The 109,139-nt window shown below is 37.0% G+C and overlaps 6 protein-coding genes across 9 annotated transcripts; 3 read left to right on the plus strand and 3 right to left on the minus strand.

The window, feature by feature from the left end:
- Positions 1 to 967: 967 nt before the first annotated feature.
- Positions 968 to 38,605, plus strand: m1ap (meiosis 1 associated protein). Its single transcript, XM_051115830.1, has 10 exons — positions 968 to 1,021; positions 1,546 to 1,804; positions 1,957 to 2,139; positions 4,102 to 4,285; positions 33,386 to 33,574; positions 33,752 to 33,911; positions 36,138 to 36,279; positions 36,401 to 36,598; positions 36,880 to 37,065; positions 38,441 to 38,605. The coding sequence occupies exons 2-10, from the start codon at positions 1,553 to 1,555 to the stop codon at positions 38,603 to 38,605; spliced, it is 1,659 nt and encodes a 552-aa protein (XP_050971787.1). The 5' UTR covers positions 968 to 1,021; positions 1,546 to 1,552.
- Positions 38,606 to 42,232: 3,627 nt separating this feature from the next.
- Positions 42,233 to 60,028, minus strand: dok1b (docking protein 1b). The gene is made up of 5 exons (XM_051114976.1): positions 59,678 to 60,028; positions 50,580 to 50,873; positions 50,060 to 50,150; positions 46,912 to 47,084; positions 42,233 to 44,587 (listed from the first exon to the last, which is right to left on the minus strand). Exons 1-5 carry the CDS (start codon positions 59,732 to 59,734, stop codon positions 43,475 to 43,477), a joined length of 1,728 nt encoding a protein of 575 aa, XP_050970933.1. The 5' UTR covers positions 59,735 to 60,028; the 3' UTR covers positions 42,233 to 43,474.
- A 1,518-nt stretch (positions 60,029 to 61,546) lies between these two features.
- On the plus strand, positions 61,547 to 66,764 carry nagk (N-acetylglucosamine kinase). The gene is made up of 10 exons (XM_051115138.1): positions 61,547 to 61,656; positions 61,832 to 61,916; positions 62,022 to 62,120; positions 62,207 to 62,348; positions 62,435 to 62,545; positions 65,048 to 65,160; positions 65,253 to 65,340; positions 65,417 to 65,514; positions 65,604 to 65,682; positions 66,404 to 66,764. The coding sequence occupies exons 1-10, from the start codon at positions 61,628 to 61,630 to the stop codon at positions 66,592 to 66,594; spliced, it is 1,035 nt and encodes a 344-aa protein (XP_050971095.1). The 5' UTR covers positions 61,547 to 61,627; the 3' UTR covers positions 66,595 to 66,764.
- An 839-nt stretch (positions 66,765 to 67,603) lies between these two features.
- LOC127168332 (polyadenylate-binding protein-interacting protein 2B-like) lies at positions 67,604 to 77,656 on the minus strand. Of its 4 annotated transcripts, none has more exons than XM_051115141.1 (4): positions 77,498 to 77,656; positions 71,997 to 72,157; positions 71,524 to 71,694; positions 67,604 to 70,231 (listed from the first exon to the last, which is right to left on the minus strand). In XM_051115141.1, the coding sequence occupies exons 2-4, from the start codon at positions 72,144 to 72,146 to the stop codon at positions 70,175 to 70,177; spliced, it is 378 nt and encodes a 125-aa protein (XP_050971098.1). In that variant the 5' UTR covers positions 72,147 to 72,157; positions 77,498 to 77,656; the 3' UTR covers positions 67,604 to 70,174. The 4 variants fall into 4 exon arrangements, with proteins under 4 accessions (XP_050971098.1, XP_050971097.1, XP_050971099.1 ...); XM_051115140.1 differs by lacking the exon at positions 77,498 to 77,656 and adding an exon at positions 76,130 to 76,295; XM_051115142.1 differs by lacking the exon at positions 77,498 to 77,656 and adding an exon at positions 75,942 to 76,002.
- A 3,691-nt stretch (positions 77,657 to 81,347) lies between these two features.
- Positions 81,348 to 99,532, plus strand: hspa12b (heat shock protein 12B). The gene is made up of 13 exons (XM_051114866.1): positions 81,348 to 81,705; positions 83,955 to 84,026; positions 85,141 to 85,235; positions 86,258 to 86,382; positions 86,482 to 86,668; positions 86,864 to 86,967; positions 88,041 to 88,158; positions 90,018 to 90,195; positions 92,172 to 92,258; positions 93,291 to 93,395; positions 96,693 to 96,951; positions 97,041 to 97,144; positions 97,232 to 99,532. The coding sequence occupies exons 2-13, from the start codon at positions 83,981 to 83,983 to the stop codon at positions 97,897 to 97,899; spliced, it is 2,076 nt and encodes a 691-aa protein (XP_050970823.1). The 5' UTR covers positions 81,348 to 81,705; positions 83,955 to 83,980; the 3' UTR covers positions 97,900 to 99,532.
- cct7 (chaperonin containing TCP1, subunit 7 (eta)) lies at positions 99,098 to 105,758 on the minus strand. The gene is made up of 11 exons (XM_051114868.1): positions 105,670 to 105,758; positions 104,563 to 104,716; positions 104,331 to 104,437; positions 103,776 to 103,954; positions 103,506 to 103,677; positions 102,033 to 102,197; positions 101,649 to 101,837; positions 101,317 to 101,414; positions 101,089 to 101,221; positions 99,840 to 100,046; positions 99,098 to 99,743 (listed from the first exon to the last, which is right to left on the minus strand). The coding sequence occupies exons 1-11, from the start codon at positions 105,673 to 105,675 to the stop codon at positions 99,513 to 99,515; spliced, it is 1,641 nt and encodes a 546-aa protein (XP_050970825.1). The 5' UTR covers positions 105,676 to 105,758; the 3' UTR covers positions 99,098 to 99,512.
- Positions 105,759 to 109,139: the final 3,381 nt, after the last annotated feature.

Raw genomic sequence — 109,139 nt, forward strand, 5'->3', positions numbered from 1 at the left:
AAAGTAACCTCAGTAAACTTTAAGCGAAGGGGAATCATTTTTTTAAATTTAATTTTAGTTTATTTTAGTAAAATAATGTAAAGTAACCTCAGTAAATTTAAAGAAAAGGGGAATAAAATATTATGATTATAATTTTATTATTATTATTGTTGTTGTTGTTGTTGTCAGCATTTACACATGCCTGATTCTGGGAAAATCGACTTTAAATGAAGTGGTTTAAAATATACGATTAACGAGAGAAACACTAGGACTGATTCAATTTAACTGATTCATTGACAAGATTCGATTCAAAAGAACGATTTGTTCACGAATGAAATTCATTGTGAGTGGGCGCGTGGAGGGGATTCAACGATGGTAATGGAGTATGCTCTTTAGAGAGTTATTCTGCGGTCTTTAACAAGTTAAAGGTAAATATAAAGCCTCTGTAGATAACTTAACCACTCCAAGTGTCAGAAATAATAAATATTTGTAACAACTCGGTCTTTACTGTGGAGCATTCAATAACAGGAAGTTAAAGGCGCGAGATTTAGGTCAAATTCAGGTGAAAACAGGCACATATTTCTATAATACACCCCTCAAATATGAAATAAATAAACATATATTTAAATTTAAAATGATGTATCTTACTTTACCTCCACACTGTAAATAAACGAAGCTGCGACCCGCTATGAGAATGCACCGACTGAAAGAGCCCGTTATTACCGAAATTTACGCGTAACGTTACTTCTAGTAAACTGTACATGAATACTGAAGAAACACCTGCTCTCCTCTTTCGTCATCCTTCCTCAGTTTTCTCATCAGTACTATCTTCTGCTCATCTCGGGGCAGCGAGTCTGCGGAGCTGTTTTTAGAGCAGACAAAGTGTCTTTTGTCGCCTGTGTCGTGCTTAAGCGGCGGGAAAGGCCTGAGGCGCAGCATTAGCGCGCTCAAAGAGCTCTCTTGTCAAGTGGGATAGCATTGATGAGTCCTTAGATTGTAGAGAGCTGCTGCCTTATTTAACCAATTTGCCCCATCTGCCCTGGTATGGCCAACAATATCACTCTTTGTGCTTTACAGCTTTGGAAAAAGATCTTATAGGGAGTTACTTTTTTTCCCACAGTCTTTCTTCTTTTCTCAGAAGAACATTTTTATCATCAGTCATGTTGAAGCTTAATGTGGCTTCTTATTTTATTGCGGTAACATTACAAGACATTGTGTTCTGGTGAAATATTCACTTTGTGTTCCAGTGTAATATGACACTTTGGATTACAGGTATTAGTCATTGATTTTTCCAAATTCTTCCTGTATCAGATTTTGATCTCAGTTTTTAGAGATGGAAGGGGCTATATTGGCTTTGACAGAGTTAGTAACTTCTCCAAGTTAGGTTTTTACCTATGCGTGTGGTGACTGATAGAGCACCCACGCTCATCACTGACAATTGATCTGGAAAAACAGTAAATTAGTCAATCACTGACTGAATATTAAATGCCTTTTGTACCTTTACTGTGATATTCCTAGATTAGCTACTATGATTAAATCCATTTTCATGTTCCTCTCTGTCTGTAGGTGAAAGATGAGTGCCAGAAACAGATCCTGCTCATCCTCCATTCTTCAAGCATGCAGTTCATCATCCTTTACCAGACAGCCTTCTCGTGTGTTGATAGTAGATGCTTCGCCACCCTGGTGGTCAGAGACATGTACTGTTCTATGTCAGGCCCTGGAGAATTTCTTTTATCTGGCCAGCAGTCTGGCAGGACCTGCTCGTCTTCCACTGCTAAGCATCTTTGCCATCAGTGTACAGCTGGAGTGCCTCCTACCCTTTGTGGTGAGGATAAGTACTGTATGTGTGTATTTACATCGATGTTTGACTAGTTGCTATACAGTAGGTTGGTTCTTAATAGACAAATAAAGCCACGTATCTCTCCTCTGATGTCATCCTTTAATCTTTTTATTTCTTTATCTCATTCTCTTCACCAGCAAGTTAAGGGCAATTTGGCACGTCTGCTGTCCTGTATAGAGGAGTTGCGTTCTCTGCCTCCAGAGGGTTGCATTCGGCAAAGAGGTGCACTCCTTAAACAGGCAGTGCTGGACAGCCTGCAGCAGTTTAAACAATACATGTGTCATACAGCTCATGGGGAATTCAACAGCAACAGTGTAGAGGTGAGAACTTTCACAGCTAAAACTAAAAGTGCTTACAGTTCTCTGTCTGTAAAGAAAATTATTTTGGCATGTTCACCAAAGACTTTTTAAAATTAAATACAGGTGAATCTCATGACAAAGTCATATTTGGTCATATTTTAAACCAAAAGTCAAGAATGAAAGCAATTGTATTTTACAGAAAGAAATCTACTAGTAGGACCCGTACATTTTTTGTATTGTGAGAGTGATATTGATGTTTTCTGTATAGTTAAGCTAATTTTACAGTTTTCAGCACTGTATTTTGAAAAAAAAGAATAAATACAAATACATATATGTTATAGTATTTATACATTGTGCTAACAGTTTTTGTACTGCTTTTAAAAAGTAATTTTTAAAATCATTGCAAAATTATTTAATATAGTTACATAATACAGTAAAAATAACTGTATTTAGGGCCTTATGATTTTGTGGATAACAAGGACCGATTTTTGGAATCTAGTCATAAAAATGGAATTTGTTGTTTAACTGTAATAGAATTTGCCAAAATCAAAATAAAGGCTATGCGTATGTGTGAAAAATACCCCTTTAAAGACTGCTATTTAAATGTAAAATCTGCATGTTTTGCATCTGTGGCACTCAACGACAAGCCACATGAACTTCTACTCCAGACCTCCAGACAAACAAACAAACAAATAAATAAAATGGAATCTGGGGGGAAAAACTGATTTTATGTATTACAATAATGAGAATCATTAAAAAAACAATACTTATTGCATTACACTAATGAGAATTGGGGAGTAAAATGTAGTCAACTGTCCTGAAAGTAATGTCACAATGCTTGGTGTTTTTGATATTTACTCATAAATGTCTTAATTTTCTACACAGTCTTAATGAAGACCTACCCTGATAACTCATCCTTTAGATCAGCATTCACAGCCTTTCAATCTATGCATCTGCCCCCTGGCTTCATTGTAGAATGATTAAACCCACTGCTATGTTTAAACCTCACATCACAAGTAAAGAAATTGTCTCGTCTGTATTGGGCCTTTTCAAAGCACAGGCATTCACATTCAGATTTCCTACCAGTGAATCCAAAGCTCATTTACCCTCTACTATCAGCCTTGAATGAAGATGTTGGCGCACTAACATAGACCACATGGCCCTCAGCAGCCACTCTCCTCTCAGCAGGCTCCATTAAACCCCAGCACTAATGTCCCCCCACAGGAAGCACAGCAGAGGACAAGTGCATTTAATCAGATTATACAGAATATTTTTTTGTGTCCTAAATGGGATTATATGGTGTATATGGGTTTGGTCCCACTTTGCAGTGACACAGATACAACAGTGCTATTGTAATTATGCCACAGATGTCTATCATGAGATGAGAGGAACACAGAAGCTTTGATGTATGTGATTCTCTCTTTGTGACTGTGTGTTCAAATATGAAACAGATCATGTAGCAATGATTTGTACGCAAGTTATTTCTGTGGCACAGGGCACAGCTTTGATGACTGATTTATTTGTATCCTTGAATATGTTCTACAGTCTCATTCTTCTCACAATTAAACCACAGAGAAAGATGTTTTTGTGCTGTGTAGTTTGTGAGAGATATCTCTCTCACATTCTGAGTTGGAATATATATCAACAAGAGAGACAGCTAATGACCATAATCAGCTTTCATCCATGCACTCATAAAAACAGGGACATTATAGTGCCTTGGCTTTGAGGCATTATGGGTACAATGTGTGAGTATTGTTTGGAAATGTCAGCAGAATTCTGGAATGACTAGTGATTTACAGAGAAACAAATGTAGCATATTTTTCTCAAAATCGCTTTCTGTTGGCTGTTGAAATCTTGAATCCATTTACCAAAAACAGGGTTGATAAACTATAAAGTTAATTACTGCAAACAGACATAAATGCTATGCAGATTTTTGACTTATATCATGCATTCTAATGCTGATGAATTTACATTTTTTTTAAGGTGACGGTATTAACCTGTCAGTCAGGACAGACAGTCCTCCGACAGCTGGAGCAGGGCCTAAAAAACTCCGATCTGATTAGTCTGCGCAGGCTTCTGGTGGTTCACATCACATTACAGCAGAGTCTCTCAGACAGATCTCCAGCCTGTAGCCTTGAGACACCATCTTTAGAAGATGACCAGGAAGGTAGGACAATGTATTTAGTCATAACTTGAAAGATATTCTATGAGAAGTCACTGAGAAGGTACAGTAGGTGTAGCGGCTAATCTTTGTTCATGTTAGCCTCTTGAGGTTAGCAGGGGAGTCTTCACATTCACATGACTATTAAGCACGCACGGATATGCGGTTATGTAAACAAAACTACAGGGTTTATTAATCACAATCTTCGGTTTACTTTCCAAACTACAACAAAATATAACTTCCATGGTGGAAAAGAAAAATCGGTACAATGTGATTGAAGAAACTGTTGCTCTCCCCACCCTCTAACCTTTGGTAAACAAACAATGAAAGTGAATTATGATCTGCACTTTCGTGCCGTAGCGACACGTAAAGGAGGAGGAGCAACTAATTCACATGCCCAGTTAGCCCAATGATCAAACATAAAATTTCCTTAAATATTCAAATCATGTCTGAAATAAAAAATAAATAAATTAAACTTAATCAATGATTAAATATGGCTCCTACAGTAGGTGAGCAATTGCCTTTATATGGTTGTTATATGGTCATTATGCTCTTCAACATCTGATATTTCTAATTTGTTAAGTGAATAAAAGAAATCAACTACATACCACAACAAATTTTAAAAAAGAGTTTTGCATGATGCTTTGTACTGTGAGCATGTTTCTGCCAAAACTCTGAGCCCTTGCTTGTTTTCTGCATAATTGCTTTAATTAAGGTTTTGTGGTTGTAGGTCTCAGGATTTCATACCACAGACTGAGTGAAATGAAATTCCCAGGGTGAAAGAGCAAACCAGGCATCAATTCAAAAAACAGAGCCAAACATTCAAATGTCTATGTGATCTGATAGGTATTTAGAAATAAAGGGATGTGGAGGAAGATGGGGCAAGTTTATGTCTGCACATTTATAAACAACATGAAATTCTATCTTTGCATAAATGTTAGGAATTTACACTGTTTTTTTTTTTTTTTTTTCCAGATAGTACTTTATAAATTATTGGTTTCATTTAATGACTTCTAAAGTCTGGGTGGCATATACTTAACACTGCTATAATTCATAGACTGTCAACAGTGAGGATTGAAAAAAATGGTTAATTTAAATTCTAGTTGGTGTGAGGCAGCATTGGAAGACCAGTTCGGTTTAAATATCTCAGTGCTTTCCATTTTTTTCAATCTGAATATTTACCAAAGTGCCTTGAGTGTGTTGAATGGGTGGAGTGCTCTTATTATTTCCTTAAGAGTAAATCTAGAGCAAAGCTTCTGGCTGTTCCACTGTCACATACTTAAAGAGGTTACAACTCTGGAAAGTGGAAGGGAATGTCTACCCTTGTAAAAATGAAGTCTGCTTAAAGGAACAGTTCACCCAAAAATGAAAGTTACCCCATGATTTACTTACCTTCAAGCCATCCTAGGTGTATTTGACTTTCTTCTTTCAGACGAACACAGTCTGAGTTGTTTTAAAATTTATCCTGGCTCTTCCAAGCTTGTAATGGTGGTGGATAGTGGCTGTTATTTTGAAGTTCCAAAAAGCACATACATCCATCGTAAAACTAACCCATACGGGGGGGTTAACACATATCTTCTGAAGCGGATCTATGGGTTTTTGTAACAAAAATATGTCTATTTTTAAAATTATAACTCAAATCACTGACTTCCGGCAATGGCCGTATGCGTGTTCACGAGAGAGTCAAGTTCCGGCTTCTTTACTGACCTCTGACTCGACGTATGACGTGAGCCGCATTTGTAGCGTAAGCTCAGGTGAGAATAAATGAAAGAGGATAGAGCAATACTAAACAGTGTCCACAGAGTATGTGAGCGGAGTGGAGTGGCAACAATTTCCCCTCTGCGTTCTGAGCATTTAATAATCACTCCGCTCCGGGTTCACCATTTCTCGCTCCCGCACCACTCCTCGCTCACTGATATCAGAAACACCGCTCCGCCTTCGCTCAACGTCTAAAGTATTTCAGTATGTTTGAAATATCACAGTTCTGTGATATTTAATATACATAATGTATATTAAAGAAGTGTGACAATACCGGTGTCACCGGGGAGTGGTTTTCTTTGCTTGTAAATAGTTTGTAAATGCCCTTGCGCATTTTACGTTGAATTAACGTCAATTTGGCGTCAAATGATTGAATGGACAACAACAAAAAATACACCATTGTATGGGCCTAATGTAAACACCTAAACTCCTGATACACACTAAACGGTGTACTTCCTGGTCGGAAAAAACTCAAGCTCTTCTTCTCTTATAGTGAAATCCTCTGACATTTTTTTTTAACTTCTCGTTTTCGACTTTTAATTCGTTACTGGCATTTAATATTGCTCTATCCTCTCACCTGAGCTTACGCTACGAATGCGGCTTACGTCATACGTTGAGTCAGAGGTCATAATACGTTTTAAAGGTGACACATCATGAAAATCTTACTGAAAATACGAGTGCTGTAATCGGTTCCCCGGTGCATCTGCCAACTCAGAAAACGTGAAAAAGAACAACTCAGTACATTTTTTGGAAAGCCTTTTTCTGCAAGTTTGTGAAAAAAAAACGTGCCGCTTAGATTTCGCTCCCCCTGTGACGTAGAAAGGGGATCTTATTATAATATTACCACTCCTTAATCTGCACGTTGTAGCTGCCATGACGTTTTTGCAAGCGACAGCAGTGTACCAGTTCTAATGACATGGCAAAAGTTCCAGCAAAGTATGCTAAACTTCTGTGTTTGGCTGCACTGATGAGCCCAGAACACTGTTTGGAGTCCCAGCCTCAGAGGAGACAAGAGCAATGGATCTATTGATTTATTTACTGTATATTACGCTGCTGCCGCACAGATCTAATGTAAACATGCAATTTCTTTCCCAGCTGTTTGTCTTCACAGACATAACTGACTGTTTTTGTAACTCGTGTGTTTTTAAAATTTGTTTTCTTTTTTAAAATTTGAGAGTTTAAGCGCAATAAGACATGAAAGAGAATTTAGTTTAAAACCCACATGCCACGTTTGACAGCCGCTTTCTGTGTGTGTGCTTCGGATGTGTGCACATAACCCTTTATCAGAAGTTTTATGATTTAAATGAATCCCACCTATTGCTAAATTTCTAGTGATTTTCATAGCATACTTCACAAATAGCTTATTTCAAATAATTTTCCTTCTCCCGGTTGGGATTTTTAAATTTTCTGGCTAACCTTGAAGGTCCCCCTGAAGGGAGGGACTCTTTCCTGACTACACTATAGTCACAGACCGTTCACTAATCTGACTGGACTGTTGTAGTCTGACAGATATGTCTAGTAAAGGGAAGTTTGAGGTCATGTAGTCCATTGTGTTTAGCTGGATCAAGTCCATCCCAGCTTCATTATTGATTGCTTTCATGAAAGCAGCTAATGGGATAAGAACCACATGTCAGTTTGCCCACCCACATACACACACGTTGAAACATACTGGCCCAATTTTGACATATAGCTGCCCCACAAATTTAGGTGTGAGCAGCTAGAATGACATTGAGGTCTAGCATTCCTCTCTATGTGACATCCTGTTTTTAACTTCCAACAGACAAACTCAAGTGTAAGGAGAACCTTACAATCAACATTTGACACTGTGTGCCTGCGGAAGGAAATAAGACCATGTGTGAGAGAGTTCAGCATGAGAGCTATTGTGTGTGTGTGTGTGTGTATGTGTGTGTGTGTGAAAGAGAGAGAGATACAGTTGGCTGAGATTGCTTGGTTCTGTTTGTATGTGGGTCATGTCCTGTATACAGTACATTTAATTCAGGCTACTTCATTACTTTCATACTTTATGCTATATAATAAAAACTGATTAATTTGTTTAAAATTAAATTAATTGCTACTATCAATGCACATTCCATAAAGATTTTTTTTGGTCCTCACTTATACTGTTAATAGTTTCTTGCACAAAAACTAATATTTTCAACCCTCTGTATGAAATTATCTGTTTTTAAGGGGGCGGCTCCTTTAATGTTTGTCAGTAAATAGCCATTGAATGTCATAGTTTAGCTGCTACTTCATCTTTCAACAAAAGTTTATTTTTTTGGCATGTAAACTGGCCGTTGCTGTGCCTCGTTTACAATATAATCTACTGTCAAATGCTCTGAACAAACATATAGTCCTCTGTCATATACAGAAAGATGTCAGTTATTCAGCTTGTAAACAATGTCACATAACGTTACATTTATCTCAGGAAAGCTATTCAGCATTTTGCTGCTATGTATTACATATTCAATATTTTTACTAAACCTGTTGTCTTCAGTATTTAATGTATGTTTAAATAAATTAGTCATAAAAACATTTTTATTACAGCCACTATTTAAATGTTTATATGTATATGTAACGAATTGGAGTAGGTGGTAAAATTCTGTTAATAAAACGTTTACATAAAACTGCCTCATGTGCATTTTAAATGATTGTACAATTCAGTTTAAGTTGATCATAAATTTAATGAATTAAATAATTAAAATCAGTTGTTATAGTGGTTCCTGTTTGCTTTTATTGTAATCGATGCTTGCGTTAGTTGTAGACAGATGTCAGCCGTTAAGGACTGAACGCCAATGGGCAGGCCCTATGTGATGATAACAAAGTATGTAAATATGTCTTTAGGGGCAGTCATTTGCAAATGTACTTTGCCAGTGTGATGTCACAAATACCACAGCATTACCAGAGCCATTTTGGTTTACATAAATGAGCTTGGTTACATGAATGCTTTTTTTTTGTAATGAGGAAGACATTTAAGCTATGAAACTTGCAGGATGTTTTATTGGTGCAAAGACCTCTTATAAGTCAAAAGATTAAGGCAAATCTGATTGTTACAGATTTGCTGGATGGGAGGAATTATTGCCCAGATGGTGTACGTCATCAAGGGGGAGGTTGTTTTTGAGTAAAGATGACAAGGGCACATGAAATAAAACACCAGAGAAAAATAGGGATTGAGGCTGATCAAGCTGATCGGTATCGGCTCTCCTAAGCCCGATCCTTATTTTACGTCAGCTGTCATATAGTAGGAGGTTGTATGCACCTTAAATCCAAAATAAGAAAAATGTGTGTGCGTGATGTGCGAAGCAGTGAGGTTTGTTTTAGCACATTACACACGTTTAAGCTTCTATGTTCAGTGTATTTTATTCACAGTTTTGTAACGATCTCTCATTCATCATTTACTTTTATATGCCATCAGATTAGCTGAGACGTCGTTGTCATAATGTGTTGCTATTGGTTGCTCTTGCTTTGGATTTGTCTGATAGACTGCCATTCTGACACTGCAAGCTTCATGCTTTCTAACCATATGTTGCAATTATTCTACTTATTGCACATTTAAAATACAAGAAGTTCATATCAGCAGTCCCGTATTCATAATTGTGACCACACAGTTTGTTTACAATGGTTAACATTGTAACATGTTTACATCTACTAAAGCAGGGATCGGCAAGTAGGTTTGGCATTGGGCCAAAAAAAAAATTCAGACCAGGATATAGTCAAAGGACAATTTAGAAAAAATTAATTGACAGACTGTTACAGTGTCTTTTGTAACTTGTAGTGAGCTGTTAATCCAGGGTATATGCAGGAATCATGGAGTTGAATTTAATACCTTTTTAAGACCTTTTCCATAAATTTTTTTAAGACCTCATCGCCACTTCAAGCTTTAACTGGTTATATAGGCAACACTTTGACTTACATTTACTGTATATTGGTTGTAAGATGGCACAACTAAACAGTCTTAGTTCGCAACAAGCAATTTAGCTGTCCACACCAGATGTGAGTCACGTGATGCCACAGCCATTCAGAAGCGCAGAATTGCACTGCACACTCAATGAAATAGACAAGTTTATAATCTAATTCATAAATATATAAAACCTTTTTAACATTGTTAAACCAAATATTGAGTAACTGATACCATCTTTGTCATGAAAAAAACACTTGTTGGTTCGCAGTTTTAACATAGGTTTGCTTAAATTTATTTTCAAGATCTGAGGTAAACTATCTGTCTATTGCTTTCAGCATGGCTGTAAATGTCACGCAAAATTATATTCAGACTCACATTAGACACTTTTAACATTGAATAAAGCACATAATCAGTACCTGACTGTCATAGTTTGTGTTGTTGTTGCAGCCGTGACATCGCAGAAATAGAAACTGTTTCTAAAATAGAAATTTTGTGTGTTGCCATCACAGTTAGTTAGGACAAAAACTCGTTTTATTGCGTATTGTCACGTAGTAGGACACGGTGTTTTATCGTAAGATGTGCTCCCTTTAGACAGAGTGCGCGTGATTGCAAATTTGAAAGTGAAAGTGCTTAACAGCAAGAACAGTAAGCGATTATTCTAATGTGATATAAATAAATTGTCCGTAACTGTTGCTGTCATGACAGATCTATTTCAGAACCATCCGCTATCAAAATAATCTGACTGCGGACGCAGGCCAGACATTATTGCCGGCAGGCCTGTTTTGGCCCTGTTTTTGGCCGCCTGTTGCCGACCACTGTACTAAAGTCTTTATGTAGTGTGTGCATAGAGACAGTCTTATAATCTTATAATTATAAAATAATATAATATAATATAATATAATATAATATATATTACATACATTGGCCTATATTTCTTTTACTCTCTGCACAACTTTGTATACATTGGATTGATTTTAATAACTTTAAACTACTTGAATTGCACACCAAACACTAGGAATATATAAGTATCGGATCAGGACTCAAATTAATATTCAATGACTCGGATTGGATCAAGGGCACAAAAAACCTGATCGGGACATCCCTATAAAATAATATTAAAAATAATAACTAAGACACAAATGAGTTCTGATTTCATGGTGACTTAAAGAATACAAAAACTGAAATGATTGTGTTTTTTTAAAGTATTCAGCTCCTTCATTGGTCAGATGATATATGGCTTTAGAGCCATTTTTAAAACCTCTCACTGGTTCATGCATTTGCTATTCACTGCATAGTGAAACCGCATAGCTCATTATATAGGGAACCAGTGAATGAAAACAAGTGCACAAATTCAGACACTGAATGTGTTCAAAATTATATAAAAGTTACAAGCTTAAAATTCTCTGCAACCATTTCCATACTGAATTATGGCTGAAGGAATAGATCAAAATAAGAGCAGCTCCTTTAACAATTCACTTTCATTGCATTGGTGGGAGTATCATGAACATTCTGCCCAGCGTGTCTTTAAGGGTTTGGAACAACATGAGGGTGAATAAATGATGACAGAAGTTTTCATTTTTGGGTGAACTATAACTTTAAATGAGTTCCAATATGTAGATAGGAACATTTGCGGGATGAAAAACCATCTGTGCAGCATTCCATCAACTGAATCTCAGTGGTAGAGTGGCCAAATGAAGGCCACTTCTGTGTAAAATTCATATGAAAACCCTGCCTTAGTTTCCCAGCCAGCATGTAAAAGGGGTCTTATAGCAAGAGATTTACTGTAACCCTTTCCTTTGATTGGCAAAACCAGCTCCCACCCGATTAACATGTAGAACATCATAATAACAAAGGTACAGTAAAGCATAGTCCTGGCGGCAATATCACATTTGTAACGGTGTAAAATAATGCTACAAAACCACCATTAAATATATTCATTATTAATTTGTTTAGGGAAAATATACCTATGCATATGTTACATGTACTTTAGACTGCACATACTTCCTGATGAGCATAGTTTTCAGTGATGTCATTACTTAGATGTTGGGGTGGGGCATTCCAAAGTACTCATCAACATCCACAAGAGAAAGTCTTGTTAATTTAAATTGTGTATCTACTAAAAAGGCTTGGAAAAGAAGATTACTCTGGAAGTTTGGGTAACTACAGTTTTTTTTTCTAATGACAAATGTGCTGGAGAACAGTACCTGTGTAACCAGTAACAGCCTGTGCTGTTATGAAGAATGTTCTGATAACCAGGCTCTGCAGTCTTTTTGCAGTATGTGGTTAAACTGTTGAGCTGAAGAGATTTCAATTGCTCACTCAAGTGACTACATTACCATAACATTAAAGTGTATGTATATTCAATGAACACACTCTGAGACTGTTGGAGCCAGTGGATACTTGACCTCTGATTGCTGGTACAGCAGATTAAGTGAATAATGTGCAAAAAGAGGAATGCACATTTAATGCATAATAAATATGCCTCTCACAGTGTGGCTAGAGCGTTGCTATCTTTTTCCAGTTTTACAAAGAAACAATGTAGATCAGGAAATCTTAGAAATGTACATTCTATTACATCACCACTACGCATTTCTCTCAAAGCTGTCGTGCACATGCTCAGGATGTGAATGAACTTTTAGCTCTTGGAGTCCCATGTTCAAGTCATCATGTTTTGTATCCTCAGTGCTTTTCTCTCAAATGGCATTTACAGTTGAAATGGGAACATTAGGGTAGTTCTTGTGCAGTGATGGAACAGCTGCCATATTGATCTTTAATAGGTACTGTAGTCATCTTTTTTTCCTCACTTCAACTTAGAGGATCTATATGCAGTTGCCTCTTCACACTTTGTTAAAACAGGTACAGTACTGCAGGATTCTGTCCAAAGTAGGGTTTGATTGATCCTTCTGAAAATCCTTTACCTACTTTGGTGTTTCTGGACAAAAATGACTGGCCTTATATTATCTTATATTATCACCAAATCTAGGATTTAGTCTTTTTGTTGTTTTTATTTGTTTGTTTGTTTGTTTTAATGGGCACAGTTTTTGTATTTCTTTTTGATTAATTGTTGGCCTCATTCATCTGAGCTCTTTTGAAGTTTTTGAGTGAAAAAAATTATTTGTGAATAATTTTGGCAGTGTTCAAAAAAAGTTAAAAAGATTGCATCCTATATTTGGTAGTAATATAAAGTGCCTTGCAAAAGTATTCATACCCCTTAATTTTTTTCAGTTTTGTTATGTTATGTTGCAGGCTTATGTTAAACTGCTTTAAATTACTGTTTACCACATCTACACTCCATGCACCATAACAACAACGCACAAAACAGGTTTGTAAAAACTTTGCAAATTTATTAGAGATAAAAAAAAAACTGAAATGATTCCATTGCATAAGTATTCATCATTTCTGGGACACTTGAAATTTAGCTCAGGAGCACTCATATCACTTGTAGATGTTACTACACTTTGAGTTAAACTGTGGCAAATTAATTTAAATGAGTATGATTTGGAAAATCATACACCTCTCAGAAAAGGTCTAATAGCTGAAAATGCATATTAGAGCAAAAACCAAGCCCTGAGGTCAAAATAACTGCCTGTATCTCAGAAACAGGCTTGTGTCAAGGCACAGATCTGGGGAAGAGTTCAGAAGAAAATCTGCTGCATTGAAGGTTCACAGAAGCATGTAGCTTCCATTTTCAGTAGTAAAAGATGTTTAAAACAACTAGGACTTTTCCTAAAGCTGGCCTCCTGGCCAAACAGAGCAACTGATGGAGAAGTGCACTGCAGCACTCCACCAATCCAGTCTTTATTGCAGTGTGGCCAAACTCAATCTTCTCCTCAGTGAAAACAAATGAAAACCCACTTGGAATTTGCAAAAAAGCACCTACAGAACCCTCAGACTGTGAGAAACAAGAGTCATTGACTTGATGAACCTCAGTTCCGAGTATCAGAGCAAATTCCAAGTATCCAGAGAATTCAGAACCTCAGACTGGGCAGAAGGTTCACCTTCCAACAGGACAATGATTCTAAGCACACAGCAAGAGTGGCTTATAGACAGCTCTGTAAATGTCCCTGAGTGGCCCAGCCAGGGCCTTGGCTTGAACACAGTCAAATATTTCTGTAGAAATCTGAAAATGTCTGCCAGACCACATCCAAGCTGACAGAGCTTGAGAGGTTAAGAGATGAGGTGAAGAATGGCAGATAATTGCCAAATGCAGATGTGCAAAGCTGGTTGAATCATACCCAAAAAAGACTCAAGGCTGTTAAGGTGCTTCAACTAAGTACTGAGTTAAGGGTATGAATACTTATGCAATGTAATTATTTTAGTGTTTTATTTTTAATGAATTTGCAAAGTTGTCACAAATCTGTTTATTTCCTTAGTCATTACGGTGCATAGAGTGTAAATTGATGTGTGGAGAAAAGTAATTTAAAGCAGTTTAACATAAGGCTGCAGCATAAAACGAAGCAAGGCACTGTAGCATAAAAGTATGATAATATAGCATTTTTTCCCCTTTTTGCAGAAGTTTTTTCTTCCTTTACTGAATAAAAAATATATAGATGACATAAGCATTAATAATTGGTAAAAAAAAAAAAAAAAAAAATCTTTTTTTTTTTCTTTAGAACAGCATGTGTAGTTTGTGTGTTTTTTTGTCTGTAAACCAAGTATTGCCATATTGTCAGTGAGTTGAAGGCAAGAGATATTGTTTGTGTTTTCTGCCATTTCTGTCACATACTTAGCTCACTGCATGTCATACTGCCCAAACCAGTCTTCAGTTACCAGAACTTGTGCAATTCTTGTATTTATTTTTTCAGTATTGTTTACTACATGACCCTAACCCAAAATACCAGGTGTATCATTAAACATTGAAATGTACACCTCTTTTCACATATAAAAATAATGACATCTTTTACTTGAAGCCATGACATCTTTTTCTTGAAGCCATGGTTTCACCACTGGGTAACTAGAAGACACCATAGCATGTCTAGACTGCCTCTCTCTCTGTCTCTCCATCTCCCCTTAAACTTCTCCATCTGAGTTACTCTTTTTCTCATATGTTCCATGCCTTTTTCTCCCCCTCTCTGTCTGCAACCCTGTTTTTATCCATTTCAGAAGTGACAGATTTAGCGATGTGGTTTGGGAGAGTCATGGGAGCAAAAGGGTCCTGTCGTACCACCCATGCCCATCTCTCTCTCCAACTCGCCCCTCCTCTGGGTCTGTAGTGTTGCCATGGTAATTTCATGGCGTGATTAGGATAACATGCTGATGTGAAAAGCAGGACCTATGTTAATGTCACTCAGGCTGTTGTTTGGTAAGATAAAGTGTGAGTGGGTGTGAGTGTGTGGAATTTTTGGGATATATTGCCAGTCGTTAGGAAGCTTACAGCAAAATAGGTCCATAGATTAGCCCCATGTGGTTGGACTGGCCTCGACAACCAACAGAATGAACCATTTTTTAAATTTGTTAATTGTGCTGAAAGGCTTTGCTCTCTCCGTGTGTGCACAAACCATCTGTTGCCATTGCAAGTTTTCTCATTGTCAGTTTCATCTTGTACATTTTCAATTATGCTAATTCATTCACCACACCACACCGCTGTCAAAAATTCATAGCCTAGCAATTCATAATCTCTTTTCTTACATTTACATTTATTCATTTACCAGATGCTTTTATCCAAAGTGACTTCAAATGAGCAAGACAACAAAGTGATTCATCCTAAGGAGGCAGTAACGTGAGGTGCTGTGATATAAAGTTACACAATTGTTTGTTGAAATACAGACTAACATAGAGATGAAAGATAGAAAGAGAGCTAGTGCTTTAGTGCATTGATTGTCATACAGAGAGTTCAATAAGTTGCTCTTAGAGAATATGAGTTTGTAGATGTTTCTTGAAATTGCAAGTGACTCACTCCACAAGCACAGTGAAAGTGATTTTTCACTAAACTGATTTTGTGCCCTGTGCTCTGTGATCGTTCCCCTAGGTTAGAGAGACACAGACACAGAGACTCCTGAATTATAATTTGTATACACTTATCTGTACATCAGATACATCTCTGTAACCTGCTTGTTGGGATTTATAATCATGAAAAGGAGGAAAAGATATCTACTGGGCCAGAGCTTACCAAATACATATAAAGTTCTATTAATATTAATATTTGGAGTCTGGGGTTTGAGGTCTTACACTAAAACACAGAATCCATTAAAAAAATTGTGTTTATGAAATGTGTCTGCTCTTGTATGCAATTCAGATCTCAGTTTAGTCACTAACTGCTTGAATAAGGCACATTCACAGTATGGGGTTAGGTTAGGTTAGGTTTAATGTATAGTGTTTGTATTCACTGCCTCTTCTCTTTTTCTTTTCACTTCAACTGCATTGCAATATGCTTGCAAACCTTTTCACATATTCAAAAAGGATATTTTAAGTTGATTACAATGCAGCCCTTGAACAATAAAGATTTCAGTCAACAATTACAATTAAAGAAGAAGAATAAATAATGAAGTAAATAATTAAGCAAATACGGAAGTCTCAAATTAAATAGGAATTTGTTTGGCTCAGTTTGGTCAATAAGAGAGTTCAAATGCCTACAGAGCCATCACCAAAACAAACTATGGAACTTTTCCTTCTTTACAAACGAGCCCTCTGATTGCGCAGTTGATCCATATTGAAATCCAGTGCGTCTCTTCCCTCATGGCGTGAATCCAAAAGGACCACCATGCAAAGATACAGTCCGATCTCATCAAGCACCCACTGTATCCTTTAATCACTAACGCAATGAAACAGTTCAGTCATATATTTAAAGGAAAAAATCACAAGGATGGATAAAATTAAGCAACAGCCAAAATGCAGTTTGCATCTCTTTGCATGCAAGTGACGTCAGCAACCATTGATGCACTTCTCTAGTAGTCAGTTGTTTCACAACAAAATTAAATACTATATGTACATATATAATTTATTTTACATGCTATGCTATAAGTAAGGAATGAAAATAATAAAATTACATATATGAATGTGAATAAAGAAGTAGTTACTCTCAAGTATCATAAATATTGACAGAAATATTTAATCAATCAACTCGATTATTATCTTGAGTATGGTTATGCTGATTACTGTGGTGCATACTAATACATATTTGTCTATATACACTACCATTCAAATTAAATTAACACTTTATGGAATAAGGGTACATTAAATTGATCAAAAGTGACAGTAAAGACATTTATGTTACATAAGATACAAAAAAAAAAAAACTGTTTAAAAAGCTGTTCTGTCATGACAACTCTCTGAGGTTTGATCTTGGCGAAATAGATCTGCTACACTGCTGCTGTGGCAGAGCAAGTACCAAGACTTGCTACTAGTGTTGTTTTTGGCAGCCTGTTTTAATTTTAGTTTTAGTCTAGTCTTTGTGTGAAGCTGTCATTTTAGTTTTTATTAGTTTTAGTCACGTTCATACTCTTTTTAGTCTAGTCAAGTTTTAGTCAACTAAAAGTCTGAGCATTTTAGTCTTATTTTAGTCATAATTATCCATGACTATTTTCGTCTAGTTTTAGTCGACGAAAACGGATGACATTTAGTCTAGTTTTAGTCAATGAAAATTGTATTTTAGTCTCTTTTTAGTAATGCAATTCTATTTGACCCAGTCAGTATAGTATAAGCACCTAGTAGTATAGTCAAGATACAAATATGTGCACGTGAATGGTGTGTGTGAACACAAAACTTTCCCTGGAGTCTGCCATTGGACCGGCAAAGCAATTTCCCTGAAGCGTTGGCTCTGATCTGTCATATACCCTATTAGGGCTTAAACGGATCGCAGTGTGATATGTACGGACCAGGTCAAAACCCCACCATTCGGCATGTGATTTTGCAGGTTAATTTGCCAATTTACACGTTCAAGCTATTTAAAACCACAAGAAGAAGAAACGAAACAGAACTCGATTCGTTACTTGCGCGCTGTTCTTGCAAACACCCGAAGCGCGCACAAACATAAAGACGTGTTTCAGACAGCGCGGCATACCGAGTTGATTCCTCTTTCACGTCTCCCTGCGTTTAAGATGCATAAGCATGGGGTTTGCGGTTACGTCGCTATATTGGAAGTATTTCTGTTTTAAACCATGAAGGCGAGCCAATGGATATCAAACTTTGTGCAATAGTTATGCTGGTGAATGTCTTAACTTCAGTTTTAACTTTACAATTCACTATATAGAAAGTGAAAGTAAAAATTAACTGACAAGAGTTTTCTAACGCTGCAATATAGCGCATATTCTCTCAGACACAAATCTACTTCAACATGTGCTGATAACGGTATATAACTGTCTAATAGTCTTAATAATTGTAATTTCACATAGGCCTATAATCCCCCCCGCTCCACCAATGGGGCTTGAGAAAGTGACGTCGCCTGCGTCTGCGCAGTGCGACTTGATGCAGCCCACTTCAGAAATACTGATAATAACGCGACTAAACAAAACGAAATAACGTTATAACATTTCGTTTCGTCTCTTTTCGTCAACGAAAATGAAGAGACATTTTAGCATAGTTTTTATTTTGTAAACCACATTTAGTCTCGTTTTTATTCGTCAACAATATTGCATTATACATTTAATTATAGTCATCGTCACACCACCAGCATTTACCTTACGTCTCGTCTAGTTTTCGTCACGTGATAAAGGTTCGTTGACGACGATATTTAGTCATAATTTTCATTGACGAAAGCAACACTACTTGCTACTGCCAGTACATCTACACCATGCTGCTGTGAGCATGTAAGAAATACTGCAGATCTATACAGGTGGAGCTGGGGAAGGTGGAGGGTTTCTGAAGTGGGCTGCAACTGCTACAGCAAGCACTAGCCAAGTATTTGAATGTTAAGCAGCAAGCTCATTGGCTGCTGATACAAAAAGACCAATCAGCTGCACCATGTGATAATTATATCATTGTGTCAGATTGATTTTGACCTATTGGACTGCGCCATCTAGAGTTTAATGACAGAGCTTTGGATTTCCTTTGAATTTTCATCAAGAATTCCTAAAAAAATCTTCCACAAAAATATGTTTTTGTTTTGGCACAGAATGATTTGCAAAGGACTGTGCAACACTGAACACTGAAGTAAATATAAAAGCTACATGAGTGAATTTTGCAATACATACGAAGTCTTTGTACACAATATAGTTTTTACTGTGTTTTTGAACAAATAAATGCAGCCTTAGGGAGTCCTCACACTAGGTGTTCTGAACCTTGCCGAGCATACCCCTAGAGTCTGATTCATTTGACTAGTGTGAACGCTCTGTTTAGGGATGGGCGATATCTTATCGTTTGCGATATAGCAATACATTTTTCCCCACAATAAGAATTAGTCTTCCCGTGATAATAACGATAAAGTCTAGTTGTTGACATATTTCTGTGTGCGACAGTACGGAGTAACATGCTGAATAATGTTAAATGTACTAGTAGCACGTGTGTGATGCAGTTTTGCATGTGTATGAGCCTGTTTACAAGCATGTTGTCCAACAAAGATATCATTTATTGACATGCTTTTTCTCCAAATTAACTTAATAACATAGTCGAGTGTTTGAAATAACCTTTTGTGATCAGCCGTGGTTTCATATCACATAATGAGGCTGAAATCATACTGTTTTATAGTATTATAAAGTCTATGTCGATTAGCATTGCATTATAAATCAGGGGTGCTCCGACTGATCGGCTACCGATCATTATTGGCCAATAATCCTTTAGGGATGTTTGATCGGCGGTCTCTAAAAATCTCATCTCATAAACTGATCTAAAGCTGATGCCACGCCTGCCGTGAGAGGTTTGGTTCGACATGCAGCAGCATCGCCTCAGTCTCTTTTTGGCGCGGGTAAAACAATTATAATGCTGAAGGTGAGGTACAATTCATATTTCTTCATTCAGTAACTTATAAAGCAATTTGAAAATCTTAAATACATAAGACCACTTTCACATAACTCAGATTGCAGTGCGTATTTTTTCCGCGCTCATGCTAATGGTTAAGCGTTCAAGCTGTACACGGTTTGCGGTCTAGTAGTGCGTTCCAGGAGTGGTGTATCTGCAGCAGTGTAGAGATGGATTCCGCACGGAGTTTGTGCTGCACGTGCAGAATTAAAGTGACAGTGCATTGTTTGCGGTAAATATGCTGAAGAAGTGTTTTCGATAACAATGTTTGGATTTGAAAAATAATGGATAAATGTGTTTGTGGAAATCAGATTTGTGCTGTGTAAGCTATTGTGCGATAATTGCACAATTCTAAAAACAAAACTGCACTGCACGATCAAACATTTATGTGAGATAAATATATATATATTTAAAAAAAATGCTCCCCTCCACCCCTCAAATTAAAAAAACTCCCCTCTCTCTCTCTCTCTCTCTCTCTCTCAAAAAACAAAAAACAAAAAAAAACTTCAGGCCCTCAATAAGTGTATATAAATTCTGATTTGAGTATCTCTATAAATAATTCTACATGATTAATAGGAGGCTTTAAAAATATCGGTATCGGTGATCGGCGATCGGCCTCAAAAATCCTGATCGGAGCACCCCTATTATAAATATACTTTATCCTTATAAAAATACCCAAAATTGACAAACCATATATTGTAACATGGTATGTTTATTGTTTTCAAGTTTCCTCAGTTAATATTTCTCTTTCTGCGTTTTAGACAGCTACAGCGATAACTGGATTAGAGATTCTTGGAGTGTTGTCAGTACTGTTACTTCGCTATAAAGCATATGTGGAGTTTCTGCGCAGGGGCGCCCTCTGGCTTCTGTATCAGAATCAGAAAGAGCATTATTGCCAAGTGTGTTTACACACAAGGAATTCGTCTTGATATTAGGAGCTTCCAGTACAAAAAGTACAAAAAATGTAATTCACATTCCAAAATTAAACAGTCATTACATTACGTGTGTACTCAGTAATGCTCACAACACCCTGTTTTGGGTAAAAATAGGAAAGAAATTATCGTGATAACTTTTTAAGCCCATATCACCCATCCCTAGCTCCGTTCCATGCCGATTAGGCTTGGGCATGGTATGCATGTGTGATTGCCTAACCACTCCGGATCATCGAACAGCTACTGCTTTTATGTGTGCTGCTGTCATCATTATGACAACAAACAATTTACATCAATCTACATACAACAAATATCTGTTATTACTTGGATAGTACACTTTTCAATTAATTTGAGAATATTTAGGTTTATAACGGATATGGTTTTCACCTTATTGATGAGCAGTAATTGTACTGTGATAGTAAAGATTCAGATTCCTCTATCAATGTCATCTGTCTCCATAATAATACTCTGATACTTGCAGCACAATTAAAATTAAAATTGTTGCACAATATAAGTGATAAATCTGTTAGACAGTCTATAAGTGAAAACGCTTGTCTTACTGTTTTCTTCAAATCAAAACCTTTCGGCCCGGAACAGTAAGTGCAGTGGCCATCGTGCTTGGACTCTGTACAAGGCAAATGTGCCTAATGTGAGCATAAGGGACTTCTTTCGAAAACCTTACATAGTCGCTCTCATACACATTCTCTTTAATACACACATAAACATAGACTTCTGATGCAACTTGCTGTCTGTGCCAAGTAATGAAGACAGCCTTGTAATCTTTTATAGGCCATGTAAACACTTTATCCAAGTTCTGGAAACATTCCATGTTTCACCAATCAGGTCTTATTGCATCAATCCACAGGGATTGAATGTTGTTTTTATTGCTCTGTCAGGACTAGTCTTAGATAAACTTGTTAGCGATATCCTCCTCTGGCCTCATTAGTGGTTAGTTTCATGTACACTGTAGTTCTCAGTAATGTCTGATTTGCTTGTTTGAATCAGCAGTGTTTTGCTTCATCCACTGGTCCAGGTTAACATTGTAACCATTTATAGTTTCTCAGTCTAAGCCTTTCCTTATAAGCCCTGGCTTTAAAGTTCTAGTTAATTAATACCTTATTTAGTCTGCAAACTAATTAACAAAATGTGTTCCCTTGTTCCTCAAGCTCAACTCCAAGGTCAAGTGTTTCAGAATACAAATACAGAACTTTGTGAATGCACTGTAAGCCGCTATGAACAAATGTGCAATTGATAATTGTGGATTAATAGGTGGGACAAATCAGATTATTAGGGGTCAAAATGCATAGAGCAGTAATATGTATAAGGTGAGAAAGAAACAATGGAGAAAGTGTAGACAAAGGAGATTAGGTGAAACTGGAAGAAGAGGAACTGGAGGTAGAAAGGGGATAGAAAGATATAAGGGTGAAAAAACAATAAGGTGCACAATAAGAGAATTACAAGAAAGAAAGGATGATGTCTGACACAGAAAAATGAGAGGCAAAGTGTGAGCGTGAAGGACGGTGACTTAAGCCTGCAATAAAAGGAAACAGAATGTGGTAAGGAAGGTGATGTCAAAAACATATTTTGCTTGAAGCTAATGTGCAGAACAAAGAGTAACCATAAACTCCCATTCATCCATGACAGATTAACTGTGACTCATCAGTAGGAGTCTTTTTTTTTGGGGAGGATGTACACATTAAGCTGGCTCTTCTCTTAGATCATGTAGAATTTGTGTCCTCTGCCCACATGCCAAAACATCAAGAAGACATTTCACTACAAGCATGCCTGTAAATAATTGGTAGTCGAAGGATGGAGTTATTTGTCTGCATTGCCCTGAGAGACAGATTGAAAAGACACATACCCTTGAAACTAATTGGGGTTTTCTCTTGCATGTTGTTCTAATGTGCCAGTAACATTTGAAGGATCTAAAATCTCATGTTGCCCTTACGTGATTCAAAGACTCTCATTCTTGTATTTTTGCAAGGAAAAGAAGCATCTCGGATATTTAGATTTCTCTCACTATGTCAGTTTTTGTCCCTTTCCAAAATGGAGAAAATGTAGCTCTTTGAAATGAGATGATGGATGTGTGTAGGAGTGTGTGGGTGTGTGTGTGTGTGTGTGTGTGTGTGTGTATGGAAGCGTCTGGCTGGCATGGTGGTCTGTCCTCACACTCAGTTTCATCACTTAGTGTGTGTTTCCCATGAGAATGCAACTATGGTGATGATTCTGTTTGTAGAGGATTTAAAAGTAAAATGTTCTCTCTCTCTCTTTGCTTTTGATCTCAGTCTATCATTGACTCTCTCTTCTTAAAAACAGGAGAGCTATTTTCAGCGTGCAGTCTTTCATTTTGCGCCTTACCTGTTTAATGCAGCGCATAAAAGACGAGGGGGTTTATGCCTGGCTCTGCTTGTTGACTCTTTCAGTTTGATGTGTCTGTACCTGTAATGTAAATGACAATTGATGAAATTGTTACACAACAAAGAGACATCTTTGTTAAATTTGGTACAGGTAATACCATGTTTTCTCTGTGTCACACCCCAGGACTCTTGTTGTGTTTTCATCCCTCATGTCTTTATTGACCCAAGTCGTTTCTCAATACCAAGTACACAAAGTTCGGACTTCGCAAGTTTGACTACGGGACGATGCAAGTCTGGTAATTCTGCAAATGGAACAGCGGTATACTTGGTAACGTTAGACAGCTCTCCTTTTTAAACATATTAATAGCCACAAAAATGTGGTTCATGCAATGCGTACAAGCATTACAATAACCTTCCCAATTAGTTATTTACCACTTAGTTGTTTATCTATTGTGGCAATTTGCTGGTTGTGTCAAAAAGTTGTTGGTCTAGATAAATAGCTGTATTCTGTATGTTTGTCTCTATAATTTTCTTCTAAATACGATAATTTTGAGCTTCTGGTACGATACTTGGACATTTAGTTTGCATTTGTCTGGTCTGTTTAGTTCCTACCTGTGTCTCCTGCCTGCCTGTTCTGTTATGTACCTTTGTGTGGATTTTTTAAAGACAGTGTGCTTTGATCTTCATTTTCTTTGTGCGTTCTTTTGCTGTAGCGTGACAGAAGACCGGACTTAGAAGTTAAAGTCCATCGCTGAACTCTGAGGACAATGTGGATTTATATGCGGATATGCCTTGTCTTCTCCCACCATCAACTTCTGTCTGTCCCATCATGACCACGGAGGTTGTATCTGAACTGTCTATCTGTCTTGAACTGTCTACCTGGACATATCTGTCTGCCTGGAACTATATGCCAGCACTGTAACAACCACAGAGGTTGTTCCCTTGTCGCTGGCACTCACGGGCTAGAAGTGGCCTTGTGGTGTGTGTGGGCAGCGCACACCATTCCTAAGCCCTCTGAGCAACCTAAACTCCCGCCCAGCCTCTCTCTTCCACCACCTCTCCACCAGTCTTCACCATCGCCACCACTGTCTCCTGGCAGAGGGTCTGCCAGTCTCCACTGGCATCGTGGCTGGAGGAACCCTGGTCTCCGCCTCCAGCTTCTGAGTCCTCCGGCTCCTGTCCCACCTGCTCCGCTACATCGGTCGTCTCTCTGGAATCGTCAGGCCTTCCTCCATCATGACTCCTCCCTCTGTCGGCTCCACCGTGGGTCGCCTTCATGGCTGCGGCCTAGGTCCCTCCTGTCTTCTCCCTGGCTCCTTCTTCTGTCTGATCCGCCCTGGCTCCTCCTGTTTTCTCCTTGGCTCCTCCCTCCGTCTGATCTGCTTTGGCTCCTCCTGCCTTCTCCCTGTCTTCTCTCTTTGTCTGATCCGCCTTGGCTCATCCTGTCCGCGTCCTGGCTCCTCCATCCGTTGTCTACACTCTGGACTCAGTTCGTCATCCTGTTCCCGGGTGTCCGTCCTCCACCTGAACGTCCTGCCAGCCCTTTGCCATCCCCTGTCACCATCTTGCCTCCTCCCTCCGTTGTCTCCACTCTGGACTCTGTTCATCGTCCTCTTCCTGGGTGTCCATCCTCCGCCTGAACCTCCTGCCGGCCCTTTGCCATCCTCTGTCACCATCCCACATCCACTCCTTTGCCCTGCTCCTAAGTCCCCTCTATCCCTCTTTTTGTCTCTGCAGTGCAAGGTTGCGCATTCCGGGAGTGGGGGCAAACTATTACACCCCAGGACTGTTTCGTTGTGTTTTCATCCCTCATGTGTCCATCACCTGTGTCTAAACCATCCTCACTTGTCTGTCCCTCGTTAACATCCCAACTTTAGTTAGAGTCTGTTTAGTTTGGATTTTTTCTGGTCTAATTAATCCCTACATGTGTCTCCTGCCTGCTTGCTCTGTTATTTACACATGTGTGCATTTATTAAAGACGATGTGCTTTGATCTTCATCTTCTTTGTGCGTTCATTCACCATAGCGTGACATACAGAGCAGGTAGTTTATGTGATTATTTAACTAATTTGTTTAATCCAAATGGTTTTCTGATTTCTAAAAGTCAGTAAAATTGTAATATTGTGAATATGCTGCTTTGCTGCTTTATTAACTTTTCTTACTATTGACAATATTGAAAATTTGTGAAAACCATGATACATTTTTTCAGGATTCTTTGATGAATAATAATAATTTGTTTAAAAATGTTTAATTTTTTTTTAGCTAGAACTAATCATTAATAGTAGCTTCAACTAAAAGTTTCCATGTTGTTGTTTCTTGTTGTGTGCTAAGCTGGAGGAGTATCCATCCTGTACAAATGCTGAATTCAGCAGTCTGTATTTCAGGAAACTACCCTCACTGCTGACAGTGGAAAAGGTCACAGAAAGTCGTACCTGGTATAGTAATGATTCCATCAAAATGTTAACAGGTGTGTGTACAGATGATGGCTAGTCATCACCCTTTAATATTCATTGTGTACATGCTGGCGCTGCATTTTCCATTTGTCATCATTTATTGTGATAAGTTTTTTTTTTTTTGTTTGTCCCCATCACCCAAAAAAAAAATCTCCTTTCTTTCACCTAATACTTTTTGTTAGGGCACATCAGAGAATAAGAGAATAAGATGATTTGTTCAGTTATCACAAAGACTAAATGATTCTGTACTTAGTTTGGCTTATTGAATGTTATAACAAAACTTGTCTGATCTAATTTTGATTTCAAATGATAAATTACACTGCGTTAGTTTTACACGGGGGGGAATGTACCAATGAAAGACTGAGTTGTCAAGTCCAGGATGATGGCCTGACCGATCTTCAGTGAACGCTATTAGAGAAGTCCAGTCATCAAGCTACATGTATATGAATGTTTCATAGTTTGTGCTACTGGACTGGAAATGATCTAGCTGTTACACACATAGGAAAACATTGCCTTAACTGATTGAAAAATCAGTTCCCTAAATAGGGAAAAAGTGGTTTGCATTAAATTTCTCCTTTACCAAAATACACTTTGTAAAAGTTTTAAGCATTTTTTTTTCAACTTTGGACCCTAACACTTCTGTCAGCATAATTAAGCAAACTAAGCCACTAAAATATTATGAAGCTATAGGTTAATTTCTGTAAAACTAAAACTGTACACCATTTTTTGAATGCAATTTTTTGAATCCTCTTATTTGATAAACCAGGTGTTTAAAAGGCCATTGACGTGGTCTAGGCTATCAGTACATTAGCGCCCCCTAGAACCATTTAAAGGCATACCTCATAGACACAGCAGCACTGCTCAAAAACAATAATTTAAGCAGAGCCCTTACAACCAAATGAATGTTTATAAACTTGAGCTGAATGAAAGTATCTGAAAAGGAAGAAGGCAAAAGTAGCATTTAAACAGTAATGCAACAAGCACATTTTAAAGGGACTGTAATAAAATTGAAAAGGCCAATATTGCATTAATACCTCACCTGATGGATCATAGTTGGATATTAAAAAGGAATGAAGATAACGACAGAAGTGGCATCACTAGATGCAAGATATGTGTCAAAAGGAAGTGATACGGGGGATGTGTGTTATTTGCCATTTACTCTTAGCCATTTACACTCTCCATTCACACTTGCATTTTTCTCACTTTCTCCATCTGGGCCACATCTATTGGATATGAGCAACAGAGCGCTGAGATGCACATATCAGCTGTATTTATTCAGAACTTAAATTTAAGGACTGCTGACCTAAACTGTTCTGCACCTCATTAGTGCACATTTGACTCAATGATACCGTAGAAATTGATTCCAATATAGGCTGACAGTCTGTTCGGAGGCATAGGGATAAGCTATTACTTTTAATAAATTGTATCTAATTGATTTAAATGCAGCTATTTGACCCTGAGCCTTTAAGTTTAACCTTTTGTGCAGTATGTATGTTCACCAAAAACATGCAGATGTTTGCTAGGTTGATTTGAACTGAATATGGTATACAAAAGATCACGTTCTCCCCTAATTTAAACCCCCCCAAAAGCAATTATTGAGAAATGTATCATTGTGTGTTGCTGGTCTGAAAATGTGCCAGATTTTCTTTCCATCTTAAATTCCCTTGACAGTGATTGTCATGGTTGGGATTGTTCTCTTTCTCTTCCTCCAGCTATCAGGGTTTTCTCCGAGTTATTGAGTTTGTTTGGGAATGAAAGATTAAAGATGTACTGTGAAACCCCATTACCCTCTTAAGACCGTATAGTGCTCTAGAGAGCACATGAATAATTTAGAGGGACTGAGAGTCCAGAGAGAGTGGCCATGATTGTTAACATACATTTCAGTTTCCACTTTAACTCTTACAAGACATTACATTTAGTCAGCATGAAATGAATGTTTACCGTATTTATTTTCTAAATGCATATTTTAGATCTTATTGTGAACAGTTCATCCTTCCATGTTTCATCTATACCAGGGCCAGTGGTTCAAATTTTCACTTGCCCTGCCAATATTTTAATTGGCCCTGTTACAAAAAAAAAAATAAAATTTGCTGTATCATTGTTTTTTTTTAACCATGTTATCTTTTAATTAATAAATAAGCTTTTACACCAAAATTACACCAAATTTTTAGATACCAATAAAATTTTACAATTCTCGATTTCAATTTTAATAACACAGCAAAAACTATTAGCCTAACCAATCTAAAGTTAAATTAATAAAGACAAGTGAACGGTCAGTAAATAAGAACAATTTAACAAATAACAAACAATAGCACAATTAAATATATCAGGGGTGGCAAACTCCGGTCCTGGAGAGCCACAGCCCTGCAGAGTTCATCTCTAACTCTAATTAAAACTCACCTGCCTGTAGCTTTCTAGTAGCCCATCAGAACTTGATTAGCTGGTTCAGGTGTTTGATTAGGGTTAAAGCGAAACTCTGCAGGGCTGCGGCTCTCCAGAACCGACGTTCACCACAAATGAAATGATCTATTAGGAACAACAGCAGATGGGGTAAATGAGAATGCATTTTCACTCTCTGACAGCAGGTGGCACTTACGGAACAGCAATTATACAGTGTTCCCTTGGTTACCTTTATAAACAAAGCAGGTTTTTATAGGTTAGTCAGTTCCTCACAAAGATACATTCATATAAACCCCCAATTCAGTATTTAGGATTTGCTTCCAATATTTCGCACATGTGAACAGTGATCTTGCTCTGCCTGCTACAGCTTTTTCTCCTCTTTGCCATCATCTTCAGCATCTCTGGTCTCTATTACCGGTCTGTTTACAAACTTCATTATATTTCCACACAAATTTGGAAAATTATTGTAGTGCAGTTTGTGTGTGTTTGTTTCAACAGAAGTCGGCTAAAATAATGCAAAAATATTGACCAGTTGACCTCTAGGTGCATCTGTACTCCACTGTATAAATTAATTATAGATTAATCATTGTTGAAGCTACAAAGTTACTCACCAAGACAGGTGTTTTGACATAATTTTGTATGTATTTGTCTGTTCAAGCGCAAGAATGCACACTGCTCACACAGAACGCAGCGTACAAGTACTAAATGGAGTTGTCTTTCGTGTTTTGCTTGAATACTTTGAAATTGCTTTGAATTTTTAAATTAGCGAGGCTTAAAAACACGAAAAAGATAAACTTTTGTGACAAAGCAGCAGTGGCCCGATCGGGCCATTGACAAAAAAATTGTCAACTGTCCCAAGCGTCTTTCATGCTGGCCTCAGGCCATTGGGCAGTCCTTATTGTCGAGACCTGTTTGCAGTTTTTTTTATCTCATAATATTTAATCAAAATCTCATAACTGGACCTTCTATGTGAAAATGACAGGTGACGAATTCCAGTTATTTCAAAATCCGATCAGTACTGATATATAGAGTCCCCGCCCTAAATGTTTTCTTTTCCAGTAATCTGTCAGATACATGTCACACTATGGAAGAAAAGATCTGTACTTCTGCAGGGCTCTACGCTTACTTCTGTTTTACTTTAAAAATTTCAGGAACACCTTCAAATCAATAATCAAAATATCTGGTCAAAAATTGGTCTTTCTAATTCAAAAGTGATATTTGACTCCTTGAAGTGATTTACAGGAGAATTTTGTTTTTTCCTTTGTAGTGGCATTTTTTATAACTTTATTAAAGGTTATCTTTTATGGCAAATAAAAAAAAAAAAATGTTTTTAAGCTTTTTAAAATGTCTAATTAAAGCAAAAGAATAAAAACAAGTAGAATAAGAAGAATAAGTTACTAATCAAATGAAATCAGCATTTAATTTGTACTACAGCATTTATATTTGTACTATACAAATATAAACATTTGAATATAGAAATAATAAATGATTTAAATAACTGAAAAGATACTTTTAAAATGAAACTAATACTGCCAGTAGGTGGCGGCAAGTCACTAATTTTATTACTGAATCATTAATTCATTTGATTCATTTGAACGGTTGTGAATGTCTTTATAAATAGGTTATAAATAAATAAATATTGATTCGTTTACTCATAGATTTGTTTAAAAATACATGTTCATTCATAAACGAAACACTGCTGTATTTGAATGGAGATGCACAGCGGCTCAGCTGTGACTTTTTCTGCATTCAAGTCCACCTGGGACGTTCGTAATTACGAGTTGACAAGTCGTTTAAAGTCACTTTGGTCGGAACCAGAGGTTGCGCTAGACTTCAACATTGTCTGTCATTTTGATGGACAGGGCTGTAAAAATTCTGTCATAATCTATTATTATAATTCCAATCTGTCATAATTTTCATATTTTAATTAGAATAAAACATTTTATTGCTTTTATTTTTTTTCACATTTTCATTTTTAATCATGAACCTACAGGATGGCGGCACAGTGTTTAAAAACAACAAAATACGCTAGGGCTGGGTAAACAAACAAAAAAAAATGTTTTCTCGATTTTAATAGATTCTCATTTTAATGATTCTTAAATTACAATCGATCTTTTGGTCTATGCTGTTTTCAGTTGATGAATAAACAGTACATAGTGCGTCTTCCTTCCAAAAAATAGCAACAGGCTAGGCTTTGTGTTTCTGTTGATATTAAACAAAGTCTCAGATTTCAAATTCTGTCCATTTCGTTAGGAAATTCAAGCAATAAATACCGCTTTGGCGCTCTTTAATGTGGCGTGATAGATCATTGTAGCTTCTGTGTACTCGTCTGTTAAGGTGACCACCTGGCAATAGATCTGTTGCGGGACATAGATATGATTTTGCGGGACAATGACACGTTTGAGACAGATACATTTTCTACTGTTATGCTATGTAAATAGTGATTACATCCGTTGTCATATGCGCTGATTTGTTTCTGTGCGCACACATGCAAGCGAGAGAAAGCGCATCTTTTTAATGAGAGTAAAGAGAATCCACCTGCGAGAGAAGAGATTTGTGCTTGCACATTTTAATGCATCCCCGCATTACAATAATGCGCTCTAGACATTTGTCAATAAAATAACGCCATACAAACCGCCTCAAACAGACTATTAAATAAGGAGAAAGTGTGTCTGAAAGCTGTATCGTTATTTTAATTGATTAAAATAAATGGAGAATATTGTGTTTTTCCATGTGCACTCGACTATTTCCGTCAGTTGTGCTAGATCACTTGATGAAGTCCACAAATCAGCACAAGAACGTATGGACATTTTCTCAATATGCGACTTTAAATTTTCTCATCACTGATAAAAAAAATTCTGTCAATGACGGACAATTTTCGGTTAACACAACCTCTAGTCGGAACAAGATGGATATTTCTCTTTTCTACATAAAATTAAATGATTGTTTTAACTCTACATCTACAAAATGATGAATAAAGTATGCGCATCATTGTGTTTTTGATTTTGTCTGTTTTTATTCAATTTATGAAAGTGATGTAAACTGAATGATAATATTTTCTATGGTAATTATACAATAATATAATATTTTGTATATGTAACTTATATGGTTTTATTGCACATTACAAAAAATAATCATTTTATTAATTTCAACAAATTTACTATCAATACAGACAGACGCTAGATATCTATTGTCTTTGGCTGTGTCCATTTGCATCCAACATGTTTTTTCACTGAAACACGCCCCCAACTTGGGGCTTAAAGAAAATTTTGAATTTCCCACTTGTAATAACGACTATGTGGTGGCATTCATGTGCGTTCAACTCGTAAATACGATCTATCCGACATGACTTGAACGCACCATTTGTTTCAAACCATTTTCATCAACGAAATAGAGCAAAATCAGGCAATACTGGTTTAGTCAGACAATGTCAAGTCACTTAATATTAACTTCTCGCTTATTAAACTCTTGTATTAAATCGCATGCAGTAGTTTTCAAATGCGACTGAAATGGTTGCACTGTAGAGCCCTGTTCTGTTTCATCATGACTTTAAGAACTCTTTGTCTAAAGGATTTAATAAAAGGAATATAAGTTTACATTTTAGTCTGTTCATGATATACACTGATTAGCCGCAACATTAAAACCACTGACAGCTGAAGTGAATAACATTGATTATAGTATTACATTGGCACCTGTCAAGGCTTGGGATATATTAGGCAGCAAATGATCAGTATGTTCTTGAATTTCATGTGTTGGAAGCAGGAAGCAGGAAAAATGTGCAAGCGAGTGTCTTTGACATGGGGTAAATGGTGATGGCTAGGTGACTGAGTCAGACCATCTCCAAAACAGCAAGTCTTGTGGAGTGTTCCCAGTATGCAGTGGCTAGAACCTACCAAAAGTGGTGCAAGGAATAGTCATGGGTGGCCAAGGTTTATGGATGCTCATGGAAAACGAAGTCTAGCCCATCACTCAGGAGAGGTACTGTAGCTGAAAATTGCTGAAAAACTAAGTGTACAGGGCTGCATAGCCACTGACCGGACAGAGTGCCCTTGATGCCCTTGATGGTGAGTGTCAGAACTGGACAGTGGAAGAAGGTTGTCTGGTGTGATCAGTTACATTTTCTTTTAGATCAAGTGGATGGTTGGATGTGTGTGGATCGTTTACCTAGGGAAGAGATAGCTGCAGGATGCTGGGAAATCTTGGGTCCTGGCATTCAAGTTACTCAAGTGACATGTACCACCTGCCTAAATGTTGGTATGGACCATGTTCATGCTAACAGTGGCGTCTTCCTGTAGTATAAGCCACCCTGCCACACTGCAAAAATTGTTTAGGAATGGTTTGAGTAACATGACAAAAAGTGTTGCCTTGACCTCCAGATTCCCCAGATCTCAGTCTGATTTAGAATCTATGGGATGTGCTGGACCAACAAATCTGATCCACAAAGGCCCTACCTCGTAACCTGCAGGATTTTCAGAGGTCTTGTGGATTCAGTGCCTTGACGCATCAGAGATGTTTGGCAGCACGGGCAGGACCCAATATTAGGCAGGTAATTTTAATGTTGTGGCTAATCTGTGTAAAGCTGTCATGTGGCTTCAGAGAACTTAGAATATAGTGCCCAAGTTGTTTGGAACACTTTTATGATGCACTTTAATTTTATTGTGCTTTGCTTTTTTTAGATGCTTAAAAGTTTGGTTCCAGTTCTTTGTCAATGGATGAAAAATAGCAACCAGCACAATCTTCAAAATTTCTTCTTTCATGTTTCACTGAAGAAAGTTGACGAGTAAAAGTGTAATGCCACAATTTAAGGCAATAAAACTGACATTTATGTTAAAGTCAGAAATATGAATATTTGTAATATTAGACTGCCCTGCAGAATTTAGTTCCAACACAATCCATGTAGTTTTCAAATAAGCCTGAAGGACTTGATTAGCTGGATCAGGTATGTTTAATTAGGGTTGAATCTAAACTCTGCATCGCTGTGGCCCTCTAGGAACTAAGTTTGACACCTGTTATGTAAATATTCGCAAAAATACGTATTACATACCACAAGCACATTTCGAGATTTCAAGATTTCTTTGAAATGGTTATCCTTGATGATATACATAATTGGTTTGATAGCATCCTCTACTGGTTGTTTTGAGTACTGCAACCTTTGTCTCACAGGACAGGACAGGAGGTTTTCATAAATTGTGGTTTGCCAGAGGTTTTTATCTATATAATGAAGCTGAGTTCAGAGGTTAAACATTACAACAGGGCCATAATAATAAGGAAAAAGTAGGAAGGTCAAGGTTTAACACAGCCTGGATTTGAACAGCCTTTTTATTATGAAGCGATAAACAGTTAAGCTGCCAGTTTGAGTTGAGGGAAACAGCAGTGTGATATTTATCCACATACATTTTCTTTCTTTTCCTCCTGTAGAGAACCTGATGCTGGGTACAGAGGTGGATGTGCAGCTTGTGGAGGGCACAGTTGTGGCCTTGGAGAACTTTCTGAAAATGTGGCTACATGACCAGGGTGGAGACCGAGAGCACCTGCACTTGTTGTTACCCCCTTCTCTCACATCACAGGGTTCTACACCACACCCTGCCAACAACAGGCCAAGCCCGGGTAGAAACACATACATAGATACTGCATGAGCATCCACTGAAATATTCATTAAGAAATCAATTTCTTGCTGTACACAGTTCAAAATGAATATTTTACTTAATCTTATTGTGTGTTTTGTGAGTCTGCTCATAATGTTTGGGTGTGCAATGTTGCTTATGCTCATGTCCCACTCTGCAGTCTGTTTGAAGTGTGACATGCAGGAGAGGCTTCTCAGCCCAGCCCTACTTCCCAGCACTCCTGACCTTGGAATGAAGACTGAGAGGATGCAAGATTTCCAGCCCCCAAACAAGAGTCTGGCCAATCAAAACCCCTCGCCGCAGCGTCTGCAAGCTGTCAAGTACAGTCACGTCTGTAGTTAAATTTTGTCTTACCAGCAAAGCTGCAAGTCTTAAGCATGGCTTTGACATTTTTTTGCAAATAGGGGTTTATCACAGAGTTTCCAGACTGCTGTGATGCCGTATAATTTAATATATCACAGATCTAGGAAAGTCCACAATAGTGGTTTTGATGACTAATAATGTTCATATATATTCAACAGGAATGTAAAAACTCAGTTTAAATGTAGCCTCTTAAATATAGTTAATGTACAAGTATGCTCTGTGAGGGTGAAGGGGAAAAGAAAAAAATGGACTATGCAGAAGTCAATATGACGCAGTCAGGTTTTTGTCAAACAGACAGCTCTGTGTTTGACTTTTCTGTCTCCCACACACAGTCATACACTGTATTCCCCTTGAGTGTTTTGCATATGATTTTCATGCACATGAGGTCATTCTTCCGGGCACTGTGATACAATCATACTGCTTGTCCCCACCTAGTCATTATGAGCCAAAATGACATATACTTACATAATTCCCTTTCACACGTGTATCTTTTTGTCAGTTTTATTCACACATTGTTTTCCCAGGCATCTCACGCCTACCTCTTTTAAAAAAATTAATGCTTTTATTCAACAAGGGTGCATTCTATTCATCAAAAGTGGAAGTAGTTAAAATGATTCTTTTCTAAACTTTAAATTCATTAAATAATCCTGAAATCAATGTATCATAGCTTCCATAAAAATATTAAAGGGGTCCTATTATGCTCTTTTACAAAGTCCTGATTTTGTTTTGGGGGTGTACTAGAACATGTTTTCATGCTTGGTGGTTCGAAAAACGCATTCTTTTTCACATAATTTACATTATTACAATACTTTTCTCCCAGTCTGGCACAAATGGCTCGATTAGTTCCGGGTTCAATGAAGGCCCGCCTTTTGAAAAACTAAATGTGTTGTGATTGGTTAGCTGTCCTACTGTGTTGCGATTGGCGAACAGCTTAGTTTTAGCACTGCCATGCCCCTTGCCAAAGCAGCAAGTTCCGTGTACAACTGTTAGCGCAAGCTAGATTAAAGTGATTCTTACGTTTTAAATATGGATATTTTTCTTACAAAAACGAATCGATTCGCTAGACAAGGCCTTTATTGACCCCCTGGAGCCGTGTGAGGCACTTTTTTATTATGGATGGATGTACTTTATTGGACTTGTTTTGGACTGATGAAGAGAAAGCTTGCCGTTCTAAAGCTTGGGAGTGCCAGGATAATTTTTAATATAACCCCTAATGCATTCGTCTGAAAGAAGGAAGTCCTATACACCTAGGATGCATGGAGGTTGAGTACCTAATACGCTACAGTAGTGTTGGGTCCTATCGTCAGCCTGCGAGATCGCCGATACATGATATTATCGTGCTAATTTATTTAATTATCTACATACTTTGTTTCATTGCCCAAAACCAGCTCCAGCATAAGGCTAAAAGCAACTTAACATTAACATTATCAAAGAACATCATCACTGATTAGCCTAGCCTAGTCTAGTGCAAGTTTATGCATTTTAGAAACACTTACGTTATAAGTGAAGCTATCTACAGTGTATGTTTATACCAGCAGCGTCTCTGACGCAGCCACCGGAGTAGATCACGGCCACTCTAGTCAATGCTTGTGTTTAAACCCACCGTGCTATGGCTCGTTGAAGCATCTCAGAAGCTGCTCTTTGTGTTGCATCGCTAATGTTAGACATCATAGCATCAGGAAAACACGCTGTGGTCCATAGGAGCCGTTCATTGTAGTTCTTGAAAAGGGATTTTTTTAACTAAATTTAAACTAAATATCTCCCTTTGGAGTGGACTTTGAGATTTGTAACTTTGTAGATCTTTTTTATGCCCAAACATACACACCACACACTGACTAAAATTCAAAAAGTGAAAAAGCATAATAGGACGCCTTTAAGCAGCACAGTTGTTTTCAACATTGATGATAATAATAAGAAATGTTACTTTCTCATACCAAATCAGCATATTAGAATAATCTCACATGAAGGATAATGTGACATTGAAGACTGAAGTAATGACTCTTGAAAATTCAGCTGTGCCATCACAGGAAAAAAATACATTTTTAAATATTGTAAAACAGAAAGCAATTATTTTAAATTGTAATAATAGTATTAATTGTAACAGTATTAAAAAAATAATTGAATAATTAAGCGTCAGTCTAATAAATGAACATTCAGATATAGCTGTTGTGTGTGTGACATAGGGTTCTTCATGCCAGTGGAGTGTGTCAGTCTGTGCTGTATGGACTACCGTTCATCATCAGACCAACCTCATGCTGGCAGCTGGACTGGGATGAAATGGAAACAAACCAACAGACATTTCATGCTCTCTGCCACATACTTAAAGTCAGTATCTGACTGTATGTGTGTGTTTGTATGTGTGTACATAGAGCACAGCTGTGTGATACTCTGTTATGTGAGAGATCTGAAAATGTGGCTAAAAACTTTAATATTTTTGTTTACTTAGACCCGTGACTGGTTCCTATTGGTGCGCTCAGAATCGGGGTCAGGTTCTCGTTCTGGTGTGTTCTCCCACTATATACTTCAGTCTTCTGGTTCACTGTCTCTGCTTTTGAAACCTGTGCTGACACGAGAACTTATGCTACCCTGCTGCCTGCCCGTCTCAATGGAGGACCCACCACTTCCTGCACTCGCCTCTGTGGAGGTACTACTACATTATAGCCATTATAGATTAGTAATGTGTGGTCCTGACAAAAACAAACACTGAATGCACTGAAAAGTACTGAATTCTAGTTTTTAGCATCAACAACTGGATTTCTGTAATGAGTATAATTAGTATTATCAAAGAGTTAGATTAAAAAGACAAAACCTTTATGACTTGTTTTACTTGAAAAGAAGGTTTGGAACAACTTGAAGGTAAATGAAGTAAATACGTTCACTTTACAAACTGATCATAACTGGTGATCATGTGATCACTGTGTCCAGAGCTCCCTGGATCAGCTTGAGAAAGACCCCGTCTTTAACCCTCTCTGTCTGGACTCTAACCTTTACCTGCACCTGAGCATTAGAGGTTTGCACACCCGCTCATCACAACCATTTGGAGCACAAGGCCAGGGCCACAGCCAACGCAGGGGCGCCAGTCGACCACCAGAGGGCTCCACGCAGCGTCAGGTTAGAGGAGTAAAATAAAACGAAATGTTTTAATGTTTAAATGTTTACAAAATGTAAAAAGATATCTCCATCACACTGTAATAAGTACAGTATTAGTATTATAAATAAGACTAGTATTTGATCTGCAGTTTGCTATAATTGGAGTTTCAAACAGTAAGTTGATAGCAGTAAAATGAATTGTATTATTGTGACTTTTGTTTAACTTCTTGATGCTGTAGGGGAAATTGAAGAAATACTGCACAGTTTTGTCATTCCTTCATTATAAAAAGACTGAGATATGAAAATCCTCTCTGATACTGTGCCAGTAGTGTTGACTTAAATTGACCTAAATAGATTAGATGTAATCAGGTTAAAGCAAAGAGGTGTTTGACAAGCTTCAGGAACTTTAAAACACTACTCTTTTCTCTGTGTCATTTTGGTTGAGCTCTAATTCTGAATCTGAATTTGCAAATAAATACAGAGGAAAATCTTTATATTAAGCATCTATCTACAAAGAGTGTGTGTTTGCGTGTGTGTCTGTGTGTGGATGTTGTAAGGGGAAAATTATTGCCCCAGAGAGCTAAAACGAAACCAAGCATTGGCCTAATATTGAAACACCCACGCAAGGGGAAGACAAAAAGAGCGAAAGGGAGAATGAAAACGATTAAGAGCAATAAAAATAAGCAGATCACTATTTTAAACTCTACACAATCAGACTAAACATGACCGATTTTCCAGCCACAAGCGCTTTGGTGATGTCACACCATCATGAATATATTTATGATACAGTAGATAGAAAGATTCAAAACACAAAAATGTGGTAGTTATGCTAGTGCACTCAGGAACAAATGTGACAGAAGTTCATATTTTATATAAAGCATGCAAGTTCTACAAGTTGATAGGGAGTTTGTCAGACCTGATCATCTTGTCCATCATCATCATCATGTTCTTCAGCATGGTTTGAGATGATCCAAAGAGGATCTTGAGCTACAGTGGAAATGGAACATTTCATCAGTTCCAACTATTACATGTAAATTTACTCATTTGATTAGTGACCTAGAAATACTGCTCCGCTGTTACATCATAATGTTCTTTGTTTTAAATTAGATTTTAACCATTTTCTGTGCAGTACAGAAAATTGTGCCTAAATGGGCTAAAGCTGCAGCTAACACAGAAAAGTGTTAGAAGGCCACAATGACACTTAGAGTGAGGCTTGGAGGAGGAGCAAAACAGACATTCAGGTCATTCAAGACTTTGGTTGTTTTGTTTCAAAATGTGCAGTCAAAGCACACCAGACAAATCCTGTAATGTAATGTAATGTCCAGTTCTACATGTTCTGGAACTGTTTTGCTGTTGCTTACTCTCATTTTTCTGTTTTGTTGTTTTTGCTCGGCAGGGTCGGCAGTCTCAGAGTCGTGTGCGAGCCACGGTGGCCCCGCTGCCTTCCATTCCTTTAAACAAGATGCCTCGCACTTTAACCTTCAGCCACTCCCGACCCTGTGCCCCTGCCCTCTTTTTCCAGAACAGCTATGAGGAGGAAGACACTTTGATAATCCAGTAAACAGAAAGAGAGAAAGTATAAAACTTTCACTATGAGAGGAAATTGCACATTCACACTCAAACTGACTGACACCAACTGCTGTGCACAACCAGAAATTGAGAGCAGTTGTTTCTAAACTCCCACAGACAGGATGTTACATACTTGCACATGACCAGATATACGCTATTATATGAACAGCGAATGTGAAATATATATTTGCTATACAAAATTGGTTTACTATTCAGAGAACACTGTACTGTGCAAGAGCGAAACAGTACTGAATTTAGGTTCTCTCATCTCAACGCAAAGTAAGTTTCAAACACTCAATATACACCTTAAGTTAGCAATATAGACCAACAAAAAAAATGAAAAAGAAAACACTAGCGTTGGATGACAACTGATTGTTTTTTTAAAAAAACAAAAAAACATGACAATTATTCCTTATTTCTAACAAGACAAGGGCTGGCTAGGTTAAGTTAATTCTTTGGTTTTCAGAATACAGTTTAATAGTGCAACATCACAGTTCCAGTTATCTCCTCACATCTGAAAAACATTACATCATAGATTAAACAACCTCATTAATTCTCCAAATAAAAACTTCAGCAACTTTGAGATTGACATTGCAAAATCAGCCCTTATATTTCAGACACCCAGTTGCAAAAAGCAAGCTGTTTTTGTTACCCAAATGTTTGCAATTAAACCAGTCCTCATAGTAACTAGCGTGATTTCACTCTTTTAGGAGTAATTAAACTAACTGTCGTTCCATAAGATTTAACAAAGCCTGCACCGCAACTGGGGAAAAAAAATATAATTGTCAGCTGCTGAGGCTGCTAAAAGAAATCAAATACAAAACCACAAGATTGTAAAAGGACAAGAAGAAAGGCTGTTTAAAAAGAGAAAACTGCCTTCTCAGTGTAAATGCTGTGGCTAGAAGGCTCTATAGAGAGTTGAGAAGGAAGAAGGCCAAAGTAGTGGAAAAGTAGAGCCATTGTCTTCCTTTATGGAAGCCTCCAGTACAGCCCCGAGGGAGACACACTGTACTCAGCTGAGCAGGAATTCGAGGTCTTCAATGAGTTACAGAAAGCAAAGAGAGGGAAAAAGAAAGAAAGAGGTCACTCTGTGTAGCCCCGTGACCTCCTGGAACAAGGTTCAGCTTTGGAGGCGCTGGTTTAGAGTTGTGAGAGCTGAGGGACGTGATTCTGAATGCAGACTGAGGTCAGATCTTTAATGTTACTCAATGGATCTCTCTTACTAGACCCCATCAGTATTGCCTCATTAAGTTTTCCCCATTCCACCCACCTGACACTGCCTACGCCTTGTCTTTATGACATCATGTTGAGGTTTGGCATTGTGCAAACAGCACAAAAAGCAGACATAGAGAGAGGATCTTACGTCAGTTTACGTATTTTTATATTTGACGTTCACAATTTCCTAACTATTTCAGTTGTTATGAAAGTGATTAAGTAGGGGTTGTTCCAAATGTCTCTCTACTTCCGGTTAACTAATGTTTTAAGCATGTGTTGTCTTAGGGACCAGTGTCCAAATCACTTAAGTTAAGAATGTTTATTGTAGTAATTGTTTAGTCTTAGTTAATCTTTGTAAACCTTTTTATTTATATATATATATATATATATATATATATTACTTATGTATTTTTAACAACACTTTATGTATATATATATATATATATATATATATATATTTATTTTTTTTTTTTAATTATTCATTGCTGTTGATTAATATTTTGCTGTTGAATTTAAAGAAAAAAAAAACATTAAAAACTAAACTTTTACATGAGAATAAAATCTAATAAGCAAACCTAAAACATTTTTGGTTAAAAAAAAAAAAGCCTTGAGAGATTAATGGGTAATAATCCATTAAAAAGAACCTAAAATTTTACTATATCAAATGATTTTCTAAAGGAACATTGTTAGCAATCTCAGAAATGTTCACAAATTGATGTATTATTGTATAACACATTAACAGTAAAATTTATATTTAATATACATTAATGCTGTCTAATCATATATTGATTATATTATTAATTACACCAATAATTGTTAATAAGGGTTTTCAAGAAAATGTTTAATTCAATGTTCAATATTTGCCAGTGTGTATACTATTCAACCTTTTTGTCAGAAGTTTATTTTAGGTATTAAATAATACAAATATTAGGTGATTAAAGGAGAAGTTTAGTTCCAGAACAAACAGATACAGATAATTTACTCACCCCCTTGTCATCCAAGATGTTCATGTCTTTCTTTCTTCAGTCTTAAAGAAATTATGTTTTTTGAGGAAAACATTTCAGGATTCCTCTCCCTATAATGGACTTCAATGGTGCTCATGAGTTTGAACTTCCAAAATGGGCTCTAAATGATCCCACCGAGGAAGAAGGGTTTTATCTAGTGAAACGATGAGTCAATTTCTAAACAAATTGACAATTTATATACCTTTTAAACTCAAATGCTCATCTTGTCTAGCTCTGCGTGAACTCTGTATATTCTGTTTCAATACAGTTAGGGTAGGTCGAAAAACTCCTATCTCAACTTCAAAAGCATCGCTGTTTTACCTGGTTTTTTTTTTTATGAAGAAAATTTTTTTTTTTGATCATCTTTGCATGTTCACTTTGTAAACACTGGGTTGGTACTTCTGCAGCGATGCAGGACGATTTTGAAGTTGAAGGAGAAAATGAGATGGGAGTTTTTTAACCTACCCTAACTGTCTTGAACCAGAAAACACAGAGTTCACACAGAGCTAGGCAAGATGCGCATTTGAGGTTAAAAAGTATAGAAATTGTACACTTGTTTAGAAAATTACCAATCATTTCGCTAGATAAGACCCTTCTTCCTCGGCTGGGATCGTTTAGAGCCCTTTGAAGCTGCATTTAAACTGCATTTTCGAAGTTCAAACTCATGGGCACCATAGAGGTCCACTATATGGAGAGAAATCCTTAAATGTTTTCCTTAAAAAACATAATTTCTTATCAACTGAGGAAAGACAGACATGAATATCTTGGATGAGGAGGGGTTAACTAAATTATATGTAATTTTTTGTTCTGGAAGTGAAAAAATGATAATCACTGATGTTTACTTGAAGTACAGTACAATTTTTATTTTAACCTGGGAAATTCTTTTAGTTGAATTTTGGCTGAAAGATATAGCATTTTCAAGTGACAAATGCACTTCCCCATCATTTGCTTCACACTTCAGAGAACAACAGCTCAGTTCTGTTTTCCGTTTGGTTATCCAAGCATCAAGTGGCCAGCGGAACGAAAACGTAAACGGAACATAAAAAAAAAACAGGAACTTGTACGACATGAGAAGTACATCCAAACTGAACCAATGTGTACCTTTTTTATCCACATGATACACCATACACCAAAACTGAAACTGATAACTTGACCTCTTTGAAACACATACACTATTTAAAGCTTTAGTGGTAACATAGGTCTCTAAATAGAAAGCATCTGTGCTTAGCACAATGAGCCAGTTTACACCAAATTTTGCTTGTCTCAAATATTTCGGTAGTATGTTTGTATTATATTCACCAACAAGTAACTAAATAGACAACCAACTTTAAAACTAAATAAAAAATGATAGAGACTGCAAATGATGATGATAAGAAAAGAGGGGAAAATATGTGTTGTTAGTCAACTTCCTTTTTAATACCTATGAGTAATCCGCTGTTAAAATTTAGCACTGCAACCCAGAATGATGGCAAATTATGCTTTTTTTTTTAAACAAGTCAGACCTTGGACCAAATGAATGCATTCTTTTTGGATGAAGGACTCTGCTCTGTCAACACATTCACTGCTTTTCTGCTTAAGAGCACTAAACGTTGAAAAAATACAGCAGAATGTGATGAATAGATCAGATTTTGGCGGTCCGCTCAAAAGAAAAAAAAACTTTAGCAGTGAAAGAAAAGACTTGGGGAGACTGGAGAGAGGACAAAAGGAAATGAGTGAGAGGGCGAACGAGAAAGAAAACAGGACAGGGAACAGTCTGTACCTTCACACACTGCCAGGCAGACACATATGAACTCAGCCAACATTTAACTCCCATTTGAAGTAAGGCCCCTATTTTACACAGATGGTTAATATTCACTTTGCATCAAGATTATCCCTCAGATGTCAGGTACTGTTTAGGGCAACAGAGGGACTAGATGAATAAGGGACTGAGAGTGAAGGATCGGGCATTCAGGGTGATTTCATGCCCTCTCAACAAACCAAGTCCAGATTTTTCCTTCGATATACATGTACTTGTACATTTTTGGAAATGGAAAAGTACAAATAACTAGAGAATTCTCTTGTAATATTATTTTTTATTATCATCATCATCATCATTATGTTAAACAACAGCACAGCTGCTGACTCGTTCACATGTCACACATATAAAACACACACATACATGCGCACACACACTCACAAGTGGTGGATTAGTATCCTTTTGCTACAATCTCAAACAATTTAAGGTTTTTATGTGCAATAACTGACCTTTTTGTCTTTGCGCTTTAACCATTAAATTGGATCTGGCAGATAACATTCACACAACAACACTCAAAATTCTCCAAGGAGCCGAGTGTTATGACAAGTGCTTCATAATCTCTTCCGATACAAAAGTCACAGACTCAGATTTAAAAAACAGGACTACTTTGCCCAAGAAGTGCAAAACTCTGGCACGTGCCAGTACAAGCCCTTTCAGAGGGCATTATCCACACAAAAGTTTTGTACAGTCTCAGCTCTCAATCATTTTGACAGTCGGTGACTACATGACTGTGGTTTCAATCCGAGCACTGACGCGGAGTGTTAACCGTGAACGCATTTCCTTTAATTAAACATCTAAGGTTTAAGGAACAGGAGACCGGACTGCCTAAACGTTGACAAAGATTAGGTCAAATGTCACCTAAGTTGTCATAGATGATGTCTGGAGACTGCATGGCAGGATGCCATGCATTTGGAGGCGGCTGATGTCTAGATACTTTACTGTAAAGCTCCACATTGTTTCCTGCACCAGCACCCCTTCTACCACCTTCAGTGCTGTTATGGCTGTTGCTACTGTTATTGTTGTTCAGGTTAGCACTGCCTTTGATTTGAGGCAATGGAGGAGGGTCTTTCTTGGCCAGAGCTACTTTGCCTGGTTTGGGCGCTGTGACAGGTTTGGGGCCTTTTGGTCTGGGCATTGGCAGTGGTTGTTGAGCCACCTCGTTACCTTGAGGCTCCTCCATTCCCTTGGTTCTCCAGGTGTGCATTTCCAATCGTGCTTCGTCATAAAGCGTGATAATAGGCTGTGCAGATACGGCACGTCCCTCTGGCTCGTCGTAGATGTGCTCTGTAGGACCTCCATCTGCAGGGTGCCTGTTTCGCCCATCGAGTCCCAGGGCCATTGTTCGCTGCGTCAAGTCTAGACTGATCTGATCATAGATGTCTGAATAGAATGGATCAGGCTTGATGCCTGGGTGGCGGCCACCCCCCTCGTCGCCAGTCGGCCTGAGGCGTGGGTTAGGAGCGGACATGACTTTGATGCTGTCCACTGGGTCAGAGTACAAACAGTCTCCTGGACTGGGTGGCGCACGGACTGAGTCGGCAGGCTCCGAGTATAGACTCCCTTGGTCCTCTAGCAGATTTTTGGACCCACGTGGCATGGGAGATCGTGGCGGGGTCCCACTGACGGGAGGCGGCGGCTCTGGAAGGCTTCGGCCCTTTAAATTTTTCCCATCGTTCTCCTTTCTACCAAAGACACCATCCGCGGAGCCAGGCTTGCTACCACCGGAATCTCCATCTGGTTCACGATTGTTTGCTTCTGAGATGGCAGCACGGATCTGCTGGAGAGCTGGGCAGTCAGAGTCTAATGATGGACAGCTTTGGTGACGTTCTTCAGCTTGGGCTTTCTGCTCCCGAATGGCTTCCTCAACAATGTGGAATATCTCATTTCCCTGCTTTGTCTCGAAGGTGAAGTTCCCTGGCCCAGATTCACACCGTCGCCCAGCTTCAAAAGAGAACATCACCTGCAGAGAATGTCAGAAATGTGACAATCACTTATATATATCACTAGTTTTTATTCTCTAATGCACAACATGGACTTTAAACTTGCTATTTGAATCAACCTTCTATAAATAAAAGTCTAATCAATATTATTTCAGTATAATTTATATATTATATAGATTTAATTGTATTGATTTATATTTTTAGTTTTTATTTTAGTAGTTGTTTTGTGTTTTTGTTGTTTTATTTTTTATTTTTTCCCCCCAAAACTTTTTTATTTCAGTTTTCGAAACATATTTTGACAGTTTTGGTTAATGATGACTTTCTGTCACACTTTAGTTTTGGGACCAGTTCTCACTATTAACTATTAACTATGACTTTTGCCTCAATAAACTCCTAATTTCCTACTTGTTAATAGTTAGCATGGAAGTTAACTGTAGGTATGGGGTAGTATTAATCAATCTAAAATATGGTCATGTAGTATATGGCATTCATATGGGCTTTCAAAGTAATAATAAACAGCCAATATGCTAGTAATATGCATGCTAATAAGCAAATAGTTACTAGCGAGTGGTCCCTAAACTAAAGTGCTAGAGTCTTTTCAAACCTTCATGACCTGCATTCAATAGTCATTCACCACATTAGCTCTGCCTTCCACCCACTCATAAAGGAGAGAGGAAGGCCAGCTTCCTGTACTAAGTCAGTTTCTATAGTAATGACAGGAAGCAGAGCTGGAAACAACAGTGGCTTAAGTTCCTGCTTTATATGTCATCTGTAGTATGAGGCCAGCTGTCTGCAACTATGTTGGGTTAATGCAAACAGCCGTTAGATTAAATTAGATACACTTTGATTAGTCTACATTTTAAGGTGTGAGTGTCTGAGAGCTACACATGTACACTGCCTTGCGAAACTATTCATACCCTTCATTTTTTCAAGTTTTTTGTTGCCGCCTAACTGCTTTAAATTAACTTTTTCCACATCAATTGACACTCCATACACCATAATGACAAAGCAAAAACAGAACTGTCACAACTTCATAAACGTATGAAAAAAACCCCTCATACCCTTAACTCAGTACTTAGCTGAAGCACCTATACAGCCTCAAGTATTTTGGGGTGTGATACGACAAGCTTTGCTCATTAGCATTCTGCAATTATATGCCATTCTTCTCCTCACATTTTCACCTCTCAGGCTCTGTCAACTTGAATGATGCACATTTTTAGGTTTCTCTAGAAATATTTGATTGGGTTCAGGCTCTGGCTGGGCCACTCAAGGACATTCACAGAGTTGTCTATAATCCAATCCTGCTGTGTGCTTTGGTTCATTGTCCTGTTAGAAGGTGAACCTTCTGCACAGTCTAAGGTTCTGAATGCTCTGGACTGGGTTTTCATTAAGGCTATCTCAATATTTTAGTGCATTAAGCTTTCCTTCTACTCTGACGAGTCCCTCAGTCCCTACTGCTGAAAACAGCCCCACAGCATGAGGCTGCTACCACCACACTTTACTGTTGAGATGGTACTGATGAGCAGTGACTGGTTTCCTTCAAACATGATGCTTGGAATTAAGGTTCATCAGACCAGAGAATCTTGTTTCTCACAGTCTGAGGGACCTTTAGGTGCTTTTTTGCTAATTCCGGTTTTCATGTGCCTTCACTTAGTAGAGGATTGAGTCTTGCCACACCGCCATAAAGCCCAGATCAGTGGAGTATTGCAGTGATGTTTGTTCTGCTGTAGGTCTCTCCTGTATCCACATATGAGTATGGAGCTCAACTAGAGTGACCTCAGGGCTTGGTTTTTGCTTGATATGCATTTTCAGCTGTTAGACCTTTTATTAAGATGTGCGTGCCTTTCCAAATCATGGCCATTCAAATGAATTTGCCACCGGTTAAATTCACTCGAAATGTAGTAACATCTACAAGCAATATGAATCCTCCTCAGCTAAATTTCAAGTGTCCCAGATAACGGTATTGAATACTTATGCAATGGAATCCTTTAAGTTTTTTAATTTTTAATAAATTTGCAAAGATGTTAAAAACCTGTTTTTTGCTTTGCCATTATGGTGTATGGAGTGTTTATTGATGTGGGGAAAAAAATATTTAAAGCAGTTTAGCCTAAGGCAGCAACATAACGTGAAAAAAATGAAGGGGTATGAATACTTTCTCAAGGCACTGTACAAAGTCAAGGTTGAAGCTGAACAGAATCAATGTTAAAGGTCACCTGTTACTATCCTACAGAGATTCAGTGGCATTAAATGTCATCTTAGCAATTCATACTGATTTTGCATTGGTTTGAAACCTAAGTATGCTTTAATTTAGGACACTTCAAAATGTGAAGTGACTGAAACTCACCCTGTCTCTTCCATAGCGACGGAGAAGCTTATAGGGCCATATGAGTAAATCCTTTTTGGTCTTGGGATCCTTCAGGATAAGGTTGTCCACATTAGCCCTTAGCCAGTAATTACCAGAGAGACCACAGCGCTCTGATGCTTCTGTCCTCTGGACACTCACCCAAAACTCGTTAACTGCAAAACAGAACACAAGTTATTGCGTGAAATTCCTTGTTCTAAATTTGGTTCAAGTTCACAGTAATATCACTGGTCAGGTATAATTTGCATGTGGCTCAGTGACAGAAAAAACATGATAAAGAGAAGGAAATCTCATTTTAAAATCAAGCTTAAAACATGCGTCAGGTTTATACAATGGAACTAGGATCACGGTACAGTACATACAGTATGAACATAAACATAAATAACCTACTAAAAGAAGTAATATAATTATACATATTTTTCACATAATACTTTACATATACTTTAAATATATATTTTGGGTTTGACATGTAACAACACAGTGGTAAGAACAGGCTAAATGTAATGATTCTGAAAATGTCATGTGGTGTAACCAGACAGGTAAAAAGCAAATATATTTTTTACAAATCCTAATCATCATTATTTAAAATAAAAAAACAACAAAATGTATTTATTCATTTATTTTTCAGGGTAAAAAATATCACGGCTACACTTTTGGGTAGTTGCATCACATTTTTACAGTATGAGCTAATTTTATGCTTTATTGAAAAGGTCAGGTCTGCTATTTTAAGAGATTTATTGACTTTGTCACGCAGTGAGGGTCAGCATTCCTCTCTACGATATTTTTTTAAGGTTTTCTATTTGTTTCTGCATGTTGGTTGCACCACGTGAATTTGATTTGGCGTACAAAAGTTTATCAAATATTAATAAGCAGTTTTGTTATTTTTTTTTCTAAATAATTATAATAATAAAGATAAAAGAAAGAATTCCAAATAATTTTAAAAAGCTTCTCATGCTAATCATAAAATGGTGTATTCAAATAATCATATTATTGCCTTATATAGCTACCATTAGGTTTATCAGTGACTAGGGCACGGTAAAAATATAGATATCTCAATATTAATCGATTCTCATTTTTACAAACAATATTGATTCTTAAATCCCAAGAATCGATTAGTCTAGCCTGTTTTCAGTTAATGGATGGAACATCCAATATGAAACAAAGTGTCAGATTTAAAATTCTGTCCATTGTATCACAGTATTCTAACAATAAATGACGTTTTGGCGCTGTTTAATGTGGAGTGGCAGATTACTGGAGAGCCTCAATCAACAGACGCGTCAGCGCGTAGCGCATGTGAACTAATCATCTCCTTCCAGAGTTCCAGACTGCGGCCGTTTTTTCTGCCGGTGCAACTAAATTTTGTGAGCGGTCGCACTGGCGCGACCACAGTGTTGATCAACTCATAAGCACTGCCACAGAAACATCAAACGGCAAACGAAACAAAAGCAAAACAACGTTTATCAGCTCGGACCGCAATGCAAACGAACTTGTCCGAGCTCAGAACAGCTTTAACAGACACCGTTACTGCACAGTGCTGCGAGATCTGGTGAGAAGCGTTTGAATTTACTGCAGAAGGTACCAACTAGCACCAACTGATTATCTTGTATATTTTACAGCATTAATAGAGAGTTCCTTGAAAAATTTGGCATGTACTGTATATTAATAATAGATACTGAATCAAATCAAATCATAAAAGCGTAATCTTGTGAATGAAAATCAAATCGAATCATGAAATTTGTGTCAAAACCAAGCCCTATCAGTGACTGTCAATATACATGCCGATATGTTTTTCCCCTAGGTAATTAGTATTTTTGAAGCAAGTCGAAATGATTTATTTGTATTGTTCAAAGCAGCTTTACAGAGTTTCATGATGTTTATACCTAACTGTCCACGTTGAACAGTTTAACTGGGCGATAGTATAGTTTACATTTGACAATTTTGTGTGTGGCTTTTAGGAAAATGTGCTTAAATATGGCTTATAAGTAAAACTGAAAGTTCTTTGAATCTCAGGAAATTAGCCAACACTGGTCTTTTTCAAATCACATAGGAACAATCCACAATGTGTAAAAAAAAAAAAAAAAATGACCCAGGATGTTTTTCATTTGATGCTATTTCCCTGCTAAGTTCAGCAAAGATACGCTTCTGCTTATCAGAAACAACAGGCCGTGAGCGATTACCCTACTTTCCTCTGCCTCTATAAATGCTCCCATGCAAACTGAGAACATCCAAAATGAATAGTGCCACTCTAATCTTCATTCATTTTCTTGTCTATCTCGGGATTGGCTTCCAGACAAAATACCAACAGACACTGGACAGGGCACCAACAACCATTACCTATGCGTTATTCTCCATTACCCACTGTCATATGCCGTCATGCCTGAAAAGGTCTATACAAAGGAGATAATTGAGTGCCAAGACTGAATCGTTGCAAGCCTTTTAAATGTCAGCTCCCACACTCTTTGAGGAAGTCAGTGCTGCCCTTACTAAAAACAGAAGTGATCACAAACTATTTCCCTAGAAACACTCGAGAAATGCACAGCAGGAGCAGAAGGTAGTTTGTGCACTGTGTGGACTTAACAGTGACTCCTTGACTGTTTACCTAGCATAGCACTGGATGAAGCGAGTGCCAGCTATGAAGGAGGGGGCAGGGGAAATGCCTGAGATTTTGCTCCACTTTCTGTCCTCCTCCATTTCATTTGTTAGCCCTTTGCGTCTTTCACTCAGTGACTGTTCAAATAAAAGAACAAAAGTGTGACACAGCCAGCTACGTCTTTCTGGAAACAGCTAAGTGTAACCACATTCAAGAGCTCTAATATTTCAGGCATTGTGACTAACTTGAGCAGGGGAATTTGCATGCATGCAATTCATTTGCATCTAACAGACAAAACATTTCTGTCTATTCACTGAGAGCAGTCTAGATGTGCATATAACTTTAATCTAGCAACTGAATTGACAGTGGACGTGACATCCTACGCTTTGAGAAACACGTTGCACGTTATGAAATGAGCACTTGGAGCTGTATAGCTCAAATGAAAAAAAAAAAAAACAGCTGGCTCATGCAATTTAAAACAGTTGGTGGAAACACTTTAAGCAAGAGTAAGTTCATACTGTGCCACATGCCCCTTCTTACCTTCCTCTCTGGAGAAATAAATGAGATTTTCTGCCATTTGAAGCTCTTGCTGTCCATTTGAGTCAGAACTACTATGAGAACCACTTCCTCCCTTAGAGCGAAAGAAACAGAGAAAGTGAGACAGAGAGAGAGATGCAGAGTTAGTATGGGCCAGCTGTGCTATTCCCTTTGGAAATTCTCAACATGTCTGGAATGGATTTCAACATTTCAGAACACCTTAAGATATGGTTGAAAGGTTATTATGCTTGTTAAATAGCTGAATAGAATTCATCCACTATTAAACCAGAAAACAACCGTTAATCATTGATTGTCTTGATTATTCTCATTACATTATGCCTTCAAAATTCTCATTGCTGGACAATTTTATTCTCAGTATGCACTGAGCAAATACTATAGGAGCAAATAATTTCTTAGAAAAAAAAAAAAAATGTTCATTCTTCTCAAAACTCACAAATAAAGTCACAAGTGTTAACCACATTGAACCTTGAACCATTAGAAATTTTTCATGTCATCATCTCACCTGAAAAGCAATCTCACACATCTTCTCCACCCACTCATTGGTAATATATTTCTCAGCTGCAAAGACGTACGTCTTGTCATTGGTCTCCACACAGAAGGCGGCCATGTTTTCTTTGGGGCAGGTTTCAGTGACAGCAGGGAGTATGCTGATGCATTCGGACAGACGAATGATCTTCTTGTCCATTTTCTTAGTGCTAGGTTTATCGTTGGCACTGCCCGAGCAATCATAAAACTCAAGCCGTGCAATGCCGTTTTGACTGGCTGGGTAGAGTACGAACCAGTTCTTCTTCCATTTCTATATAAGGAGAGAGGGATAAAAGGAAGTTTTTACTCTTCGAAGAAGAGCCGACAGTGTCTTGGGGGAATTCAACTGTTATTCACTTATGGGTCTAACAGCTTCTGAAAATATTTGCACACAAAACTATTTCTGTTAGTTTGAATCTAAATAGAAACATACACAGCATATAGGCTGTTTTAACTCATGTTGCCTCACGTCTTCATGAAATGGAAATTCAGCTTTTTTTTTTTTCTTTCAATCAAAATGTCATAATTACATAATGTCAGATTTCTCTCTGGTGACCTATGCTGGACTTCTCTACTTATTTATTCTTAAAGGAACACTCCACTTTTTTTGAAAATAGGCTCATTGTCCAACTTCCCTAGAGTTAAACAGTGAAGTTTTACCATTTTCAAATCCATTCAGCCGATCTCTGGGTCTGGCAGTAGCACTTTTAGCATAGCTTAGCATAGATCATTGAATCTGATTAGACGGATAGCATCTAGCTCAAAAATGACCATATATAATGACAGTATTTTTCATATTTAAAACTTCACTCTTCTGTAGTTACATCGTGTACTAAGACTGACAGAAAATGAAAAGTTGTGATTTTCTAGGCTGATATGTCTAGTATATAACTATGCTCTCATTCCGGCGTAATAATCAAAGAATTTTGCTGCTGTACCATGGGTGAAGTAGGTGCCATGATATTACGCAGCACCTGAAAGTGACCGGCACTAAGTTTGTGTAGATGCAGAGTTGACGGCTGCGTAATATCATTGCGCCTGCTGCACGCATGGTACGGCAGCAAAGTTCCTTGATTATTACGCCAAAATGAGAGTATAGTTCCTAGCCATATCCACCTAGAAAATCACAACTTTTCATTTTTCGTCCATCTTCGTACACGATATAACTACAAAAGAGTGAAGTTTTAAGTAGGAAAAATATCGAAACTCTTTGGTCATTTTTGAGCGAGATGCTAATGGTCTAATCGGATTCAATGATCTATGCTAAGCTATGCTAACAGTGCTACAGCCAGACCCGGAGATCGGCTGAATAGGTTCAAAAACGATAAAACTCAACTGTTTAACTCTAGGGGAGTTGGAAATTGAGCCTATTTTCAAAAAAGTGGAGTGTTCCTTTAAAATCGATTTCATGATCATTTCCATATCTGCCTCCATCCAATCAACAACCAAAGGACAGAACCAAGACCCCACCCCCACCATTTTTTTGTTTCACTTGGATATACTTTATATCAAAATATAAAAGAAACCTTGTTACATTGTGACTAAAAATGAACAACTTCCATGTAGCCACAAATTATTATTGATGTTAATCAATCAAGGCCATAAAATCTTTGTGCAAGAGAAGTGCCAAATTATGTCACTTTCTTTATTTAGCATCTGGATCATAATGCTGAGGTCAACAAGAAGAACTTGACAATGACTTTCAAGCCCCTTCCTCCAGATGGACAACGAAAAGCAAATTCTGCAGCAAACAAAAGACAAAAGGTGTGTGATAGAGATAGAAGAGTGTGGGTCAGTTCCTCAAATTGTTTATAACCTAACAAAAAAAATAATGACCTTCAAAAAAAAGGCAAAGTTCCAAGCTGATTCATTATTGTGATCCAGATGTGTTGTTGTAATCTAATGCTGTGTACACACTACCAAAGACAGGCTAATACATATAAAAATGAACAAACCATTGTGATATTTAAAGAGGTCATAAATTATTATTATCTTTTTAATATAATATTGTATGTCAGGTCCATGTATAATATCAGTAGGATTTTTACATCAAAAGCAAAAGTGTCGTAGCTTTCTGCTATGATTGGGAAACATCTTCGCATATGAAATGGGAATTATTCAAGTGAAACGATTGAAATGCAATTATGATTAGTTGCAATGATTAACTAATTGTGAAAACTGTGAATTACAGTATTAATATGGTACATTGTAGAGCCAATGTTGAACAAGTTAACACCAGGCCTGAGTTTTGTTCATCACAAGCTCATATGCTCTTGAGAATGCTCTCATCAAGTGTAGGCACAATGTACTGTAAAAATGAGATTCATGATGTAGTGTAGTCTACACAAATTCAACAATAATGGGAGTTTTGAGAAAAAGAGCAGAACTTGCATTAAAATAACAATATGAATGTTTTTCATTCTACTAAAAGGAACAGTGTAAAGTTGACCGTTCAGATGATGGCTTTATTAACCATCACACAAAGAGAAATAAATTATGTTGTAATAGAACAGCTAACTACATGATTCCTTACATATAAAAAACTTCACATTTGGACAACTTTGCATCTGTATCTATTTTTATTCCAAGTGTTCTGTTGTTGTTGGCAGCTTGGTTTCAATAAAAACTGTTTTTGGACTAACAAGGAAGTTTTATAGTACAATAACTTTCTTATATTTCAAAAGATCAAGGAAGATTAGATTTCTCAATTTGAAGGGTTAGTTCACCCCCCAAAAAATAAAATCACCATTTATTCACCCTTATAATGTATAAAGCAATGTTGTCTCTTCAGAAAAGTTGGATTAAACTGCTAGATTCATATAGATTCATTTCATGAGCCTCAAAGTTTAGATGGAATGGACTTTAATCTGTGGAATTATCCGAACAGCATGAGTTTACTGTAAGCTATAACTATAAAACTATGTGAAATGTTACACATTCACTTTAATGGCAACCCTACCTCACCACAAATTCTACCCACAAGTATACATTGCTCAATAGCAACTTTCAGCATACTGAATGGGAGTCTTTTTGGGTCATTCAAGCATCAACCCCTCGTACACAACAAGACAGTCATAAGAGTTCACCCATCAAGTGAAGGGTTAATGTTCTACCAGTTGCCAATTACAAGCAGAAGCTGAAAGGTAACACAATACAATAAATGATACATGTTTACAAATTATAATCCAACACTTGACCATTACACAATGCCAAAAGCTACTGTATAGACAGCAGATGTTAATGTGGTATAGAAGATGCTGCATATGATTACCCAGCATGCTCTGTGTCCTCCACACACTGCAGGTGTTTGTGTATCTTTGTTCCTTTTTTAAAGAACTGCCCCTTTTGTCTGACCGGCGCATTCAATGAGAACTGTACCAGCTGATCTATACAAACACCAATGGATACAAATACAAACGTTGGTTTAACTAAACGCTACATCAAGTAAATCATACATATTACATTACGCATCACTTCAATCAGTGCCAAATTACAATGAATCAATAATAAAATAGGGTTGTGTTATTTAATAACAGAGCACCTTTTGTATCCATATAAGGCAACACTTGAGGAATATACTGTGCAGGATGGAAATTATGCAAATGATCAGAAAGAAAGAGGGTGACTGATAACTTCCTCAAATCTGCATCCAAAAGTAATCTGATGAAATGTGTAACTTTGATTCTGCTGCACTTTTTAATAGACTTAATAATTATGTAAAAGTGCATAACATACAGCTTATTCTAGCAGAAAATACTAAAAATGTAAAAATAACTGTTGTTAACAGTCTACTTCTTGCAAAGCATGCACGTGTAAAACAGTAAAAGTTTAGAATACAGCAGTCACACTGCACAGAGCACATGACTATTCTGTTAATATGTAGCCAATGTCAAAATAAGATGTGAATGATTCAGTAACTTTGCAGTTCAATCTTTAATATATATATATTTTCATAAATGAAACATTAACTTGATACCCAACACTAGCACCAAAATGAATTACCCCTTCAGCAATTTTTTTATCCATTACCAAACAAGTATTCTTTATCCAGAAACTGGAAATGAACGTGGACATTTCAAAACATTTCGATTTGATTAATCTTTTACATTATCAAATTTCTACTGTTGTCCAAACACTGATATATGATACCATTAAGAATTACATCTCAAATAATTAGCAAAAGCTCTTTTAAAATCAAATGTCTGATGCTCTGTGACATACTTGGAGACGACGAACCAAAGATAACTCTTTAGTCACCGCACAAAGTGTAAGAATTTGCCTTCCCACTCACCAACAAAAAAAATACCAGAGAAAACAAGTGTTTGGTGGCTTCTCATATGCAGGTTAAAAATACAACAACAAAAAACTTCTCACGTTGTGTGTTTGAGTATGTCTTGAAAAGACAGCTAGAGGACTGGCAACTTGGAAAAATGCAAAAGTGTTCCTTTATATCAGATGTTCCCAAACTTTATTGTCAGTGAAAACCTTATGACTTAAAATATTTACAGAGAATGAGTTTGTCAGAAGCAACATTTACTGTGAACCAGGTCGCTCTGAAAGCACTGTATTATAAGCTGAAAGATGAAAAAGGGTTTAAGCATAAAACACTAACTGTAATACTGCTTTAAATTATTGTTTTTTTTCCAAAAACATTGGAAAATTACATTTTTTTTTTTTGTTTTTCTGAACAAAAAATAAACATACATTTTCCCTCATTTACAAAAGACACCCACTAAAATGTCATTCAGTGTAACAATCTTGCCAGGCATATTTACAACAAAAATCAATTTATGACATATTAAAAGACTAATTACTTCCACCCAAAATACTAATTAGTTGTAATTCTACATTTTAAATATTTGCCACTATCATATATTTTGACCATTTGTCAGTAAGACTTTTTACTCATTTAAAAAGCAATAAAATTTAATATGCTCCCTTATTCTTTTATATATTTTAATACGTACAAGTCAAAATAAGCATGTTGTTTGAATTTTTACATAAATATTGTGTTACACTGAATGACAATGTAACATTATTTCAACCAAATTTTGACATTTTATTCTCCAAAAACGTATCTGAAACCTTAAAAGTAGACACTTTACTTACATTTAATGTGCTTTCTATTGACATAAAAATCACTTTTGTAAATTTCTTTTGGTGTGGACATCTTAACATCTTTGACCCATACACATCTTTAATTAAATTGCAGCCTTTGATCATCTCAATTTGGTAAGATATATTGCTATTTCAGTTTTATCTCTATTGAAGGGGGCATGAAATCAAAGGGAATCAAAATGTTCTTGATATTTACACATATAAGAGGTTACTCTACAGTACATAATGCACAAAAAAAAACATAATGTGCAGAACATGTTTCGTAACTTTCTAGTTGAAAATGATGAATTATTCTTTTCTACCCTTCTGAAATGCATGTATTTAAAATTGAACTTGAAAATGAATTGTGAAATCATTACTGTATGTAATAAATATGGTGCGTTCTGAACAACTCATGTCTGTCCATCAATCACAAGAGGGATACTGCTGTTGAATTTACAAGTTTGAGTTAGACTCTCAAACTTGAGATGTTATTCTGTCAGTGGATGTAAAGAAATATCATTGTTGCCAAAAAAAAGCACATAAAAAAAAATCTGTACGTACCTGTGCATGCAGCGTTATTTGTAATATGACAAGTACTTTTAAAACTATATGTTGAAAATGAAGCACTTAAGTGAGCAAAAACAACTACCACACTAAAAACAGACCGTTGCAGCCATTGTGGTTGTGCTGTTTCAATGTCTTATTTTTGGTGCAATAAACTTTTTTAAGTAACCTTGAGAAAAGGGTGAAACTTTGTTTCATGACTGCTTTAATTGTTCAGCCACATTTGTGTATGATAATGCCACATTTATTTTAATTATGAACTTTTTTCTTTAACTTTTGTGAAACCCTGCATTATACAATACAGCAGCATTCAATACACATTTTACAAAGAATATAAAGCCCAGAAGAGCCTACAGATTGTGCTGTTTGGGAAGGATCAGAAATGTGTAACAACTTCCAATAATGTATTAATTTCTTGTGCAGTATATCTTCGGTTATTTATCAAACAGAGTACTCAGTTACTAAAGCCCCTTGAGCTGTAGTAAAAGTAAGAGCAAAGGCTAAAGTGGGCTAGGCCAAAGCTGATATCACTCCTCTTCTCTATACACAAAGAAGTCTAAAGACTGTAAACCATTTGGCAAGGACAGGGTTTGTCACAATATGTCTCACAGAATGGCGCCACGCAATAGAGGCCATGTTTCGAACATGCAGTGATACCGTTTATCTCCAGAGCTATGTGACCCATGTGTCCAAATGGGTTAATACTCAGTTTAATTTAGCCCTATTTCATACTTTTTTTTATTTGGAAAGGGGTTTAGTTCTAGTTGTAACTTTTGAGATATGAAAATGTTCACAGCTTTTTTTTTTTTTGACAATTTCACACCTTGACTGCAGTGCTTATGGTGTATGGTATGAAACAATGCAGCTTTAGAATGTTAAAAAAAATGTTTAGCAACAAGCAACCAATTAAAAACTGTCTCAGCACATGTTAAATGTTCACGCACTTTAGTTAGCACAAATTATTAAGTTGTGCTTAGTCTCTCTATCTGAAAGAAAACAGTTTGAAAACGTCAAACAGAAAATGTGTGGCACAAAGTGACAAGGTAACACTATTATATTAAGACTTATCTATGACTTATCTACTTATCTAAGATGACAGATCTATGTTGTGACATTTCCATATATAGACGAGCAGTTATTAGAACAGGTTATATGCGTGTAGAATACTGTATTTTTGGCAATGTTATTGACCTCAAAAGTATGAAACTTTTATGCCTGGTTCACAAATGCAGTGTGTGAAATCTTGAAACCTGACTCTCCTAAATAAATAAAAGAGAGAAAAGTTTATCCATGTTTTAATTCAAAATGGTTTCATGTACAACATTTTCATGTTATTTTTCCTGTCCATGCTTGTGTTTCCAACTCCTCAACTGTTTTGACAGTGTGACTCACAAGCCTACAGTTGTAAAAGTGACATGCTTGTTCCAGCCTCCAGCAAAACTATCCAAACTCATTTGACTTTAATTACCAAACAAAAACACTACATCAACAATGAAGGGCATGAGGTTTCAGGTTCCCATGTGCAACCTTGTTTTCACAATGCCAGGGAATGACACTCGCATTCTTGCGCACAATAAAACATCTCTTCTCCTACATCTCTTTTTCACTCTGTTGCATTTGTTATGTTGGTTGTACTTCTATCTGTTTCTGCTGCATGTATAGATAGATTATCTCTTAGACCTTTAGCATACTACAACAGTTCTGACAGCAATATGATCCTGGGTGATTCAGCCATCACACTATGAATTTATCATCAGCCTCTCAGCCTCTAAAGAACCGTCACCATGCACACGATTATTCTTTAGTCATGTGTTATTGTTGACAAGATATCTTGAACTTGGCTAATAAACTAAGCTAAAACCTTCATGCTCCTGATCCGAAACCTACATGAATGAATAGCAGCATTAAAGTCCACCATACTCAATTTGAATTTCTGCTGTTGCCTGAGGGTAAAAACATGTAGCTATGCTCATAATTTGCTTACTTCCACATAACAAAGAAGTTTCAGACAGAGGCAGACAGAGGAAGTGAATAATAAATTAATGACAAGCCATTGCTCCAGCAAGATGTTTTTGATCCATGCAGCACAGGTCTGACTGAAGACATGTGACTCATATCAATGTCTAAAGAATGGCAAAAATACATGCCTCACATATTCAATCAGAGAGAAAACAAACAGAACCTTTTGTGGTCATGCGTCTGTGATGTAGCATTTTCCACTGCACATGAACAGTCAAGAGAGTGAAAATTTTTTAGACATAGCTGGCATGTGTACGTATAACCTACTCTTGGTTAGTGGTTAGATATCACTCACGAGAAAGGAAAGAGCTGTTTGTCCAGCTCAAATCTGTGTTTATGTAGTTAGTGGCCCAAAAACACAGAATACATATGCTAAGAGCTGAAATCTGAAGATGTGTTGTAGTACAGGATCTGATGCACTCATTCATGTGACCATCTCATGTGGCAGAAGAGGAATAGAGACATTCCTTCTTACTATATTTGAAACTACTTAAATTGTCTTTAATGTTATTCTAATAATATTAAAAACATTTACAATTGCAGTGTTTTTTGGTAGATGTTGTAGCTACTCTATAAGATTGGATAAATTTGAATTTGTACCTTTTAAATTAAGTTTACGGCTCAGTGACATGCTCTTTTTGTTGTGGCCTATGAAGTTACTTAAAATACATATTAAAAATTCAACTCACTCTTCACCATGATGTTTTCAATTTCTTAAAACTCAATGTTATATATTTAAAAAAAAAAGGCAAATTAACAGGATGATAGAATATTAGCTTACGTCATTTAGCATACATTTTTTCAATGCAGTTAAGTAAGGACTGTTTCACACTTGTCGTGACAAGAAAAGCTTAAAACATTTTTAGACCCTCATGACTGTGCGTCAAGGTTTTTAAGGGTTTTTTATGACATGACAAACAAGAATGGGTATTGTTTTGGTTGTTTTGGACAACTTTGATCAAAGGTTTTGATCCACTTCAAATGTTGACTAATATATATATATATATATATATATATATAAAACTACAAAACATCAAGTACTGATTCAAACATAATAATTTCAATCTGTTAAATTTGTCAAAACAATACTTACCTAAAAATGTGTTTGATATGTGCATTGCAGCTTTGCACACTGACGTGTATTAAAGGTGCAAGAAATGTAAATATTTTTTTCTTAACGGTTACACCATATGACATTTTTCTACTTTAAATTAGTGTAAAAATGTATAGAATGTTTCTCAAACGTGAATACAGGGATTATATATATCTAAGAACTTGGCACATTTGTTTAAACTAGTGTTTTGTCAGATTCCCCTGTATATCATGTCAAACATCGTCATCTGTCATTGTCTCTTTAATCAAACACTAACGTTACATGCGACAAGCTCTTACCTTTCCAAACTTCTGATGCTGGACGTACAGTTGTCCCTCCTTAACATGAGTGTCCATTTTTAAAATACTCTCTCGCTGCACAGCAAGATACACGATAAATATATATTTCTCACTCTTACGACTTTTTCCGATGTCCTACCGCGCGAACTTCCGCTTGGCAAACTTTTGCTTTAGGGGCGTTTCGACGGGAATTCATTAAAATTATTCTAGCAGTTAAATTAATATTTGGAGGGAAAAGGGTAAATGTTAAAACAGAATGTTTTCATGCTGCTGGTCCTGGATTTTGTGACGCTGCTCTGCTGCTGATCTCTTTCTCTCTGTCAATCTCTCTCTCTTTCTCTCCTCGCAATAGAGGAAGCGCGCGCCCACAGCCTTTCCTCCCACCTACTCCACAGCCCAAACACAGGCAAGCATGACGCCTGAAACCATTTCACTTGCAATTAGAACAATTTTTCGAAATGTATGCTATCCTTGTTATAATGTTGTCGGTAGGAAATCACAAGACAGGTGCAGTTACTGTATTTACATCCATTAATTAATTCTGTAATTACACCCATTATTTTACTTCTAAACTATTAGCATTCATTTAGCATTGCAATAATTATCGTTCTATTATTGGCAAATACAGGGTGTCCTACTGACTTCCATGATTAGTCCTTTTATTTTTAGGTTGGAATGCACTGTTTGGTCTAAGCCTTTGATCCATGTTCTTCATTGGGCTGCTTCTTATAGTTTGCTGACATGTGTTTGCACACTAGTTTGTTTATTCTTTACCTCTCGATCTTGTACTGTAACATTTTTGTCTGTCTTAACATTTTTGTCTGTTATAAATTAAACGTTAATGCAAATTTGGTGTTAATGCCACTGTGATAAAATTGTGATAGTAAGGTAAGTATAATGGGTTGAAGCAAAAATAACAGACTGAAAAATACAAACCAATCAGTAATGATTTGCTCTTATAATGCCACAATTTTCCAGCAAAAGTATTTTTTATAATGTACAACTGTCATAAAGTTATTAAACCAAAAAGTAGAATAAATAAGGAAAATAAAATAAATACATTTAATTTCTCCTGAAATCAATAACTTGTGAGGCCTGAAAAATTCTAAGAATGAAGATCAGAATCTAAAGCATCTGCACTACTACAATAAAGTTGGTCTCTGTGATTCGGAGATTTCTGTGATACTTTACACAAGTGCATGTCATCAACTTTTGGTAGATGCGGTTTTATAGTGAAATGTTATTTTATCTTCATTAGATAGTATGTGGGTCAGCAAAGAGTGAATCACAAATGCAGTGGGAGGCAGGAAAGTAGCACGATCACTTCTTACAATGGTACATAATGTCAGCTTGACATTCACATTGGACTTTCCGCTTTTAAACAAAAACGTTCTACGTTTGAAATAATTGTATTCTGTGACTGTGACTCTATTCTGTTGTCTTGTGTCTATCAGCATTTGTGTCTATCAGGATTCATTTGTAAGTTTACAATAAAAAGAATGTAAATGTTAAAAATACTGGAGGAAAAAAATAAATGTTTAATGAATTAATAGTATATCATGCTCATGTGATGATTGAGACAGCAAGATGCTGCCATCTGTTGGTCAGAGTGTGTATTGTATTGTTTGGTTTTTTTTGGGGGGGGGGGGTTATATTTTTTTTTATATTTCTTTATATTTTACTGTTTAAATGTTTCTAAACTACGAATGTACTAAATGTTTCTGCTGCAAACAAATTATTATTGAAACAATACATAAATCAAAAACGCGAAAAAACGAATCATATTATCTTCTCTTAAATATGGACATGATAAAAATGGGTGTGGATCGAGATTTTATGTGGTTTTGGGTAATAAAAATGTATTTCTGTCAAAGTCCGTGTTTTATTCGCTGAAAGTTGACTTTAAGCAGCTGACTGAGTGGTCATGTGACTAAAGAGGAAGCGGGCGAGATGAGCGCAGTGTACGGAGGAGTGGAGGGGTGAGTTTATTACAAAAAAAAACATTATTATTAAAGCAAATATCAGTTTTAATGACATTTTAACATAAACACCGCTTAACGCTTCGCTCTAAGCGCGTGCCTTAGGGCAACCGTTTGAGAGAAAGTGTCAGTAGCTTCAGAGGAATGAATGAGACACTATTCTTGATTTTGACAGTGGTGGGACACACTCTAAAGCAGTACTGGTATCTGCTGAGGGAAAAATCCTCGCTGAGACAGATGGACCATGTACCAATCACTGGGTGAGATATTGACTGGTTTAATGTGGTTTGATATGGAATGAAGTCAGCTAGTGTGTACTTGAGTGTGTTTATGTATGACTCTTGTTTTTTTATGTTAATTTATAGTTGGTTGGTGTTGATAATTGTATTAATGGTATCAATGACATGGTCCAGAGTGCTAAAATCAAGGCAGGGCTGGACCCGGACACACCAGTCTGTTCATTGGTGAGGTTCACTGCTTGAGTCAATCATCCTCAACACATTCACCTTCATAAGGTCACTTTAAAGTTGTATACATTGTGTGTTGACAGGGTATGTCTTTGAGTGGTGGAGAGCAGAAAGCTGCTATCCAGAAGCTAATTGATGACATGAGTGAGCGATACCCCAAGCTGAGTCAAAGTTATTTTATTACCACCGATGCCATTGGTGCTATAGCAACTGCCAGTGACTATGGTTTGTGCGGTGTTTTTGCAACTAGCAGTAGTAATGGATCTCAGGACATCAAGGTTATCATAACCCTTTCTGTCTTTTTGTTATAGGAGGTATAGTGGTGATATCAGGCACTGGTTCGAACTGTAAACTGGTGAATCCAGATGGCACACAGGTTGGCTGTGGGGGGTGGGGTCACATGATGGGAGACGAGGGATCAGGTAACCATGCAGACAAAGAAACCAACTGACATAAACACCCAGTCTTATCTTAGATAAAGATTTTATCTTATCTTACAAATCTATCTTTCTTTGCAAAGGCTCTAAACCAAAGGTCTTCAACCCTGCTCCTGGGGACACACTGTCTTGCAAAGTTTATTTCCAACCTGCTTCAGCACACCTGGCCTGTGACTTTTCATGAATTCCTGAGGACCTTGATTAGCTGGTTCAGGTGTGTTTGATTAGGGTTGGAGCTGAACTTTGCAGGACAGCGGGTCCCCAGGAGCAGGGTTAAAGACATATGCTCTAATACGTCTCAGTCAGCTTTCTAGGTCGAGATTTAATATTTTGTTACCCAAAAATTTGGGAGTTGGTAAGAACCCTGGCTCACTATACACTGGGTAACTGATATGACAGCACAGCATACAACATTGCTTCTAGTATTTATGAACAACAGCAGAGCTTTTTTCAGCCATTTTTAAAATGATATTTAACACCTTAAGTGTCACTGGCCCACCTGTGGGCCTCTTGGTACTCTTTTTTTTGTTGTCTTTTTTCTATACCACATATAATAGTAATCATCATAAATTATATATCATTTGAAAGCTTAAAACCTCAAAATTTATTGCAATTTATTCATTGCTCAAAATTGCATTACCATGGAAATGGTACTTTAAAATCTTTTAGTGGGCTCCTCCCCCTTAGTGGGTGGTGTCAGGTGTCATATTGCAAAATGTATTACAGTCTTTTAGAATCAACTTTTTATAATCTTCACAAAATACATAGAAAGGTCTGAGTCTCAAGATTCCATATTTGATTGTTGTTTTGTGATAGTAATATTGGCACAGCAATTTAGACATTTGTGATAGAAAATTCAGTGTAGTTTGGCTGTTTGTGGTATAACACCCAAAGTAAAATTGTGGTATAACACCCAGGAATCACTTTTTTTTTTTATTAATATAACTTCAAACTTGGAACATAACTTATTTAGACATAAGGGCTTTAATTTTTAAGCAATTTTGAATTAAAAAATATTGTGTAAAATATTTAGTTTATATAAAATGAAAAAAAGGTACAGTGCATTTTCTTTACAGTAAATTCAAACTTCTGTAACTTTTTGATACTTTTGAATTTTAATATTTTGAAATTATTCTGTGTTTGCAATAATCTGCAGTTTTTCTTCTTAAAAAAGAGCCCAACAACTGTAGGTCTGTATTCCAAAGAGTTAATAAATTATAACATTTTAAGTTTGGTTAGTGCACTTTCACATCTATGTTCAAAAATTGGGGGTGACACTTAAGGTGTTTAAAGGACATTAGGATAAATATTTTGTAAAAAAATATATATATATATAACATTTTTGGCTCTGGACCACAAAACCAGTCATAAGGGTTAATTTTTCAAAAGTGAGATTTATTCATCATCTGAAAGCTGAATAAATAAGCTTGTTAGGATAGATAGGATAGATACAACTGTTTGAAAATCTGGAATCTGAGGGTGCAAAAAAATCATAATACTGAGAAAATCGCCTTTAAAGTTGTAAGTTCTTAGCAGTTCATATTATTAAACAAAAATTAAGTTTTGATATATTTATGGTAGGAAAATTACAAAATATCTTCATGGAACATGATCTTTACTTAATATCCTAATGGTTTTTGGCATAAATGAAAATCGATAATTTTGACCAATACAATGTATCGTTGGCTATTGCTTATATACCATGCTACTTATGACTGGTTTTGTGGTCCAGGGTCACATTTCAGCTGTGTATTTAGAAATGTTAGTTTATGTTTACTACATGTTTAGCGATGTATGTTTTTGCTGAAATATATTAATTTAAATAGATTTTTTATTATATGGCTACTGGCTACTGAACTAGAGAGCCCTTTATTATTCACCTCGCTGATCTAATCACAAATGGACAGCTTGGATCCAGTATATCAATATTTAAATGCATTGTCATCTGATCACTCAAACCAAATTTGAAGGTCATCAGAGGGTATATTTACATTATATTTATATTTAGGGTATATTTGGGAGTCCACATAGTGTAAATGTGCATACCAGATCAGAAAGCAGTGTAAACAAACCCAGAGACACAGATTCATCCTGTGTAATAGATAAGCATCGCCTACTCGTATAATGGGTAACCACTGTACTAAAATAATGGTTGACAGCTTGGTAACTCTTGATCGTTTGACAGATTTGGAAAAAGTTATACATACAGTATACACAACTGTTTGGGGTTACTAATAATGTAAAAAGTGTCATTTGTGAACTACTATTAAGAATTTTAAGTAACCTATTAAAACTATTAATTTCCTTCTTCAAACAAAAATGAATGAATATGTAAATATGAAGCATTTTCACTTCATCTGATGTGACACTGCCAGGTGTAAATGGCCGTCTGTATTGGCCATTTCTAATCTAATCAGAAGAGATGTTATTACTAGATGTAAATAGGACCTAATCTTTTTCTTTCTCTGTGTCCTTATCTTCTCGTAGCATATTGGATTTCTCACTTGGCTATTAAAACGGTTTTTGATGCCAGAGATAACCTTGTCACATCCCCTCATGATATCACCTATGTTAAGAAGGCCATGGAAGAATATTTCCAGGTTAGGACCTGCTGTTCATTTGATTTAATCTTGTCTAATTTGATACTTGAATAGATGTGATGGCATTTCCTTGACATTTTGTTCATCCCCAGGTGTCGGATTTGATGGGAATGCTTCCTCATTTGTACAGAAACTTTCAGAAGTCACATTTTGCAGGGTTCTGTAGGAAACTAGCTGAAGGTATGCTGCTGATGTGTGGTGTGAGGTAGTGTGCACGTTATGCCATGCATAATAACTCTGTGATTGTTTGCTTCAGGTGGAAATGCTGGTGATGCTTTGTGCCAACACGTGTTCACAGAAGCTGGAAAAGCCCTTGCACGGCACATTGTAGCTGTCCTTCCCAAAGTACATCAGGTAAAAAAAACTCACCCATTGTAACATAGCCACCCTCACTCTCAGTTTCTTTTTCTTTTTTTAATCATTTTCATCTCTTCCTCATTCAGGATCTCTTTTCTGGTGAGCTTGGCTTGCCGGTTCTGTGTGTCGGTTCTGTGTGGCGCAGCTGGGAACTGATGAAATCTGGTGCGTAATGTCTTTATAGAGCTTTTCAGCTTCCCTGCTTCATAATAATTTCACATGACACTGTTCAAATTAGTGATGTAAAAATTATGTAGTGGTACAGAAAAATATAAGCTGGTCATTTGTTATGGTGTTTAACCAGTATGATTTTCAGTATTATGTAAATTTAGAAAAAAAAAAATATCTAGAGGAAATCTCCAAACTTTTTTACAGTTTTGATCAGGAATCGAAGTACAGTAGAAAAGATGGATAACTTTAAAATGTACATATATTTGATCATGGCAAAAATCATAATCCCGGTTATTTATGTCAACATTGAGATCAATTATGTAACACAATTGCTAATTGCTAAACATTATGCATTTTTTTTTAACTTTTATATAAAAAAAGGAACTTTAAATATAATTTGCTTAAAGAAACAACATAATAAATGTAATTATAGAAATTATAGAAATATAACATAATATAAAAACAAAGTAATATTCAATACATCAAGATAAAGGGAAGAGTGAAAGCTGAGGAGTAGTAGCTGGATTTATAACAAAAGACAAAATGAGACTATCATTGGGAAACAGAATGCACTGCAGCACAGTCATCTTTATTATCTTGTATTCATAATCATTGGAAGCCAAAATCTTAATTGAAGATAACATTTGATTAATCGCCCAGCCCTAATTCACATTAACTAAACATTGTGATGTGGATCTGGTGTTTTGTGCTGTAGGTTTCACTCAGGTCCTCTCAGAGGCTCAGGCTCATGGTTACAGTCAATTCTGTAAGTATAGCCTGCTGACTCTTCGTCAGTCTTCCGCTCTGGGTGGCGCCAAAATGGGGGCACAGAATGCAGGGGCCAGCCTCCCTCTGGACTACTCGGCCAACGCCAATGTGTTTTTCAGCCATATGTTTAATCAGTGAATCAGAAGAAACAGACCTTTTAGATGCCACTAAAGAACTGAATTGGGAACTTCCTGTTTTTAAACTGATTTTTCCTCTTGGTGGGGCTGTTTCTCAAACACACACACACACAAAAAATAAAAAATCCAATCATGGAATTGAATTTTTTAATAAACATTGCAAAAACACTGTCTTGTTGTCATTGAAATTTTAATTTTATTAATTTTTTAATTAATTTTTCATAATTTGGTGTAAATACAGTCAAAAGTTTACATACACTTTGCAGAATCTGCAAAATGTTAATTGTTTTACCAAAATAAGAGGGATCAGACAAGAAGCATGTTAATTTTTTATTTAGCACTTACCTGAATAAGATATTTCACATAAAAGACATTTACATATATAGTAGTCAACATTTGAAGTGGATCAAAAAAGTTCATCAAAGTTATCCTACGACAAGAACAGGTATTGTTTTGGTTTTAGGACTTTGATGAAAGGTTTTGATCCCCTTTAAATGTTGACTACTGTATTCCACGAAAGAAGAATAATAGTTAAATTTATAAAAATGACCCCATTCAAAAGTTTACGTACACTTAATACTGTGTTGTTACCTAAATAATCCATAGCTGTGTTTTTGTTTTGTTTTGTTTTGTGATAGTTGTTCATGAGTCCCTTGTTTGTCATGAACAGTTAAACTGCAAGCTGTTCTTTAAAAAGAATCCTTCAGGTATCACAAATTCTGTAGTTTTTTTCTGCATTTTTGTGTATTTGAACTCTTTCCAACGATAACTGCATGCTCCAAAAGGAAACAATGGGGGTCTTAATGCATTGTATTTGAAGATCAGGGTAAATTTCACTTATTTTGTCTATATCTTCTGTAGCTTCTGAAGGGCAGTACTAAATGAAAAAAATATATATAATATTTAGGCAAAATAAGAAAAATGTACACATTTTGATTCTGTTCAAAAGTTTACACCCCTGTCTCTTAATGCATGCTTTTCGTTCTGAAGCATCAGTTAGTATTTGACCCTTCTGTAATAGTTGCATATGAGTGCCTCAGTTGTCCTCAGTGTGAAAAGATGGATCTCAAAATCATAGTCATTTTTGGAAAGGGTTTAAATACACAATGCTGAAAAACCACAGAACTTGTGGGATCTGAAGGATTTTTCTGAAGAGCAGTGGACAGTTTAACTGTTACAGACAAATAAGGGACACATCAACAACTACTACTAAACAAACAAACAAAAAAAAAAACATCTGTGGATCATTCAGGCAACAACACAGTATTAAGAATCACGCATATGTAAACTTTAGAACAGGGTCATTTTTATAAATTCAATTATTATTTTCTTTTGCAGACTACATGTAGATAACTTTTATGTGAAATATCTTTACATCAATATCAGTACTAAAAAAAAAAAAAAAAAAGCATTTTGTATGATCTCTCTTATTTTGGTAAAATTAACATTTTGCAGATTCTGCAAGGTGTATGTAAACCTTTGACTTCAACTGTATTTGGTGTAGCAGTGACATTTCATAGATTCTATGTGTTCTGTTAGTCTTTTGGATGGAGAAAGATGCATTTACAGGGAAATGTCTAAGACTGCTCAAATACTTATAATAGGTTAGTCTCTGTTTAGGAGTTTTACCACCAACAGCATTTACACCCAGCTTGTATACCTAATTAAGATATTCAAGTTCAGAAATGTGATGCAAATATATTGTTCTGACCCTCTAAACTTCAGACCATTGGTGGAGGCAAATGACTGTCAGCATCAGTTGCTGCTAACCCCGGACATCCCCTTTTTTTTCTTCACAATGACCACATCCTGCAACTATTTGTCCTAATTACAAGATGTACTGACAGCAAAATTGTGCTGACTGTCACGAGACATATTTTGAGAAGTATTTTAGGCAGGTTGGTTCATCTAAGAATGCTGATAACCAGATCAAAAGATCCATGATTCATATATTAGTTACCATTCAGCATTTCTCATTCATAGTGTGGCCATGAAAATGTACAAGTGCTGTGATATCATAGGAACATGCATCAAAAGCAGCGTTATTTTAGTACCACTGATATGCTATTAAAGTTTTTGTTCATTGTTTTTTGTTTTTTGTTTTTTTTCTGTTTTCACCTCAATGTTAAAGTTTGAGTTATTGCTCTTATTTAGTTATTTACTTTTTTTTAAATATATGTCTATACATTTATTAGTTTTAATTGAATTTAGTATTAGTTAATTTAGTACTAAAAATGGCTTGGCAAAAAAAAACAAATTTAAATGTTTTTATTTTATTTCAGTTATCATTTATTTGTTTTCAATTAACATGAAATGTTTTAATTGGTTATAGTTTTAGTTAATGATAACAATCCTGGTCAGCAGCACTGATTAAGCACATAAGTTCAAAATACAAATGTTGTATTTGCTTAATGTTTAGTGCAGCTACCAGCAAGCAATTATTTCTCAATACCATTTATTATGTCTGTCAGTCACTGTCTTACAACTCACAGGACAATAAAATCTGAATGACAAAAAATTAATCTAAGAAATAAAGGGTTTCAGTAGCTTAAGACCAATGCAATGCTGGTTGTAGGTCTAATTAGAGACCCTACATTAAAACAACTGAATCACTTTCATGACCATTAAAACGTAATTACGGCTATTCCGATTTCCTATACAAGTTAAAATGAAATCAAGACAGTTTTGCTGATGAGAAACCAGATATTTCCAAGCTAATCTCCTGGAAATGTATAATGGATGAGGTTACATGACTGGCTGATTACTGAAGAGGCTAAATTAAAGTAGTTCAGTTCGCATCCACATAAAATATGCATATTAAAATTGTTCATTTTTAACGGTACCACCGTTAAATGTGAGAGTTAATACCAACTATTAGTATACATTTTACAGCCAAACACAAGAAATGGTCCATTTGAGTACAAACGTTTCTTCTTTATTTGCCATTCTTCCATTTTTTTTTAAATGAAATTCAGTCCTGCGTGTAACGAATTCAATTCAAAATCAAAAGTTGAATTCCATGAATTCCCCAACACCCTTTCCTCAGCATTCAACCCAAACCTAGGGGCTCCGCCCACCACCAGCCACACCCCCAGTCATTTATGGCCACACCCCTTGAAACACAGGAATGTGAACAGATGCATCAAAACTTTCCTCTACAAAAGCTCAACAACAAAACAAACAGAAAAAAAAACAAAAAAAAAAAAAAACACAACAACAACAGGGGAAGGAAAGCAAAGACCTGATCAGGCACAAACTGTGAAACAATGAAAGCTGGCAAGAACAGCCCTTTCTGCAAGGGTAGAGGAAAATAAAACAGCCTGGTAATGAGTATGATATTAGCTAGTCACAGCACCTCCTAGAGGTCACATTTCCACTTAATACCCTTGGTTTATACATAACAGAAATATAAAGCTTGTAGACAATCACCCCCTACCTCCCTCCAATCCAAAAAATCTGTATTCTTGCCCCTTCTAAAATGTGTAGAAGAGCGCATTTATGTGACCATCCTAAACATGGGCACAACAGTCTCTGCATATATGATCAGATGTGTGTATGAGAGAGGAGGGCAATGATGATTCCTAGTATTTCACCCCGGGCACAAACTCCTTGGCTTCAGGGTTTAAGATGCTCTTTCGCTGGGGGAAAAAACATAAGTAGAAATCAATTAGACATCTGAAGCCATCTACTTCATTTTTTAAATAGTCTATGGAAGAAAAATGTTTTTTCCATACAATAAAAGTCAATGGACTCCAATAGAGTGCAACAGTGCCCAATTACTTTTTCAGCAGCCTTGGTTTTGGAAGTAAGGATTATAAACAAGCAAAAACATCCTTGTTTATAAGCCATGAATCAAACCAACCAGCTATGATATGCATCACAACACCACAAACTTAGATTTCAAACACAAAGTAAAAAGATTGAGTAATTATATATACATGCATTTATCTATAAAAAATTAAGAGTTTAGGAAGCCCGACTTCCCCCATGTTTTTGCAGGGCTTCATGGGAGTGGGCAGGGTGCTGCACGCCCCTTTTGGCAAGATCTGCTTGTTGTGGTTCTCTGATTGGTGGAGCATTCTTTTCAGGCTACGTTTACACAACAACGATGTAGTTAAAAAACTGAAAAGTTTTTCCCTTGAGTTTTTAAAAAGTTTCACGTATACACAACAACATTTTCAAATGATCCACGTTTACACATATCTGCAAAAACGCTGTATTACATATGCCGAACCAGTAGTTGGCACGCTGTTTGTTTATGCTTGCCTTTAAAATCGACAAATACTGCGCATGTCTACATACTTAACGTACTACTCACGCATAACGTCACCCATTTTCACAGATTCTCATGTTGGGTGTTTACATGAAAATGATAACTGAGGCTCTCTCAAAAACTTGCAGTTTGAAACACGTTTTCAAAATTATGCATTTTCAGGCCCCACAACGCCGTTGTCGTGTAAGTGAACAGGCAAAATGCATAAAAAGTTTTCCCGTTTTTGGCTGAAAATGTTGTGTAAACGGCCCCTCAGAGATGGATAATGCATTTTTAACCAGGAATTTCTGCTGTTAAATGCAAATATTTAAATGTTCAAATAATGCAGGCTAGTAGTTTAAACAAAAGCATATAACATCCAATAACAACTTTGTAGCTCACAGTAGGACTGTTTTTAAGGGTATGTATGTTATTGCTAAAAATCAGTTGAATCTTTTACTTCTGTAACTCAACTGTTGCACTCTATGGCTTTCATTGTTTAAACAAAGCTGAAACAGTCGAAATATCTACTTGTGTGTTTCACAGAACAAAATGTCTTACAGGTTTAGAACAACATGTGGGTGAGTAAATGATAGTTTTCATTTTTTGGGTTAATTATACTTCTAAGTTCATTTTCTTATTTTTTATACTGAATGTCCATGAGGACTTAAAGCTTACCAAGATTTCCTCTGCATTGCCATCGCTGACAGATAGCCCATTGAGCTGTTGCTGAATCTGTCCGACTGAAGGGAGGTCCCTCTCTGGAATGAACCAATCCTGATCCTCCTCATCCAGCATCTCTTGGAAACAGCGCTCCAAAAACTCTTGCTCAAGCAATTCCTCCTCCACCTGGGATATAAACAAATAAGGTAAAAGTTCCTGTCCAAGTTAATTTAAAACACACACACACACACACACACACACACACACACACACACACACAAGTAAAATCTTATAATCTACAATTTAGCTTTTCAAGAGCCACAAAGCACTATCCAAAAAAATGGTCATAAAACTTAAAACTATCAACTGAGCTATGCTGAATACGAACCTTAGCCGTAAGTATAAAACCCATCCTGATCAACTACTGAGTTTGTGTTTTTATGGTGTGGGCTCAAATGGGCTGTAGTTGGGTTGGTGTGTGTACAGACCTGCCGATTGTATTCCTCCTCATTCTCCATCCACATGTACTCTGCAAAGGGGTTTGACTCATTCTCTGCATGCCCATTGGCTACTGGGTCCTTGCCCTCACTCCCTGGAACTCCGCTGCCCGACATCTTTCCTATGTCAGCCCCATTCATTTCTGCTGGTTCTAAAAAGATAGACATACATTTTAGGGATGCAGTAATATAGAAATCATCTCTGATATTGCAATAATTTAATCTAATCTAATCTAATCTAATATAATATAATATAATATAATGAGGAATATTATCAAAATCTGGGGTGTGCAAAAGTGAGCAAACTGTGAACTACATATACAACCGACCTAATTAGACTAAACAAAAGACAAACACACACACAAAAAGTGGTATACACTGATATACCATGCAATCCGAACACATACTCAGTATAATTAATTCATACACGCACTACCATTTATTTAAATAGCTATTTATTCCAGTGATGTGAATGAATGGTAAATATAAAAATGAAGAACAAAGCAATATTCCACAATAATTAGGCAGAATTAGAACTGAGCTGAAAAACCAGTCAGGACAGAAAAATAAGAGGGCTGGTGAAACGAGTCATGAGGCAAGCAGTTGTTTATATTCTGTAATGCTCAAGACAATCGCATAAAGCGTGTCACAACACTTAAAACACAACCACACCTACTCACTGTGTACATGGATTACTTGTGCATGTACAAGATCACGTTCCATGATGCAACATAGCTGAACACTCAACCTGTTCGCATGCAATAGATAATCCTCCAAGACTAAATGAGAATAAACAGAACACGCTAACAATACATGTGATGCACATTTCCAAATATATACGAATAGTTGTTTTTTGTTTTTTTTTGTATAAATTCCTCTGAGTTGATTTTTTGGCAATAAAATATGCATTCTTGCATGTTTCAAACCCTGTTAAAAAATAAATAAAAAATCTGCACACAGCCATAACTCAAAACATATCCTATCAGCTATAAATGTTTACAGTAATACCTGCTGTAAACACTAGATGGAACAGTGAACCAGACGAACAGATTAAACTGTTAATTTTAGACAGTATTTAAAAGTATTACTTGATTATGTTTTAATCATGCACAATAAGTATATACCAATCTGCTGCAGTGCAAAAATGTGTGTGTTTTTTTTCCCCACCAATCAGCTGCTTACACACATTGATTGTGTCTGAAACCTGAAGCTGAATGCCGCCTCTCACAGTATATGGAGAGAAAGGGCATTAAAGCACGTCCACCATCAATATTTACGGTTGTCACTAACTGAACAGCATCCTACTCTTACTATTACTGCAGCATGTCTGTACAGTACATATATATATAATATAATATGCTCAACTTTCCTTTTCCAATGTAATGAACAAACCTCAAATAAAATCAGCCATGATTCTAAAACATTTTTTTCTACTCATATTCAGATCGTACTGCCAAATGCCAAATGTTACAGCAATTTTATACAAAATAAATTTAAATCAGCAAAACAGCTGTTTTTACCAATGACAAGTGGATGCACTTTGCTGAATTAAACATGCATGTAATCATAAGTAGACTAGTGTAGTATAGTAGTATAGTTCGTTCATAAATAAATTGTCAAAAAATAGTAATACTATTAGTCAATTTGTGAAATAACGCCTACCATTAAAAAAAAAGAAAGCAGGCAATATGCAGTGTACACAGTTCGTAGCAAGGAAGAATTTTTTATTAGCAACAACCACAGACTCACAGAACATTTGTGGCTGTCTGGCTAATGTGTGTTAAGTTGGCGTATGAGAGATCAGGCTTAAGGCTTAATAATAGCAGTGACATCACTGGAGGAAATGAGCTCATCTGTGAGTGATGACATGAGAGGATGAGCTACTGAGGGGCTTTAAACTCACTCTCTTAAAATCTCTCTCTCTCTCCCTACTTACACAAACACCCACCCCTGACAGGTAATAACAAACAGAAACCATACCTTAAACAAGTACATATGAGGTTTCTGACAAAATATTTATCTGCAATGCTGGACCCACTGTTATTTGTTATTTTGTAAATTGCAATTCACTTTTTTAGGTTAATCCATTAATTTTGTGCGGCCTAAATCCTTGACTAAAAAAGAAAAGAAAAAAAATACAGACTATTATATCACAGTCTGCCACCTGTCCACTTGCTGGTTCAGACAGACATGTCTACACTAGTTGGCACAGCTAGTGATCATGGCTTTACTGACTATTTGCAATTGCATGCATTGCTTCACATAGTGTACCACGGCAAAACAAATCAATGCTGCAATTCCTGAGGTTTGAACAAACACAAGGAAACATGTTTGTATGAGCAAACTGTTTCAATACATAACATACATATACAGCTACTAATAGAACTCTTTAAAAAAAAAAAAAAAAAAAAGTGTTTTTTTTTTTTTTTTTTTAATCAGGATGTTGTATTTTAAAATAATGTTGTAAAATCCAAATAAGCTTTACAGAACTTTATTGGAAAAGGTCTAAGCAATGATTTTCCATGCTTGTTCAATGTCCATAAACAATTACAATCTTTGATATTACTTCAGTCAGTGTTGGTTACAGGCGATAGTCACAAATATAATACGGGCTTGACTCCTGTTACTCGTTCATAAAGACAGTATTTGAGATGTTATTGTAGGCTGCTGTGTGAACAGGACATTTTGAGATTCACACCTGTAAGTAAGTAAATGCAGTTGTCAATCCCAAACACTGACAGTGGGAATGTAGCCAGTGATGAGAGAAAAATCCCTAATGTATCGGTAGGATGAAGGAAAAACCGAGACTCAGCTGGGGAGCCAATCCTCCTCACAATGCCACATAATGAAACAAATACATACAAGCATACACACAAACAAACAACACTACTCTTGTTATTTTTACTCTTTTGAATCTCAGCTTGCCCTCATTTTAAAATATAGGACAAGGCCTGATCCCAAGCATCTATGTATCATAGTCCATGGTCATAAAAACAGTTTACTAAAACTGCAGCGTCCTACTATCTACTGTTTTATGGTATTTTATTGCCCTAAGCAATGCAACGTTCAAAGATACTAGGTCAAGAAATAACACCTTAGCCAACTTTAGAGAGGAGAGCAAAAGTTTATCAACGCACTTGTCATCCAATAACTACAGACTCACAGATTCAAGATTCCTCACTCACACCTACAAGAAAAGCAGCTAAGTCTGGACATCTGGGTCGATGTGAGGAGCTGATAATGCCAGTGGTTATACAAGTTACACGTTTTCTTCAAACATACAAGCAGCATGTGTGACAGACTGACTGCAGAAAATCTCGAGCTTATGCAACAACACGCCACTGCATGGGTGTTTATACAGACACCACTGTTAGAAATATCAAAACAAAAGACCTAACACACAGTTAACCTTTCCTTCTACACAAACATTTCAGTATTGATCACTGCATGATAAACAGAAAAAGTAAATACATTCACTGAAAGAAAAAATTAATAAACAAAAATGAGCACTTTCAACATATTAAACGACTTTAAACATGAACGCATCAAAACGCAACGAAGTTCCCCGAAACAACCATACAAACTAGCTTTCCGTTACACCGTTTCCTGCACGCTCTTTATAAACACTCTAAAGCCAATTATGTAATCCACTTTTGCAGTATTACACCGAGAAAGCGGCATAATTCAGAGAACAAACAAATAGGTCTCAGCAACGCGAATGTACCTTCATGGCAGGACAAAGCACGCAACATTGAGAGTAAACAGACATGAAAGGTCGTGCTGAGAAATGTAATGACAGCCAAAGTGGGCCACAACAACCCCCTGGCATGACATTACAGTTTATCTGTTTATCTAGAAGAACTTCATACACAACTGCGAGACGCAAAATAACGCAATGTTAAACGTTTAGGAGTAAAGCAATTCAAATTCACGTACAGCCGAAGAAGAATTAGTCTGCACGGCCATATTTGCTGTCGGAACCGCTTTTTAGACATTAAGACAGCGTCCAGTCAATGACAGAGACACACAGACGCAGTCAAGTCTGGTCGAGACGTGCAAATACACACACCGAAAGGAAAACAGTGCAAGCTAAAGACAGACCGAAACCCGTGCAAACAACGTACCTGGCATTGCTGACGCTTATATTGTCTGTCAGATCGCGTGGAAAGCTTCAGTTAACACTGTACGGAATGATTAATCCCTAATTTGCAAGGTAGTTGAGCTGAGATGAGATGGCTGACTGCCATTAGAGAAACACAACACATTACGAGCAAGATGGTCATGTGGTTCCTGCTTAAACAAACATGCATCAACCCTCCTCCCTCTGTGTTTGTCTCTTTCAAAAACAAACAAATAAATAAAAATGCAGTTAATACATATGCAACCGATCGTTTGATCATTCGTGACGGGAACATAGTTTAAAAACTGCATGTTATTGTTTAGAAACAAAACAACAACAAATACAACCCTGACCTATTTAGTAAAATTCACAAGCTTCTTTTCAGAATAATGTGTGAAACGCACTTATAAATAATATTTAGTTTATTTTATTTAGGTACAAGAAAACAAATGTTTGAACATAAAGTAGTAGCCAGAATCATCCCAGCGAATCGGTTCCTTTGAATAGTTTGTTTTCTAAGAAAAAACAAAAACAAAAAACAATTCAGCTCTACGTCGTTACGTAATTGCGTCATAACCTGACTCTTGACACCCCAGCCTGGGATATTACATGTACAGGCATGTATTGGGGTTTTATTACGTTTTCAGTTATGCCTAAATGTTTTACCTGTCCTCGATTTTTTTTTTTTTTTTTACCCAAAACAAATAGCAAAACTCTATTTATTATTTGACTAAAATAATAAAAAAAAAAAGGCTAATAACTCGTACTGATCAAACGATTTATTCAAATCATAAACGTATGTCGGTTCACATTAAATTATTTGTGTCGGCTCATTATGAATCATGAATCGTTTTGTGAATCTTTTCATTGAAAAGATTCGAACTAAAGGAAAGATTCATTCATTTAAGGGACATCGAAAACATGCATCGAGCGTCCTTTTTGTTTTATTTGCAAATACAGAAACAAGCATATGAAACTCTTTTTTTTTTTCATTTTATTCAACTGAACGTCTGATCATTTGCGATATTTATTAAAATTTGCAGGGATGTTTTCTGGAATATAGTTTCACTATAGTTTTAAAAGGTGGCATGTCACTGTTTAAAATACAAAACTGTTTGAAACAAGTTAATGCAGGAAAAAAAAATGTGCGTGCATGCAAATTACAGGTTTATTTGTTTTCCAAAATGTCAATATGAAACTTAGCAAGGAAAAGATAGCATTCCCCATTCTCATCAACAGTCACATATGCATGCAAATTCCAAAATAATACGGAGTAATGGAACACAAAATTGGTTTATAATGTGGTTCATGCTGCCCCATATTTCTATCTGATTGCGTAATGGTTTAATAACTCTTCTTATTCGCTACTTACTTTTAGTCAAATCCTCCGATGACCGATGGTAATAACTATATCAAACACACAGACCAGAGGAAATATTTCTGTAGACAGAAAGACAGACAGGACGCGGGCCAATCTCTGATCGGATACTGACTTGGAAAAGTCCTGACAGTTTAACCGTGTCGCTTTGTCTTGATGTTTTGAATGTGCAGCGTAAATCACCAAATGTGCTCGTCACGTGACCACAGCTGATCACACTCACAACTCATTGATTGGAGATGTTTGCGTTTTGTTTTATGTTATCATTTTGTAATTTTATAAGTAACGTTGTTTGCAAATTACAATGACACGTGGACTTTTTGTAACCTTTACCACAATAATCAGGCACCATTTAGGGCTAACCGTAAAATCACTTCACTAAGTAATTTGCTGCGTGGAATTTTTTAACTTGCTTATGTTAAGTGTTATGTTGTTTTCAGAACATTTGTTATGATTGTGTTATTTTTATTTTATATTATATATTTTTTTTCATCTGGTGTTTAAAATGCACAAAATGACCGAGATTTCATAGCTCAACGAAGTTATTGTGGTGTCCAGCAGGTGGCGTAATAAAGCAGTTTATAATTGTACCCCTCTATCCTGATTTAAAACGTTTAACACGTATCTATTTTGTCTACAATTCTGGTAAAATGTAACTTTCAGAAGTTCCAGAGACAAAATATAAGGAGAAGGGCACATGCTTACATGCCTCAGCTACACTAAATGACTCTTCATGCTGAGCAGTCCTTAGTGGACTCTTTTACAGGCCTACTACAAGGGTGCATTTTATGTTTGGTGTATATTAAAATGGAGACTTGCTGACAACTTAAACATCATTTGAAAAAGTTGTCTTCAACATTTCCAGTGATTTCTCACAATTCCATCATTACTGAGATTGCTTGACCTGCTTGAACCAATAAACCTCTCTGGATCCTGTTGTGTGTGTCAAAGCAACACTGCTCAATATTGATTTGTTGGAAGAAGGCCATAAAGTTTACATAGCTTAGTCATTTAATGGAGGTTTTAAGTTTGTATTAAGAATCCTTACAGTTAGACAAGAATCTTATCGCACAAGCAAACCTCTCTGATTTATTTTGTTCTCCAAAACTCTCACCAGCCTGAAAAGCAGTGTGTTCACCAAACACTGTTTCTCCCAGAGACGTGTTCCTATTATACTACTTATTTCCTGACAGTACTACAGTATCATTATTTATGAAAACCACCCTTACATTGGATTCCCATGTCCCAAAGTCCTCCAGCTTGTTCCAGTCTGGTCTATACAGTCCCATATGGGTGGGTGGATTTTGATGGTGTGGTTGTAGTCAACTAGTAATTCTTGCATTACAGTAGAGTTAAAGTAGGAGTCTCATTGAAAATAGCAATGTGTGTGTATGTGTGTGCGTGTGTGACTGAGGTCAAAGGAGTGGACCCACCTTTTCCTCAAGTACAGACAACAGTCACAGGAAAGGCGAGGGTGGAAGGCATACAGTCATGTGTACATAGCACACGCATGGTATTTATGCATTCATGCTCATATGATAGGGTCTGTTGATAAATAAAATTAAGTTGAGCGGCAGAACTAATATCTAAAATTAATTGGAATTTATCATTAATTTAAAGGAAGAACAGGTGAAAGAAGTTACAAAATGACATTTTGTCGTTCTAATTGCTAAAGAAAGGTCGACGCTTAGTTGTGGGCAGCCCTTTTGAAAGCGGAAGGGTGGTGTATGAAAGAGGAAGCTTTAGGGTGTGTTCATGATCAGAGCCAAAGCACTTCCTGGTTCAGTGTGCAGCACGAGTAGCTTAGTCGGGGGTTGTTCACTTCCTCTCAACTCACTTGGTTGCTTCCTGTCTGACCAAGAAAGCAATGTGTGGTCTGGAGTGTTTATACACAGCCTGGCCAGAATATGCTAGAGTGGGTCAGCTGATAGTTGTGAATGGATACTTCAACTTACAGTCAAATATGGAACAGAGAACATGTGAGTGTCTCTGTAAGTAAAAAATAGGAACGAGGAAAAGTGTGACTATTGGCCCCTCTAATGACCTTTGTGAGATTGGCCCTGGTGGCTCAGGGAGGTAAATGCTATTGGTAAATTGGTCCAGACTTAGTCAAATTAAATTTGAGAAAAACAGAAATATATGGATTTATGGAAAGTTTTCTGGTTAAAGCAGTTAAGCAATCCTGCCTACCACTATTCAACTACCACAGCAAAATGTACTAGTTTCACAAATGTATTAACAGCAGGAATTGTATATTTAGCTTAAGGTGTGGTATGCAGTTTGTATAGCTGTAGAAGGTCCATTTGGGAAATCACAGTAAAATGAATAAGTACTATTTGACTATTTGACTTACAATGTTAGTATTGGTATACTAAATCTAAATGTATAAATACATTTAATCTATATATGCATTTACATACATACACATAAATGTATAAATACATTTAGGGTGAAAAATCATATTTAACAAGAAAATACATATACTTTTATGGTACAATACAACTTTTGTTTTCTTTTTTTTTTCATGTACAAAAGCTGTTGTTCTTTTTGTTTTTTTATTTTTAGTTGTCATTTATGTACTGGAGTGTTTTATGTGACATTTCAGATTATTTTTCTGCTTTATTTTAGTGTCATGCAGTGCTGAGTGTTATTTTTATTTTATTTTATTTATTTATTTAGTTTTATTTATTTATTTACTTTTTTATTTGTTATTTAGCTTTAATTCATCATTATTATTATTATTATTAGCTGTTTTAGCACTTCAACTTATTTTATTTGTGACCCTGGACCACAAAACCAGTCGTAAGTAGCACAGGTGTATTTGTAGCAATAGCCAACAATGCATTGTATGGGTCAAAATTATCGCTTTTTCTTTTAAGCCAAAAATCATTATGAGATTAAATAAAGATCATGTTCCATGAATATATTTTGTAAATTTCCTACCGTAAAATATACCGTAAAAAATATAACTTTTGATTAGTAATATGCATTGCTAAGAACTTAATTTGGACAATATTAAAGGCGATTTTGATTTTTTTGCACCCTCAGATTCCAGATTTTAGTTGTATCTTGGCCAAATATTGTCCTATCCTAACAAACCATAGATCAATGGAAAGCTTATCTATTCAGCTCATGTTCAGATGATGTATAAATCTCAATTTTCTATTTTTTTTTTTAAGTTCAAGTGCTTCATCTAGTATTCATACTTAAGTTTGGTTCAGCTTTATTTCAACTAACCAAAACCATTTCTTTAGGTTTAGTTAATAGGAACACTGGTATCATGTGTGTTACCCTAATGCCGTTTTGTGTTTGGAACACTCTCTCTGTCAGTAGTCTATAATATAAATACATAAAATATAATAGTAGTGTAATATTTTTTTTACAATTCCAGGTTAGGTGTTGTAACCTAATTGCTTGTTAGAACAGTGGCCTTGAGCGTGTGTTCAAGAACATTTACAATAAGCAGGTCAGACTAATGGAATACAGATGAGCTGGATTTATTTTTATTTTTTATTTTTTGTGTAAGTATCATTTTAAACTGGTTGAGATTGTTCCAGTTCATGAACGGGAAAAGGGAGTAGAGCAAGAACTGAAACTGAGAGTGAAAAGAAGACAGAAAGGAAAGAAAAAAGTTTAAGCTGGAAGAGAAGCTGAGGGAGAAGAAAGAGTTGGATGCAGGGGGTGGGCAGGAGGAAAAGAGGGGGAACAGGAGAAGGGGGGTCGGATGACTTAATCAGTGCACGCTGCCACTCCAAATACTCCGCACCCTCTCTCTCTCTCTCTCTCTCAGTCCAACAAACACACACCGATACACAGTGATTGAATCTGTGTCAGTATGAAGTCAGATCCCCCTCCCTTTCCCCCTGCACTACAGCAACCTTCATATCCAGTCCCTGTACATGTGTGTGCGTGCGGCACTCTCAACTATTCCTCCCTGACATTCCACAGCAGATGTGGGATTGACTGCTGGGATACAGAAACAGAGAAAGTCACGGGAATATTCTTTGGATCTGTGCATTTTTAAAACTACTTTGGATCAAACCTTCAGTGCTTTTCTTCTTTCAGACATTTGGATGAAGCTGTTGGGAAACAGCATCATTACACAGACTCTGCTACTGAAACTTCCAATTTCTTTGGGGATTTTAGACTTTGGGGACTAAACAACCCCAGGCAGCGTACACTAGAAGATCCTAAACAAAAGGGTAAGTTCAAATTTGACATGCTAAAACAGAGTGAGATGTTTAATGGGACCGGCATCAGGTGCAGTGATTTGTCTTCTGTGCTGTGATGACTGACAGGAGTGGGATTGATGGGGGTCACAGAAAAGGTGACTTAAGGATGTTTTAGTATGACATATGTGACCATGGACCACAAAACCAGTCATAAGGGTAAATTTTTTTAAACTGAGATTTACACATCATCTAAAAGCTGAATAAATAAGCTTTGCATCGATGTATGGTTTGTTATGACAGGATAATATTTTGTATATCTGTAATTTTGACCCATACAATGTATTTTTGGCTGTTGCTACAAATATACCCCAGCGACTTAAGACTATGGTCCAGGATCACATATAAACACAAATGCGATTTTAGTGGAGAGTTTGACTGAATTTACCTGACAGATATTAAAATATGACTTTGGACATCCTTTAAAATGACTATGTAGTAGGAAAGGGGGGAGTACTTCATCATACTTGACCTCAGCTTCTGCAGATATTACCGTGTCGCTGTGTCACAAGAAGCTCTTGGGTGGAAATTAATAGGAAGATTTCCTAGAAAACTTTTTAAGGAAACAGGATGTGTGTTTGTGGTTTCAAAAAACTGAGGCACAAGTTGAAATTATTTCTGGTGGCAGTTGGCAGCATGATGGAATACAATTGGACTGATGTACATTACTAGACAGTGCTATTTTGTTATCATTGATATGCTATTATAGATTTTGTTACCATTTTCAATTAGATTTTATTTTTATGTTTTCATTTTTAATATTTTACAATGTGAATGTCTAAGTTTTAGCAATTTGTGTTATCTTTTTAAATATCTTTATATAGTTTTATTACATTTTAATGTATAGTTTAATTTTTTTGTTTGTTTGTTTGTTTTGTTTTAGTAGTTAAACTAAACAAAAATGCCCTTTAAAAAGTATTTAATTTTATTTTATTTCAGTTCATGTTTATTTTATTTCAAGTAATTAAAAATGTTTTTATGGTTTTAGTTTTAAGTAATGATAATAACCCTGACTATACATCATTTTACAGTGACTGGGTATATGGATTGTATATATAATGTTTCTTTGTTCAAATGACTCAGACTCAGTGCCAGAAAGCTTCTTTGATGTCATTTGTAATCTGTGTGTCTGAAACCATATGGAGAGGCAGTGATAATTCAATATCATCTGAAATCAATCAAGTTCAATGGGCTTGTATTATTTTAAAGTTTTTACTTTTTAAATTTGCAGTTGTGTTTATGTTTCTACCTTTTCTGCCAAAGCCACTAAATATTCTTTGTAGCAGAAAGTTCTGTTAGTGCTCAAAATGCTGTGAAGTGCTCAAAATGTGGTACCATGTTCTTTGTTGCACTAGTGCAAGAACAGCGCAGATATGCGCATCTGGAGAGTATATTTCAGTCAGATCCATTTACTAAACAAGCATTGTGGGAGGCCCCTTACCTCTCCCTCTCCACCTTTTCTCCTTTTCCAAAACCATTTTTTTTTCTTCTGAGCAACATACACGCACCACACATAGACAAACTTGCACACACATACACAAAGTGTCAAGGGAATGCTTCTTCCCTCATACCCTACATCTATACACTGAGAGGGTTTGAAATTAACAGTGGAAGAAGAAGAAAATGGGAAAGAGTCCAAAAAAAAGATTATGGCAAGAGAGATGGGGAAAATAGAGGGGAATGGAACACTTTGGGGGGTAGGGGGACATGAGGTTGAATTTCAGAAAGCACCACATTTTCCCTTCTGCATTTATCAGATAAAAGAAATAACTGTAAATCCAATATTGTGTAACTTAACAGAATTAAAGTACATGTATCAGACAATTTTAACAACATTCACTTAACTCGTTTAAGCGTTTATTGTGTTTCTCTCCGATTTCAGATCATTTGGTCTAGAAAACAGAGCCCAACAAGAGCTTTGGCAAACTTAAAATCTAGTGAGACGGCATGACTAATACACACCCACCAGCATCATGTCATGATTTTGTTGTTGCAACCAGGACAACCTATTATGATGTTTGAGGAAGAGAAAAAATAAAAATTAAAAATAGACGTTTGTAGTCAAATATATATTATAGTATTTATTCTTTATGTGTAGTATGTCTGTTCTGTATGAAAATCAGTTATCAATATCTTAAAGTTCTCTTCAGTTTGTACTATTTGAAATCACAGAACATTTTTTCAAAATGTTTAACAGGTCATTGTTATTTTTTACCTCCTAGGCTGAAGAAGCCCTGTGATCTCTACAATGGCAGACGTCATGCAGCTCAGTCCCAACAGTCTACAAATGCCAGGTAACATTTCACTGAACAACTTTTGGTTTTGATACTTGAGAAAATGACATCTGTAGAATATCCTATGGCACCTTAGATTATACCGTAGGCTGTATAAGTTCTTCTACAGTAAATAACCAGAATTTTTATACAGAAGACATGTAGAACAAAATGCACAGCTGAGTAGAAACCTGTGGTCATCCACATGTATTTCCACAGGAATTTTGCAGTAATTCCTGTCTTTTCCATCAACAATACTGGACAGGGGTGTGACCCTCTCTTATCTATGCTCTGCACTCTTGAGAATATCTGTACACGTCGATAACATTCCTGTCATACCCTTGAGAAAATTCCACCCATGTTTGAGGGTGTGCTCATTTGCAGACATATTAAAGTGACCTTGATGGAGGGGTCAGTAAAGTATTTGCCATGGAATTAATTTTGTTCTGGAAAATATACATAAATTTGACCATGTTAAGAATTATGAAATATTCAGAATTCTGTTCCTGTGTTGCTGCAGATATGAGACACCCAAAATCAAAGTGCTTAATGCTGAGTAGAACATCATGACAGTGTTTTGAAGAACAACAAATTCTCATTTTGTAATTTGTAATCAAATTGTCATAACTCAGTCTAAGTCCACAATTTACTGCATGCTGGCATTCAAATCTGCCTCTCATATCTCAGTGCCCATATCTTTAAATCCAGTTAATATTCACTGGATAGAACCAAGTTCCTTTGTGTATGTCACAATAGAGAGTAAGAGATCTGTTGCTATTTCTACTTGTTTCATGCTGACTTTAAATACTTCTGAAAAGTAAGCTAGATGTATTTCCATATCATCTATAAAGGTATTAGGTCAATCAGCATGTGTAGGCTTTTATAAAATCTGATGTGATCCACAGTGCAGTATTTTTCCAATGAAAACCATCCATTGGAAATTCTTAAACTGGTAAACACATGCCAGTTGGACTTAAATGCCCAGGCAACCAATATGGAATTTTCCAGAAATTCTTGATTTCTCTTAATTGCTTAGCCACAGGGAGTTCTGAACTTGTGTTTCCAGTACAATATATGAGGAACTACCATTTCTTCTTCATCTCTCACTCCTTCTTTCTTATCTTGTCTTCTTTAGGTGATGATAGATCAGCCTGTACATCTCCATCTGGTTCTCCATCTCCTTCCAGAAATGAGTGCAGCATCACTCCTCTCACTCCTTCCCCCTCTCCGGTAAGATCCCAACAGACACAGTGCTCTACCATGCACGCTCTTTAGTGCTTTATATGATAAATATTGTCCTCAGAACTGGATTAGATGCCAAAATCAGATGCTTTAAACTACAGTAATGTTAAAAGAGGATGTGGTACCACCAGAAATATGCAATTATGCTTCTTTACTTAGCATTCAGTCAGTTGGTTTAAAGCAGCACTATCATTAGCTAATCCTGCAGTCGAATTGCACTGCAGTCTGAGGCAGCACAAAAGTATTTTGTTTGAATGCTGGCTTACTCCTGTATCACTTAAAGGTGAACATTTCTGTGCCTCACAAAAGGGAGTTGTAAAAATAATTTCAAACAGGTTTCTCAAACACTCCCTAGGTCTGACGCTGGTTGGAAAACACATAGTCCTGGCTCAAACTCATACCATTGGTTTAGCCAATAGCCCTGTCCTAGTGGCCTTCCTCATGGAACGTGTTTTGTATTCCTCTATGCTGCTTTTCCATTGTTTTTAATGTCTTTAAATGCTGCACTCATGTTTCACGTCTTTGCAGCATCTCACGCATGACATGCCATTCTAAAAACATGGCTGTAAAGTTAAAAGAAGTTCAACTTTTAAAAAACGTGTCTCCAGAGTTTTGCACACATTTGTGTGAATGACCCCTTAGGAGCTATTCACATAAAACGCCTTTTTGCATCCCAGTTTCCTCCTTTTACATTGTTTTTCTATTAGGATATGCACTGTTTCATTCTTGCACTTGCATGCAACAAACGCATACATACAAATCAGCTTTAAATGACTAAAAAATAACCAGAAAATTACACGATACACTCCCCTCTGAGGTGTTTGGTCAATGAAACACTCAGGCCAGGGGAATGATCTAGAGATAAGTAAAAAAAAAGAGGGGGAAGGTGGGGTCAAGTACTCTACGTACCAGGGAGAACTTTTTGTAAAGCCACCCCTTTGAAAACGTGATAAGGCAATAGATTTATTTTTTTTCTGTCTACCTTGTTTTTTCCTCCTTTTCCTCTGTAGCGGACAGAGGTTAGACCACGAGTGGCTCGTCCATTTTCTGTGGTTGTTGCTATAGATTTTGGCACCACCTCCAGTGGCTATGCATTCAGTTTCACAGAAGATCCCGAGACCATTCACATGATGAGGTATGTATGACATCAGCACAAAAACATTGTCTAACCTAAACGTTATAACTCCCCCATTTACCATACATTTCTTCCCGTTTCTTTTTCGGTTTTTAACAGACGGTGGGAGGGTGGTGATCCTGGTGTAGCCAATCAGAAGAGTCCAACCTGTCTGTTGTTGACCCCTGACCTCCGGTTCCACAGTTTTGGCTTTGCAGCCCGAGACAGCTATCACGACCTTGACCCTGAGGAAGCCAGGCATTGGCTCTACTTTGACAAATTCAAAATGAAAATCCACAGTACTTGTGTAAGCAGAGCATCTATTGTATTTTGACTATGTTTTTGATGTATATTTTTGTTCAGGCAGAGTAATTGCTCAGTTTAGGGTGGATAATGCATGAGTCATAAGGTATCACAACATTGTCGAAAAATACATCTAGTGTGGTGTATAATGTTACATCTCTGTGAGAATTTCTGCAGCAGACTCTCTTACCTTCTGTAGGATCTCACTATGGAGACCGAGCTGGAGTCTGTTAGTGGAAGAAGAGTTCGGGCTATTGAAGTGTTTGCTCACGCCTTGAGGTTCTTCAGAGAACATGCTTTAAAGGTAAACATAAACACACAAAACAGACTCTTACACACACACACACACATACAAATTAACAGAAAGTTTTAACGGTATATTAAAAACATAGAGAATAATAAATTGTGTTAATATATTACAATATATTGAATAATACATAAGAAATTGCAGTTTTTCATACACTGACAAATATATGACAATATATTTACTTATATATAATAATTTACTTATGCATACATATATTTTTTAGATCCTATATCTATTTCATATTAGCTAGTTAACAATAGCACAAGTCAAGCACATCTGCATGTACTGCAGTATTTAGTAAAGAGACTATCACTATGTTGAAGAGTGCAGAGCCATTACTTTTTAAATAAAGTAACATATAATCTTATTGGTGTTTGGCCAGTTGTCAACCTTACCACAGGCTATACTCTTCTGCACAATGGTAACCCCAAAAACTGACCAGAAACCCTTTAAAATTCCAAAATAACAGAACATTAAACACAAACAGATCTCCCCCTATATTAATATTGAGTAAACGCACATGAAATAACACTTAATTGTAACATTTTTTTAAAGTGCTGTTACTGTACTGGCTATTCTTTTATTTATTTAGGCATTTGTTTCCTATTTTAGTTGTTGTGCAACCTAAATCTCCCTCCAGGGCCAGACTGAACATGAACCACCAGTATAATGTAGAGCAGTAGTGTGTTGTACATGGCTTTGGTCCAGATCTTTCAGGATGCACTTTTCCTTCACTCAAACAAGAACACATCCAGTCTCTGTGAAGAGTGGGGGTTGGGAGAGGTGGAGGTTCTGGGCCTATCTGTAGTCAGTCTTGGCTAAACCCAAACCTTCTTCCTCTTACTTCCTGGAGCCCCTGAAGGCTTGTGGGAAAACATTAACATGGAGATTTCTCTCAAACCTCCGGCCATGCATGAGGGTCATGAGTTCGACACATCATGGGACTTTTTAGACAGTAACGGAAATAAGAGATATCAATACCTAATAGACTTATTAAAAATGTTATCTGTGGAATGCAGTGTAGATAAGAGTAGGAAAAGTAGTAATGTTTGTGTGTGGGTTTTTTTAGGGAGGTGAAGGACCAGTCTTCCTCTGTGCTGGAAGGTAATGAAGTACGATGGGTCATCACTGTTCCTGCGGTGTGGCGGCAGCCAGCAAAGCAGTTCATGCGAGAAGCTGCATATTTGGTAATGTAGGATAACTGATGTGAGCAAATTGAAAAATTACACTTTCAAATACAAACACGTTTTGTTTCTCTTTCTCTTTTTTTCCTTTTTTCTTTCTGTTTTTTCTCTCTTTCTTCTCTCATGCACACATGCATTAATGCATACTCCCACATTGAACATGATGTCCTCCAGCCCCCCCAGTGCAGTTCAGGAAATGTGCGTACATGAAAAAGAATGCAAAAGTCACTGCACACACAGTAAATGGGAATGTTGAAAGACTGTTGTATGAGTGTAAGAGCTATAGTGTGCCAAGTGGGGACTATAACCTGATACCCATTATATATGTGTGTGCTTGCCTGTGTGAAATATACTGCACTGCAGAAATTTCCCTATGAGCAAAACACTAGGAAATCAATCACAGAGATTATTTTTGGCACAAGAAATACAACAATCAACAGTGCAGGAACTGCCATTAAAGAACAAATACTGTTGAGTCAATCACTACCAGCTGCTCAGTCTGTAGGACCACTGAAATCTCCCTGCATTTATACCCAAACCAGCTAACAGCTTTACATATTAAACAGGCTCATGCCAGAAATGGATTTGTTTTAGCAGCATCAGATCTTTGTTTCAATATACCTTACTAGATGTATGGCAGGTTAATTTCCTCTTTGCAGTGTCACAGAGGTTATACAAAAGACCAGCGCACAAACACAGGAAACCACGCCTGTCCTAGCTAAGCAAGAGAGGGGGAATGAGGCAGCCCACCATCTCCCATCATAACTTTATGGCCAGTTGGGGAAGTTTACTAATACTTTCACAATGTGTGGATACCTTTTCTTCTGTTACTTTGGTTAACTACCAGTTGTGCTCATTGCTTACATGTTTTCTGATAAAAATGTGAGCAGTACTCGCTCATAAAAAATCTAGTTGATGCTAGAGTGTAGTGGGTGGGTGCCAAGGTGTTGCTATGCAGTTGCAAAGTGTTCTGAGTATTTTTAGCAAATTTGCTACATGGTTGCTAGAATGTTCCGGGTGGTTGCTAGGGCACCGCTATGGTGTTTAATACCGGTCCCAAGTCAAAAGAGCCCAACAGAGCTTGTATCATCTTGTATGAGCTTGTATCAGTTGGTGTATTAGTTGTGGGGATTTTTTAGTAAGATCATTACATCATTACACCTGTAGGTGGCAATAAGTGTCTTTATGAGTGATTCACTGAATCATTCAATTACCTGATTTGTTTCAAAACACTGATTCATTCAAAAAAGAAGCATGTGATTGTCTATTCATTTAAACACTGATTTATTCAGCAGCAAAAAAGAGACTCATCAAATCATTCACTTAGCTGATTTGCTGAAAACGCTGTTTCATTTAGGAACTAAAGTCAAGTTGCAATTATTTATATTTTACAATGCAGATTGTGTCAAAGGAGCTTTACAGTGTTAAATTGTGGCTGACGGCTGCACTTTATCTCTAATAGTATCAGCCTTGGAAGTAGTTCATAAAATCATTACTGCTGTGCTGTTTGGAAATGTCTGCATCTGCTCTTTTATATTTTTTTGTTAATTTAGCCACTGTATTAAATGAATACTTGCTGTTGTGTTTGTTTTATTCTAAAGGTAACGAAAAGTAATCAGATCTAGCAGTTTTAGAGCTTTTCTGTAAGAGGAGGAACTTTCTTGCCATGCAACACAAAATACCTCTAGTTTTGTTTTCCTCCAGCTGCGCTCCATTTTCTCTTTAGGGCGCGAGTGTGCTCATCATACCATGGTGTCAGAGTCTTGCAGGGAACACTTAATACTAAGTGTTGGTTAGAGTAAGTTACTCAATATTAACTCATATACTATTAATTAAGGCTTATGTCTTTCATGTTATTGTAGGCAGGTTTGGTGACTCCAGATTCTCCTGAGCAGCTCCTCATAGCTCTTGAACCAGAGGCTGCATCCATCTACTGCAGGAAGCTCCGTCTACACCAGGTCATTGACCTCAGTCAACGACCAATAACCAATGGTTTAGAAGTGGATGGGTCCCGCCCTTTCGATTCCAGTTTTAGGCAAGGTAAGAAAAGTTTTTTTTTTCAGCCAATTAGCATTATATAATATCACTAGCTCTTAGATTGATCCTGGGAAGGAGTCCAAATCTCGCTTTGAGCGTATAACATTTCTCTATAAACTTTAAATGGGAACCATGTTTATAGCATGGGGAATACAGGATCGTTTTTCATCCTTTGAAAACAGAGTACTGTTTTTGTTTTCTGTGGGTATGTGCAGGTTTATGCATGGAGGTTGGCTAGATTAAGGTCAGACTGATTCAGAACCAAGTGGTTCTTAGTGAGTATGAGAGCATGTGGTTTGGGTTAAAACAAAAAAGAGAGAGAGATGACATTTTCTTGAAGGTTAGAGTGTCCCCCCGAGGTCACAGAGCTAAAAAAAAACCTTTTTGAAGGATTGACACTGTTTTTCTTATTAGGGTATGACAAAAGATAAAGTGGTACTCTTTTACAAACCCTTTTTTACATTTATATACAACAAAAATAAAGTACTGTCGACACTATTATTCATTCCTGCTTTTACACTCAAACAAAATATACTTGCACTCATGCACACACATCTCACATTATAATTGGAACAAGGTGCTGCGGACCATGAGCTCACCCTCCTCTTGACTGCTTACACTAGTTTCCCTGGATGATTTCTTTTGTTCTTTTATTCTTTCTTGCGTTTTGGCTCGCTTGCAACAATTATGTGAGCATATGTACGTTCCAACATTTAGTCTTCCAAAACATGTTTTACAATTGGACAATGTTTACTGGCACAGGAAATCAAGGAACACAAACATACACTACAGCTTCAATACCTTTATCTCCCAAAGGATTTTTTAATTTTTTTATGCTTAACTGACTTAACTGACAGCTAACTGAAGCTGAAATTTTTTTCTTTGAAAAAGTTTGTTTCACTCAAATATTACTGAAAGTTTACACTTATTTTGTTTCTGCACAAGAGTAATATGAGGGAGATGTGTCAGTGTTTAATATTCTGTTATGTTGGGATATTTCTGTTATGTTGATATTTTATAGGGTTACCATTGTGATGAAGAGTAGAGCCTGTGGTTAGGTTGAAGATGGACTACAAACTTCCAAAGCCATATATTATGCATGTTGCTTAACTTTATACATACGAGTGCATAGTGATAGTCTCTTTAATAGTTTACATTAGCACAGTAAAGGTCTGTATTAATATGAAGTTTATGCGGACAACATGTATGAGTTAGTTTATTCAGTAATGTGACTAAACTGAAGTTAACATGTTTGTGTAGAACAAAAAAAAAATTAGACTTCTACTAACTTAATATTCGAGTTTCTACAAATGTTTTGCATATTCTGAAATTACCGGGTTTTACAGTACAAGAACACTGTCTCTGTTGTCTCAAATCACTTGGGTCTTAGAGTAATTGAAGTTCAAATTGGTTTACTTTTTCCTTCTCTCTTTGTCTTTGTCTTGTTTCAAATGCCGGTTCATATTGTAATGGGTTCCAGATTGTCCCAAAAGTGTGGTTAAGTTTTCTCTTCTCTGTGTTTGGTGCAAGCTGTAAGGCTGGATGTCCTCCAGTGTTTACAGACTGTACCTGAAAGGAAATATTAGAAGTAATGCAGTCCATAAAAAGAGTTCCTCTGGAAACATAGCATCCAGTATAGCCCTAGTAATCCCAAAAGTGAAGCAGAGATCGTTCTTAGTTTAGCAGGTCATTATTCACTAAAAGCAACTGCTATAAAACTACAGCCATGAAACAAGCCTGTTTTATTAGGAATAAGAGCAATAATGAAAGCAAATTGTGCTCATTTATCAAAGATCATTTTTTATAAACAAAGGCATTAGGTTCATTAAATAAGGTTTAGCGGGCTGCTCTATTATCGACCAAGGTACTGCAATCTCTCCCTCTCTCTGAGTTTATTATCTGTAATGTGATAAGGTTTTAATTAAAGCTGCCCATGTGTGAGTGATTCACAGATTAAAGGAAGCCAATCTGTCTTTCAGCCCGCGAGCAGCTCCGCAGAGCCAGGCATAGCCGAACTTTTCTGGTGGAGAGCGGTACTGGAGAATTGTGGTCAGAGATGCAGACAGGTGAGAAATGGAGCCACGCACACATCTAGCTATTAAACATACATTAGACTTCTATTATGTACATTTATTCAGCTAAATTCTATGGATAGTAATTTTGTCCTTAGACATAGTATGTTTGAAACAGACATCTGATGCCTGTGCTAGGGCATATAGAGTGCCCATACTGTGACAAATTAAACATGAATATGCTTTAATAAAGACACATGAATGTCTTTTTTTATTTGTGATACTTTGATCATAATACAAGTAACCACAATATTGTTAAGATTCCAAACAGACAAGCAAACTGAAAAATCACAACAATACTTTCCAAAGTAATAATTTCTAGAGTATTGTAATGAACTACTTTATGTCATGTTACATGAAATCTTCCTTTCTTAAAATATGATTTCCCTCGTCACACTGTCTTGCTCCTAATATTGTTTATATGATTTTAATTGCTTTGCATATGTGTAAGAGTCCCTCATTATCGAGCAATCATTGGTATGTTATTACTGGCTGCACGGTCTGAGCGCAAGGCTGCAGTGTGTGTGCGTGCAGCACTCTCTGCATGGCTGGCACAATGACAAGGTGCAGGGTCAAAATAATCAGATCTTTAGCTCCAGATGTTTCCTGGAGAGAGAGGGAATCGAGAGGGAGAGTTTATTACAATCTAACTCACACAATACTCAAAATACAGATCTCCTTTGCTTTCTCATAGTCTCTTGCAGTTCTTAGTTGTGCATACATGTGTATCGACACACAAAGAGGAGGCCATTTCCCATGAAACTGAGTTATTACACCACTGTAAACAAACAAGAAACACACTTTCCTTTACTCCTGTCTAGTTGAGTAAAGTCAGCTGGCAGGAGCCAAGCTAAGCCACTCTTATCTCAGACTGTATCATAAATGTCTAAAGGCTGTTTGGTAAAAGATCTTCCTGACTGCAGCAGGTCAGAGAGAGAGAGGAATGAGGGTGTTATTTAAACAAGTCTTGTTGCAGGAAAGTTACTAAGCAGATGACTGACTAAGGTTAACTGTGTATTCTCAAAGGTGACCGGTACATTGTGGCAGACTGTGGTGGTGGGACAGTGGATCTGACGGTGCATCAGATTGAGCAGCCACAGGGCACTTTGAAGGAGCTTTACAAAGCCTCAGGTTAGTTGAGAACCAAACATCTAACATCTTCACACACATGCAACTCCCTTCCTGCCAATAAGAATGACTTTCACCTCACAGATATTCAGAACTAGAGTGAAATGATGTATGGCTGAAATGAACAGTCATAAGTAACCAAGTTCAATTCAATACATGATTTTGCCAAGTAGGACATGTTCCTGGATCAACTGCGATTTGTCAGATGCCACCTTAAGCCTAGTTTTGCATAGCCAGACCTTTGGACTGATGGCAGAAGGTCTAGAAACCTTACCTGAGAGACAAAGCAAACAATCATGTTGAGTTTTATGCTGCGTCATGTTTAGGGGTGTGGAAATGTCCCTACAATAAGAGACTGGTTTGTAAAACTCGTGAACGTATTTTAAGATTTTGTGCTGCAAACTTAAATAGATACGTACTTTTAATCCTGAGAAGCGCTCATCACAGTTGTAAACACGATGACTTTCTTTTTTTGTGAGGCAGTTTGGCATCACAGCATCTTTGTTTCCAGGTGGAACGTAGAACGGGACACACACATCTCCCGGAAATCCTGTATAATTCAACCAACCCGATAACGATTTCGACACTCTTGAAAGGAGAAGTTCACCTCCAGAACAAAAATGTACAAATAATTTACTTGGCCCCCAAGGTGTCTTTCTTTCTTCAGTAGTAAAGAAATTATATTTCTTGAGGAAAACATTCCAGAATTTTTCTCCATATAGTGGACTTCTCTGGTGCCTGCGAGTTTAACCTTCCAAAATACAGTTTCAATGCAGCTTTAAAGGGCTCTAAACGATCCCAGCCGAGGAAGGGTCTTATCTAGCCAAACAATCGGTTATTTTTCCAAAAAAAAATGTACAGTTTATGTACTTTTTAACCTCAAATGCTCGTCTTGTCTATTCTCAAGCGACATGAATGCAAACTCTGTGTAATCCGGGTCAATATAGTTAGGGTAGGTCGAAAAACTCCCATCTCATTTTCTCCTCCAACTTCAAAATCATCCTACATCACTGTTTTACCTTTTTTTGTAAAGATCTTCTTTGCATGTTCACTTTGTAAATAGTGGGTCGGTACTTCTGCAGCGATGTAGGACAATCCTACAATCCTAGGTCCTTCTCCAAGCACACTATTTGGTGACATAATGCCACACAGACCGTCAGTCAGTGTTTGCTATGATGTGTTTGCGTGGGATTGGCAAAAAGACACACAGCCCTAATTAAACACACCTGGATCAGATAATTGAGGTCTTCGGGATCACTAGAAACTTCCAAGATGGTGTGTTGTAGTTAATCTCTATATAAAAGTGGCCCTCGAGGATCAGGATTGGACACCTCTTGTTTAGGGAAAATCTTAGGCTTTGCTCTCTGTGGTTTGGGGGTTCAAACAATATTCTTAGTCTATCACTTCCCCCATGATCTATTCCCCTTTTAGGAATAGATAATGGTTAGAGTTGGTGTCAGGTTTAAGACTTGTTTTTTCAAGATATGTTGATCCAGAAGCATGCCCTAATAGGCAAAATGATGACTTAGTCGGAATTGAATCAAAACTGGACAGTCTTGAGTGATGACTTTAGCCATGCCCTGTTATGTCACTCCAGAGGGTGAAGGTTGTCCTGATTGATCACACTGTTTCCAAAGGATTTGCAGCGCATCTGGAAAGTATTCACAGCGCTTCACTTTTTTCACATTTTGCTGTTACAGCCTTATTACAAAATGGATTAAATTCATTATTTTCCTCAAAATTCTGCAAACAATACCCCATAATGGCAACGTGAAAGGATTTAGTAATCTTTGTAAATCTTTGTAAATGTATTAAAAATAAAAGATGAAAAAAAAAAAGAAAAAAAAAAATCACATTCATAAGTATTCACAGCCTTTGCTCAATACTCAAGCCTCAAGTCTTTTTTTTTTTGAGTATGATGCTACAAGCTTGGCACACCTATTTTTGGGCAGTTTCTCCCATTCTTCATTGCAGGACTTCTCAAACTGCATCAGGTTGGATGGGGAGAGTCGGTGCACAGTCATTTTCAAATCTCTCTAGAGATATTCAGTCGGGTTCAAGTCTGGGCTCTGGCTGGGCCATTTAAGGACATTCACAGAGTTGTCCTGTTGCCACTCCTTTGTTATCTTGGCTGTGTGCTTAGGGTTGTTGTCCTGTTGGAAGATGAACCGTCGCCCCAGTCTGAGGTCCAGAGCGCTCTGAAGCAGGTACATTACTCTCTGCACATTGCTGAATTCATCTTTCCCTCAATCCTGTCTTGTCTCCTAGTTCCTGCTGCTGAAAAACATCCCCACAGCATAATGCTGCCACCACCATCCTTCACTATAGGGATGGTATTGGCCAGGTGATGAGCAATGCCTGGTTTCCTCCAGACATGACGCTTACCATGCAGGCCAAAGAGTTCAATCTTTGTTTCATCAGACCAGGGAATTTTGTTTGGTCTGAGAGTCCTTCAGGTGAGTTCTTTTGGCAAACTCCAGGCAGGCGACTGAGGAATGGATTCTGTCTAGCCACTCTGCCATACAGGCCTGATTGGTGGAGTGCTGCAGAGATGTTTGTTCTTCTGGAAAACTGTCAGATCTGAAACGCTAAGGCCCTTCTCCCCCGAACACTCAGTTTGGATAGGCGGCCCACTCTACAAGAGTCCTGGTGATTCCAAACGTCTTCCTTTTACGGATGATGGTGGCCACTGTGCTCATTGGGACTTTTATTGCTGCAGAAAGTTTTCTGTACCCTTCCCCAGATCTGTGCCTCGATACAGTGCTGTTTCTAGAGACAATTCCTTGGACTTTATAGCTTGGTTTGTGCTCTGACATGCACTGTTAACTGTGGGACCTTATATAGACAGGTCTGTGCCTTTCCAAATCATGTTCAGTCAGCTGAATTTACCACAGGTGAACTCCAATCAAGATGTAGAAACATCTCAAGGGTGATCAGTGGAAACAGAATGCACCTAAGCTCAATATTGAGTGTCATGGCAAAGGCTGTGAATACTTATGTACATGTATTTTTTGTTTGTTTGTTTTTTATTTTTAATAAATTTGCAAAGATTTCAAACAAACTTCTGTCACGTTGTCATTATGGAGTATTGTTTGTAGAATTTTGAGGAGAATAATGAATTTAATTTTGGAATAAGGCTGTAACATAACAAAATGTGGAAAAAGTGAAATGCTGTGAATACTTTGTAAATGCACTCCACTCCATCTTTGTAGATGGACCTGAAGCAAACTGAGGTAAACATGCAAATCTATTGGCATGTAGCCCTATCCTAAATATTACATATACATGATTCTCTTTCAGGGGGTCCTTATGGAGCAGTTGGTGTAGATCTTGCCTTCGAGGCTATGTTGTGCCAGATCTTTGGGGCTGACTTCATTGAGAATTTTAAAGCTAAACGTCCAGCAGCTTGGGTGGACCTTACCATTGCATTTGAAGCCCGCAAGCGCACAGCGGCTCCTGGCCGGGCCAACTCATTAAACATCTCTCTGCCCTTTTCCTTCATCGACTTCTACAAGCGACACCGGGGGCAGAGTGTGGAGACTGCCTTGCGCAAGAGCAAGTACGTCTATCTCGCTGAGGACTTTATTTGCTTTATTATGTCTTTGAAAGTGTGAGTATGTCTCTAATAATGTGTGATGTTTCTGTCAGTATGAATTTTATAAAATGGTCATCTCAAGGGATGCTGAGGCTGTCTGCGGAAGCCATGAATGAGCTTTTCCAGCCGACCATCAACAATATCATTAAACATATTGGTAAGAGACATGTCTCTCAAACAAACACCAAACCACGGATCAGTGGTTAATTCTCTGAAGTCTAATCAATTTCTCTCACTCTAACAGAGAACCTGATGCAGAAGGAGGAAGTAAAGGGTGTGCGTTTTCTCTTCTTGGTTGGAGGATTTGCAGAGTCACCCATGCTTCAACGCGCGGCACAAAATGCACTAGGGCGGAACTGCCGTATCATAATTCCACATGACGTAGGTCTAACCATCCTAAAGGGTGCAGTCCTGTTTGGTCTAGATCCCACTGTTGTACGCGTACGCCGTTGCCCATTAACGTACGGTGTTGGGGTTTTGAACCGCTTTGTGGAAGGCCGACACCCTCGTGATAAGCTTCTCATCAAAGATGGCCGAGAATGGTGCACTGACATCCTGGACCGATTTGTAAGCATTGATCAATCGGTGGCCTTGGGAGAGGTGGTGAGGCGGAGCTACACTCCAGCAAGAATGGGACAAAGGAAGATCATCATCAACATCTACTGCAGTGACACTGATGACATAACCTACATTACTGACCCCGGGGTGAGGAAGTGTGGTGCCATCACACTAGACCTGCTCGAATCAGGGGCAATGGCAGCTAGCGCTGGTGACAACGATAAAGGTTCAGCATTTGAACGCAGAGAGATTCGCACAACAATGCAGTTTGGAGACACTGAGATCAAAGTCACAGCTGTTGATGTGGCAACCGGCCGACTGGTGCGGGCATCAATTGACTTCCTGTCCAACTGATCCTATTGTGCTGTTCCTGGAGAGAACTGGAATGTGAATGTGAAGGACATTTAACGACAGCTAATCTTATCAGTTAATGGCTTAAATAATAGCTTTGAGGTTGAAGATCTGAATATCCAAGGATTGCAGATATAAAAACTGGAAGGTTAAAGGATAAACTACAAAGCAGCAGCTATGAGGACGGTCTCTGTATTAAGTGTACTGTAAGCTTTGTATTAGATTCTAAATTATAAGAAATCTTTGGACGGCAGCGCATTTACATGAATTATCAAATAAGCTTACATTTTTTGGCATAGTTTCTTTAAATGCGTTTCGTATTAGTTTATTAACACAGAGAAACTAGTTTTAGTTCAGTTACTCCTTGTGGTGGTCATCACACATACAGTAAATAGCCATTATATTCCTTCCAGGCTTGCAGACACTTAGTATTTTAATTATCAGATAAAGCCACTTAAGTGTTTTTTTTTTTTTTTGGTAAACATATTCTCTATAACTGTACACTAATCATTTAAAAACTTGTATCAAGACACATCTAGTTTTAAATTATGATTGCGCCACCTGGAGGTAAGAAGAGGAAGTGATTAGTCAGAATGATATTAAGAGGATGATTAACACAAAAATAAAAGTTCATATTTTATGATTTCCTACACAGGTACAAAACAGGTAGTTACATTCTGAAATGCAATTTGTAAACATTCTGTTCGAGACATTTAGATTTGCTCTTTTTTTTAAGCCGCAGTTAGAATAGCTAAAGCTTATGAAAAACTACCTCTCAAGACTTTAAATTATACCAGGTTTAAGCTGAAAGTGATTACAACACTTATTATTGACATTTAAACTTTTAGCTTTTCATGTTTCTTATAAGCAATGTTGATGGCTTTTTACCTATCCAGGAGGTAACATGGAATCTTCAAGGATGTTGGTATTGTTACTAAAAATGCTGGACATCAGTCTGACATAAGGGAATCAAGCTAGGGCTTAAATCACATAACACTGCTGGCATATAGTTCCTAAAGTTTGACTTTAGTTTTATACATACTTTGAAGCTGTTTATATACTAATCACAATGCCTGAAAATAAATGTTATTTTCCTTTAACTGTTGTAGTGTAAATCTTTAAATTCTAATGTTTAAAGTCTTTTACCACTCGTGACTAAAACAGTGTTAAAGCACTAAGAATGAATGAAATCACACAAATATTGAGAAGCAAAAGTACTGATTTTAATGGTCCAATAAATAGTTCCACCGAATGACCAACACAGGAACGTATCTCAGCAGAGTGCCTGCATGTCAGTGCTTATACAGATCTACAAACTGATCACTCTTTATGAGTGTCTGTATGGTTTGTGTGTGCTCAGACTACCACAAAACAACATTCATATCTCCAACTATCCAACAGATGATTGAATCCCATCAATCTGGAACAATTAGCAAAAATGACATTTTATTCTGCTTTAGCCTTAGTAAACACACAGAAATGCTTTGATTTAATGGGACCAGAGAGTAACAAAACGGATCAAGAAAACAAATCAAGGCCCTGTGAGTGGCCAGCATATGTTTTGACTATCTGAGTCCAGAGGCTCTGCCCAAGACACTACTGGGGATGGGTGTAGATTAGTGGGCGTGTGGTCTACCACGACCTCTTCCTCTGCCAGCAGGTGCCGCTGGGCCGTCGGCAGTAGAGCGAGGGTTCTTGATGGTCTCATCCACTGAGAGGATGAGACACGCAGCTTCAGAGGCAGCGGTCAAGGCATTAATACGCACAATAGAGGGCTCCCATACACACGCCTGGAAGTTATCTGCTATATCTTCATTATTCACGTCCACTCCATACCACATACCACCCTAAAGGAAACAGAGATCATACAAATGGATTAATTATAACACTAAAATTTTATTTAGATGGAAAAAAAAAAGCATGACTTGTGTATGTACATGTACCTGTGCATGCTTGGCCCTCAGTTTGTTTAGGATATTGGTAGCATCAAAGCCTGCGTTGTCACACAGCTGTCTGGGAATAACCTCCAGGGCTTTGGCATAGGCTCCAATCAGCAGCTGCTGCTTCCCTGGAATTGTTCTAGAGTAATCTCTCAGATACTTCGACAGCTCCATCTCAATAGCGCCACCTCCAGCAACAATAGAGTCATTCTGGTGTGGGGAAATATAAGCGTAAGGATTATTTTTGGTTGAATTTGTCTCCCCCTGCTGGCAGTTCTTAAAACATTCTAAAACTTAATGGAGAAGTCCACTTCCAGAACAAAAATTTACAGATAATTTACTCACCCCCTTGTCATCCAAGATGTTCATGTCTACAGTTAGGGTTCATGCAGACTTCGACAAGACGAGCGTTTGAGGTTAAAAAGTATATAAATTGTCAATTTGTTTCGAAAATGATCGATCGTTTTGCTAGATAAGACACTTCTCCCTTAGCTGAGATCATTTTGAAGCTGCCTTTAAATTGCATTTTGGAAGTTCAAACTTGGGGGCACCAATGAAGTTCATTATATGGAAATAATTCCTCTTTTTTCCCGTTAAGAAACATAATTTCTTACCGACTGAAGACAGACAGACCCGGACATCTTGGATGACAAGGGGGTGAGCAAATTATCTGTAAATTTTTGTTCTGGAAGTGAACTTCTCTTTTAAGTGCATCATGACCAATCAGGACTATACTTCTGCTTTCCTATGTCATTCAGCTTATTATACATTATTAACACAAAGTTTCCACTCTTTGCCCACAAGACATACTGACTTAAAATGTATATAGATGTGATGTCAAAATCTAAAAATAGTAAAGCGGTTAAAATGATTAATATATGCTCATCCCTTAACATTTTCACATAAAATAAGGTTATTTAATGGTGCTAATCTGCAAAGTATATTTCTGTATTAACATTTCATTGTAATATCATATGGAATGTAAATATTTGTGTAAGATATATTTGTCGGTAAACTGCTTATGTACCCTCTCTTGTTTTTTTTTTTTGTTTGTTTTCTTTTTCTCCTCTTCTTGTTCCTTGTTCCTTTATTCTGAGGCATGTGAAATGTGTTTTGTTATACAGTGAGTTATGGCATTGTACATGCTATTTGTTGTTAATAAAGCATTGAAAAAAAGAAAAAAAAGACATACTGACCAAAGGAAATAAAGGATAAATCTGCAGTTTGTAGCAAGAGATGAAGTTTTCCTTACCTTGATTGCTCTGCGCACAATCATGATGGCATCATGCAGCGAGCGGTCTGTTTCCTCCATAAACTGCTCCGCACCGCCCCTCAGGATGATGGTACAGGTCTTGGCCTTCGGGCAGCCTTTGAAGAAGTTGTATCTATAATGTAATACACACAGTTACTTCATATGTATGGAAAATTTATCCATGGAGATAATTACATTCTATATTTACATAAGAAAAATAACACATACCTCTCTCCTCCAACCTGCACTTCTTCAAAGAGCTCACACTGTCCAAGCACATCATCAGTCAGGGCACCAACACTGGTCTGAATAGAGCCACCACAGGCCTGGAGGAGACATTACAACTGCTTAAACTGCTACATGGTCAACAACACATCACTACCACAGTCAAAACATTATTATGTGTGTCTAAGAGATGATATATAGTATTCATTTACTTGTAATAGCTTTCAAATAGCAGAGTTTGTTTACCCCAATATAAAAACAGACTGGCACTGAATCATAAAAGTACTGAGACAGCCAAAGCTAACTGACAGCATAAACACACAATATCATCATACCATCATAGTTCTTTTGAGATCTTCCTCCACAACACGGCCTGCACAGAACAGATCTCTGTCTGCAAAGTATTGTGTGGCCACATCTCCAATGGGCAGCTTTGACAGCACCACTTTAGCGCCAGATTTATAGATCTTCTCCAGCTTATCATATAGGATGTTCCACTCAGCATCAACAATAGCCTGATAGTCCTGCAAACAACCACATAAATGTGTTTATATGGGCTATGATGGACTACTGACATAGATAATAGTAACAGGCATTTACTTCTGCCAAAACCACGGCTGATTTAAAATGGTTTTCTGACTTGCTTATTGCCCAGCGCTTTCATCATTAGGCCTCAACAATGAAGGAGACAACTTGTGATGGTTATGAGCAGTACTGACCTCCACCGAGTTGACACGGACTTCTGCGTTATCCTTCTCTGCCTTCAACTCCAGCTCAATGTTGAGCAATGCGATCTTTGGGTTCACATAGCGCTTGGGCTGCATCTCAAAGCCGGCATAGGAGAAGGTCTTCTTGAAAGCCACACCAGCTATAAGCTGAGAGTCCTGTTTGACAGAAACAAAAACAAAGGAATGCAAGGTTAAAAATCTACATCTGATTCTTTAGCTGCAAGTTAATAGAAATAGCTTCTCCCCCTCATTCTGTATCTCTGTGAACATTCAGGGCTCTACAGTGTGACCATTTCAGTCTACGTGTGACTGAAAAAATATTTAGGAGCACAAATATGACACTGATTTAATACAACAGACAGTAAACAAGATTGTGACTTATGTTGTCTGACTATAACACTATTGTCTGATTTTTCTCTATTTCATCAAAAATACTTGCAAACAGTCACATTTGAGCAACTGCGCATTGCTAAAAGCAAACACAGCGGTGTTTCATTTATGAATGAACGTGCGTTCTTAAATCTAGTGAGTCAAAGATTCATGATTACCCATTCATAAAGACTTTTTTAGTCACTTGCTTCGTTCCTAAATGATTCAGCCATTCGAACGAATCAATTGAATGAATGATTCAGTGATAAATTCAAGTGACTTGCCGCCACCTACTGGCAGTTTTAGTTTAATTTTTAAAGTATAATTTCAGTTATTTAAATCATTTAATATTTCTATATTCAAAAATGTATATTTAAAACAATCCCAACATTAATATATTAATTTAATTGCACATCTGAGCCTTGTTAAACATCTGAAAATACACCTACAAGCCATTTTTGTTTCTGTGTGACAGCTCTGTAGTACAAATTAATTTTGCTAATACTGACTTCATATGATGTATAGTTTTTAAGGTCAGAAAATAAAATAAAATGTCATTCTCTCATCCCACTAACAACTACTCTCAGTTGCTACCAGAGTAAAGGCTGGGACTTTTGACGTGATTTGAAGTCAGGAGAAAGTCAAAATCAGTCTGCATATTTTCAGTTTATGATGGGCCGATCCAGATTTTGTAGCTTTAGACTAAGATCCCATCCAGTCAGAGATCATGTTAGAGCCAATTTTTAACTAATTTTATTTTCATGCAGCAAGCTATATTTTGCGTGAGTTTGTTTTGTTTCAAACAATCTGCCCAATCTTTCTCTTTTCACAAAGCAGACAAAGATATGTTGCGTAGTGTTTTGAAATCTATTTTAAAAGATGTGAGGTGTACTCCAGCCCTAAGTCGCACTGACCCTTGCATCATTACTATCGCAACCAATAAAGATACACTACATATTGACTACACTGTCTGAACATACACATTTCAAAACATGAAAAAAGAATGACAGTCAGTCCAAAAGATTTGTTTGTAGTATGAACAAAAAAAGTACAAAAATAAATAAAATTCTTTATAAGAACCCTGCTCCTTCTCACCTCCAGAGCTCCACCCTGCACCTTCTTCACTCCAATCATCTTCAGAGGAAGCAGATCATCCAGCATCATCACTGCATCCACCACCATCTTGGAGAAGAATTCCTTCTGTCCAGCAATCAGCTTGGAGTTCAGAGCCGTAGCGGCACACTTCTCCAACAACCTCCTCTGTTCTCTGTGGTGGCAACAGCGGACAAATGATCACCTCTCTGACAACTGTATGATACTAACACATGACTATAATATATAATAGCACACAGTGACTGGACTCACTGCTTGTCATCCTTTTTGATGGTAACAGCGATTTCTTTGATCTTTTTGACAGCGAGCTGCGTGGCGATGCGGAACGCTCTGATGATGGTCTGGGGGTGAAGCCCCTCCTCCACGTATGACTTTAACTGCTTCAAAAACTCAGCAGCAAGCAGAGTCACTGAGGTGGTGCCGTCACCAACCTGAACAAACACACAGAACGAAGATGATACAGTTTTGTGCACTAGTCATGAGGTAATTATGCAATTTAAATTATATACATGATATACAGGCACTTTACTGAAATATCGAAAAAAGCACAGTTTTCAAAGTACATCTTTAAAAATAAATAATTAAAAAAGAATTTCTTATTAAAACATTAAATACTATCCTTCTGTTGCAAAATATAGCTTCTGAACCTAAAACAATAACAAAACAGTTTCTAAATATGTGCTTTTCAGTCAGTTAAACAGGTGTATCCAATCATAGCTATAACAATACTATATTGCTAACGAAGAAAACTAGAACTATCACTATTTAATGCTGTATAAATATACAGACAAAAAGAAGAAATCTTACTTCTGCATCCTGAGATCTGGCAATGTCTACCAGAGTCTTGGCCGCAGGGTGTACAACATCCAAAAGCTTCAGAATTGTGGCTCCATCATTAGAAATAGTGGCTTTACCTGCAAGATAACATCATGTAAATCACAGCATGAAAAAGCAGAGCACCATGTTAATACGTTACTATGAAGTTTACCAGTCTATGTCTTCCTAAACAAACAACACATCTATAGAAATTCAGACTTACCTCTGTTATCTACCACAAGCTTGTCCATGCCACGGGGGCCAAGGGTGGTCCGCACAGCCTCTGCCACAACCTGGCAGGCATTGATGTTACTAACAAGCTGTGGGATCCCCTGAGAGGTGTCTGTGCCCTCCTTCAGGAGGATGACTGGAGTGGGCTGAGGGGAGATGTTCAAGAATCACTATAATATCATAACTACAGCATCTTTTGAATTCAATTAAAAGTTAATACTTCTAAATGCAGATCAGCTAAAAAAAAAAAAAAATTCAAATGCACTGATTTTAAAGTTGACAATGGGAGACTATTGACAGTTCTTGTCAGTTTTTTCCCCCCCAAATATATACTATCATTGTTGATGAGCTCACCAAGCCAAATTCACAACTAGGCTGTTATGGGAAGTTAAATAAATAAATATACAGCCAGTGCAATGACCATTTATATAAGAATTATTAAAGTAATGTGATCTTTACGTTTACAACTTACACATATATACGTTTTGTATTGATTTCTATCTACACATATACACATACAGACATATTACAGTACGTATAAATGACAGTATTACTACACTGTCATGCACAAAAGAAATGTATGAATATCACTATGCGTGTGTCCCTAGGTGCTAAAATTAAGTGACTTTATTCACAAAAAAACGTTTCATAAAGTCACAGGTTTATCATAGTAACTGAGGAGATGAACAGAATTGAAGGGTGTAACCGGTTTGTTAGCTCTTTCTCCACTACCGAAGTGATGCTAAACTAAAACCTCTGGCATCATTTAGCAACCGCACGGATTACATTTATTGGGTGAAACATAAAAAACATATGTACACATGACCCACAGTATCGACTTTTGCACATCGCGTCGTAACGCAAATCTCTAAATTCTGCCTGTCACTCTCATACAGAAGAATGAATCGTTAGCCACCAAGCTAGCTAGCATCAATGTACAACTTTACACGTATCATCTAATTTAAAACAGAAATAATCTCGTAGTCGTGTCCTTTGTGCTTTATTCTCCCTGGATGTTTATTTCCCAGCACTATGAAATGCGGCAACCGGTCAGATGACGATGGATTTGAAGGTAAAACAGGCATGAAACAGCACTCACCATCATGTTTGCAGGATAGAGGAGGACGGTGCCGGGTGAGCTACCCACAATGCACCTAGAACTCTCTAGAACACGAGACGCGTCTGTTGTTAAACTGATGGTGACCATCAGAGGGCGCTATTACTATAATTTTCATGTCTGCTGCTCTGCAACCTGAAAAGATTATTTTTATTTTCAATATATCAACTATTATTTATTTGTTATAGACATAATCAATCAATCAATAAATCAATCAAAGTTTTGCATCTGGAAGACAAATTTACATTTCCACCAGGAAATATATGTGAATGTGAACAAACAATAGATTTACATTTACATTTTGCATTACAAATAAATCAATAATATGTAACTATTTGACATTTCTATTTTATCCTAAATATTAACTGACCAGTTTTCACAGTTTTTTACATTTGTTTACACAAACAAACTGTATAGTACTGAGATTAGGGAGGAATAGCATTTAATAGAGGTTAACTACAAGTTGTATGCAGATTACACACCCACTCTTTCTTTTACTCCCCATTTAGACTCTTATATATTGCCTTAGGCACATATATATATATATAGGGAGAGAGAGAGAGAGAGAGAGAGAGAGAGAGAGAGAGAGAGAATATATTGAATTGTCAGATTTTTTTCTCATTTCACCATCTTATCACCAGACAAGCTGTTACATAATTTTTACATCCTTTAACTTTTTTTTTTCTCTCTGTGGCTGAACCACAGAGAGATTATCCTTCAGAACAATAAGATTCTGGGCAAATTAAGACAAACTGACGAACATGATGTGCAGACGGTCAAGATGCGTCACAGTGTAAAAAAAAAAAAAAAAACCTCAAACTGCAATACTTTCTGTTTCCTGTACGCGCACACACACATCATGTTCAACAGCCTGGTTTATGCACTGTATTCGTCTCTATGTATTTAAGATGTCTTAGATGTAACTGTATATGTATACTTAGTTTTTTTTTACCCAGTGTAACTACAGGCTTAGGCTGCTGTGGTTTACAAGTGGTTCAGGATAGTGAGGGTGGCACATGCTTCCTCCTGTGATGTGTCTGCAGTCTGTGGCTGAACTCGAAGCTCTCAGGGTTCCCTGTTTTAGACACATGTAATTATCAGACGTTATATATACGCACACTGCCTCGCCCTTATGGAGGGTACCTTTTAACTGAGATATTTCTGGCATCTATGGCAGCTGACCCACCCATCTGTGTGACTGCACAAGATGAAGATCCAGAGCTTTGCAAAAATATACAGACTAAAACCTGCCTTGCTCCAGACCAAAGTCACAACTGGTCAAGCGAAGCTCTCTGAAAGTGATTTGAACTGCCAGTCAAAGCCTTCAGAGCTGAGCCCTCACTGACAAGCTTTACAAATTGAACTAGATCTCAGGCACCCCACCTTAGCACTCAAAAGAGACCTACCACAGATCTCATTCGGCCTTTATGCCCTCTCTCTCTTTCTCCCCCTGTTTTTCTGTCCCTCTATCATTATCAACCCTCTTTCCAATCTCTCCTCCTTTACTGTACCCTTTAATGTGGCCTTGCCACTCCATATGTGTCCTCTGTGTGATAGAGTTCAGGCTGTAATCACAAACACCAGTGATGAATGGGGGCTGCTGGTGGCTTTTGGCACCGGCCATCTTTTCCTCCTCTCTTCTTTCCAGTCTATTATATGGACCACCAAGCACTGGGTGCTTCATGTGGACTTGATGATTCCAACTAGCACAGAAATGCAGCTATAGATTGGTAAGATAAGGCTGGGTAGTTCCGAATAGTTCCATTCTAAGAATACTGCAAATCGTAATTTAAACATGACACAACATTCAGGGAGATGGATGTGTATAGGTTCACACATCTTTAGACATTAAAGCGATGTGCAGTCATTTGGATCCAAGAACTGCCATAGCAGGCCTGAATCAGTTTAGAGGGCTCGATATTTAATTTGCGATAAGAGTTTGTGTGCATTCATACGTTTTTGTGTTTCTTTGTTGTTTATTAACTAATTCTCATGTAAATATCCACACTTGCGCAAGCAAATCCATGGCCATCAACAGTGCTGTGCATGTGCAGCACTAGGTGAGCCATTAATCTGAACACTTGCATCATGCTAGACAATTAAAAAGCCAATTCATCACAGTCTAATCAATACCATCTCAGTCAGAATGGTGGGGGTGTTTGCCCTGTTTAACTGTTCTGGGACCTGTCATTAATCTTTCTACAACAAAATGTGTGAGTTTGTATAGAAGTTTGTCTATGTATATGTGTGTACAGGTTTGACTATACTTATTTAGGGATAAAGGTCGGGTTAGGTGATAAAATATCATTAACCTCATAAAAATGGCAATTCTTTACAATAAGACTGTATTTGTGAATTTGAATTTGTATACAGCATTAGTTAAGTAAGCAAAAGATGCAAAAGGCCATGGTGTATTGTGAAGTTACAGCTGAAAGGGCTTTGTTGTATTAATGACATATTACTGGGTTACTTTAAATGGGAAGAAAAAACTGCTACAAAATAACTGCTTCCAATTAGTAGAGCAATAGTCTGGCATTGACTGTTTAGACTCTCTAAAGAACAAAAATAACAACACTTTCACAAGACTCTATTAACAAATTAAAGGCACACTTTATTTATTTATTTATTTATTTATTTATTTATTTATAATATTTGTCCTAAAAGTAAAAGCTGTTTTGGGCTTTATAGTGACACCTATTGGCCTGGATGTATGAAGTTTATTTAATTATGTATGCATTTATTTATTTATTGTATTTTTTTGTTACTGTTGGTTATCAATACTGAATTATCAATACCATCATTCAAGTACTAGGACTAGTAGTAGGCCTACATATATATGACCCTGGACCACAAAACCAGTCATAGGTCGCACAGGTATATTTGTAGCAATAACCAAAAATACATTGTATAGATCAAAATTATTCAGATATTAAGTAAAAGTCATGTTCCATGAAAATATTTTGTAAAATTCCTACTGTAAATATGTCTTACTTTTTGATTAGTAATATGCATTGCTAAGAACTTTATTTGGATAAACAATGATTTTCTCAATATTTTTATTTTTTTGTACCCTCAGATTTCAGATTTTTAAATAGTTGCATCTCAGCCATCTCGTCCTATCCTAACAAGCCATACCTCAATGGAAAACTTATTTATTCAGCATTCTGATAGCACTCTTATGACTAGTTTTGTGGTCCAGGGTCACATATTTTGTTGTTGTACTGGTTGGTTCTTTCACGTTAATGATTTGTAAAGTGCCCTGAGCATAGAGCACTGATTAAAAGTGTCCCTATTATTGTTGTTGTTATTATTATTATTTTAGCACATCATGTGACGTCAACATGGCGGCACCCATGAGGGGGCGACCAGCTCCATGCAGAATAAGGAGAAGACTGGCATGACTGGTTTCATTTAATGGGAATGTAATGGACGTCATTTTAATTAATGATATT

This window comes from Labeo rohita, chromosome 7 (genome assembly GCF_022985175.1).
Source record: "Labeo rohita strain BAU-BD-2019 chromosome 7, IGBB_LRoh.1.0, whole genome shotgun sequence".
NCBI classification, from domain to species: Eukaryota; Metazoa; Chordata; class Actinopteri; order Cypriniformes; family Cyprinidae; genus Labeo; species Labeo rohita.

Bases quoted from the DNA above. Each gene is read 5' to 3' on its own strand.
- m1ap (XM_051115830.1), top strand. From the start codon at position 1,553: ATGAGTGCCAGAAACAGATCCTGCTCATCCTCCATTCTTCAAGCATGC. The intron at 33,912-36,137 runs GTACAGTCACGT...TGTGTGACATAG, and splicing joins CAGCGTCTGCAAGCTGTCAA to GGTTCTTCATGCCAGTGGAG. The intron at 37,066-38,440 runs GTTAGAGGAGTA...TTTGCTCGGCAG, and splicing joins AGGGCTCCACGCAGCGTCAG to GGTCGGCAGTCTCAGAGTCG.
- dok1b (XM_051114976.1), bottom strand. From the start codon at position 59,734: ATGGACACTCATGTTAAGGAGGGACAACTGTACGTCCAGCATCAGAAG. The intron at 50,151-50,579 runs GTGAGATGATGA...TTTCGCTCTAAG, and splicing joins TGTGTGAGATTGCTTTTCAG to GGAGGAAGTGGTTCTCATAG. The intron at 44,588-46,911 runs GTGAGTTTCAGT...CATTCTCTGCAG, and splicing joins GTCGCTATGGAAGAGACAGG to GTGATGTTCTCTTTTGAAGC.
- nagk (XM_051115138.1), top strand. From the start codon at position 61,628: ATGAGCGCAGTGTACGGAGGAGTGGAGGG. The intron at 61,657-61,831 runs GTGAGTTTATTA...TGATTTTGACAG, and splicing joins GTGTACGGAGGAGTGGAGGG to TGGTGGGACACACTCTAAAG. The intron at 62,121-62,206 runs GTGAGGTTCACT...GTGTGTTGACAG, and splicing joins ACACACCAGTCTGTTCATTG to GGTATGTCTTTGAGTGGTGG.
- LOC127168332 (XM_051115139.1), bottom strand. From the start codon at position 75,757: ATGTTGCGTGCTTTGTCCTGCCATGAAG. The intron at 71,695-71,996 runs GTCTGTACACAC...TTTATATCCCAG, and splicing joins AGGAGGAATACAATCGGCAG to GTGGAGGAGGAATTGCTTGA. The intron at 70,232-71,523 runs GTAAGCTTTAAG...TTTTTCCCCCAG, and splicing joins GCAATGCAGAGGAAATCTTG to CGAAAGAGCATCTTAAACCC.
- hspa12b (XM_051114866.1), top strand. From the start codon at position 83,981: ATGGCAGACGTCATGCAGCTCAGTCCCAACAGTCTACAAATGCCAG. The intron at 86,968-88,040 runs GGTAAACATAAA...GGGTTTTTTTAG, and splicing joins TTCAGAGAACATGCTTTAAA to GGAGGTGAAGGACCAGTCTT. The intron at 93,396-96,692 runs GTTAGTTGAGAA...ATTCTCTTTCAG, and splicing joins GGAGCTTTACAAAGCCTCAG to GGGGTCCTTATGGAGCAGTT.
- cct7 (XM_051114868.1), bottom strand. The intron at 101,838-102,032 runs GTCAGTACTGCT...GGTTGTTTGCAG, and splicing joins TCCGTGTCAACTCGGTGGAG to GACTATCAGGCTATTGTTGA. The intron at 100,047-101,088 runs GTAAGGAAAACT...TCCCCACACCAG, and splicing joins TTGTGCGCAGAGCAATCAAG to AATGACTCTATTGTTGCTGG.